Source organism: Kogia breviceps, chromosome 14 (assembly GCF_026419965.1).
Source record: "Kogia breviceps isolate mKogBre1 chromosome 14, mKogBre1 haplotype 1, whole genome shotgun sequence".
NCBI lineage: Eukaryota > Metazoa > Chordata > Mammalia > Artiodactyla > Physeteridae > Kogia > Kogia breviceps.
The window spans coordinates 30,396,923-30,532,747 of NC_081323.1; the positions used below are offsets into that span (position 1 = coordinate 30,396,923).

Genomic DNA, 135,825 nt, shown 5'->3' on the forward strand with positions numbered 1-135,825 from the left:
TACAAACATACATGTGATGTCATGGCCTTTCCCCCACATTCTACTTTTGAGTCAGATCTACCTACAAACCGTGTAGTAATTGCAAAATGATATACTTTCCTGTGTTCATGTCTGTTATAGGTTGAATTGTGTAGCCCCCGCAAACTCCCCCAATTCATATGTTGAAGTCCTAACTCCCAGTACCTCAGAATGTGACCTTTGGAAGCAGGGTCATTGCAGATCTAATTCATTAAGATGAGGTCACACTGGAGGAAGGTGGACCCCTAATCCAATACGACTGGTATCCTTACAAAAGGGGAAATTTGGAGACATACATGCACACAGGGGGAATGCCATGTGAAGGTAAAGGCAGGGATAGAGTGAGGCATCTACAAAGCCAAGGAATGCAAAAGATGGCCAGCAAGCCACCAGAAGCTAGAGGAGAGGCATGCAATACATTCTCCCTCACTGCTCTCAGAAGGAACCAATCCTGCCAACACCTTGATCTCAGACTTTTGCCCTCCAGAGCTATGAGACAATAAATTTCTGTTGTTTAAGCCACCTGGTTTGTGGTACTCTATCATGGCAGCCCTAGGAAACTAATATAATATCCAAGCAGTTATTGACTCATATACACAGAATTTAATTTTTAAATTGCATGGTGTTCACATTTTTGTAAAATGCTAATTTCAACATATTTCCAAAATCAATTTTTCATCCATTAATTCAACTGTTTTAGAGCTACAAAAACAGCAACTTCATAGGGGTCATCCTAGATCCATATGACTACTGGGATGAAACATTGACTTTTCTTGCTGTTTGCTTAATGGGGCTATTAGGGACCTATCTTTGGAACTAGGCTCATTAATATTACACAAATGACTGGTTGTATGACCTTAGCCAAGTCCCTTGTCTGCCCTGAACCCTTTTCCTCCGCTAAAAAATAAGGGAGTGAGGCTACATTCCTTAACTAACTTCCAGCTAAGACATTCTTTGGCTTAAAAGAAACCTTGCCCATCTAGGAAGACTTGATGGCCTGTGGTCCAGGTGAGCTGAAAGCAGAGCTGATTACAGAAATCAGCTCTGCTAATATCAGGGGATTTAAGAACAATGTTAAAGGAGAGTGCACCAGCAAATTAAATATTCAAAGTGAAGAACTCTGAATTTATTAAAAGTCTGTCACCATTGAGAATGCATAATTTTAGCATAAATACGCTAGAAATATTCATTTAATTTGCAAGGTGTTACTGTTAATAAAGGAATCCTGCATCTAGATTTGTCATATGTCATTAATAAATCAACCAAAGAATGCAAATCATAATTATTTTGAATTATCTATTTACTGCTTAATTATATTTAAATTTAGACTCTCCTAAAATGTCAAATAAAAATTTTGGATGCTAAATGACTGCCTCATCTGCTTACTCTGTGTATTTGCTGAAAATAATTAGTTATATTAATTGGGGATTTTTTTCCTTAAAAAACTAATATGGGTAGGGATGGTCCTAAATAAAATATCGCCATACATGCATTTTTTTGGCCAGGGTTGTAGTAAAATATTGTTTGCACTAAAATCAGTAAGCAAACCTTTGCTCACTACCATGGGATCAACTTGGTATAATGTGATATAACAACTAAATAAAAGTAACATCAGTACTACCCTTAGATTCAGGCAAGAGGCCCTACCTGGGCTCCTATATGTTACAGAGCCTGTTCTGGGCTTTGTCTGGCCATGCCACTCCATACAAGGCAAGGAGGCTCCAGGGCCAGGGGACATGCCTGCCTGGAGGTCACACACACACACACACACACACACACACACACACACACACACACGTCCTTCTAGGACACACTCCAGGTGTCCATCACCCTGACAGCCCCTGGTCAAAGGGGACTAAGCTCCTTTCCAAGGCCTTTAAAGACCTCTTTCCTGGGTCCTTCTTGCTAGGGTGACCATCACTGGTGTGCTTACCCTTCAGCCTGAGAAGTGGCCAAGAGGAGGCTGAGGTGGGGATGAGGACAGAGCTAGGACTTGTGGACTGGTATGGGGGAGGGGGATACTTGGGTGGGGGCCGGTAAGGCTGGGTAAGAAGTCAGAGAACTAAATTCCCCTGTATGAATTCTCCCCTTTTATGAAGGCACATTGGTCAAAGTAGGAGGGAACATATTTTATCTACAATTTGTCATCTTGATTTATAATTGTTTAATATTTCGACAGATGGCATGAGGGTCTCCATTCATCCTCTTGCCCTGGACCTAGCAAATGTGAAGAGAAAGCTGAGTAACATCATCATTTTACACTGCAGACCTGTGAATGGCCCATCTCTCTTGCTGATGATCTATTTCCTAGTTTGTCACACCTGGCACACAAGTAAGTGAAATTAATGACAGAGAAAAAACAAAAGAAGTGAAGAATAAGAGACTAAAGAAATTCTATAGTTTCTTTTTTCCTGCCCTGTGGGTTTTAGAATACAGTTATGGTTCTTCAGAAAGCTTTTCCCCCAAGTTGGTGATGATGATGATGATAAAAACTGATGCTTCTTCCTATGTGCTGGGACTCCTTCTAAACACACACATTAATGAATCTCTCTCATCTTTATAGAAACGACATAGGTGGGTCCTGTAGTAACAGCCTCCCAGTTTTACATACGAGGAACCCTGGGGGTAAAGAGGGTGATTTGTACGTGGTCACACAACTAGGCACTGGAAGAAGGGATTGGAGCTCAGGCAGCGGGCTCCAGAGTCCCTGATGAAGTATTGTACAGGGCGTTTGTCCACTGAGCTTTGTCTGCACAAATGTCAGCTTTGCAAGCAACTTGCTGGCAACTTCTCCCTCTTCACCAGACAGCAATGTGATCTGCAGCCTTAGCCACAGCCTCAGGGTCAGCACGGGCTTTCAGCTAACAGGGTTTACTGTCAGGGTTGAGCATCGCTGCTTAGGACTGAGGATTTTGTCTTTTTTGTGTTTTGTTTTGCTTTTAAGCTCGGGTAGGAAAACAAACAGCACTGTGCCCAGCACTCAGCAAATACTGGGAAGAAGGGAAGGAAGGAGAGAATGCACCTGGTAAAGTTAAAGCAGTTTGATGCCAAAGACAAAAATGATCACGTGATTACTCCTGCCTAGCCTCCATCCTCTACCCAGGGGGCGGGGATCACGGGGTCGGCTTGAGACCTGGCCTTCAGAGAAGGGCCCCGCCCGAAGGAGGGCCAGGGGCTCTCCCACGAGAACTCCGAACGGTTGGGGTAGAGGAAGACAGCAGCCTCGAAGAAAAGAGGCCTGGGCACTGAGGCGCAACGCCACCTCTTCTCCGCCGGCGTGCACCCCGCCCTCTCCCGCGGCGCCCCGCCCCTCCTAGCCTTCTGCCCCGCCTCCTCCCGGCCCCTCCATGGCGCCACGACCCCAGGAAGTTGCCCCACCCCTCACGGCGCCGTGCCCCCGCCCCTCCACGGCGCCCCGCCCCACCCCGTGTGGCGTCGGGGCGCAGTGTGTACCCGCGGTGCCTGTTGGGGCCGTTGCCTCGGACAACCCGGGCCCTGGCCGCCCGGAGGCTGTGAGGAGCGGTTGCGGCGGCGGAATGCACCGGGCCTCCGCGCTGTCCGCGCCCCTGGCGAGCCCCGACTACTACGAAAGGCTCGGCCGCCTCCAGCACGGGCTGCGGGACAGGTACGGCCTACCCGGGGCGGGGGCGGGGAGTCGGCCGGCCCGAGGGTCCGCCGGAGCCCTGCCCCCTGTTCCTTCCCGCTGCCCCGCCCGCGGTTCCCCTGCGCCCGGGTCCAGTCCTGCGACGCCCCGCCTCGAGCTCCCGGAGGGGCCTGGAGGACGGAGTTTACCAGAGACACCTCCTTATGGGCAGTATCCCGCGGGAGCGTGCGGCCGTGTCACTGAATGTTCCCAGAAGTGAGAGCGGGAGTCTCCTGCCTGTCACTCTCAATCTAGCCCGTGAATTTCTCTAGTCCCCTTCCACACGCCCCCTCCTCGGCTCTTCACATTGTCATCCCACCCTGACAGCTGCGCTGCATCAGTGATGACAGGTCCAGGAACGCAGGCGGGAGAGTGAGTGTGTGTGTTTGTCAAACATGTGCCCTGTTTAAATGCTGGAGACTTTTTTGTGGGGCCAGATCTCCAGCGAAGGGATGACATTTCCAGCGGGAGAAGTCCAGCTTTCAGAGGGTTCATGATACCTGATTAAGACATGAAAGATGAGAACCACTGAAAAACAGCTTGATCACATAAAGAGAGAAAATTATAAAGCAATTTACTATAAATAGCTACATAAAAGATAGGCCGTTGAAACTATTATTCAGCTGCTAAATTAATTGGAGTTGGAAATCTCATTAGTTGACAAGAAAGGAAATAGATTTTTGGATCTCTTGATAAACAAAACGTTTAATGAGTGTTAAAAGTTACAAAATCATTTTAGTGAAGAGAGCTGTGTGTGTGATGATTTTTAAATGACAATAATTACATGGAAGGTAAAGGCAGAAGTTACTGGTTTTGAAAAGGAATTATATTCAACCTATGCTAGATTTAATTCTTGTTAAATATTTATAGAGCATCTACAAGAGGCCTCCTTAATCTTTCTCACTGTATTTACCTCTGAACCCTTTTCTACATCCTGTTTTCTTTCTGACATACCACTACTCACCCACCCACTCACCTCACCTCCAACTTAAAAAAAAAATCACCTCCTGCAGTACCTTCATTAAGAGACGAGATAGTGCTCTGTGCTTTGGTACACTTAAAGTGCTCTGTGTTCTGTTAAAAGAGTGGCTTAGTTACCCCAGGCCTTTAGTTATTTGTATTTCTTAACCCAAGTTCTAATTTTAAAATGTTACTGGTTTAAATGGCATTTTAAAAAAAACTAAGTTAATTGTGAGTTATCATTTTTGCTTCCCGTGCTAGGAACACCTGGCTGTTTATAGTCCTTATGGTATAATTTCTGTGTAATGATTATTACTCACTTTATGTCTAACACGTAATGCTTTCACTGTTAAGCAAGGTGAGGCTGTTGGAATTATATAAGGAATTTGAGTCAAATTTTACAGCCTATTCATGGTTCTGCATTTGGAGGTTTGTTTCATTTTTAAGTCAGTACAAATTTGTTACTGTGTGTATTCATTTTTCATTTTAGAAGTCCATAACTAACTCTAATGCATAGTTAATAAGTATAGAGGCAAATAACTTCGGATACAAAGAAAACTGCAGGACAACTGTGGAAACCTAGGTTCTAGTCCACCAACAGTTGTGTGACCTTGAGTTGGTCATTCAGCTCCCCTGACCTGCCTTCGTCACCAGAAATGAGGGGCCTTGAATACTATGTAAAGTAAGGCCACAGATTTTTTTTCTCTAGTAGAGCAATGAGCCTTAAAGTAAAAAAAAGTTGAAAGCTGCTAGTTTTGCAAAGCAGCAAGCAATGAATATTATCGACTGTATCCCATCTGAGTATTTGTATGTACCTGTTTGTTTGACCAATCCCTGTGACCATAAGGACCTTTATCTCTTTAAGACTCTAGAGTCATTTTAAAGGCTGCAACCCCGGGTAGTCACAGCTGATTTGTCAGTCTGAAAATGTCCTGGGAATGGTAGAAAAAACAACTTGCCCTTTCTCAGTCCTTAGAATTGGGTTATTGCAATGTTAGCTGGTCTAATAACTGGGCCCTCCCCTTGTAAGTGGTGTTTTTCTAACCCAAATTGTCTTAGCCGTACTCACACATAGATGTAACAGAATTTATATTCTGAATTTTTTCCTTTGTGTATACAGTGTTTTCTCTGCATCATGGCAAAAGCCAGTCACTGAATCTAAAAGAGCCTGATGGAGTGACTTGTTACAGTGTGTTTAGTGCCACAAGCATGGTAACATGAAAGTGGAATCGACTCTTACAATTATATAAAAACATCCTTTGAAAAGGCCCATTAAGCAACCCCAGTTGTTTCAATGCCAATATTGATTCAGAGTGAGATATCATAATAATCCAGAAATTGATGCTGATATATTAGTTGAGTAAAGCTGAAGATGGTATTGAGACAAAAATAGAATAATAAGCAGCTTACAAGGAGAAAAGTAAACCCCATGGCTATACTTTAAGGACCACCCAGCTGTGTAAAACTTTGAAAGGTCCAGGTCAGAGGTGCAGGTGATTGAAACCGGGGCCTATGGATACACATCTCAGGGCTGGGTGTTTAAAGATTCTGAAATAGAGATTTAAGACGCAGCAGTTTTAAGATGATCCTCCCAATAAGCCTTTCTCTGGCTTTTTATTGGGGTAAATATTTTAAGTCTTGAATTTAAAATAGATATGAAAGTCAGTGTTGGGGGCACTGCAGCTTGGATGTGTTTAGAAAATGGGCCTATGAAGAAGAGTTAATGAGATCAGCATCATTTTGCCTGGAATTAGAAGGCCAAGAGGTGTTTGTGATTTTTCAGTGTTTGAAGGGTCACAGTAGAGAAGTATGACCAGTGGGCGTCTGTATGTACTGAAGACAGAGCAGGAACAAGGAAGTTTTACATTCATTATTGAAAAGAACTTTCTGCTTGGGAGGTGATGGATTCCCATAAAGATGGTGGTCCTTTTTCGTTTGAGGTCATGGGCGAATTTTTAAAATTATTTTGAAAAAAGTTCAAGCTGACAGAAAAGTTGCAAGAATAGGACAAAGACCTCTAATAGTCCCCTCACCCAGATTCCTCAACTCCTTAACATTTTATTACATTTTCTTTTTCCCTTTCTGTCTGTCTCTCTGCCTGTCTATGTAAAAGCATGAGACTTTGAACCATTTGAGAATTGCAGATATGATGATGTCCCTTACATGATCACTATATAACCCTTCTAATCAGGAAACTAACATTGATATACCAATTCACAGGCCCCAGTCACAGTTCACCTACTGTCTTAACACTTTTTTCTTTTCTGGTCCAGGACCCACCTGTGAACCCGTGTTGCCATGTCTCTCCATTCTATCCCAGTCTGGAACCATTCCTCCGTCCTACCCTGTCTTTCGTGTTCCTGACAGTTTCCTAGAATAAAGCTCTCATCCCAGAGGGTGATCCTCAAGCTGGGTCCATCTGATGGTTCCTCATGACCGGACAGTGGTCATGTTTTCTTGGCAGGAATACCACAGAAGTGAATCATGACATCAGGGGCAAGGTCACAACTGCATTTAAGGGTCTTTCTGTCCCCATAATTTAACGGCAAATTGCTTACACTGTCCAGTCAATCACTCTTCATTATCATATTTATCGTGAAACCTTAGAAGGGGAATAAATATTTCTAACAGGGAAGCAGTTATACCACATTTCCTTCACTTCTCTTCCAAGTCCAGTCTTCTAAATGAGAAAGTAAAGATCTGTGTGAAGCTACTAATTTAAAAATTTGTGATTCTGTAATTTTTTTCTTGTTTAAACATAGGCACACCCCAGCCAAGGAATGGATTGTGTTCCCCAAGCAAAGACTAGGTGTTTGGATTTTGGACACCATTTTCCCTTTAAAAGAATTTTGATTAAATAGTGGTTTCCATTCTAGATTACAATAAGCAGAAAAATTTACTGAACCTATAATATAGCTAACAGTGTAACTTTGGGGTTTTTTTTTTAAAGGAAAAAAACGGCTGAAGGAAAACAGAAGCTAATAATTAAGGGCTTCCAAGTGGACATGGCCTTGGCCCTTTCCCTCAGGAGGCCAGCCTGAGCGCCCATCCTGTGCTGGACTCCTTTGATTCACAGTCTTTTTTTTTTTTTTTTTTTTAGCATTTTTCTCTTAAGACATTATGTGATTTCTCATTCAGCCTTGGTTAATTAATGTTAACTTAGATTACCAGTTTGACTTCGGTTGAAGCTTGTACTTTGGTGGTCTTTGAGCAGAGCCATCTGTGGTTAAACTGCCAAGGGCTCTTTTTGAGACTGGGATGGCTTCCTGTTCAGCAGTTTTACCCTCTAGCCCCTTGGTTTTGGCTGCTGCCACCTTTTCTGCTGCCCAGTTTCCCCTGCTTCTTGCCCAGGCAGGGTGTGCAGGTGGGCATGTCAGCTCTGTCCTCTAGCTTCCTGCCAGCACTTACCTGAACATCACAAGCTGTCTTTACTGGCGGTACGAATAATGGAGATGTTATCAAGTCATAAAAGGAAATGCCTTCAGTTCCAAGTAGTGGTGTCAGGGGACCTAGTCTCCCCCAAATGTGAGTGAGGCCAAGTCTGCTTCTCAGAGATCTCTTCCTAACTCAGCCATGTGGCTCTGCCCTGTGGCCTGTCTGGTTGGGAGCAGAGCGAGCCCTCAGCCTTCAGTCCAGGATGGATTTATGGAAGCCTTGTGTGTGGAACCCCCTTTGTTCTCAGAGATGCTGGCCATGTTGTATTTTGCATATTTATCTTGTTTATTGTCTGCCCTTCCCCCTTGAATGTCACTGCCTGAGGGCAGGGACCTTGGTTGGCTCATTTACCAGGTCAGTCTTCACCTAGAGCAGAGCCTGGCTCACCACTGCACTCAATAAATAACTGTTGCTGAATGAATGAACCTGTTTCCCAGCCTTTTCTCGCTACGTTTCCCCATTTACTTTGAGAATCTTGTTCTTTTTGCTTCATACTGGTGTCCTTTTTGCTTTTTAGACTTCCCTAGTGACTGCTAAGTACTTTTGTGTCTTGAGTTTCAAATGCAGCTGGCATTTTCTGCTTCTTAGAGAGACCAGAGAAGCATTCTCACAAAGGAGATCGTGTTCTAAATCTGCCTGCCTGTTACTGATCAGTGTAATTTATTCATAAAATATTGTCTTTCTGTATTATAGTGAAAAGAAGAGATTGGACCTGGAAGGGAAACTCTATGAATATAATCAATCTGATACATGCAGGTAAGATATGACAAAGTTTTAAAACCAATTTGCCTATATTAATCAAAATTTAACCCTAATATCAATATATGTTACAAATACCATAGTTGTAGTCCTGTTGCCGTTCCTTATTTCTAATGTGTAATCATTTCAAGTAAACACTGCAATTTAATACAATCACTATTAAGTGTAAGAATAAATTTGATGAAAGTATAAGATAAAAATTATTGTATTTTCATTATTTGATATTTGTGTTATTTCAGGAATCTTTTGCTTAAAAAGCTTAAGAATAAGACACATTATAGTCTTACTTATCTTTTTGGTCACAATTTAAACACATTGAATCTGTGAATGATTAAGTTATAATTATTATAGCTGACCTTTCAACAAACTGTTGTAGGCAGGCTTACGTGGTGTCTCATTTGTTCATGGGTGTATGACGATGACTGTTAAAATTATTCTGAGCAGTGGATAATATACATATTATCCTTTTTAGGTTACTTACTCTAACATTAAGAGCAAACTTTTAATATTTTTAATTATATTTTAAGGAAACTGAACTTTATCCTTAAGCCAAATGTATGGTGTAACCTCCGGTATTATTCATAGGAAAGTTTTCTTGCTGTGATAGAATTGTTTGTGACGTATCCACTTCATAGTATGAGTGAGAAATGAAAACATCTCATCCAGAAGAGAGAGAAGCCAAGAATACTTTAAAACCAAAGCACCCATCAGGTCCATTTTTCCTCATCTCCAAAATTATTCTTTCGCTTTATTTAGTGTCCATACTTCCAAAGCTACCAGTCAGAGTAGACAGCCATGTGTTTCTAGTGGTTCCAAAAGAGACAAGAAGAGTCAGCAAGACAGTGGAAGAAGTAGCAGTGATGTGGATGCTGTGGCCTCAGAAGTGGCCCCAAGTCTGAGAGGATCGTGGCAGTTGCCATTTTTCTAGCCCCTGACTAGAGGGACAGAAGACAGGGCATAGACTCTTCCTATAGCCTGTTCTCGGGCGGCTTCCCGGCATAATGGCGGTAGGTCGGGTGAGATGAGAGACCAGTGGGAACCTTCACCAAGCTTCGGCTGGCTGAATTTGTTCCCCTCTCTCAGCCTCTTGTTTCCTGGAAGACAGAGGGTATGGTTTGCTAAAAATATGCTTTCTTTGCCCATAGGAGAAAATCCAAACCATCTAACATGGCTGCCTCAACCTGATTCCCCCAGAAGGCAGAGGCTGAGACAAGGGTTAGTGTGTAGGTGGTCGTTTATTTTAGGAAGTGGTCACATAAAGGGCTGGGAAGAATGGAGTAGGAGCTGGTAACTGCTGTGGGCACCTGTGGCTCCATCTCTCTGCTCCTCCCAAATGTCCATTCAAGGGAAGGAAGAGGGGGGCTCTTTACCTATCAGTTCCTGACACCCGTTGGTCAGGGCCGTCCCAGGAGGTGTTAACTCGTCCTCAGTTCCAAGGCTTTCCCTGCTGCAAATTCAGAAAAGCAGCCCCGGGAAAGCAAGATACCTGGGGCGGCAGATGCAGGTGCTGCCAGGTTGCTGCAGCCGTGGCTGCAGGAGGAAAAGCTGGTTCAGGAGGAGGTGAGGAGGGGAGGTGGTGCGGTGGTGTACCAGAGCCTCTATTATCTGCCCCTGTTTAGTTTTCATCATTACCATCTCTTGCCAACCTCTCCCTAAAATTCTGCATGGACTGAATCCTCGGTTTCTGGAACATGACAAGGTCTTGTATAGTGAAGCAGGTAGACTTCCTTGCCAGGTGCCTCTGTTTAGTTTCAGCCCTGCCAGCACTTAGCCAGGCAACCATGGGACAGTAACTTCAGTATTCTGTGCCTCTGTTTCTTCATCTGTCAAATGGGGATGGAGATAGTTATGAGAACTTAATAGAGCCTTAAAGCAGGGTCTGACCCAGAGTAAGAGTCAATAATTGTTTATGACCATTTTTTGTCAGTATCACTGTTATTCTTATTTATTGCCTCTGAGCTTTCCAACGTGCTCTTTCCTCTGCCGGAATGTTTTCCCCTCATCTTCTCAGTCTTGCTTTCCCCAATTTTGGGTTAACTGTTAATTCATCCTTCATGTCTCAGCTGAAGATTAATTTCCACTGGGAAGGCCTCCTGGGCCCCTTCAGCTAGGTCACATTGCCCAGTCTTTAAGAGTCCCTCGCAGTTTCCCTTATAGCAGCCATCACACTATGTTGTGTATATCTAAGTTTTGTTTCCCTCTTGTCCCAAGCTGCATGGCTTTCGTATGCAGAGTGCTGACTGTATGAATGACTGCACAGAGGGCTGGATGACTTGTTGATGTGGTCAGCTTCGAGGGTTAAGGTGAGGGCAGGAGTGAAGCTAGACTTTGGGTGGAGAAGGCATGGTTCCTATTGCATCTACTTCAGGTGGACTCTGGTCGCAGCCAGCAGCCTCCCCAAGCGCCTGCGTGGGAAAGTTTGTCGGGTTCCACCTCTGTTACTGTCACTTGTTTCGAAAACGGCAGGCATGGGCAGCAGTACACCCAGTCCTGAGTTTTTTGTTCAGAAGGAAAAATGGGGACAACCAACCAAAATCAAAGCACAGAATTATTAGCACAATAAAGAGTTTCTTGAAAATTATTGGCTTAGAGGTGGGAGTTTAAGGTCTGTTGTTGATTAAGTTTTAACATCTCCAGCGTCTCTGCAAATCTGTTTTTGAGAGTGAACATTTTTATAGTTTTCAGCTTATTTTTGCTCGATGAGAGAATGTTGAATAATTAATTGAGCCAAAAATGGAAATGCTACATACCAGGTACTCTTATGACTTAAATACTTGTGAAGAAGAAAGAGCTGAGAGGAGCAGTGTTGGTAATGAGGGGAGAGGGGCTGCACAGTTCTGGCTGCCCACTGTGTCTTTTTTTTAAATTTTTTTAATTTTTTTAATTTTTTTTTTTTTTTTGAGGTATGCGGGCCTCTCACTGTTGTGGCCTCTCCCGTTGCGGAGCACAGGCTCCGGACGCACAGGCTCAGCGGCCATGGCTCACGGGCTTAGTTGCTCCGCGGCATGTGGGATCTTCCCGGACCAGGGCACGAACCCGTGTCTCCTGCATCGGCAGGCGGACTCTCAACCACTGCGCCACCAGGGAAGCCCCCACTGTGTCTTTTGATACTGCATTTTGGATGAGAGTCTCCAAAGGTTTCTTCACAATTTGAGTAGAGTGACAATCCATATATTGTTATCAAATATTTTCATAATACAGTATGTTATTGCAGTTTCTAAAAAAAATTTAAAATATCTAAATGAGAACTTTTGGAGCATTTTATTTATTTTTTTTTTATTTTTATTTTTTTATTTTTTACTGTGCTACGAACGGCCTTTATTGTTTGCAACGGAAAGTGGAAGAGGCGGGGATGTGCGACAGCTCCGGCTCCTGGGGTGACTCCAAAGACTCGGTCGTCGTCCTCGAAAAGCTGGAGCATTTTAAATTTCACAATTTCTTAATGTTTATGGATTGTGGTGCATAGTTTGATTCTATTTCTATATGAGCAGGTAGTTTTGAAATTGTCACATAAAAGAAAGCCATTGGGCTGTTCATCTGAAAAGGGCCACATAGGCACGGCTCTTGACACCACACTTAATTTTGAGAAAGAAATCCATATAAATCTTTATGTGTGAGTGGTGTAATGTGGTCTGGTATCCATTTCTCAGGAGAGTTATGCCTAGAGGTGATACCTCAGTGATGCTGCATTAATTTCCTCTCTAAAAATGCATATGCATCCTGTCCTTTAGGCTGCAGCGTTTGGGCAAAATATCTAGAATATGTTGTCTCATTAACAATTTTGTTAAATTCTCCTCAGAGTTGTTCAAGTCTAACTCCATCGTTTAAAAATCTGCTTTTATTCTTCTAGAGTTAAGCTGAAGTATGTAAAACTAAAGAAATACCTGAAGGAAATATGTGAATCAGAAAAGAAGGCTCATACTCGAAACCAAGAATATTTGAAGCGGTTTGAGCAGGTCCAGGCTCACGTTGGAAACTTTACCACAAGTTCAGAGAAGCTGCAAGAACTGAAGGTGACGTCTCATTTTGTACTGTTTTCTTTTGTCCTTTTTAGCTGAGATTGGGACTAGTGAGCAGTAAGTTTCTGGTCCGTGGCAGTCACTGATGTTCAGTTGTTCACCCGTAAGTTAACTGTCAGTTTTCTCTGGGAATTAATTACCATGTGGCCAGATTTTGATCAAAGAACTTGAGATTGCATTTTCTCAGACTGGAACATCTATACTTTGTTACTCTACACAAGTAGTTAAACGGGCACGGCCTCTGGCCACACCTGACCTGGTGCCTGGCACATGGGATCTCTTGGCCTCAGGACTGAATTTGAGCAACATCAGGTTCCCTGTGGAGTCTGCTTCCTTCTTCAGAGGTTCTTTTTCTGTGGCCTGAGCCCCTCTGTTCTGGGCAGGCTGGGTGTTGGGGGGAGACTGGGAAGAAGAACTGGCCCAAGGACTTCACCCTCCTGCCCATTGACTCTGTGAGCCAGAACAGCCACGCCTTCCCTACCCTCTCCGACCCTTGCCCGCACTCCCTTAGGCTGCCTGGCAACCTTCTGCTCTACAAACTGTGTCAAGCATGGAGGGCTAGGCCTTGTTTCTCACCATTTGTGCTGCTCAGGGCTTTTGCCCAACTTAACCCACCTGCATACTGGTTACCGGAGAAGTTGGCTTCAGCATTTCCCTTTCTTTTTTTTCCTCTCACAGTTTTCCCCTAGCCTTGTATAATACAGATTTTAAGTACACAGGAAAATAATTATTATAATGAACATTCATGCTGTGGTCTGAATGTTTGTGTCTCCCTGCCCAAATTCATATGTTGAAATCCTAACCTCCAAAAGTGATATTATTAGTGGGTGGGGCCTTTGAGAGGTGCTTAAGTCATGAGGATGGTGCTCTCATGAATGGGATTAGTGCCTTGTAACAGAGGCTCCAGGGTGCTCCTGGCCCCTTCCACCATGTGAGGACACAGTGAGAACATGGTAGCTCTGGACCAGGAGGGGTCTGTCACCAGAAGGCAGCCGTGCTGACATCTTGATCTTGGACTTCCAGCCTCCACAACTGTGAGCCATACATTCCAGTTGTTTATAAGGCACCCAGCCAGTGCGGTTTTATTACAGCAGCCTAAATGGACTAAGACAGCTCATGATCTAACCAGATGCAACAGTTGTAAATATTTTGCTATATTTGCTTTGCCTGTGTCTGTATATTTTTTCCTGAGCCACTGAAAGTATGCAGCAGAACCCATGACATTTCTCCCCTAAATACTTGAGTGTGTATCCCTTAAGAACAAGGACAGTCTCCTCCATAATCATACCATTATCACACCTAAGAAAATTACTAATGATTCCATAATATTATTTAATATTCAGCCAATATTTCAGTTTCCACAATTCCCTTCAAAAGTCTGTTTCTCCAGACCAGGAGCCAACTAGGGTACACATTACGTTTGTTACTGTGTCTTTTTTAGTCTCTTAATCTAATTTGGTTTCTTACCAGTCTTCCTTGTTTTGTTTTGTTTTTTCAGTGATACTAGCTTTTTTTTTTTTTTTGCGGTACGCAGGCCTCTCACTGCCGTGGCTCCCCCCTTGCGGAGCACAGGCTCCGGGCGCGCAGGCTCAGTGGCCACAGCTCACGGGCCCAGCCACTCCGCGGCATGTGGGACCCTCCCAGACCGGGGCATGAACCCGCGTCCCCCGCATTGGCAGGCGGACTCCCAACCACTGTGCCACCAGGGAAGCCCCTATACTGGCTTTTTGAAGAAGCCAGGCCAGTTGCTTGTAGAATGACTTACATTCTGAATTTGACTGGTTATTTAACTTGTGTAGCATCCCCTGTGTTTCCTGTAAACTGGAAATTTGGTCTAGACCAGCACTGCCCAGTAGAACTTTGTGGTGATGGGAACCTTCTGTCTCGGTACTGATGCTGTCTAATACAGTAGCCACTAGCTGTACATGGCTACTGAGCACTTAAAATGTAGCTTGTGACACTGAGGACTGAGTTTTTGTGTTAGATTTAATTAATTAAATTTAAATAGTCACAGCTGAGGTTATACATTCTACTGCATCCCGTCAGGAGGCGCATGAGCCATGATGTCAGGTGGTCTTGTTTGAGCCAGGCTGAGTTTGATGCCTTTGTTAACATGGTGACCTCTAGGTCTCTCTATTGTAAGGTACCTTTTTTCCCTTTGTAAATTAGTAAATAATCTGTGGAGTGGTGGCTTGACATCTTGGGAATACTTCATTCCTCAACAGCCTTTTGCCTAGCAGTTTTAGAATCCATTAATGATGCCTGAATCAGTTATAGTGGAGGTTGTGAAATGGTGATTTTCTAATTTGATCTCATCTTTTACATTTGTTAGCTGGCATTCTTCTATGAAGAAGAGCTTTCTTTCCTTCTTCTTTTTCTCCCTCTCTCTGTCTAAATGTCACTCTGGGCTTGTGAGTCTTTATTTAGTCATTATATTATCAATTGCTGTAATTATTATTTTGTTGCTTACATTCTCCCAAATTTTGCCAGTGAGAGTCTCTTCGAGTTGGCTCCTGTGTCCTTTTGACAAGATGTTCCAAGTTTACCTTATACTTCCCTGCCTCAGACTTGGAATTAGCCTCTTATCCGAGGAGCTGTAGTTCCTTTGGGTGGGAAGGGGTATTTAGAAACCAAGATCTGGAGGCTAGATGTTCTCAAGCAATAATGAGTCTTAGCTACAGCACTCCAGGTTTTTCCTCCTAGTGTTCAAGTAGAGTGCTTAAGGGTCAAAAAGCAATTGTTATCAACATTGTAAACCACTTTTCAGAGAGTTCAAAGAGAAAATAAAAGTGGTGGACAAAGCAGGGAATTTCTTCTTCCCAGTGGAATAAAGGAAATAATAGAAGTTTTCCTCTTATTTTCATATTGATGCTTTACTTAATTGTTGATTTCTCATTATAACCAAATGTGAGAGGGAGGAATTTGAAAGGAAGTATCATCCTTTGTAAATATTTTAATATTGAGAGAGCATTTGTGTGTATAGTATGATATGTTAAAAAAAAACTTGTCTCATGAGCTACTAAAGAATATCAGCATAGGGGACCATTTTCAAGAAAAGAATGATAAACTGTATTTCTAGGACTATGTAAAGCTTTATTCATAGATATCATTTAAAAATGACATAGATATTCCTTTTTGAATTTTGAAGAAGGAATGCCTTTAAAAAAATCTGCTGATGGCATAAAAGGGCAGGTCATGAAGCTGCATTTGGGAAACATACGTGTTCTGTGGAAAACTGTACATTGGCTGTGAACCAGTCAGTGATGCCCGTGACACCACCAACTCAGCAAGCTGTGCAGTGAGCGGAGTGTTCAAGCAGTGGGGGTCATCCTGTTTCTTCTTGCCTCTTCCTTTGTGTCACGGCCAGTTGTGGCCTTAGCAATACCAGTCACTTGTCTCCCTTAATCCCGCCCCACTCCCGTGTCACATCTTCACCTCACGGAAGTCTTAGGATAGAGGTGTTCTAGTCAGCACCTAAGTGGTGTATTTGCCACACACCCCAGAATGCCTGGGGGCGTTTTCCCTTGACTAGAGTATAGTTAATGCGAATGAACTTCTAACTGGTGGAAGTCCAGAAAGTGAAACAAGGTGCAGCATTGTGAGAGAAGTGGGGATTTTGCCCAAATTATATTAAGTGAATTTCTCCCTCTTTGTAAGACTAGGCCCACTTAATTGTAGATTGTTAAAATCTTTTAAAATGGGCTAAAAAACTTTTTTTGAAAAGCCATTTCAGCTGATTTTATGAATTATACTACTTTATTTGGGGGTCTATAATAATTTTCAGGGCTTTATAAGGATAGTGATGTATCATGTAGTTTTGTAAATACAGTTTTGTGACCATATTGCTACTTGTCCGATGGCTAAAGAGGGTGAATAACTCAGTTCACGAATGTAAGTAGGAGAATCACCAGTGCTGTGAAGAGGGTGCCCCTCTCTCCCTCTTCTTGCCTCCTCACCGCCTCTCCCCACCCTGCCCACTTCACCTCTGTTTCCCCTCCCTCCTCACACTCCCCACCTTGGCAGCTTTAGTGGAAGGGCCCAGCTGGTCCTTAGAGCAGTTTTCCTCAGGTGCCCTTTGCTCTTGTCTCAGGTTGGCTTTTCTCTGAAGCTGACCCTGAGACAAGGGTTTGGATGTAAGTGGCTTATTTGGGAAGTGCAAGGATGCCGGGAGGCAGGTGGGGAGCTGAGACAGGGAAGGACAAGTAGCCGGAATGGGGGTATTAAGTCAACTACCACAGTTGGCACCTGGAGCTTAATTCTGCAGGGGAACTCCACCAAATGGTTCAGAGCATTTGGGAGATGCATAGTGGGGCTCCTGAGCATTGCTGATTGAGGACTGCTGGGGGAAGGGCACAGGTGTGAGTAGCTCGTTAACCATGTGCTCCTGTAGGCAGAACAGCCTCCCCAGGCTCTGAGGGGCCCTAAGCACAGAGACAGAGGTACTGGAACTTAGGAGCACTGAGAAAGGTCCCACAGTCATGTGTGGACCATTGCCAGCATCTGCTTTGGCCTCCTGCATTCAAGTGCTAGGCTTGGGGCTGGCATGTCAGGGCTCAGGGAGGGTCCCTGGCCAGGAGCGGGTCATCATCTGGTCATGTCTCCCCTCTGCCTGAAATCCTTGAGTGCGCAGCCTTCTCGGGACAAAGTCCAGGCGCTGATCTCTGCCTGCCAACTACCCACAGCTTCAGCCTTCTGACCATGCACACAAGTTCTGTTCTCTCTCTGTCCCTCTAACACAGGTATACAGATGTGCACATTTTCTCTCCCCACCCTGTCCCCTTCCACCCTCTCCCTCCATCCCCACCCCTTGCTCCTGTCTCCCCTGCTCCCCTATCCCACTCTTCCTCCTGCCATCTCCCCTCCCCTCCTCCCCACCCCCATATCTTCCCCTGTCTCTCCCACCCCATGTCTTCCCACCGTGCCTATACATATTTTATCTCCCACACATGCGCGTCTGCACTCTCTCTGCTACACACGTGCTGAACAGTTTGTAATTCCTTGAATGTGCCACATTCTCTCCTATGTCCTTCGACTAGGAGGACATAGGGGAGACCTCGCTTCCTCTGTGCTGCCGTAGGTCTATGTCATATGATCTACATGAGCACCTCCTTCACGGTACTGTCATTGTTGCATGTCTGTTTCCCCATCTCATCATGAGCTCCTTGTCTTACTATTTCAGTGCTCTCAGTGGCACATAGTAAGTGCTCAGTAAGCACTGACTGAAAAGTAATTCTTCCATATTCTTGTTTTGTTCTCTTATGGACCGTAAACAACTATGTGAGGATGAACGTCTGTGATTGGACCCATGGCGAACCACCCAGGAGCATTTGTGTTTGATAGCAGAGGCATTTTGAAGACATAATGTCATTATTTAAAGATGTGATCTTGTTGAAAATTCAGTCATCAGGTTACATGTGCCTATAGGGCATAAAATTTGAAGAGAACAAATCTTTTGAGCTCTCATTCAATTCCTGCTAAGCACTGTGACAGCCACTGTGGGCAGAGCATGACCTTCTGGCTCCTGGAAGACAAAGTCTGTAGCAAATCCCATTTTTTTTGCGTGTTAATATGTCCTAGTTGAATAAATAAATATTCCTCCATATCTTTTGGTAAAAGTTACACATTTAAGAGGAAGCCCATATACTGGAAAGAAATAGGAGAGGAAAAAACAAAAGGACTGTGAATCTCTCATATTCATCTTAGAGTCACATCAGTTTATTTAACTCTCTGTAGCCATCCTTCAACTGTAATGTGCGGAGGCCAGGCCAGCTGATCTTCAATGTCAATTCAGCTCTGTAACTGAGAATTACTGTACAATTTCAAAGACCAGTGAAAAAAGGAAGCTTATAAAAAAGGTAATAGTGGCACTTTCAGGCAAGTGGTGATGTTGACGAGGGAAAACTGAAGGAATGTAAGTGAGAATACAGGAGAAAAGAAGGAAACAATGAAAACTGGGGCACGTTGTGAGTATGGAGAGATCCCAGACATGCCAGGAACTCCACCTCCTCTTCCCACGACCCCAGATTACCGTCAGCGGATTTCATTAGTTGAGCTGAAATGAATCACCTGTGCAGAGTAAGGAAGTGAGTAGGAAAGGCCTCCTAAATTTAGGTGGGCAGCAGCAAGTCCAGTGCTGTGAAGCAGTACAGGACAGAGCAAGTTCCTGATTGGGAGATGAGAGGATTATCCTTAGAGAGGCTCTAGGCCAGCAGATGCTACTGAGGCGTGAGTTGTTTGGCCTCTGAAGCAGCAACTCTGACTGTGAGGAATCTAGGCCACGTGGCAAGAAGGGAACAGGGACCTGAGTCTGCACCCAAGAGAAAGGATGCAGTGCAAGCCCTTCTGTATTGTGGAGATAGAAGAGGCCCATGGGACCTGATTCAGAGAAGAAATAGGGAATAAGACTTGAAAGACTGATGGTCAGAGAAATAGATGTACATGAGGACACATGTTCTACTGCTTCATCAGGCATTTTTAGGGAAAGTCTTGGAGAGATTCATCTGTGCAATGTTTCCCAAACTTTAAAAAAAAACAAAACTTTTAAACATAGTATAACCCTTTGTTTAAATGCAGATAAAGGAGGAAGTAGAACTGGGGAGCCCTGTGGGTTGAGAGTCCCTGCTCTCCAGTGTTCAGGAGGTGGATTGGATGTATAATAACCAAGTACTCTCTATGTAAATAAAAGGCAAAGAAGGAGAGCAAAGACAGTTGTAGGTGCAAACCCAGGGTCCTAGGTCATGCAGAGTTACAGTTTGTGTCAATTATCAATTTATCATAGTAACTTGTAAAATTTCAAATACATTGTACAGTGTTTATTTGCATCATTAATTTGGAAGAGTAGCTACAGTTCAGATGTTTCAGATGCATTGAGAACAATCTGCATTGGACTTTTTTTTTTTTTAATTTTTTTTTTGCAGCACGTGGCTCAGTAGTTGTGCTGCTCAGGCTTAGTTGCCCCGCGGCATATGGGATCTTCGTTGCCCCACCAGGGATCGAACCAACGTCCCCTGTATTGCAAGACAGATTCTCAACCACTGGATCACCAGGGAGGTCACCCTGCATTGGACTCTTGAAGATACTTTCCCTGCTGTTCTTTATGAAGTCCTGAAGCAGTTAGCACTTTTTTGCTTCAGTAAAATGAATTGAATAATACTCTTATATTTCCATGAGAAAATGCTCTGTCTTTGGGAGTTGTGGCTCTGAAATGATCCCGTAATGAGGAAATCAGGTACAATGCCTGTTGCATGTTTATAACTGATCTCAAAGAGCGTAAGAAAACATTTGTAGCCACAGGAACAAAGAATTTTTGCTTAAGGTTTATTATTTAATAAACTTCTGTTTATTTTGTAAATCACCCCTCATCTCTTTTTAAAGGTATTTTCTCTTGGAATTTGTAGAGTGTGCCTGTTTAAAGCTCTTGGGGTTAAAAATTAAATATCTGTTACGTTCAAAGGAGAAGATATAGAACAAAGAGATGTAAATTGTATTTTCTTAATTGCCTTCTTTCTTTATCTTTTCTTGGCTTGTTTTGTCATTTTTACTGGCCTTATGAAACTTTGATTTAATTAGGTCTCTGTTTATATCATTACTGCCAATCTACTGTGTTAATAGCATTCTGATAGAGAAAACAGAAATCCCTGCTTAACTGATATTAAAAATGGGGCAGCATATAATACCTTTTAAGATAGTTTGAGGGATACAAGTCAATTTTGGTTATTATTGTCTGTTCACTTTTTGTGTGTCAAAACAAAAGTTCGGGCCTATTTTATGTTCAGATTGAGAACTAAGAAAACAGTTTTCTAATTTGGTTATCTTATAGGTGTGTTTCCAATTGCAGTACATCACTGCTTCATTTAGAAAATGTTCTGATACTTATCTGTGATGGACCACAAGCAGAGACTTTAAGGCTTTACTTACTAACATGAATCAAAGTGCTTTTTATGCGTTGCTTTTAAGAAAAAGTTGTTTTATGATGGAATCACTTTCATCAATTATAGTGTGGTAATGACACAGACATCTTTATGAGTTATTAGTACGAGAGCAAACTTGATGCCTATGGTGCTGATCATTGACATCTACAGTGTATTTGTATCCGTAAAACATGGAGTTTGTTTCCAGTTGATGATCTAGCAATACTCAGTTGCTATGACAAGTAGGACCATGATATTATGTGGATACCATACAGATAAGAAACCAGTAGGATTGCTTTCTCTTCCTTTTTTTAGGACAGAACTTTTCAGAAGAAGCACCATCAAATGTGAAACTTCCATGATAAAGTAACTGGATTTTTCATGATAGCTTAATATATCAAGGTTTTATTTCCTAGATTGATGAAGGACTAAGTGAAAATCCATCAAATGTTATTTTATTTAAAACATGTAACATTTTATAGAATTCAGCTTTTGATATGTTGTTTGAAATTGTCTGTTATCTAAGATAAACTGAATTTCTCAGCAGTATCAGTTTTTACTTTCTCTTTACTGTTCCTTTTATTCTGTAAAGTCTGAAAAATATAAATAGATGCTAGTTATAATAATATCCTCCACAAAATCAAACTTTGTTTATATTTAGATTGAATATGAGGCTCAAATCAAGAAGATGCAGCTACTCTCAAAAGATAGCCTGGGAAAAAAAGGTGAACTGAAAGATGAAGACAGAGAAAAGGTAATAAATTAAAATTATAAACTTTCTGTTAACAGAGGATTTTTGGCATGTTCATCTTTTAGGATACTGTTGTAAATAAAATCGTCTTATTACAAAGATCTTTTTGATTAACCTTTGAGTATTTAAAGACATTTGCTTATAGAGTATTGTTTTAATGTATAATTCAATTAAATTTGCTGAAAGGCAGTCACTGTGGCTGTATAAGAGATAGATTCCAAAGAAAACCTCAGTGGTGTTAGTAGGTGAAATTTTGTTTTTCTAAATAATGCTTTGTAGCTGCCTTTTTCTTAGTTCCAGAAATGTTTTAAATGAGAAGTAAATGAAATGTGGCATTTTGCTTCTTTTCTTTGTATACATAATTTTGTACATTTTAACCTTTTCATAGATAAAGTGGAAAGAAAGGATTGCATATCTCAGCAACGAACAAAAAAAATGGCAAGGAATACTTAAATAAATTCTGCTATGTATCTGCCGTAATGCAGGCTTCTAATCCTCCTGCCTATCTCCATATAAATGATTCTGCTCAAGACCATAGATGTTTTCTTCACTAAAAGCAGTAAAGCTCTTTTAGATGAAATGTCTAAAAACATCTTGTAATAACTTGGAGCATGCTGGCAAGAGTAGTCACTTGTGACTATGTGAAACCCCCTCAGCCAGTCGATATTGTAATAAGCAAAAATGGGAGCATCACTCCATTATTCAGAGAAGCCAACAGCGTGCTTCCTCCTTAGGCTGCAGCATTCATTAAGAAAAGCTTACTGGGCTGAAAGCTGGAAACAGATGATAACGGGATATGATTTTCATATTTAATGCTTTCCTTGGAAGAGTATGTGTGCTACAGATTGATAGAAGAATCAACTGCTACTTTACTAAAAGACTTTCAGGTTTGCCCTATAGCTACCGATGGAATCATTCAGCCAAGAAATTAACTTTTTCTCCTTTTACCTGTTTTATATATCTGCTAAGCAGGCTGCCGGGCTGCCAGTAAATGTTATTATGCAGTTAACTGTTTGGTATTTAAGACTCTTATCAGAAAAGAAACAGAGGCCACACTATTTTGTTTTTATAGTAGGAGCAAGGTTTTAGTTTTTCTTTTTTCCGTGCATTAACAGGCATTAATCTGAGTTTATAGGAAGTTTTAGTTTTCCTTCCCAGAGATTAAAAAGTTAAAAAACCTAGAACTTTAGAGCATTCTTTAAATTGTAAGATACAAAACACCAAGCCCCAGCAACCCTGACCTATATAAAAAGACCTTTAATGATAAATGATTTCTCTGCCATTAGATGTACACCAAATGTGGTATGATGTGATAGACTTCTGAGACATTCAGGCAGTTTTTCTCTTTGACATTTGGTCATGAAATAATTGATGTGTTTTTTAATCTATAATCCAGTTTGTTCTTTCTATGCTGTTCCTAATAGACACCTTGTTAGTATGGCAGTGTCAATGGTACTGAAGTAAAACAGGAGACTTCTTTTACATTTGCACTACTGATTCCTTGCCTTACATGTAGTTATACAGTTTCCTTTCAAGTCATATTTAAAATTAGGGCAAGAGGCATATAGCTGCCAACTCCTTAAAATGTTACATAGAATAATTAGAAGTGTTTCCTTTTTACTGGAATGTGTCATCTCCTTAAAAGCTTTGACTAGTGACTGTATGTAAGACTCAATTAGGTAACATTTTGAGACATAGCTTGCCTTTTTCAATTTCCCATTGATGTTCTATCAATTAAAAGGTAAAAATCTTTCAGCAGAACCCTGAATTAGTTAACATTTATTATACACTAAACCAGAACAATTCCTGTCCGTATGGGGTATGTTTTATCTTTCAGCAGTCACATGTGTTAGTCTCTGTGCCCAGAGCGCTGATCTCCAGGGACTGGCCTGAGCATGGTGGTTGAATTCAGTAGATCGTTGTTGAGTGAGTGCTCTGTTTGAGAAGCTGCAGCAGGTCCATCTAGGAATGCCATGATGCTTGCCCTTGAGGCGCTTCCCACAAAGCGATGTTCTTTCTGAGGCCTGGGATAGTGTGTGCTGAGTCCCAGCTACATGGAGAGAGAAAGTTTGCTTCCTCTGCAATGAGTCCTTCACGGCCTAGGGGAGAAGGTAGTGTGTGATCTGGCGTGAAGGGTGGGGAGGGTGCCTGTCGCTGGGTATTTGATAGACATTCTTGGGTCTGAAGATGTTGTGAGTGAAGGAGTGGAAGCAGGAAGCCCGGGGGGGAGCCATCAGTCTGGCTAGAGGCGAACATTCTTGCAGGGAAGTGGGAGAAAATGAGCTTGGAAAGGGGCATCGTGGAACTCAGTCCAAGGCTCGAGGATTGAAAATATCCCCCTGGAATCGGTGTGTGTGCACGTGCGTGATGGGACAGTTAAAGCAAGGACTGGGGCTCAGAGCAGTTATGTCACAGGCGCGGGAAGGCAGGGCTGGCAGTGCTGTGCAGGATGCCCTGGAGGAAGCTCATGGGGCGAGAAAACCAGGGTTCATTCAGAAGCAAGGAATGAACCGAGGGCCTGAGTTGGGGTGGCCATTGAGATGGAGAATGCCAATGAAGGGGAGAGGAGCTGTCAAGTTAATGATAATTCTGAGTTATGAAAAGATAGCTTTAAAAAATGGTTGTGCAACTTTCAACCAGAAGCAGCAGCTTGGATGCACTACTAAGAAGAATGATCAGGTAGTAGTTGTCTATTTTTTCGATGTAGAACTTTAGCTCGGTTTTATAACAGGAGTCCAGTGTTTTCATGCATCCAGTGGCTGCTCTTCAGAGTCATGTGTTCTCTGAAGAGAAGTAAGCATTGATCTGTTCATCCCCCAAGCTTGTTTCTTATATTAGTCTACATAGTAAACTCTTGTGTTGTTGTTATTAATAGACATAAAAGACGAAGTTCCGGTCCCCATTTGATTCCTCACAAATTTTACTATAATATCCTTCTCCTCTATTTTACGTTGCCATTTTTTATTTTGGGGTGAACTCTCGTTCCATTGGTTTCTAGGCATGTTCTTCTTGTTGCCCAGCTTTTTTGTATCAGCAGTGACTAGAGCATACACATGAAGACACATCAAAACATATGCACCCAGGAGAGGTGGAGGTGGCATTTGTGAATGACAGCATAAACCTTGAGGTGGGATTTGTGAAGTTTCTTTGAACTGTTACACTGTGAAATATGTTCTACTAAAAGCAGAAGCGAGCTGGATACTTCACAGAAAGATTATACTCTGCCAGGACTGGAGAATGTGGAGGACCAGAGAATTTCATCACAGGGCTAAAGGCTGGTTGGGGAGTTCCACTTCCACTGTTTTAAACCTCCCTGCAAGGGTCACGTGGAGAATGACTGTGTAGCTTGTTACTTCCGCTTCTAATCCTAATATTAACAATGGAGAACAGTGACTGCACACATATTTTGTCAGGGGCAGCATTAAGCACTTCATATTCATCAACTCATTTAATCCTGTTAGCAATCCTGGAAGTAGATACTATCGTATCCTCATTTTAGAGGAAGGCTCAAAGAAGTTGGTTAACTTGCCCAAGACTACACTGCTAGGCAGAGCCCAAATTCAAACCCAGACCATGTGGCTTCAGCATCCATGTTATTAGCCATCTTGCTACACTGCCTTCCAAGGTAGTATGGGTGAAATGCTCCTCAAAAGTTGGGAGAAATTCCTGGTCAAATAAAAACAGCCTAGCTGTATCATGTGAAATATTTCAGTTATTCATTTAGATGCTGCATTTTCACCTAACCTTGGGAGAGAGTGAAATGGTCTCCCTTGGTGGTATAATAGTCCAGCTGAATCAAGTGAGATCTGATTTTGTACTGGTTGAATTGAGTAAGAAATTAGACATACACTTCAGATCCATTATTGGGGATTTTTTTTCTCAAAGAAAGCTGTGGTTTAGTAACACAATTTGAGTTTAACTCATTCAGTTTTGAGTTTTGTGGCATAAGAGATGGGCACTGGAATCCTCGTATTTGGGTTTGGATCCTGTGACCGAGAGCAAATTGTCTGACCTTGTAAGTCTTGCTGGAGTGAGTATAATAACAATGGTTGATTTGAGGGTTTAAAAAGGTAATGAATAGGGCTTCCCTGGTGGCGCAGTGGTTGAGAGTCCGCCTGCCGATGCAGGGGACAGTGGTTTGTGCCCCAGTCCAGGAAGATCCCACATGCCGCGGAGTGGCTGGGCCCGTGAGCCATGGCTGCTGAGCCTGCGCGTCCGGAGCCTGTGCTCCGCGATGGGAGAGGCCACAACAGTGAGAGGCCCGCGTACCGCAAAAAAAAAAAAAAAAAAAAAAAAAAAGGTAACAAATAGAAGTCTGCTTGACACCTGGTAAGTGCTTGGCACGTGTTCAGTGATCCTCTTGCCCCTGTCCCCACTGTCACTGTCGTCAGCCATCTTCCTTCTCCACTGGGGTGGCTGTATGAGGGTGTCCCTGGCTTTCTACCACTTACCTACGGGAGTGGGGACAGAGAGGCTACCTACCAGTTAGGAAACGAGAAGTAAAGCCCTTGGTGGTAGCAACTCATAATAGATGATTTTAGCATGATTACAATACAGAATAACTTACAGGACATACCTTTGAAGCCTGAATTTAATGGACCCATTTAAAAATTTAGGTAGTTCCAACATCTATTGGATTTAGTGGCCAGTAACATCTCCTCTTGGCCTCAGTTGTGAAAATTTGGTTGAGTCTCGAATCTATCCCATTGGCAAAATGAAGAGTTAAAAATCACATTGTCATGGTGTCTTAGTTGGCCTGGGCTGCCATAACAAAATAGCACATTCTGGGTAGCTTAAACAACAAATTTATCTTCTCACGCTTCGGGGGGCTGGACGTCTTAAGATCTAGGTGCCAGCTGGGGTGGTTTCTGGTGAGAGCTCTCTTTGGTTTGCAGACGACTGTCCTCTCTCTGGGTCCTCGTGTGTCCTTTTCTCTGTGCACGTGTGTGGAGAGAGGCAGATCTCGGATCTTTTCCTCTTCTAAGGACATCAGTCTGTTGGATTAATAGACCTCACTGAACCTAAGTTACTTCCTTCCAAGCCTCATTTCCAAATATAGTCACACTGGGGGAGGGCTTCAACATAAGAATTTGTGGGGGGGCACAATTCAGTTTATAACACACAATAAAGTAAAATAATTCCTTTAGGATTGTTATATGTAAATTTTTATTAAGGGATTTTTGGAAATCTTCTCAGTATGACTTAAGGACTTGTTTACGTAGAAACTAAGAGCAGTAATTGTACTGTGTGAAAAGCTGGAAATTGGGTCTGACAGCTCCATTTTTCCATTCTGCATTTATCTTGATACTTACCAATTCCCTCGTCTGTGGGGGAAAAAATAATAAGAAAAAAATAAAATTACTGCAGTAGTCTGCAAAACATGAAGTATAACATAAATATATTTTTCACAGTACAATAATGTTCAAGATCCACCTGCTTTGAAAACTGTAAGCAGTTATTATTAACTGAGACCATTACAGTAGTTCTTAACTTGCTGCTGGCTCCATCAGCATGTCCTCTCCCCTTTCCACCAGCAAAGATGAACTCCTGATTTTAAAAGTATTTTCAACTGTATTCATTTGCTTTGCTGTCACTTTCCCCAGCTCCCAATATGTTTTCAATTTATTTAAACTAAAAAAAGTTTTACCCATTTCTTTCATCCCCCACCCCCCAACCTCTGGCAATCATCAGTTTGTTCTCTGTATCTATGAACCTGGTTTGGGTTTGTTTGTTTTAGATTCCAAGTGTAAGAGAGATCATATGGTATTTGTGTGACTTATTTCACTTAGCATAATGCCTCAGAGTCCATCCATGGTGTTGCAGATGGCAGGATTTTCTTTTTCATAGCTGAATGATATGCCATTGTATATTTTTACCACTTCTTTATCCATTCAACCGTCATTGGACACTTAGATTGTTTCCATATCTTGGGTGTTGTAAATAATGCTGTAGTGTACATTGGGGTGCAGATATCTTTTCAAGATAGTGTTTTCATTTTATTCAGTTAAATACCCAGAAGTGGAATTGCTAGCTCATATGGTAGTTCTATTTTTAATTTTTTGAGGAGTCTCCATACTATTTTCATTAGTGGCTGTACCAGTTTACATTCCCACCGACAGTGCACAAAGGTTCCCTTTTCTCTCCCTTTTCTCCTTGCCAACACTTATTTCTTTTCTTTTTGATGATAGCAATTCTAACATGTGTAAGGTGATATCTCATTATGTTTTTTATTGCATTTGCCTGATGATCAGTGATGTTGAGAACCTTTTCATGTACTAGTTGGCTATCTGTATATCTTCTTGTTATTTCTTGTTTTTTGATAATAGTCATTCTAACGTGTGAGGTGATATCTAATTGTGGTTTTGAGTTGCATTTCCTTGATGATTAGTGAAGTTGAGCATGTTTTCATGTACTTTTTGGCCATCTCTGACTTCGTTGGAAGAATGTCTATTCAGATTTTTCTGCCCATTTTTTAATCAGATAATTTTTTGCTCTTGAGTTGTATGAGTTCTTTATTTTTTTGGATATTGGCCCCTTATCAGATATATCATTTGCAAATCTTTCCTGCCATTCAGTAGGTTGCCTTTTTGTTGATGGTTTCCTTTTCTGTGCAGAAGCTTTTTAGTTTGATCTGGTCTCACTTGTTTATTTTTGCTTTTGTTGCTTTTGCTTCTGGTATCAGATTCAAAAATCATAGCCAAGGACTTATGTCAAGGGGTTTACCACCTATGTTTTCTTCTAGGAGTTTTATGATTTTGTAAAACATTCAAGTCTTTAATTCATTTTGAATTAATTTTTGTATATGGTGTTAAATGGTGATCTAGTTTCATTCTTTTGCATGTGGCTGTCTAGTTTTCCCAGCACCATTTATTGAAGACTGTTTTTTTTCTACTGTATATTCTTGGCTCCTTTATTGTAAATTAATTGACCATATGTGTGTGTTTATTTCTGTGGTCTCTATTCTGTTCCATTGATCTATGTATCTGTTTTTATGCCAATACCATACTGTTTTAATTACTGTAGCTTTATAATATATTTCAAAATAAAAGAGCATGATGCCTCCAGCTTTGCTCTTCTTTCTCAAGATTGCTTTGGTTATTTGGGCCTTTTGCATTTCCATACAAATTTTAAGATTGTTTTGTTTCTGTGAAAAATTTCATTGGAATTTTAATAGGGATTACATTGAATCTGTAGATTGCTTTGAGTAGTATGGACATTTTAACAATATTAATTCTTCTAATCCATGAGCAAAATATCTTTCCATTTATTTGGGTCTTCAGTTTTTTTATTAATATCTTATAGTTTTTAATATATAGTCTTTCACTTCCTTGGTTATATTTATTCGTAGGTATTTCTTATGCAGTTATGAATGGGATTGTTAATTTCCCTTCCTGATATTTCATTATTCATGTATAGAAACTCAACATTTTTGCATATTGATTTTGTTTTCTGTAACTTTACTGAATTGGTTTATTAGTTCTAACAGTGTTTTGATTGAGTCTTTAAGGGTTTTCTATATATAATACATATCGTATGCAAATAGTGATAGTTTTACTTGTTTCTTTCCAGTGTGGATGCCTTTTATTCCTTTTTCTTGCCTATTGCACTGGCTAAGACTTCCAATACTATATTGAATAAAAATGGCAAGAGTGGGAATCCTTGTCTTGTTCCTGATCTTAGAGGAAATGCTTTCATTTTCACCATTGAGTATGATGTTAGCTATGGGCTTGCCCTATATGGCTTTTATTTTGTCAAGGTGTGTTCCCTCTATACCTGCTTTATTGATACTTTTATCATAAATGGATGTTGAATTTTGTCAAATACTTTTTCTACATCTATTGAGATGATCATATGATATTTATCCTTCATTTTCTTAATGTGGTGTATCATATTTATAGATTTGCAGATATTGAACCATCCTTGTACCCCTGGAATAAATTCCACTTGATTGTGGTATATGATCCTTTTAATATATTGTCAGAACTTCCCTGGTGGTCCAGTGGTTAGGACTTGGTGCTTTCACTGCCATGGCCTGGGTTTAAGCCCTAGTCAGGGAACTAAGATTCCACAAGCCATGTGGCACAGCCAAAAATATATATATATATTGTTGAATTCAGTTTGCTAATATTTTTTAGGAGTTTTGCATCTATGTTGATCAAGAATATTGGCCTGTAATTTTCTTTTCTTGTGGCATCTTTGTCTGGTTTTAGCATCAGGGTAATAGTGGCCTCATAAAATGAGTTTGGAATAGTTACCTCCTTTTCTGTTTTTTTGGAAAAGTTTGAGAAGAATTGGTGTGTATGCTTCTTTGAATGTTTGGTAGAATTCACTAGTGAAGCCTTCTGGTCTTGGACTTTTGTTTATTGAGAAGTTTTTGATTACTGATTCTGCCTCATTACTAGTAACTGATCTGTTCAGATTTTTTTGCATTTTCTACTTCTTGTTGGTTGTCCCGTTTGTTGGCATATAGTTGTTTATGGTAGTCTTATGATCCTTTATATTTCTGTGGTATCAGTGGTAACATCTCCTCTCCAATATTTTTTAAGAGGTACAGATGGATAACTGTGACAGGAAAAGGAAGAAATGAACTAAAACCTTGGATTACAGATTTACCTCAAACACTTAACTACAGAAAGTAATAGGAAGGTATAGAAAAGTTGATCATTATGTCAGATCCTTAAACACTGACACATACTCCTTCCTTTGGCAATAACAGCTGTCTCTCAAGAACTTTTCAATTCCTAATATTATACCACTGTCAATAATAATGTGAAACACAGCATTTTTCACTTCAGCTTCCCTGGCTCAGAAGCTGCTTTGAGAAGACACATAATAATATTCAGAATTTTAAGGTTAAAGACCACCCTATTTCCTGTTGCTTAGCAAACAAAATGACAGACTATTTTAAAAAAAGAGAGACAGCTGTCTGAGCCATTTCAAATGTAGCATTGCCTTATAGCGAGCAGCAATTAATTTTTGCAGGTTTCTTGTGCATTTTTTGTTATGCAAGTTTAAATAATTGCTGGTGGGAATGTATAATGGTGTAGCCACTTTGGAAAACAGTTCACAGTTACTCACAATGTCACCATTGTGTACCAATGTACTCACAACATAGTTACCATATGACCCAAAAACTCCACACTCAAGAGAGGTGAAGACATGTGCCCACACAAAATCTTGGACACAGATGTTCATGGCAGCAGTGTTCTTAACAGCTGAAAAGTGGAAACAACTCAAATGTCCATCATCTGACAAATGGATAAACAAAATATGGTATATCCATGCAATGGAATATTATTCAGCCATTAAAGAGAATGAAATACTTATACCTGATACAACATGGAGACACCCTGAAAATGTTATGCCAAGTGAAAGAAGCCACAGAAAATATTAGAAAACAAACTAATGGTTATTAGTGGGGAGAGGGAAGGGGGAGGGGCAGTATTCATTACTGTGCCAATTAAATGTGGACTGTGGAATGGAAAGTACATCAATGTTAAATTTCCTGATTTTGGTCATTGAACTCTGCTCATGAAAGAGAATGTCTCTGTGCTTAGGAAGTACACACTGAAGTATTCAGGGGGAGGGGGCAGGGTGTCTCCAAATTAGCCTCAGATGGTTCAGGAGAAAATGGTGTGTATGTGTATATACTTACGCATATGCATGTGTGTGTGGGGGAGAGAATGATAAAACAAATCAGGCAAACCATAAACAATTTATATATTGGTTTATTATAGACACTAATAGGTAATGTTCTCATTAATTAGTGTATTACTAGAGCTTGTTGAGGACCAGAGTTCCATATTCTAAAAAGTCTGGCAAAATTGGCATTTAACTATGTCCCGTCACAGAGAGCTGTAGCTTCTGTTTTCAGGAAGTACTTTGTTAACAGTGCCATCTTGAAGTGGTCACTGTTTTCACTTTCTGCAGTTCTGTAAGCATTTAAATCGTGGGTACATGCTATTTTTGTTGATTGTGCAGGTTACCATATAGATTTTGTTGTTTCTCTCCAGTTCTTGGCCCTGGGAATGGGCCTGGAGTCTTTTGCTTTTCTTAGTGGGTCAGAGGAGTTAGAGAGGAACTGATTGAAAGGAATAACTCAGGGGCACTTCCTTTGTCCTTCCCCAGGGGGCTTTCTCATCTCTAAGACCTGCCTACCCTTTGACTTCATATCTTGGCCTTAAGCAGACCAACAAAGAGACAGGTACTTAGGGCTGCAGTGTACTCCCTGTTCTGAGTTAGTTCATTAATACTCCCTATATTGGTCTTGAAAGTGAAAAATCAAAGACCTCAAACTCATAAGTCTGATCACTGATTGGCCTCAAGTCTTCACTAAGTGACCACTATTGTGCATATACTCTGAGTCCCCTTCAGCATACGGCCAGCTGAAGCTCTCCACAGTAACCCATCATGTGGAGCCATCTATTTATTTGTTTGTTTGGTTGGGTTTTTTTTTTTTTGGTACGCAGGCCTCTCACTGTTGTGGACTCTCCCTTTGCGGAGCACAGGCTCCGGACACGTAGGCTCAGCAGCCATGACTCATGGGCCCAGCCGCTCCGCGGCATGTGGGATCTTCCTGGACTGGGGCACGAACCCGTGTCCCCTGCATCGGCAGGTGGACTCTCAACCACTGCGCCACCAGGGAAGCCCAGAGCCATCTATTTAAATAACTTTTTGTTTGAGTACAGGAAAAATGAAAGTAGTTGTTAGATTAGGGTAGTAGTAATTGGTGATTTTTGCCTGTTTTAAGACTTCGTTACTGATAATAGGTCACATATTATGTCACAAATACTGTTTATACTGATGAATCAGAATGTTGATTAATATAATTTTGCTGTTTAAACCATGTGGTATAATGAAAAATTCTTAATAATGATGTAATGGCCTCTTTGGACAGTAGTATCCTATAAGGCAGTCTTGACAGAGCAACTTCTGTTCTAGGAGGCTGTCCTACTCACATGTGTGCAGAGAGTCATACACTCAGGGATAATTATTGCACATGGTTTGGAAGGGTAGGTGGTGGGAAGCAAACCAAGGTCCATGAAAACAAGACTCGTTAAATAATTTATGGAATATCTATAGGAGAGGTTAATACACAGCTCTTAAAATTATAGTGTAGTCAGTTTCCAGTCCAATGGGTAAGAAACTTGGAAGTCACCACTCCATCCTAACAAGTAAAAAGCTGAACAAACCGAAAATCAACAACTCTTCTTAGATCTGACAGAGAAGTGAGGTCACAGGGCAATATGCTGTCTCTCTCTGGAGAGACCAAGAGATGACTAGAGAGAGCGACAGCTTCCCAGAGCAGAGCGACAGCTTCCCAGAGCAGAGCTGACGCCTCTGCAGGACGCAGTGCCAGACGGAGAAACCGGGACTGTGACTGACAAGGCTCAGTGTGGGCAAATCCACGAGAGAAACTCCGGGGGACCCAGCCACAGGGGCCCCCCACACTTTTGTGAGTTTTACCCCTAGTTCTACCAGGTCCTCACTGTGACTGTCAGGGAGGGGAAGGGGGAGAGGAGCCAGAACACCCTGTTATTAGTAAGGTCTGCCCTCAGGATAAGCTGTTTAGCCAGAGCTTGACTTACCTGAGGGAAGGAAAAACCCAGCTCCAGAAGATGCTAGCCTCCTGCATGGAGGAATGGAAATAACAATTCCAGCCCCTTCTAGCCTTGAGCCTAAAACTGCTCTAAAAATAATGTCTTTTTAAAAGTCCATTGAGTGTAGATATATGGATTTATTTCTGGACTCTCACTTCTATTCCATTGATCTGTATGTCTATCTTTATGCTAGTGCAGTCTAAATTACCCCTGGTTTTGTAGTAAGTTTTGAAATTGGGAAGTGTGCGTCTTCCAGCTTTTCTTTAGAAAATTGTTTTGGCTATTCTGGGTTCCTTTATTTCCATATAAATTTTAGTATTAGCTTGCCAATTTCTGCAAAAAAGCCTGCTGGGATTTTGCTAGAGTTTGTATTAACTGTGTAAATCAATTTGGGAGTATTGCCATCTCAACAATTTTAAGTCTCATGTTGCTTGAACACAGAATACTGATCTTGTTTGCCTTTCATTTCTTTTTCTTGCCTTACTGCCCTGGCTAGAATCTGTAGTATGGTGTTAAATAGAAGTGTTAAGAGCAGACATTCTTGTGTTAACTCTGATCTGAGGGAAAGAAAGCTTTCAGTCTTTTACCATTGACTGTGATGTTAGCTATGGGTTTTTCATAGATGCACTTTATCAGGTTAGGGAGTTCCCTTCTAGTCCTAGTTTGCTGAGTTTTTTTAAATCATAAACACATGTTGTATTTTGTCTAATGCTTTTTCTGTGTTTATGGAGATAATTGGGTTTTTTAATTTGTTTTTTATTCTATTAACATGATGTATTATATCACTTAATTTTCATATGTTAAATTAACTTTGCGTTCCTGGGAAAAATCCTACTTGGTCATGGGATATAATCCCTTGTATATTATGCTGAATTTGGTTTGCTAACATTTTGTTGAGAATTTTTACAACTATATTCATAAGAAGTGTTGGTCTGTAGTTTTCTTTCTTGTGATGTCTTTGTCTGGTTTTGGTATTATGGCTGGCCTCATAGAATGAGTTGTGAAATAGTTTTTCCTTGCCTGTTTTTGGAAGAGTTTATAAAGGATTGGTATTAATTCTGAAGGATTGGTGTTAATTCTTCTTTAAATGTCTGGTAGAGTTCACCAGTGAAGCCTTCTAGTCCTGGGCTTTTCTTTGTGGGAAGTTTTTTTGATTACTAATTCAATTGCTTAACTTGCTTTAGGCCTATTCAGATTTTCTGTTTCTTCTTGGGTGAGTTTTGGTAGTTGTGTCTTTCTAAGAATTTGTCCAATTTGTTTAGGTTGTCTAATTTGTTGGCAAACAGTTATTCATAGTATTCCCTTACATTTTTTATATCTGTAAGGTTGGTAACAAAGTACCAATTTCATTTCTGATTTTAGTAATTTGTCTTGTTTTTTCCTTGGTCAGTCTATCTAAAGGTATGTCAGTCTGTGAATCTTTTCAATGAATCAGCATTTGGTTTTGTCAATTGTCTCCAGCTTTTCTATTTTCTAATTCATTTATTTCTGCTCTAATCTTATTATTTCCTTCCTTTTGCTTGCTTTGGATTTAATTTGCTCTTCTTTTTCTACTTTCTTAGCATGAAAGTTTAGGTTATTGATTTGAGTTCTTTCTTCTTTCTAATAAGCTTTTCCAGCTCTGAATTTCCTTCTAAATATTTCTTCCCACAGGCTTTAGGATCTTGTGTTTTCCTTTTCCTTTATCTCAACCTGTTTTCTAATTTCCCTGGTCATTTTTTCTCTGACCCATTAATTATTTAGGAGTTTCTTATTTAATTTATACATATTTGTGAATTTGCCAAATTTCCTTCTTTTATTGATTTCTAATTTCATTCCATTGTCATCAGAGAACTTTCTTTTAATCCATTTAAATTTATTGAGACTTGATTTATGGCCTAACATATGGGTCTGTCTTGCAGAATGTTCCATGTACATTTAAGAAGAATATATATTCTGTGTATTCTACTGTTGCTAGGTGGAGTCTTCTTTATATGTCTGTTAGGTCTAGTTGGTTTATAGTTGGTTCAAGTTCTCTGTTTCCTTATTGATCTTCTATTTAGTTATTTTAACCATTATTGAATATAGAATATTTAAGTCTCCAACTATTATTGTTGGGTTTTGCTTCAGATAGGACTTTGTTGTTAGATATACTTACATGTTTCTAATTGTTATATCTTTTTCACAGATTGACCCTTTTATCATTGTAAAATGTCCTGTGTCTAGTTACAGTTTTGAGTCTTAAAATCTATTGTGTCTGGTTTCAGCATAGCCACTTCGGCTTTCTTTTGGTACTGTTTGCATAGTATATTTTTTTTCCATGGGGCTCTCTTGATATATCTTTTCCCTTCCCTATGCTTTCAACCTGTTTGTGTCTTTGAATCTAAAATGAGTCTCATTAGACAGCATATAGTTGGATCATTTTTTAAAATCCATTCTGCCAGTCTCTGGCTTTAATTATAGTATTTAATCCATTTAAAATTAATGTAATTACTAAAAAGGTAGGATTTGCATCTGCCATTTTGCTCTTTGTTTTCTATATACTGTAAGTTCCCTACATACGAACCTTCAAGTTTTGAACTTTCTAAGATGCAAACGTGTTCCATCAGCGTCAGTTATGAGTGAAATTGCAGCTTGCCCTCCCTCTCCTATTGTTGATGATCCTTCAGCTCTACCGTCTCCCACCTCCTCTCCATCCTCCAGTCAGTAACTCTTATTTCCTGTTCACTTGATGCCAGCCCCTGTGTGCCAGTTGTTGTACTGTACTACTGTACTTTTCAAGATACTGCACTGTAAGATTAAAAATGTTTTCTTGTTTTCTCCTATATGCTTTAAAAGATAAGACTAGAGTTACATGAAAAATATATTTATGCTTTTATTTGTACCAACATAGTTAAATATATATTTACCAGTGTAGTTACCCTAACTAGTGCTATTTATTTCTTAATGCAGACTTGAGGTGTAGTGTCCTTTCATTTCAACCTGAAGGACTCCTTGTAGTATTCCATATAGGGAAGGTATGGTTGTGACAAATTCTGTTTTTGTTTAGTGAGGAATGCCTTAATTTCGCCTTGTTTTTTTTTTTTTTTGGCAGTGCTGCATGGCATGTGGGATCTTAGTTCCCCAACCAGTGCCCCCTGCAGTGGAAGTGCAGAGTCTTAACCACTGGACCACCCGGGGAGTTCCTCTGGTTCATTTTTTTTTTTTTTTTTTTTTTTTTTTTTGTGGTACGCGTGCCACTCACTGTTGTGGCCTCTCCCATTGCGGAGCACAGGCTCCGGACGCGCAGGCTCAGTGGCCATGGCTCACGGGCCCAGCTGCTCCGCGGCATGTGGGATCTTCCCAGACCGGGGCACAAACCCGTGTCCCCTGCATCGGCAGGCAGACTCTCAACCACTGCGCCACCAGGGAAGCCCCTCGTTCATTTTTGAAGTAACATTTTGGTGGCTATAGAATTCTTGACTGATAGTCTTTTTCTTTCAGTGCTTTGATTGTGTTATCTTACTGCCTACTGGCCTCCACAGTTTCTGATGATAAGTCACCTGTTACTCTTATTGAGGATCCTTTTATGTGAGGAGTCACTTCCCTGTTTTTCAAGATTCTCTTTTTTTGTCTTTCAGTAGTTTGATTATGATATGACTAGGTGAGGATCTCTTTGAATTTTTTTTTTTAAGTTTTTGGGGTACGTGGGCCTCTCACTGCCGTGGCCTCTCCCGCTGCAGAGCACAGGCCCCAGACGTGCAGGCCCAGCAGCCATGGCTCACAGGCCCAGGCACTCGGCGGCATGTGGGATCCTCCCGGACCGGGGCACGAACCCGTGTCCCCTGCGTCGGCAGGAGGACTCTCAACCACTGCGCCACCAGGGAAGCCCGATCTCTTTGAATTTATTACACTTGGACTTTGTTGAGCTTCTTGGATGTGTAAATTAATGTTTTTCATTATATTTGGGGAGATTTCACTATTATTTCTTCAAAATTATAGTCTTTCTTTTTCTTCTCCTTCTGAGACTTTCATTATGCATATGTTGGTATGCTTGGTGGTATCCCACAGGTCTCTGAGGTTCTGTTCATTGCTCTTCATTATTTTTTCTTTCTTTTCCTCAATCTAGATAATCATAATTGACCTGTATTTAAGTATGTTGATTCTTTCTTCTGCCTGTTCATATCTGCTGCTGAGCCCCTCTAGTGAATTTTTCATTCTGGTGACTGTACTTTTCAACTTCAGAATTTCTGTTTGGTTCTGTCTTTTAAATAATTTCTATCTCTTTATTAATCATCTCTATTTGGACATTTTTCCCATACTTTCCCTTAGTTCTTTTAGACATGATTTCCTTTAGTTCTTTGAACATGTTTAAAATGGCTAATTTAAAGCCTTTGTCTAGTAAGTCCAACATTTGGGCTTCCTCAGGGATAATTTCTTTAATTTTTATTTTAAAAAATATTTTTAGAATTGAAGTCTAGTTGATTTACAGTATTGTGTTGATTTCTGCTGTACGGCAAAGTGATTCAGATATATATATATATACATTCTTTTTATATTCTTTTCCATTGTGGTTTATCACAGGATATTGAATATAGTTCCCTGTGCTATAAGTAGGTCCTTGTTGTTTATCCATTCTGTATATACTAGCTTGCATCTGCTAATCCCAAACTCCCACTCCATCCCTCCCCCACCTTCCCTCCAGCTTTGCAACCACAAGTCTATTCTCTATATCTGTGAGTCTGTTCCTGTTTCATAGGTAGTTTCATTTGTGTCATATTTTAGATTTCACATATAAGTGAGACTATGTGATATTTGTCTTTATCTGATTTATTTCACTTAGTATGATAATTTCTAGGTTCATCCATCTTGCTGCAAATGGCATTATTTTGTTGTTTTTTATGGCTGAGTAGTATTCCACTGTATATATGTACCACATGTTCTTTACCCATTCATCTGTCAGTGGACATTTAGATGGTTTCCATGTCTTGGCTATTGTGAACAGTGCTGCTATGAATATAGGGATGCATGTGTCATTTTGAATTATAGTTTTATCTAGATATGTGCCCAGGAGTGGGATTGATGGATCATATGGTAATTCTATTTTTTAATTTTCTGAGGAACCTCCATACTGTTTTCCATAGTGGCTACACCAACTTACTTCCCACCAACAGTGTAGAAGGGTTCCCTTTTCTCCACACCCTCTCCAGCATTTGTTATTTGTAGACTTTTTAATGATGGCCATTCTGACTGGTGTGAGGTGGTACCTCATTGTAGTTTTGATTTGCAATTCTCTAATAATTAGCAATATTGAGCATCTTTTCATATGCCTATTGGCCATTGGTATTTCTTCTTTGGAAGAAAGTCTGTTTAGGTCTTCTGCCCAATCTTGGATTGGGTTGTTTGGTTTTTTTGTTGTTAAGTTGTATGAGCTGTTTGTATATTTTGGAAATTAAGTCCTTGTCAGTTGCATCATTTGCAAATATTTTCTCCCATTCCATAGGTTGTCTTTTCGTTTTGTTTATGGTTTCCTTTGCTTTGCAAAAGCTTGTCAGTTTGATTAGGTCCCATTTGTTTATATTTTTAATTTCCATTTCTCTAGGAGGTGGGTCAGAAAGGATCTTGCTGTGATTTATGTCATAGAGCGTTCTGCCTGTGTTTTCCTCTAAGACTTTTATAGTGTCTGGCCTTGCACTTAGGGCTTTAATCCATTTTGAGTTTATTTTTGTGTATGGTATTAGAGGGTGTTGTAATTTCATTCTTTTACATGTAGCTGTCCTGTTTTCCCAGCACCACTTATTGAAGAGGCTGTCTTTTCTCCATTGTATATTCTGACCTTTATCAAAGATAAGGTGACCATATGTGCATGGGGTTATCTCTGGGCTTTCTATCCTGTTCCATTGATCTATATTTCTGTTTTTGTGCCAGTACCATACTGTCTTGATTACTGTAGCTTTGTAGTATAGTCTGAAGTCAGGGAACCTGAGTGCTCCAGCTCCGTTTTTCTTTCTCAGGATTGCTTTGGCTATTTGTGGTCTTTTGTGTTTCCATACAAATTATGAAATTTTTTGTTCTACTTCTATGAAAAATGGTAGTTTGATAGGGATTGCCTTGAATCTGTAGATTGCTTTGTGTAGTATAGTCATTTTCACAATGTTGATTCTTCCAATCCAAGAACATAGGATATCTCTCCATCTGTTTGTATCATCTTTAATTTCTTTCATCAGTGTCTTACAGTTTTGTGCATAAAGGTCTTTTGTCTCCTTAGGTAGGTTTATTCCTCGGTATTTTATTCTTTTTGTTGCAGTGGTAAATGGGAGTGTTTCCTTAATTTCTCTTTCAGATATTTCAGATATCATTTCTTTCAGATATCATTAGTGTATAGGAATGCAAGAGATTTCTGTGCAGTAATTTTGTATCCTGCTACTTTACCAAATTCATTGATTAGCTCTAGTAGTTTTCTTGTAGCATCTTAGCATCTTTAGGATTCTCTATGTATAGTATCATGTCATCTGCGAACAGTGACAATTTTACTTTTTCTTTTCCAATTTAGATTCCTTTTATTTCTTTTTCTTCTCTGATTGCTGTGGCTGAAACTTCCAAAATTATGTTGAATAATAGTGGTGAATGTCGGCAACCGTTTCTTGTTTCTGATCTTAATGAAAATGGTTTCAGTTTTTCACCATTGAGAACGATGTTGGCTGTGGGTTTGTCATATATGGCCTTTATTATGTTGAGGTACATTCCCTCTATGCCTACTTTCTGGAGAGCTTTTATCATAAATGGGTGTTGAATTTTGTTGAAAGCTTTTTGTGCATCTATTGAGATTATCATATGCTTTTTATCCTTCAATTTGTTAATGTGGTGTATCGCATTGATTGATTTGCGTATATTGAAGAATCCTTGCATATCCTGGGATAAACCCCACTTGATCATGGTGTATGATTTTTTTTAATGTGCTGTTGGATTCTGTTTGCTAGTGTTTTGTTGAGGATTTTTGCATCTATGTTCATCAGTGATATTGGCCTGTAGTTTTCTTTTTTGGGGACATATTCATCTGGTTTTGGTATCAGGGTGATGGTGGCCTCGTAGAATGAGTTTGGAAGTGTTCCTCCCTCTTCTATATTTTGGAAGAGTTTGAGAAGGATAGGTGTTAGCTGTTCTCTAAATGTTTGATAGAATTCGCCTGTGAAGCCATCTGGTCCTGGGCTTTTGTTTGTTGGAAGATTCTTAGTCACAGTTTCAATTTCAGTGCTTGTGATTGGGCTGTTTATATTTTCTATTTCTTCCTGGTTCAGTCTCGGAAGGTTATGCTTTTCTAAGAGTTTGTCCATTTCTTCCAGGTTGTCCATTTTGTTGGCATATAGTTGCTTGTAGTAATCTCTAATGATCTTTTGTATTTCTGCAGTGTCAGTTGTTACTTCTCCTTTTTCCTTTCTAATTCTATTGATTTGAGTCCTCTCCCTTTTTTTCTTGATGAGTCTGGCTAATGGTTTATCAATTTTGTTTATCTTCTCAGAGAACCAGCTTTTAGTTTTGTTGATCTTTGCTCTTGTGTCCTTCATTTCCTTTTCATTTATTTCTGATCTGATCTTTATGTGATTTCTTTCCCTCTGCTAACTTTGGGGGGTTTTTTGTTCTTCTCTCTCTAACTGCTTTAGGTGTAAGGTTAGGTTGTTTATTTGAGATGTTTCTTGTGTCTTGAGGTAGGATTGTATTGCTATAAACTTCCCTCTTAGAACTGCTTTTGCTGCATACCACAGGTTTTAGGTCATTGTGTTTTCATTGTCACTTGTTTCTAGGTATTTTTTGATTTCCTCTTTGATATCTTCAGTAATTTCTTGGTTATTTAGTAGTGTATTGTTTAGCCTCCATGTGTTTGTTTTTTTTTTCACAGTTTTTTTCCTGTAATTGATATCTACTCATAGCATTGTGGTCGGAAAAGATACTTGATACAATTTCAATTTTCTTAAATTTACCAAGACTTGATTTGTGACCCAAGATATGCTCTGTCCTGGAGAATGTTCCATGAGCCCTTGAAAACAAAGTGTATTCTGTTGTTTTTGGATAGAATGTCCTATAAATACCAATTAAGTCCATCTTGTTTAATGTGTCATTTAAAACGTGTGTTTCCTTATTTATTTTCATTTTGGATGATCTGTCCATTGGTGAAAGTGGGGTGTTAAAGTCTCCTACTATTATTGTGTTACTGTCAATTTCCCCTTTTATGGCTGTTAGCATTTACCATATGTATTGAGGTGCTCCTGTGTTGGGTGCATAAATATTTACAATTGTTATATCTTCTTCTTGGATTGATCCCTTGATCATTATGTAGTGTCCTCCTTTCTCTCTTGTACTAGTCTTTGTTTTAAAGTCTAATTTGTCTGATATGAGTATTGCTACTGCAGCCTTCTTTTGATTTCCATTTGCATGGAATATCTTTTTCCATCCCCTCACTTTCAGTCTGTAAGTGCCCTAGGTCTGAAGTGGGTCTCTTGCAGATAGCATATATATGGGTCTTGTTTCTGTATCCATTCAGCCAGTCTGTGTCTTTCGGTTGAAGCATTTAATCCATTTACATTTAAGGTAATTATCGATATGTATGTTCCTATTACCATTTTCTTAATTGTTTTGGGTTTGTTATTATAGGTCTTTTCCTTCTCTTGTGTTTCCTGCCTAGAGAAGTTCCTTTAGTATTTTTTGTAAAGCTGGTTTGGTGGTGCTGAATTCTCATAACATTTGCTTGTCTGTAAAGCTTTTAATTTCTCCATCAAATCTGAATGAGATCCTTGCTGTGTAATCTTGCTTGTCTGTAGAGGTTTTAATTTCTGCATCGAATCTGAATGAGATCCTTGCTGGGTAGAGTAATATTGGTTGTAGGTTTTTCCCTTTCATCATTTTAAGTATGTCCTGCCACACCCTTCTGGCTTGCAGAGTTTCTGTTGAAAGATCAGCTGTTAGGGCTTCCCTGGTGGCGCAGTGGTTGAGAGTCCGCCTGCCAATGCAGGAGACACAGGTTCGTGCCCCGGTCCGGGAGGATCCCACATGCCGCGGAGCGGCTGGGCCCGTGAGCCATGGCCGCTGAGCCTGCGCGTCCAGAGCCTGTGCTCCGCAATGGGAGAGGCCACAACAGTGAGAGTTCCGCATACCGCAAAAAAAAAAAAAAAAAGATCAGCTGTTAACCTTATGGGGATTCCCTTATATGTTATTTGTTGCTTTTCCCTTGCTGCTTTTAATATTTTTGCTTTGTATTTAATTTTTGATAGTTTGATTAATATGTGGCTTGGCGTGTTTCTCCTTGGATTTATCCTGTATGGGACTCTCTGTGCTTCCTGTACTTGACTGACTATTTCCTTTCCCACATTAGGGAAGTTTTCAACCATAATCTCTTTAAATATTTTCTCATTCCCTTTCTTTTTCTCTTCTTCTTCTGGGACCGTTTTAATTTGAATGTTGGTGCATGTAATGTTGTCCCAGAGGTCTCTGAGACTGTCCTCAGTTCTTTGTATTCTTTTCTCTTTATTCTGCTCTGCGTTAGTTATTTCTACTATTTTATCTTCCAGGTTACTTATCTGTTCTTCTGCCTCAGTTATTCTGTTGTTGATTCCTTATAGAGAATTTTAAATTTCATTTATTGTGTTGTTCATCATTGTTTGCTCTTTCGTTCTTCTGTGTCCTTGTTAAATGTTTCTTTTATTTTCTCCATTGTATTTCCAAGATTTTGAATCATCTTTACTATCATTACTCTGAATCGTTTTACAGGTAGACTGCCTATTTCCTCTTCATTTGTTTGGTCTGGTGGGGTTTTTACCTTGCTCCTTCACCTGCTGTATACTTCTCTGTCTTCTTATTTTGCTTAACTTACTGTGTTTGGGGTCTCCTTTTCTCAGGCTTCGGGTTGATAGTTTCTGTTGTTTTTGGTGTCTGTCCCCAGTGACTAAGGTTGGTTCAGTAGGTTGTGTAGGCTTCCTGGTGGAGGAGACTTGTGCCTGTGTTCTGGTGGATGAGGCTGATTCTTATCTTTCTGGTGGGCAGTACCACATCCGATGGTATGTTTTGGGGTATCTGTGAACTTATTATGATTTTAGGTAGTCTCTTTGCTAATGGGTGGGGTTGTGTTCCTGTCTTGCTAGTTGTTTGGCATGGGGTTTCCAGCACTGGAGCTTGCTGGTCGTTAAGTGGAGCTGGGTCTTAGCGTTGAGACGGAGATCTCTGGGAGAGCTCTCACCGATTGATATTACCTTGGGCTGGGAGGTCTCTGGTCCAGTGTCCTCAACTTGGCTCTCCCACCTCAGAGGCTCAGGCCTGACACCTGGCCGGAGCACCCACACCCTGTCAGCCACACGGATGCTGTTCATTAAAAGTTCATTAAGTAAGTCAGACAAAGACAAATATCATATGATGTCACTTAATATGTGGAATCTCAATGACCAGGATGCCAGAGGCCCACCATTCTGCAGTCATCCTCAGGAGTCTCGCACATGCCACGTATCAAGCATACCTCAATCCTCTTGGACACCTGACCCCTACAAAACTCCGAGTGACAGTGAGGTGGGGCATCTCCCAGGAGCATGGTCAGGTGGGAAACTGGGTCCGGCGCCGAGGTTGTGCTGGTGCGGAACGCCACGGCCAGAGCTTGACAGCCTGGGCAGCAAACTGCACATGCACAGGCCGCAAATCTCTCTCCTTCCAGAACCAACACCCCCTCAGGACTTTTATTGAGCATGTCCACAGTCTAGGTTTCCAGGAATATGCTGGAGCTTTTCAAAGCCCCCTGTGGACAGCTCATTCACCAGCTTTTCCTTTTAAGTTATTTTAGTTAGCCTATTGTTTGCGCAACTATTGTCCACTGCCTTAGGCAGCCTTGATGTTAAACATTTGCCTCTGCTTATTTTTGACAAATAACCCCCAGGGAAAGGCTGTTGGGCTGTGTCAGCTCCAAGTCAGGTCAAATAAAGACAGTCTTGTGAGGGTGGTCTTCCAGGGAGCTATTAGACAGGTCAAATAATGTCAGTTCTCTGGGAATGGGGATTTGAAAGAGTTCCAATCCTTTTCTGCTCCTTTCAGTGTCTATAAGGGTGCTGGTTTACAGGCTGTGATTACAAGTTGCTGATTTTCAAGGTTACTTCAGACTGGAGGAGGGGGAAATGCGAATAGGGCAAGTTAAAACACCGTGAAGTACTGCCGTTCTTACCAGGATTCAGTTACTTTTCTTGAATAAATGTTCCTCAGATTGCTGCAAGCCTTTGGTTAATTTCCAGAGTTCTGAAAAGTATTCTGAAGATATTTTCCAGTTATTGTTTCTTTTACAGTGCAGAGAATTTTGAGAGGTCCTTATTCCGCCATTTCTCTGACATCCCTTTTCATTTGTTTTTGCTTCAAAGTTGTTTGTTTTATCTTTATAAATAGAAGAGACAGTATGTTTGAAAAGAAGTATGACCTAGATTTTGTTTCAGCTATGTGAGTGACATTTTTTTCTGAAAATTTTGGCCTCAGTTTTTCCATCTGCAGAGGAGGGGTGCAGATGCATCTCCCCATCAACCTATAGTGCTTTGTGGACTAAATGCTGTTATATATGTGGAGATGCTTTGGTCCCTTTGGAAGAAAAGCACTTAACTTCTTCAAGGCTTTATGATTGTTACTTCCAGTTCTGCTTCCCATTGTGTGTCCTTGCTCAAGGCGCTGAACCAGTTGCTTCTGTTTCTCTTTCGCATCCCACCCTCACCCCTCCTCTCTCTCTTTTTAAGGAAGAGACAATGCTCATTCTCCCCATAGACATGCCGGTGAATTTAAATTGCTTTAAATATCTTTAAAATTACTTGAAGTTGTTCAGAAAATACTGCTATTATTTTCAGTTTGACAGGAAATTAGATTATTTTGCACATAAGTAGTATATTTTAATGCAATCTTGAATATGTGATTATTGGAAGTTTTTTAATATTACACACACTACTAGAAATAGAGTTTTGAAACCCCCAATAGTCTTTTATATGCCCCCGTTTTTTTTGTTCCAGTGCCTTTCTAGCTTCATCAAATCCACTTCTCTGTGGAAAGTGGTTAGAACTCAAAGTTTATTTTTTTAATTGTAGTAAAATATACATAACAGAAAATTTACCATTTTAACCATGTTTGAGTGTACAGTTCAGTGGCATTAAATACATTCACATAGTTGTACAATGCTATGTATGTATCTCTTTTTGAAAAATACAGATTCCATAGTTCCCTGACAATATTTGCTTTGTGAACCAATATTGTTATTACAATTAAATAGTGTGGACTGTACTTTTTTTTGGTCATTCATTTTGTAGGAAGCCATGAGCTTTATAGAACATGGTAGGTGTTGCTTTCATTGGTCCTGCTTCCTGACCTAATTTCATTTGTGAAAACAACCTTAAATAACCTCATTGTTCATACACAACCTGTTTAACTTTCATGTCTTTTGGTGGTGCAGGTTGTAATGCCGGCAGAAATTAACTCAGGGACCGCCGCGTCAAGAGGATTGTATCAACCAGCAACAATCTTTATGGGCCGCCAAATGTCAGCCATCTCAGGCATTGGAGATTTCAGTACAGAGCAGAAATCTCCCCAACCCACAAAGAACTTTTCAATTCCTGACCCACATTCACACCAACAGACAGCCGGGAGCAGTAATGTGACAGACAGCTATGTAGTACAAATTCATAGTGACACACAGTGCTTAAATAAGTCTGACAGAATAGATGGAAAGACATCTCTTCAGATGGGTGAGAAAACACCAGTCACAGCCAGCTCATTGTCTGAGGAGGAACAAACTCATTGCTTGGAGATAGGAAGCAACGCACGTCAGGGCAAGAGTAATTTATCTGAAGGCAGAAAGTCTGCTGAACTCCATTCCCCATTACAGGAGAGATTAAGTCCAGAGAACAGAACGACTGATTTAAAGTGTGACAGTTCCAGCAGATCAGAGGGATCAGAGGGAGAAATACTGACACGGGAGCATATTGAAGTCGAGGAAGAAAGAGCCAGACCGCCAGTCTCTCTGCCGTCAGGCTCAGAATACAGTGCATCTGAAAACGAGTGTTCTCAAGAGAAGCATCCTGCCTGGGAAGCTTCCTCAGGTGGGGTGAGAGGCTGAAATGGTTTGCTGATTTTTGTTGGTATTTAGTTTTTTGGGTGGTGATGGTCTTATGTAAGAATACAAAATACTGTCTAATTGTATCTGTCAAAAAACAAAGTGGTGACTTTGCCAACAAATTCCACTCTAATGAGTTCTTAACTATGTACATGGAAATATTTTTGCAAGCAAATTCTCTGATTTTTAAACCCACTGTCATATTTTAAAAATATTTTTCATGGGTCTTAAAATACTGTAGTTCGCTGTGGATTGTTTCTACACGTCTCTAACAGATAAGCAGCTCTGCTCTAGGAGGTAGGATGTGTCACCCCTTGCTGCTGCCTGAAGTCAGTGATCAGTAATCTGTTCATGTCCCCATTACAGATCATCCTCCTTGCCGGGACCCAGAGGCACAGGAACCCTGCAGAAAAATGTGGGAAGAGCAGGAGGAGGAGAGTGAGAGCAGCAGCAGTGACCTCACAGTTTCTGTAAGTGAAGAGGATCTGATTTTAAGGAGTCCAGAACCACAGCCAAATCTAGGTGACACGGTGGAAGAAGAAGATGGAATAGAGGCCTTAAATTTAATTCACTCCAAGCAAGAAAGAGACGCCCCGCCCACTGAAAAACATTGTATTTTGCAAACCCTAAGCTCTCCAGATTCAAAAAAGGAATCCTCCACTAACTCGCCAACAAGAGAGTAAGCCATTCAATTTTTTTCACTGTTCTGTTTTTAGTTGTAGACATTTTTAGAGACCATTCCACTGGGAGTATATTATTGAATACTCAGCCATGAATGTATAAGTTCCTTAAGTCTCATAAATAGTCTTTTAGATAAGGACTAATTTCTTTTCTTTGTTTCTTTTTCTTTTTATGAAATAGCTTTAAAAGCATGAATATCATTGAAATCATGGTGATTGGCAGTTTATAATTATATCTAAAGAATACCTGGTTAATTCATAAGTCATTCCCTCCACCCCTACCTTGCCATCCTTTTGGAAAATCAATCATTTTGGAGTTGTAGTAATATAGGTGACAAACAGTTAAACTTCCTAGGAATTCAGCTTTTGAGACTAAGAACTTTGTATCTAATTAATTTGCTTAATCCTTCTATCCCTTGCCAGAGTGTCATTTTTGTCATACAATTAAATATGCATTAATAAGTTTTTGTAATTGTATATCTAAGGCAGCTTTCATTCTCTGAATGTAAAAGTGAGGACATTGGAGTCTTTAAGGGTAAATAGGAACATCGGTGTTATATATTTTGAACACTTATAATATCCAAGTCATAAAAGCTCATATATGATTTTTTACTGTTGATCGGAGATAGTGGAATTGTAGAAAATATGGAAACTGTTGAGAACCAATCCTGCAATAAAAGTAGCACAAATAGCATCAAAACTCTTAGGGATACAAGGAACTTAAGTACACAACCCGAGGTAGAGCTTGCCTTTTAAAATGAGGATACCAAGGCCAGGGGAATAGGAATGGCACATGGGCCATGTGGGCAGAACCTCCACACAGCCTCGCCGACCCCACCCCACCCCACCCCATCCCCAGAATGTTGTTTGTTACACTATGATACCATCTGTCTCTCTCTTTCCAACAGTCCCAGCAACAGTGAAAAGCCAGGCGGGTGTTCTTGTATGCATGGGTGCATGTTCTCTTTAAAGCACCATTGAACCTTTTAATATGTTGCTTCTTACCACTCATTACCTACTTACGGTGAAAAGTTTAATTTATAGTCTGATTGCTTCCAAACTGATGTTCAAGACATACTTATTAAGAGCATCCAAGTACAAAGTATTTGCACTGTGGATGGAAGAACCAACATGGTTCTTGTCCTTGGGAGACTGGCTTTATTGCAGAGGCAAGCCAGATGGGTTTTTCTAGTAATAATACTTTTCTCTCATCGAGGAAGTATGGGTATTACATACTATTAATACATCATTAGAAACTTTATTACTGAAAAGAGAATGTTACCATTTTAGGTTTGTATTTACAGGCTTCTTTTTATAGTTCATTGGACAAGTTCATTGGACAAGTTAGTATTTTGGTAGGCTAACTGGAGGACTAGTGTACTTACCCAGGACTCAGTCCTTTTCTGAGATGAGAAAAGTTCAGTGTGTATAGAATTAAGAACCTTCCATCTCCTATTCTCCTGTGTGAATGACTGTTTCCTGTGACCCTAAAACCAAGCCCCTTGAAATGTTGGGATATAGTTTTCCAAAAGTTGTTGGAAAATAGGGGCATTTGGGGAATTTTTGTAAGTTTGTTTTAATAGAATGCCCCCAGAATGAAAGGTCAGTCAGCAGTGGTGGTTTTCTGTGTCCATGTTACCAAATTTGAGTCTGTTGATTTTCTGTGGTGAAAGGCCTCCCCAGGCATAGATTGATGGTGGTTTTAAATGGTGCTGGCTAACTTGCCGACTCCCCACTGCTTTTGAGGGGCCTGCATTCTCTTCTTTCCTCTCTAGCATTTGCTCTTCTTCTTTGCTCAGAGGGTTGATTATTAACCTGAGCTTGTGATTTCATACTTACAGAGTACTGCTCTGACCTCAGAGGTTCTCAGTTTACTTTAGGATCTGTTGAGGGCCTGGAGAGAAATTACTAGAAGGGATTTTAGTTAACAAAGGTGAAGAGGTGGGACAAAGGAAGATGCACAGAAGGATTTGAACAGGAAACTGGAACCTCCAATTTGATGAGAGTGATGATGACTTCAGACACACCTGGGAGATACTGCAGTCTGGTTCCAGGACACAATAAAACGAGTTTCATGAGAAGGCGAGTCACACGAATATTTTGGTTCCCCAGTGCATCCATGTTGTAGCGTGTTTCAGAACTTCATTTATTTTTATGGCTGAATCATAGTCCAATGTATGGATAAACCACATTTTGTTTATCCACTCATCTGTTGATGGACACTGGGGTTGCTTCCACCTTTAAAAGCCAAGTGACTTTGAGAAGCTTCTTGGCCCACTCCCATGGCTACCTCCAAATGTTGAGCATGTGATTCATGCACATGAGCTCACCCTCCATTACAAGCTGCAATTAACTCTTCTCAGAAGAACGCTTACTACAATGAAGCTGCACAAAAGAAATGTTGAAAAGGAGCCCCTTGAATCTTTTATTTTCTTAAGGAGTGAGTAGTTTGCTACAAATGTCGGTACAAAGCCCCATAACTTAAAACACCAGACATTTATTATTTGTCATGTGACAGGTGGTTGGCCCAGTGTCAGTTGGGGCCACAGGGATAACTTGGCCACTTGTCCCTCATCTGGGAGATTAGTCCAGCCTCAGTCACCTGGTAAAGGTAGCAGGGTTCCCAAGACAGCAAGAGGGCAAGGCCAGTGCACAGATGCTTCTTAAGTGTCTATTTGCATCGTTTGCTAATGTCCCATTGGCTAAAAACATTCACAGGGCCCAGCACAGTGTCAGAAGGTAGGTAAAGACAGCCCATCTCTCGATGAGGTGAGTGGCAGCGTTGCGTTGCAAAGGATGTGTATCCAGGGATGAGAAGTTTATCGTCATTTTTTGTAACCCACCACAGTACTAGGACAAATTCAAATAAAGATAAGCTTGATGTGAGTCCAAAGGGTCAGGAAAGGTTTTATACAGGTGTTGATACAGCATCTTAAAGGATGTACAGGTTTGAATAAGGAGGAGGAGGGAAAGGGGTGGATTAGGTCTGAAGGAAGATTGCAACTAGGAACGCAGGTACAGAGAACACAAGGGGGAAGGGGGCAGGCAGAGGGTGTGGCTGAAGGCTTAGCCATGAGGGGTTGTCAGCGTGGAGGTTTGAAATGTCTCCTGGGACATGGTTGAGAAAGGCCTTGAGTATCCTAGTTAACATATTTAGAGTTCATCTCTATGTTTTGCAGAACTGTTGAAGGCTATTTTGAGAGAAGGGTAGTATGGTGAATCACTTGATTTAGGAGAATTAATCTGACGTTAGTTTCATCAGGATGACTTACCCATGAGGTAGCCAGAATTCTGAGATGGCCCCCAAAATTCCTGCCCCTGGTGTACACCTGTGTGATCCCCTCGCCTTGAGTGTGGGCAGGACAGTGAGGATGATGGAGCTGCCTGCTGTGATTAGGATGTCATATGACAGAGATGAAGAATTTTGCAGATAATCAAAAGGACTTATCCAGATTGGACCTGATGTAAGTGGATCAGGCTTTAAAAAGGACTGGGCTTAGAGATTCAAAGCAGCTGAGATATTCTCCTGTTTACCTGCCATCTTGTGGAGGCCACGTGGCAAGAAGTGGTGTGCAGCATCTGGGAGCTGAGGGCCTCGGTCCTTCTGTCATAAGGAACTGAACTCTGCCAGATACCAGTGAACCCGGAAGAGGACCCTGAGTCTTAGATGAGATTACATCCCAGCCGACACCTTGATTTCAGCCTCGTGACACTGAGTGGAGACCCCACTAACTCATACCCAGACCCCAGACCCCTGGGAACTGTGAGATAAATTTTTGTTACATGCTAAATTTGTTATGTAGCAATAGGAAATTAATACAGTTGAAGAACTGGAATCAAGGATTATAACTTTGCAAGGATTGTATGGGTAGAAGTCGCTACATATAACAGGCTGAATCAGATGTGTTCAGGGTCCAGTGTGGGAGCACATGATGACAGGGGGTCGGAGTGAGCAGCCCAACATCCACAATAACCTGTGCTTTCCCTTCCCTGTACCCTTACCATCGGAGCAGGTGCCTTTTCACACAGGGCCACATGCAGGTGAGCAGGGATGGAAGGGCGTAGACAGGTAGGGACCTAGAAAAGTGGGTGTGCACATCTGTATTAACCAACAAGCTGTTTCTCATGCAGACATTATTTCTCTGGTTCTTTCTCTAGTGAATGAAGCAATGTATTGAGAGTTTTTTGTTTTGCTCTGTTTACAAATGTGTAATGTCATAGATGCACCTTTGCAATGTCATCCAAAGTAGTTTTAACTGCCTAAAAATTCCCTTTGCTCCATCAACTCATCTCTCTTTCCTCCCCATCACCCAAACCTCTGGTAAGCACTGATTTTTTTATTGTCTCTGTAGTTTTACCTTTTCCAAATGTCATGTAGTTGGAGTTAGACAGTATGTGGCCTTTTCAGATAGACTTCTTTCACTAAGCAGTATGCATTTTAGATTCTGTCCTGTCTTTTCATGGCTTGATAGCTCATTTCTTTTCAGTGCTGAATAATATTCCATTATATGGATATACCACAGTTTATCCATTCACCTACTGAAGAACATCTCTGTGGCTGCCACGTTTTGACAATTATGAATAAAGCTGCTGTAGACATCTGTGTGGAGGTTTTTGTGTAGACATAGGGTTTCAACTCATTTGGGTAAATATACCGAGGAGCGCAATTGCTGGAGTGTATGTTAAGACTATGTTTAGCTTTGTAAGAAACCCCCAAATTGTCTCCCACAGAGGCTGTACCATTTTTATTATCATGAACAATGAATGAGAGTTCTTGTTGCTGTACATCCTTGTCAGCATTTGGTGTTGTCTGTTTTCTTGATTTTAGTCATCCTGATAGGTATGATATCTCGTTGTTTTCATTTGCAATTCCCTGATGACATATGATGTTGAACATCTTTTCATGTACTTATTTACCATTCATGTATCTTCTTTGGTGATATGTCTGTTCAGATCTTTTGCCTATTTTTTAATTGCGTTGTTCATTGTTTTATTGTTGAGCGTCTTTTTAAAAAATAAATTTATTTTTATTTTTGGCTGCATTGGGTCTTTGTTGCTGCACATGGGCTTTTCTCTAGTTGCAGCGAGCAGGGGCTACTCTTCGTTGTGGTGCATGGACTTCTCATTGGGTGGCTTCCCTTGTTGCAGAGCACAGGCTCCAGGCACGTGGGCTTCAGTAGTTGTGGCACTCGAGCTCAGTAGTTGTGGCTCGTGGGCTCTAGAGTGCAGGCTCAGTAGTTGTGGTGCACAGCCTTAGTTGCTCTGCAGCATGTGGGATCTTCCCAGACGAGGACTCCAACCTGTGTCCCCTGCATTGGCAGGCAGATTCTTATCCACTGCTGCATTGGCAGGCGGATTCTTATCCACTGCACCACCAGGGAAGCCCTTATTGTTGAGTTTTAAGAGCTCTTTGTATATTTCAGTTACAGGTCCTTTATCAGAGAGATAATGTGATTTTCAAATATTTTCTCCCAGTCTGCAGTTTGTCTTTCCATTTTCTTGACAGTGTCTTTTTCAGAACAGAAGATTTTGTTTTTGTTTTCTTTTATTTCTTTTGTTAAGCCACTCTAGGGGTGGCCAGCACCAGCAGCAAGTTCCACCACTGCTGCTGGTATGAGCTACTTAAGGCACCAACCAGCCATCTTGAGAGCCCCAGAAGTTTTTCATTTTAATAAAGTCCAGCTTATCAATTTTGTCTTTTCATTATGTGTTAGGTATTATATCTAAAAATCATCACCAAATCCAAGGTCACCTAGATTTCCTCTTATGTTATCTTCTAGAAATATTATAGTTTTGCATTTTAAATTTAGATCTGTGATCATTTTGAGTTAATTTTTGTGAAAGATATAAGGTCAGTGTCTAGATTTATTTTTTTTCATGTGGATATGTGGTTATCTATTTGTTCCAGTACCATCTGTTGAAAAGACTCCTTTCTCCATTGAATTGTCTTTGCTCCTTCATAAAAGAACAGTTGACTATATTTGTGTGGGTCTATTTCTGGGCTCTGTTTTCTGTTCCATTATCTATTTGTCTGTTTCTTCACCAATACCATACTGTCTTGATTATGGCTGCTTTTTAGTAAATCTTGAAGTCGTGAAGTGTCAGGTCTCTGATTTCATTTTTCTTCAGTGCTGCATTGGCTGCTCTGAGTCTTTTGCCCTTCCCTATAAATTTTAGAATCTATTTGTCAGTGTCTCCCCCCAAAAAATAACTTGCTGGAATTTTGACTGAAATTGTATTGAATCCATAGATCAAGTTGGGAAGCGCTGACATCTTAACAGTGTTGAGTATTCCTATGCATAAAATTGGAATATCTCTCCATTTATTTAGATGTTGATTTCTTTCATCAGTTTTGCAGTTTTCTTCTTGCAGTTCTTGTATATATATCGTTAGACTTATTCTTAAGTACTTCTTTTTTTGGTGCTAATGTAAATGGTATTGTGTTTTAAATTTTAAATCCCAATTATTCATTGCTGCTGTATAGGAAAGGAATTGACTTTTGTATATTAACCTTATATCCTGCAACATTGCTATAATCATTGATTAGTTCCAGGGTTTTGGAATTTTTTGGTTGATTCTTTGGCATTTTCCACATAGACAAGCATGTCATCTTTGATTAAAGACAGTTTTATTTCTCTTTTAATCTATGTCTTGTATTTCCTTTTTCTGTTTTATTGTATTAGTTAGGACTTCTAGTACAGTGTTGAGTAGTAGTGGTGAGAAGGGACATTCTTGCCTTGTTCTTGATCTTATAGGGAAAGAATCTTCTTCTTCCCCATTAAGCATAATGTTAGCTGTAGGGTTTTTTGTAGATGTTCTTTATCAAGTTGAGGAGGTTCCCCTCTATTCCAGGTCTGAGAGTCTTTATCATGAATGAATGTTGACTTTTTCTTATGCTTTTTCTATACCTAATGATATGATCATTTGATTTTTCTTCTTTAGCCTGTTGTGATAGATTTCATTATTAATTTTCAAATGTTGAATCAGCCTTCCATGCCTGGGATAAAATTCATTTGATCATGGTGTATAATTTGTTTATACATTGATGGAGTCAGCTTGCTAATATTTTGTTAAGGATTTTTGCATCTATGTTCACGAGAGATACTGATCTGTAGTTTTCCTTTCTTCTGATGTCTTTGTTTTGGGTATAAAGGTAATGCTAGCTTTATAAAATGAGTTAGGAAGTACTCCCTATGTTTCTATCCTCTGAAAGAGATTGTAGAGAATTGGTATAATTTCTTCTTGAAATATTCAGTAGAATTCACCAGTGAACCCAACTGGACCTGGTGCTTTGTTTTGGAAGATTATTGATTCAGTTTCCTTAACATACATGGTTCTACTCATATTACCTACATCTATTTGTGTGAGATTTGGTAGATTGTATCCTTCAAGGAATTGGTCCATTTCATCTAAGTTAAGAAATTTGTGAGCATAGAGTTCTTATTACTCCTTTATTTAATGTCCATGGGATCAATAACGTTAGTCTCTTATTTCTAGTATCTGTGTCTTCTCTCTTTTTTTCTTGGTTAGCCTGGTGTTATAGACTGAATTTGTTTGTGTCCCCAAAATTTATATGTTGAAACCCCAGTGCCCAAGTGACTATATTTATAGATAAGATCTGTGAAGAGGCGATAAAAAGTTAAATGAAGTCATAAGGGTGAGGCCCTAATCCTATAGAGGTGGTGCCCTTGTAAGAAGAGGAAGAGACACCAGAGCTCTTCCTTCTGTGCTATGTGAGGGCACAGAAGGGGGCCAATCTGCAAGTCTCACGAGGGACCAAATCAGTCAGCACCTTGACCTTGGACTTCCCTGCCTCCAGAATTATGAAAAATAAATACCTGTTGTTTAACACAGTTTGTGGTATTTTGTTATGGCAGCCTGAGCAGACAAATACACCTGACTAGAGGTTTATCCATTTTGGTTTGTTGTTTCATTTCTTTTTTAAATAACCAGCTTTTGCTCTGTTGATTTTCTTTTTTGTTCTGTTTTCAATTTCATTGGTTTCTGCTCTAAGTTTTATTATTTCTCCTGCTTGCTTTGGATTTAACTTGCTCTTTTTTCTCGTTTCCTAGGGCAGAAGCTTTGATTATTTATTTTAGATCTTTCTTCTTTTCTAAAACATGCATTTAATGTTATAAATTTCCCTGTAAGCACTGTTTTCACTGCGTCTCATAAATTTTGATGAGTTGTATTTTCATTTTCATTCAATTCAAAATATTTTAAAATTTCTCTTAAGACTTCTTCTTTGATCAGTGTGTTATCTAGAAGTGTGTTGTTTAATCTCCAGATATTTTTAGCTTTCCTGTTATCTTTCTGTTATTGATTTTATTGTGATCTGAGAGCATACTTTCTATGACTTTTGTTCTTTTAACTTTGTTGAGGTGTGTTTTATGGCCCAGAATGTGGTTTATCTTGGCAAATGTTCCATGTGAGCTTGAGAATAATGTGTATTTTGCTGTTGTTGGATGAAGAGTCCTATATATGTCAGTTAGATTAAGTTGATTAATGGTACTCTCCAGTTCAGCTGTATCCTTGCTGACTGTTTACCTGCTAGATATATCAGTTACTGGTATAGGTGAGTTGAAGTATTCAACTGTAAGAGTGGATTTATCTATTTCTTCTTGCAGTTCTACCAGTTTTTGCTTATGTATTTTGATGCTCTGTTGTTACATACATACACATTAAGGATTTTTATGATATTCCTAGGTGTGCTGTTTTGGGTGTGTATCCTGCTTGGTGTTCTCTGAACTTCCTGGATCTGTGGTTTGGAAAATTCTCAGCCGTTATTTCTTCAGATATTCCTTCTGCTCCTTTCTCTCTTTTTTCTTCTAGTATTCCCATTACTTTTGTAAGTTTTGTAAGAGATTTCCAAACTGTCTACCAAAGTGGCTGTAGCATTTTGCATTCTTACCAGCAATGAATGGGAGTTCTTGTCCCTCCAGATCCTCACCACCATTTGGTATTATCAGTTTTCTGGATTTGGGCCATTCTTATCTTTGTGCAGTGGTATTTCATTGTTTTATGTATGTATGTATGTATGGCTGTGCTATGTGGCTGGTGAGATCTTAGTTTCCCGACCAGGGATCAAACCCATGCCTCCTGCAGTGGAAGCATGGAGTCTTAACCACCAGACCGCCAGGGATTTCCCCTCGTTGTTGTTTTAATTTGCATTTCCCTGATGGCATAGGTTGTGGAACATCATTACATATGCTTATTTACTGTACGTACATCTTCTTTGGTAAGATCTCTCTTAAGGCCTTTGGCCCAGTTTTAGTTGAGCTGTTATTTTTCTTATTGTTGAATTTTAAGAGTTCTTTATATATTTTGGATAACAGTCCTTTATCAAACGTGTCTTTTGCAAATATTTTCTCCCAGTATGTGGGTTGTCTTCTCCTTCTCTTGGCGTTATCTTTTGTAGAGTATGAGTTTTTCCTTTTAATCAAGTCCAGCTTATCAATTAATTCTTTCATGGATCCATGCCTTTGGTGTTGTATCTAAAAAGTCATCGCCATATCCAAAGTCATTTAGGTTTTCTCTTATGTTATCTTTTAGGAGTTTTATAGTTTTGTGTTTTACATTTAGAACTGGAAACCATTTTGAGTAAATTTTTGTGAATGGTATAATGTCTGTGTTTGGATTCTTTTTTTTTTTCTTGCATGTGGATGTCCACTTGTTCCAGCACATTGATGAAAAGTTAACTTTTGGCAGGCTGGTTATCTTTCATTTGAAGATATTATTTTTTATTGAGATATAATTGACATATAACTTTGTAGTAGTCTCAGTTGTACAACACAATGACTTGATATTGGTATACATTGCAAAATGATCATCACAGTAAGGCTAGTAACATCCAACACCACACATAGTTAAAAATTTTTTTCTTATTATGAAAATTTTAAGGATTTATTCTCTTAACCTTCAAATATATACTACAGTATTATTAACTATAGTGACCATGCTCTATGTTACATCCCCAGAACTTATTTTATAACTGGAAGTTTGTACATTTTACTGCCTTCACCCATTTGGCCTCCTCCCACCCTTTGCCCACCTCTGGCAACCACCAAACCACCAATCTGTTTTCTGTATCTATTAATTGAGTTTTTTGTAGATTCTACATATAAGTGAGATCATACAGCATTTGTCTTTCCCTGACTGATTTATTTCACTTAGCATAATGCCCTCAAAGTACATCCATGTTGTCACAGATTGCAGGATTTCCTTCTTTTTTGGCTGAATAATATTCCATTTTAAATATATAGCACAAATTTCTTTATCCACTCATCCATCACTGGACACTTAGGTTGCTTCCATATCTTGACTGTTGCAAATGATGCTTCAGTGAACCTGGGGGTGTGTATATCTCTTCAAGTTAGTGTTTTCATTTCCTTCAGATAAATACCCAGAACTGGAATTGCTGGATCATATGGTAGTTCTATTTTTAATTTTTTGAGGAACCTCCATGCTGTTTTCCATAGTGGCTGCACCAATTTACATTCCCACCAGCAGTGCACAAGGGTTCCCTTTTCTCTCCCTTTTCTCCTTGCCAACACTTGTTATTTCTTTTCTTTTTGATGATAGCAATTCTAACATGTGTAAGATGATATCTCATTGTGCTTTTTATTGCATTTGCCTGATGATCGGTGATGTTGAGAAACTTTTCATGTACTTGTTGGCTATCTGTATATCTTCTTTGGAAGGATGTCTATTCAGATCCTCTGCCCATTTTTAATCAGATTGTTTGGGTTTTTTGCTGTTAAGTTGTATGAATTCTTTATATATTTTGGATGTTGACCCCTTATCAGACAAATGATATGCAAATATTTTCTCCCATTCAGTAGGTTGCCTTTGTATTTTATTGCTGGCTTCCTTTGCTGTGTAGAATTTTTTTTAGTTTGATATCATCCCACTTGTCTATTTTTGCTTTTGTTGCCTGTGCTTTTGGTGTCATATCCAAGATATCTTTGCTAAGACCAGTGTCAAGTAGCTTTTCTCCTGTGTTTTCTTCTAGGAATTCTATAGCTTCAGGTCTTACATTTAAGTCTTTAATCCATTTTGAGTTGATTTTTGTATGGTGTAATATAAGGGTCCAGCTTTGTTCTTTTGCATGTAGCTATCCAGTTCTCCAACACCATTTGTGGAAGAGATTGTCTTTTCCCCACAGTGTATTTTCCCCATCGTGACACTCTTGTCGAAGATCAGTTGGCTGTATGTGCATGGCTTTATTCTGTTCCATTTGTCTATGTCTGTATTTATGCCAGTACCATGCTGTGTTGGTTACTGTAGCTTTGTAATATGTTTTAAAACAAGAAAGTGAGTCCTCCTGCTTTGTTCTTTTTTTTTTTTTTTAAACATCTTTATTGGAGTATAATTGCTTTACAATGGTGTGTTAGTTTCTGCTTTACAACAAAGTGAATCAGTTATACATATACATATGTTCCTATATCTCTTCCCTCTTGCATCTCCCTCCCTCCCACCCTCCCTATCCCACCCCTGTAGGTGGTCACAAACCACTTAGCTGATCTCCCTGTGCTCTCCTGCTTTGTTCTTTTTTCTCAATATTATTTTGGCTATTCAGAGTCCTTTGTGGTTCCAAATGAATTTTAGGATTGCTTGCTATTTTTCTGTAAAAAATGCCACTGGGAGGTTCAGGGATTGCATTGAATCTGTAGATCATGTTGGGTAGTATATACATTTTAACAGCATTAAGTCTTCAAACCCATGAACACAAGTTGTCTTTCCATTTATTTGTGTTTTCTTTAATTTCTTTTAACAGTGTTTTGTAGTTTTCAATGTACAGCTTGCCTCCTTGGTTAAGTTTATTTTTAAGTATTTTGTTCTTTTTGCTTTTTAAATAACATAACAGGAGTAACAGTTTTTTAAAATATTTATTTATTTATTTATTTGGCTGTGTCGGGTCTTAGTTGTGACATGCGGGATCTTTAGTGGCGACATGCAGGGTCTAGTTCCCTGACCAGGGATCGAACCCGGACCCCCTGCATTGGGAGCATGGAGTCTTAACTGCTAGACCACCAGGGAAGTCCCTATTTTGTTCTTTTATGCTATTGTAAATGGGATTATTTTCTTAATTTCCCCTTTAGATTGTTCATTGTATAGAAATGCAACTGATTTTTTGTGTGTTGACTTTGTATCCTGCAACTCTACTGAATCATCATAGTATAAATGCATTTTAAAGCCATGGGCCCTGAGAGGACCATTAGTAAGTAAGCATACATAGGAAAGCAGCCCAAGGCCTGACTCCACATTCAAGGTCAGGAAGATCAGAAGGAACCAGAAAAGGAGTCTGGGAGGAGTCTGCAGTGAAGAGTGAGGAGAACTGAGGGCCAGGCTTGTGCTATAGATGCCAAGTAGAGTGTTTTAAGTGGGGTTTAGAGAGACTTAAATAACCTTCCTAGGGCACACAGCTGGCTGGAGGTGCAGGTGATGTCCAGCCTGGCAGGCAGATGCCAGAATTCATGCTCCTAATTTCTGTGCTCTGCCATGCAAATCACAACTGTGACGGTGGTGGTGTTCCCTTAAGTAGCACCAGCTCTGTGCCAGACACTGTTTTGAGAGCTTTATTTATAATAACCCATTTATTCCTATTGCCATCGTCATCTTATAGAACCGGAAACTGAGAAACAGAGAGGTTGTTCAGAGTCACAAAGTGGCTCAGTGTGCTTTGAACTCAGCCATCTGGGTCCAGAGTCTGCATTCTTAACTGTCTGTCAATTATTCTCTCCACTGCCTACGTAACTGGAGTGTCATCAAGGATAATATTTCATAAGATTGAATAAGGAAGCTCAAGAAACAAATAGATTCTTTAATTAGAAAAAGAAAAGAAAACCAAGCAGCAGTAGTTTGACCTTTGGCTCTGTGCATATTGATTTTTGTGCCTTCCAGCCTCAAATAAGCTGATGCAGTGCTATTTACCTTTCTTCCAGCTTGAACAAAGTACTTGCAGAGTTGCTTTGTTCTTTCTCCTCCTGGAGCATGCCTGAAAGCTAAATGTAATACTACCTTTTAAGCTAAGTCAAATGAAAGCCTTGGTTTCTCAAGGTCCTAAAAATGCGATCACATAGATTGAATCTCATCCAGTGGTTTTAATTTAGTCCCTCTCAGAAGTTAAATATAGGAAGGAAATTCTTGCATCTGAGAGGAAGACTTGCTGCTGGAAATCATGTTGCCTGGAGTAATAGGTTACAACCAAATTCTTTAGAATTTACGCAGCATTCACTTTTAGAGGAGCTGGAAGCACATTGATAAATTCTGTTTTCCTTCTGATGTGATGGCACCTTCAGATATCTGTTCTCAGTTGTTTTTTTTTCTTCACTGTTGCTTGTTTTTCCTGGACATGACCTCTGCCCCTCAGTACAGGTGCTCCCCTGAGCTTTTTCTTGCCACTCCACATATTCTGGGTTTTGTTCTCAAAGTAAGGCTGTGCATTACACTTCTGGAAAAAATAACCCCGTGCCGGGGTGGGGGTGGGGTGGGCAGTGCATCCCCTTCACGTTCTACCTGGCATTCTCCATTCTTGCCTGTGCCTCTCCTGTTAGCTCATCTGTTTTGATCTGAAAAATCTGAGACTTTTTTATCTTTGTTTTGGTTTAAATTTTTAAAGTCCATACCAGGTTTTCAAGAGGGCAGTAATCCTGAGACCGGATTGTCAGCGGAGTAGGCAGTAATTAACAGCCATTATCACCTGGTGTGTATACTGATGTTAAAAGAACTCTCCATTGGCCAGCCTCAGCCTGGTGTCCCACCTTTGCCAGCCATCTCATCACAGGCTGCTGACCTCAGTCAGAAGAGGTGACCTGGAGCTAAGCCGGTGTAGTGAATGCTGAGAAGCACTTGCAAAGGTTACAAAAGAGCTGCTTTCACCAGCAAGACAGGTCTGCTGATGAAAATTTCCTCCATTTTTGTTTGATAACTTGTTCCAGTTCTTAAATGTTTATATGTATATTCAGGTTTTCATGTATTTTTAGTCAGTTTTGAAAATCTGTAGTGTACTAGAAAGAGATCCATTTTCTAAGATTTCAAATTTGTGGGCATATTTTATATTTTAGAATTTCTACTGTGTCAGCAATTATGTCCCCTTTTTTCTTTGCTCTTTTTTGGAATGACTTTTATATATATAAAATATATGAGTTTCAGGAAGAAACCTAAAGAGGATTTACATTTGTTCTTGGCAGCGTCTCGGGCAGAAGCAGTCCTGGGTTACTTTCATCCAGGTCTGAGGATTGAGATGGGTTGAAGCCAGGCTTTGGTCCCTCTGAGGGCCAAGCTATATCTGTTTCACCCTTATCTGTAGGAAGTAGCCCTATGAGTTTCCAGTTCCAAGTGTGGATGATTTATTAGGATTCTCCTTCCTTGGTGGACCTGGACTTGAGTTTTTATTCTCTTCCTCTCTGAGGTCATCCAAAGCTCCACTCAGCTTCTCACACTATTAGCTACCTTTTCAGAAATTGGCACATGCCCTTCAAAGAAAAGGTGCCCCCAAATGTTAGGCTCATCTCTCTGAATTTCCTTTTTCTCTAGATTTTGATCCTGTAGTTCTTTCCTACTTTATCTCTCTAATGTTATCAAAGACATATTTTTATATATATTTTTGGTCTTAATGCAAGGATTAGCTTGCATTACCAACAAGAAGCTGAAGTCCTTATCTTAGGTAGCATGCATGCAGAAAAGTGAACAAATCTTGAATATGCTGCTCGACTAATTATGACAGGTGAATACACGGTCACCCCGCCCAGGCAAGAAACAGCATCAGCACCCAAGCCTCCCCCTCCCTTCCCCACCGTGTCCCCTGCTCCCATCTCCCTCACAGTTACTTCTGCTTGGCCGCTGCTTCCTTTCTGAAGACCTAGGTAACCAGATCTCATTTGGCCGCTTTCATTTTTATTTATGAAATGCATAGTTTTGGCCACGTCATTTCTAATTTGGTTTGCGCTTTACCTTTTAAATCTGTTCCTGGGACGGCTTTCTCCCCTTGCAAGTCATCTTTCTTCCTTGTGACGAGCCCTCTCGAGTCTGTTAACAATTTGTCCCTTCAGATTGTACACAATACTTTCTTGTTTTCCTGTGTGTGATTTCTAGAAAGCCTTCCAAACTGATGACCATGTGCTGACACGTAGAATATGCTATTTCAGGATGTGGTTGTGTTTTATATACATTTATGAACAATTACCCAGAATATGAACCTGTTGCCGTATTTTATTTCTCATATCAGACTAGCCCTGCCCCTAATTTCCTTTCTTGAACTAGAAACGATCACAGGAAACAAATCAGGAATTGTTTGGTTTGGAATGTTCTCTTGATCTCTCCTTGCTCTAGACATATTGTGAAATTGCAGGAACAATGGCAGAGCCATGACCTATTGTGACTGTGATCTTGGATCTCCTTTTGGCCAGTATCACCATTGACTAATCGAACTTGACTTCTCAGTTCTCATTTATCACCTTCATCAGATTCACTTTTTTGGCACAAGCACCGGGTACGGTGGCGGGCATATGTTGGCATCTGATAATTAGTTCGTGGTGATCTGATGTGGTGGTTCCAGAAGTCAGGACTCAGGGATGTCCATGAGGTGAGACAGGAATGGCCAACCTTTTTTTTAAGTTAGAAATGAACTTGGCTTCTGTCTCTCCCACTTCTGACTCTTGGCAGTTTTGTAGATTTAATTTCTAGCCTTTAAGAATCAGAATCCTGACAAAATGGGCGTTTTATTTTAGTTGGCCCTTTTTATTGAGAAATGGTGGGTATCGTGCCGTGTTAAGCATAGCTTGTGCTTCGCATCAGCACGTGAGGTCCCCAGTGAGGCCCCAGAAGTGAGTTCACCCAGGAAATAATCATCCAAATGGGTGTGATAAGTTTTCCTTAAAAATGGGATACCTTCCAGAAACAAGGTAATCAGAGCTGAAAATGTATCATAAAGGAAAACCCTCATGTGAGCAGCTGTGTGGGAGGGGAGGGCCAGGGGCAGGGCTGGGTAGTTGTGTGCTCAACGCCGTGCTGGGGAGAGGAGCGCTGCGTCCCGGCTGCACAGCTCCGGAGACATCTGGGGTGGGACAGTGGCGTTTTCCACACTCCACCTTGACCTACCTGAAATCGTTAATATCTCTTTAGGGATAGGCTTGGGTTGTTCTGTGAACTTAATATGCTAATATTTGTAACAGTGCTAAGAATCTCTGTCATCTTTGAGTGGGGAGGGGGGCAGCTGCCTGTTTCATGGCCCCAGAGCTCCCTCTCCTGTTTCTCTCAGCATGTCGACAAGGTGGCCTTTTGCTGTCTTCGATTGCTTGGCTCTTCCCCTCCTCACTCCAAGTGGAAAGATGCTTTTTGCTGCCCCGATAGTCCCCGTTCAGCTCCATTCAGAGCTCACTTCCAGAGTTTGTCCTCAGGGCAGACGGCTCCACACCCACTGCAGTCCCCTCTCCTCACCCTGAAGTGCACCTGGGGACCCGCTTCCAGGTGGGCTGCCCAACTTGGAGGTTCACGTGCTTGGGCCCAGCAGCGGGGCCCCTGCCTCCACAGCTCTGACCACACCATGTGCCCACGCCCTGCACAGTCCCTGAGGCCAGGGCAGCACCCACTGGCTCTACCCAGGCCTGCACTTCACCGTGAGCCCTGCCCGAGGTGGGTGGATGACGATGGAGAGGGGTCCTTAGAGCAAAACTGGGATCTGTTTCCGGTCATCAGGTGGCAAACGTCAACACTTCCCTCCTCTCTGTTTTGTTGCCGTTTTATTCCTCCTCTTCGGTTCCTCATGGCTGAGCTTCCCTGTTCGTAATCACCTTAACTGATATTTCCCACCTTTGAAGAACAGTCTTTGAGCCATTGATGATAGGCTTCTGGAAAAACCAAATTCATTTTAAGGTGGGATTAGAGAAGGCACAATGGAGCTTGAGACCTGAGTGGGAGGCTTCCCTTCAGGGGAGCTTTGTGGGGAGGGTGTGCAGGTAGGCCAAGCAGACAAGACAACCGAAAACCCAAAGGGAAGCAAAAAGTGAGCCCTTGATATGTTTTCTTGTACATTTACAGTTGATCTCACCATTTTCAGTCCCTGCTGGGCGACTTACCTTAACCTCCAGGAGAGCCGTGAGGAGGAGTCCTGAACCCCCGTCTTCTACGGCTTCCAACTAACTCTCATTTTTTTCTCACTGCTCTCCCTCGTCAGGGTAATTTGTTTTAATTTGCTTGTCATTTTGATAGACTGAATGTGCGTCTAAATCTGCTGCTTAAAGCAATGCTAGACTAGTTTTCTCCATGGCGGTGATGCTCAGACATATTCCACTGTCATTACCCTGCAGTGAGTAAAGTGGTCTTGTCCAAGTTTGTAGAAAATGAATCTTTGTAATTTTGAGAACTTTCTCAAAATCATTTCCGTAAAACTTTGGTACCTGCTATAGCTTGCCTACTAGGAGATAACAAAATGAGTGAGAGTATCAAATGATTAAGGACGAAAAATATGGAAGCAGCTGATTTTGTTAGCTTTGACAGATTGGCTTTTTATCATGGATATATGTTTGATTTCTATATTGTATATATATATTCATTGTCCGTTTTGTAAAAGTTTTTCAGATTTGTGTGATGAAACGAAGTACATTAGTACACTCTGGTGTTTTGCAGAAAGTTCTGTGAACTCCAGGTGTTCTGCCACCTTAAACACTGAAAAGCACTACTTTCCAGGACCATCGAATCCCTAAACGAATTTTTTATGGTATTGAATCATGGCACTGATGGTCCTTACTGATCAGCTGAAATACAGATTACAAGGACATATGCTGTCCATGGTTGTTTGGAGCATTATTACATCTGTAATCACGAGCACACTTGGAATTGGTTTACACCATTTTGAAAAGTGCACTTACCTGGAATTAGGAATGTGTTTGTCTGACATCCCCTGAACTGCGACACTGACTAGAGAAGCCTTTTCAGCTGGTTCCCAGCGTCTACCCAGGAGGGCCAGTTAACTTGGATTGTTTCCCTGCTTGCATCCTGCCTGCCTCTCCTCCACAGTTAATCCATTTGTTCATTCACAATGATGATTTGGTATCGTCCACTTTCTTGTTTCTTGTTTCTTCTTTTTGTCTTTGGCATCGCTTAAGCAGCTTCTCGGGTGAGTGAGCATTTGAATAATAAAGTGATTCAGCTTCTTCATGGTAATACAGTGTTGCCTCTCTGAAGGGCCCGGCAGCAAGTGGGCACAGTCTTTTCCTACAGTCCTGTGTTTGATTTCTACTGACTCCTACAGCAGAGGGCAAACGTTAATAGCCAAGTGTTCAGTCTCTTTCCTGCAGGTCCCTCCCTGGGTGCTGCTACTGCCATTTCAGTGGCATTATAGAGGTGGACCCAGAACACTGAGTCAGTGACTGCCCTGGACCCACTCCCATTCATCAGACTTAATTGGCCTTGAAGGAGCCTCATATGTCCCTTCTAGGTGAGAAGCGACATAAACACTAACTTATTTCAGGATCTGAATGTTGCCTGAGCCTCAGCGACCCATCCACCACCCATCATGCCTTCTGGTCTCCCTCCGGTGGTGAAGCCACGCTGGCCCAGCCTGAGCCTCCTGGTCTCTTCTCCTACAGACACACCCCTGCACAGATGCAGCCCTGTGCGCACGCGCGCCATACACACACACACACACACACACACACACACACACACACACACACACACGTGCGCGCGCGTACACGTGTGGAGACAGACGTGTACCAGCACGGTGAAAGTCTGATGTTTGGTTTTAGGGTCCTCCATCAGTCATTAAGCCCCAGCAAAGATGGTTCTACCCTGACAGTAAAAGATACCCCTTTACCAAAAGCACCCTCTCGCGTTTAATTATAGAACCAATGATGATGTCTAATAAAAAAAATTTTTTTACTATGTTCATAGTATTTTTTAAACTTTTCCAAAATACATGGCCTGATTGTATTAAATTTTTGAAAGGCATCAGGTTGTCTGATAATAAGTCATTTACCCTGCATGTTCTTTTTGGCAGCAGAGATTTAAAGCCAGGTCACTTTAGGTAACTGGCTCTATAAATCTGTTGTATGCATCTCAGATTGGCGAGTGCAGCCAGCACCGTAATGACGACACTCCTCTGGTGACATGTCAGGGATTTAACAGAAACCCAAGGAGCAAATGTTTCCAGCCTTCATCCTCCCAGCAGGGTGGATTTTTATCAACCTGGGTGTTAACATTTGGGACCCAAAGATTCTTGGCTACTAAGAACTCGTTCTGGATTCAGGCGGGTTCTCTCTTTTGAAGGCTGGAGGGGAGCACCAGTTAGAAATGGGGCCTTCCAGCGCCTCATTAAGGAACTTAAAATCAGGTGGTCAGGGAGAGGGAGTAGTTCTGAGAATTGAAGTGGGGCAGAATTAAGGAGATCTGTTTGGAGGCCAGCGAGGGGAAAAAGGCAAGGGTTTTGCTTGTGCAGCCTCTGCTGCTTTAAATAAAGAGCAGGCTCGCAGGCCCGGCTGCCCCGCACGGCAAGCCCGCGATCCCAGCTGTCAGCGCCCTCGCACGGCCTCCAGGTGAAGAGAAGGAGCCCTTGTTTCCCGGGTGAAGAGAGGAGTCTTGTTCGTGACCCCTGGCCCGCGGCCGGCCGCTGCAGACTCCCGCCCCCGCCGCTGGCCTTTGTGCTGCCGCCCCCTCCTCCCCTCCCTCCGGCTTTGTGCTCCCTTCGAGTGGCCCCCCGGAAGGGACCACCCAGGGGGTTGCACAATGGGGGCCGAGGTAGCCACCAAAACATAGGTTTCCTAAGACAGCCCATGAAAAGAAAAATACTGTTTAACTATGTACATGTTTGTCCTTTCTACAACCGTTTTGTGTGGCCAACAAAACCCCACGTCCAGACCCTGCCTCGGCCGCACCTACAGCTGTTCCGGCCACCGGGCGTCAGGCTTGGGGTCCTTGCTCCCAGTTCCTGTTCCCAGGGTGCTAATTCTTCATGCCGGTTACGTTGACGTGTTTGGATTGATAGTCAGGAAGTTTGATATCAAAGCAAACAAATTACGCTGGCCTGATGAAACTGTCTATCAGTCATCCTCAGTGGCTTGGTGTGGCTCCTGGGTGAAATGTGTCTAAGACTACCCAACAAAAGCTGGCAGCCCAGAATTCAGTTCTCAGTAGCCATTTACACCTCGGTAAAAGGATTAGTGCTGGCTGCTTGCTACCCTGTTTAAATCTTAATTTGCATCTTTATGGAGGTAGGGCTTCTTCGGGTCTGTCTGCTTCTGGGTTGTGTTTGTGTACCTGTGGGTGGGGTGTCTCTGGAGGTTTTCTCTTACTGGCAAAGGTGCTACATTGCTTCAGGAGGACTAGTAAGCTACACAAATTGAATTAGCAGCTCGGGTTTTGACTGACAACAGTCGGCTCTAGTTCATTAGTTACATTTTGCAGCAGTTGTGGGTGTTGAGCATTAGGTACGTGAATGCATTCTGTTACTTCTGTTTAAGAACCTCATGGATCTTAGGAGGATTTTTAAATGTTCATTGTAATCAACAAATTTCCGTGGGAATTAAATGCAGGAAACCAGGCCTGGGATCTGATAAAATGATAGTTTTTAAATCATCTTTTCTATCCAGACCATGTGTTCTTAGTGAAAAGATCAAAGCCACTTATGTTTCAAAAGGAAGGTAGGACTGAAGCCGTGAGTTTCCAGGAGGGATTTCTGCGAGTTCCGGAATCAGGGATGCAGACAGTCCATCTGGGCTGTCCCCTTCCCACCCTCATGTGTGGGTTATTCCTCAGTGACAGGCTCACCATCCACGGCCACCTCTGCGAGTGATGCCTGTTTGTTGTTGCTTGTTCTGAAATACAGTTTCCTCCCTAAAACTTTGTTCTGGATGTAACCAACTCCTTTCTGATTCTTCAATTTCGTTAAAAAGACAGTAAACGTAATTCATAAAACTTTTAACAAATAACACTATAATATGTAAATTAGGTAAGCAAACTTGTCCCTACCTGGAGTCGGGGACCACACCATGCTGACTGCTGTCTCCTGGAGAAAAGGAGGCCCGAAAGTCAAGCTCGCATCACTGCAGCTGAAGCCCATCTGTGCTGAGTCCCCCAAAGATAACACCCACGGGCATCTGCTACAGTTAAGGAAAAGTTTATTTTCTGTTTGCTAAGAAGTCATTCTCAGTTTGTGATACTGAAAGCAAAAGCATAACACCTTTTCTCCCTTACTTTAAACAAAAAATTCTACCTTAATTTGAGTGCTCACATTAGCCTGACATGGAATTGCTTTCTTGTAAATTATGTCCTACATTCTGTGACTGAAAAATGAAGCTTTCTTAGAAAGTAATTACTTTAAATTTAGCCAAAAACTTAGAAAGTAATTACTTTATGGACTTCCCTAGTGGAGCAGTGGTTAAGAATCCACCCACCAATGCAGGGAACACGGGTTCGAGCCCTGGTCCAGGAAGATCCCACATGCTGTGGAGCAGCTAAGCCCGTGCGCCACAACTACTGAGCCTGTGCTCTAGAGCCCGCGAGCCACAACTACTGAGCCCGTGTGCCACAACTGCTGAAGCCTGTGCTCCCTAGAGCCCGTGCTCCACAACAAGAGAAGCCACCGCAATGAGAAGCCCGCACACCGGAACGAAGAATAGCCCCTGCTCCCTGCAACTAGAGAGAGCCCGCGTGCAGCAACAAAGACCCAATGCAGCCAAAAATAAATAAATAAATTTTTAAAAAAGTTTAGCCAAAAACTAATTTTATTTATTGTATGCTTAATTATTATTGGATAAAATAAAATAGTTTAAAGTGCCGTTTGTGTTTCTGGCGATTGCTTGTCGTCCAGCAGGTTTGTCCACTTACCGGACTTCACAGAAAACAAACGGATGGTAGGGCCCAATGTCTTGGTGCCAGGCCACATATTCCCCAGGGGAGACTAGACATGGGCTGTCAGGCCATTGCCCTTCCAGCTGAAGTATTTTGGTAGGAATGCAAATAGAAGACATGAAACAAATTGGGGTCTTGAATTCTAAAATAGTATTTTCATAACACATAGTCTTTCATCTTTAGCTCACTACACTGTGTGAATTATTTAAGAGTTATTTTCAGCAAAGGACTGATGGATATTTTGCAAACTAAAGTCTATCCCATGGGGAGATAACTGTTAGAGATCTCAACACAGACCAACTTATCAAGTTTTGGAGTTAATCTGGCATCGGCCCTAGCTCCGTGGGGACAGTGCTTGCGGCCGTGTAATTGATCACTGTCTTGTTGATCACTCGTTGCCGAGCCCCGGAAGCCCCAGACTGGTGTGACACCAACCTGTAAAAACAGGCTGTGACAACAGGCCTGTCGTGAATTCCCTAATCTGTGTTTAAATCTTGGCCTGTCATTCAACACACCGTGTCTTTAAGTGTGTTTTCAGCATCCTGTGAAATCACAAGTCCAGTTGCTGTTCTCAACAGGCTTCTGATCATGTTGAGAAGACTCGGCAGACAGGGCATAACTGGAGAGCAGTACAGAGTGGGATGCTGTCTGTGTTGTGCTAGAGGAATTCAGGGATGAGAAAGATCCCTGTGAAGGAGGCAGTCAGAGAAGCTCCCAGACAGATGTCGGGGGAGCTGGTCTAAGCAGGCCTGATGTTTGGACCAATCAGACTAGGAAAGAACGAAGGCGTTTGGCATGTGATGGAGCACTGGCCCCACCGTGGTGGTTTCAGGGGTTGGGGGTGGGTGGGCGCGGATGCTGGCATCAGGGAGCATTGTCTGTAGGGGGTTTATAATAATAATCAAGCCACTGCCCAGCTTTCTCTTCTCATCTTTTCTGAGAATGGCAGAGATAAAATGCTCATCCCTGGAGGGAGCCTGCCCCCACCCCTCCTTAGCACAGCAGCATTAACCAGTGTCTGCCGAGTTCCCTGCTGTACTTGGGTTTGGGAGGAGGTGCGGAAGCCACAGCCCTTGCTTGGGGTTTACCACCTGGTCGGGAAGTGTGTCTAGAGGCATCGTAAGCTGGAGACCCCAAGCCCACAGAGGGACCCTGTTTTTCAAGCACAGTATTTAACTTTCTTTTGAATAGTTGCTCCATTTTAAAATTTGGGAGATGGCATATAAAAATAAAACTAGTAATTGTGAATTTCCAGCTTCTCGAAAACTGGCAAGATGTAGCCTCACTGAGACACACATTCCTCAGTGGGAGCCTAGGGTGACTGGCCCTTTGAGGTTGGCATGTGCCCCAGCTTTTAGCATCCTCAGCCCACCAGCCATGGATGCTTGGGTCCTCCCCCACTGCGCTCACACCTGTGCGCTCCTCCCCGGCCACCCAGAGCACAGGGTCAGTCACCTGGCCAGTCAGTCCCTCACCAACCCCATCCAGGCACAGCTGCCAGGAAACCAGCCATGGCTCCAAAATCCATAAGGTTTATCTCTGTTGCCTTGCCAGAGTTTTATACCGAATTTTATTTCCCTGTACTATCCCGTCACCACCAACTTCAGCTGCCACTTGGCCAGACTCATCTCCTTGCTGGTCCCCACACCTCTCTCACCCTGGCATTTCCCGTCACCTTTGCCTTGTGGCTCCTTGGCTTCAGCTATCATCTCTCCTCCATCTGCATCCTGCCCAGCAGAAGGTCCTCCTCCCACTTCCTGATTGTCTTCCCCTTGTGTGCTCCTTTACTGCTCTGAAATTGGCTTATCTTCCTCTTCTTAAGGGCAGGTCTTGATCACCGGTGGCCTCAGCCTGCAGCGGCTTGAACAGGGTTTTGGTTCCCACCCAGAGATTGAGGTTGGGTCACAGCAGTGAGAGTGCTGAATCCTAGCCACTAGACCAGTGGTCAGTGACAAGGCCCTGGCCCTTCAGCTTTGCAGAAAAGAATTCCCACAAAGACAGAAGGTAGTGAAACAAGTAAAGTGTTTATTAGGAGGAAAAAGGGTACAGTACGTGTGGACTCTCAGAGAGTCGTGCCCTTATCGTAGTTTGAATCACTTATATGGGGCATTTCTTCTGGGTTTCTTTTGGCCAGTCATTTTGATTTGCCTGATTCTGAGTCCATATTTGGTATATCTCAAGGTTCTGCCATGTGCATGCGCATCTCTCAGCCAAGATGGATGCCAGCGAAGAGGCCTATGGGTAGGTTGGCATCACTCCCCTTTTGACCTCCAAGGAGATTTCTAGTTGGGCAGGTCTCTTTGACTTTGAGAGTGAGAAATATGTGGTCTTTTATCTGGGCAGGGCCCAGCCTCTTCTCTTGATTGTCCTGCTATTTTCATCTTGGAGTATCGGTCCACAGGGAACGAACTCCAGCTGTTTACCCTGGCGGGGGGCGCCCATCTATCTCCTGCCTCAGTCTCATTCTGTGAATTGGTTAGCGACAAGATAAAGCCTTCCAGGGAGAATCAGGACCCAGATTTTGCCTTAGGAAAAAAAGGTATCCATAGGTGCGTAAGTCCCACTGGCCAGGAGTTCAGGAGGTGTGGGGCAGCAGAGCTCAGGAGTGAAGGACCCAACAGGGTCTGGCCCATAGGGACGAAGACTCCAGGCTTAGCGTTTAGACAGGAGCTCGGGACTTGGCAAGGAGTTGGAGTGCCGACCCGGTGGTCTGGAGTCTAGAACAGGGCTTGAATCTGGGGGCCCATTTCTATTTCCTGCCCAGGGTGGAAACCTGCTCCAGAGTGGGGGTGGGCCCGTACCTCCAGTATACAGGAGGAGCAGGACTTTTTCATCCTTGCATCATCGAGCACATGGCCATTGAATAGACCTAGTAACTTAACCAACCTTTGCACTAATTACAAATTAGTAGTACTTTGCTAGTGAACATTGGTTTATAAGTTGCCTCATTTTCCTTTAGGAGTATGTATTGAATCATCCCAACTACACATGTGATCGGTTCCTTTAAAGGAGAAAATACTGTTCTGTCTTTGATATCTTCTCCCATAGCTTTTTAGAATCATGCAAACAGACATTTTTTTTTAAAGGAAGTTACTAACCAATCTCTTTGGAGGGTGTTGTGACCCTATGACAGACCTAACCTAAAACAGCGGCCAAATTGTTAACACTCCACCAGTCCCCCCGTGGACTGCAAGTGGATGATGAGGGCTAAATCCCTCTTTCCACTTCTTCCTGTTCTTACTAAGAATAAAGAAAATGTTGCAATGGGATCTGAATGGAGAAATAATAGTCATTTTTCTACATTCAGAAATAGAGGATGTAACCTGTACTTCAGCCAGCAGTTTTCAGTTTCTTAGCAGTGACAATTTAAGTAAATTTCATGTGAGTTGAGGAGCTCTAACTTTGTTATGATTGACAATATAAAATTAGCCTTTTCTGCTGTTAAGATTATCTGGCATTCCTATCAGTCAGGTGGCATGTGGAATGAGATTGCACAGCTGTGGATTTGAACATCATTAAAGTCTTCAAAGGGTTAAAAGCTACTTCCTCTGATGGATTTAAAACTGCCACATACACATAAACAAGTTTTTCAAACCACCCCGTTTTACATCTTTGTCGAGAGACAGTCTAGTTGCTGCGTTTTTATGTCTAGATTATATTACAGATATATTTCAATAAACCATAAGGAACCACCATAGATTCTAGAAGCTGGCCGTCTGTGCTTAAATAAACATCTCCTGCAGCACCTGTTTTATTTTATAGGCTCTGTAATCACAGTGACATCCTGAGAAAAGACCTTGACGCCTGTGAAGCAGCTGTCCTTCACCAGATCCCCAGACTCTCCCCTGGGGGTGACAGCGACGAAAAGCAAGTCAGGTATGACTGTCGTCAAGTTGCTGCTGTGGTGGGTTGGCCCTTGTTCCCAGATAAGGGTCTCGAAACACTGGTCCACATGATCAGCACTGTGCTGGGCACTCGTAGCATCAATTTAACTGTGGCTTCACCATCTACTTCTTTGTGAATGTATGTGTTTTTCATTGTTAATTGGATATATCTACTCAACCCCTGCCCATAGCAACATTTTTAGGCTTACTTGGGGGGAGGGAAGATGGGTAGGCTTTGTCTGGCATGTTAGCATACCTTGGTGAACGCCCAGGTTATCCAGCGAAGCCACCATCTAGAGGGATGTCCTTAGCAGGTCCAAACCCCAGATAGGTTCCTAAATTTCCAAGGTCATGCTAGTGATACAGACCCCTAAGTATGTTCCTGCACCAACAGCATCGAGAAGCCCTGGGAACTTGTTAGAAATGCACGTTCTCGGATCCCACCCCAGATCCACTGAATCAGGAGTCTGGAGGTGGGGCCCAGCCATGCAGGGTTTGAATGAATGTTTAACTCTGCTTCCTCAATTCGAGAGCAGCGCTCGGAGGACATGCCTTAAATGGCTAGAAAGCTGGGGTGAGCGAGTGGGGGTTAATCATTTGCAGGGTGGTTGGTGCGTACGAACCATGATTCTCATACGTCCTTCCTAAATCAGATAGAAATCTATCTTCCCACCCACCTTCTCGGAGCTCTAGGTGTCTTCTCACGCACGGCCTCAGAAGCTTTGTGGCATCTGGGCTTCTTAATTGAATTTGCAAAATTACAGATATATAGTATGTGTAATGGTTTGTCCAGTGCTGGCCCCTGGTAGGTGCTTGATTCATGGTACGTGAATGTTACCAGTGTACTAACCCCGATTTTTATTCTGGGGACTGACTACGTTTCCTCTTTATGAAGTAGGTCCCCACCGTTTTGCAGCAGAGAACAAATGACAGCTCAGGTGTGGTCAGCCATCTGAAACGGCCTTGACTGGCCAGGAGAGCCAGAGGGGCTTCAGGTCTGGTTGTCTAACATCCGGCCTCATCTTCTCTCCCTTCCACATGCCACACAGGCACTTTTATGTAATATAAACAGGAAGGATAACATGATTTTCGGAGTAGAATTCAGCATAAATCCAGTGTGTATTGGGTCCCATCAGGGCGTGAGGAGAAGTCAGGGTAATGGCCTCTAAAAGGACCCTGTCACAAGAAAACTTGGCTAATCTCAGGGCTCCATTCCACAGACCACAAGGTGAGGTTCACAAGTCCTGAATGTGTTTACATTCCCTTCTGCATCATGCTGTGATCTCCAGACTACAGAGAATGCTAGACATGACCTTCCTGGGTCAGTAGCTTTTCAACTTAACAGCAGTAAGGGGCAGTGCATGAAAATCCTCTTCCATGTTTTTTATCATGTGAAGTGACAAAAGGCAGTCTTAAAATACCCTTTGCAGGGGTATGGAAGAAGCTGGCTGGGAAGGAGTCTGTGGTCATTTGGTGATTGTGTACTGTAAGGCTCTTCAGCTGGACCCTGGCTTCTTTCTCACTGCCTTGTATGTCTGTTGATATACTATTTGGCATAAGCCACAGTTGTGGTATGTCGCATAAAAAGCATATATGCATTTATAATTCTCTTTGCAAACTGAGTTGTTAGACTAAATGATTCATCGTGTGACTCTGTTAACCTGGGCTGCCAAACTGTGACTGTGGGTGATAAGATATGATATCTCCATCAACTACACCAATGTTTGTTATAGTTTCTCAACATGCATAAATAGAGCATTGGTTTCCATTATGGGAAGTTGCATTTTTACATGACTGTTGATCTACAGTTATGTATAAATCAGCCTTCCAGAAGAAATGATCCTTCTTTATGACCAACACAAATTTTAAAATTAATATCTGGAGCCTTTGGAACTGTTTCTTTGCCACAATCATTTTTTAAAGCCAGATAAAGAAGTCCGGAATGGTTCCATTGTAATGTCTCTGTTGTATTCTGTTACAATTAGAATGACCCCATGTTGTGACTGAGGATGCTGTTCAGTGCGCACTGATTGTCACTGGTTCCCTCTCTAGCCCAGGTGTCTACCTGACCTTTGAGAGACAAGCAGTCAGGTCTTAGCTGCCAGTCCTTTCTCACAGGCTTTATTTCTTTATTTTTTTTAATGCTCCTTTTATTTTATTTTATTATTTTTTAATTGGGGTATAGTTGTTTTACAACATTGTATTAGTTTCTACTGCACAGCAAAGTGAAGTAGCATTCCCTGTGCCATACAGCAGGCCCTCATTAGCTATCCATTCCATACACATTAGTGTATATATGTTAATCCCAACCTCCCAACTTATCCCACCTCCCCTTCCCCCCTTGGTGTCCATACGTTTGTTCTCTACGTCTGTGTTTCTATTTCTGCCTTGCGCACTGGTTCATCTGTACCATTTTTCTAGATTCCACATATATGCGTTAATATGTGATATTTGTTTTTCTCCTTCTGACTTACTGTACTCTGTATGACAGTCTCTAAGTCCATCCACATCTCTACAAATGACCCCATTTCATTCCTTTTTATGGCTGAGTAATATTCCATTGTATATATATATACCACATCTTCTTTATCCATCAAAATGGATTAAAGACCTAAATGTAAGATGGGGCACTGTAAAACTCTCAGAGGAAAACATAGGGAGAACACTCTTTGACATAAATCACAGCAAGATCTTTTTTGATCCACCTTCTAGACTACTGGAAATAAAAACAAAAATAAACAAATGGGACCTAATGAAACTTCAAACCTTTTGCACAGCAAAGGAAAACATAAACAAGACGAAAGGCAACCCTCAGAATGGTGTGAGGAGATATTTGCAAATGAATCAACGGACAAAGGATTAATCCCCAAAATATACAAACAGCTTATGCAGCTCAATGTCAAAAAAACAAACAACCCAGTCAGCAAATGGGCAGAAGACCTAAACAGACATTTCTCCAAAGAAGACATACAGATGGCCAAGAGGCATGTGAAAAGATGCTCAACATCTTTATTAATCATTAGAGAAATGCAAATCAAAACTACAATGAGGTATCACCTCACACTGGTCAGAATGGCCATCATCAAAAAATCTACAAACAACAAATGCTGGAGAGGATGTGGAGAAAAGGGAACCCTCTTGTACTGTTGGTGGGAATGTAAATTGATACAGCCACTATGGAGAACAGTATGGAGGTTCCTTAAAAAACTAAAAATAGAAATACCGTATGACGCAGCAGTCCCATTCCTGGGCATATACCCTGAGAAAACCATAATTCAGAAAGACACATGCACCCCAGTGTTCATGGTGGCGCTATTTACAATAGTCCCACAGGCTTTAATCCCTGCGTCACGCTCCCCCTGCCCTCTGTGCGCTCCCACCTCCTGTGCCCCTTAGCACCCAAGAGCTGTTGCTAGGTATTCCCCGAAGTGAAGTATTCCCTTCTGCCTTGTGATATCCCTTGGACTGAAACAGTCAGCTGGTCATTCCAGAAACACAGACTTGGAGAGAATGATACTTTTGTTCCTTAATTGTTATTGACATTGATGTTACAGAATTCTAAGCCGGGCAGAATGGGAAGGCTCTAACAGCTTATGGACTCCTGCAGGCCTGTGAATAGAGCCATGTTTGGTGTAGTCGTCGCCCTGCTCGAGCCCCTGACCAAACCTCGGCAGGCGACATCTGTCTCTTTGCTTTAATCCCATCTGGAAAATGGGACACCTGCCCCACAGCATACTCTGAAAGATAGTGTGAAGATTTCTGAATTCTCTATCATAAGATGAAGTATCTTAAAAAAGAACAAAACCATTCCTATCATCATTATTATTAATTTTAATTTTTGTTATATCAAGGATTAAATGTTGAAAGTCCTTCATATGAAACGTTTACTATTATTAGGTGGAGGACCAAGTCATTATTTTAGACAGTTATCAGTTTTTAAAATATGATTCATGTCACTTGGGGCAGTTGATTTTAAAAATTTGTTCATTATTGCCTCCTGGAGAATGTGTTTTAACACAGAAGTGATTACTTAATCACTTTATCTTATATGAAGACCGTAATGAGACCACCCATGAGCTTATGTTTGTCCAGGTGCAATTAATTGTCTCTGTCAGTGGCTGCTTTCAGATGGAGTCACCCAATTGTACTCTCAAGCTAATGCTGAACAATTGAGTCAGCTTTATAGTGTTTGGAGTATAGTATGTAGAAATCTCTTTATTTTATTCTGCTTATGTTCAGAATAAAATTCAAGGTACTTATTACTTTGTCTGCATTTAAAACTTTTGTCAAATTACCAATCTGTTGTAAATCATTCGTAGTTAGGAAATGCTGGTACATTTGCTTAAATTGCAGTTTTCTCATTGGAAACCATTCCAAGTATATGAAATTAATTATAGACTATTTAGAGTCTATTGCTTTACTTATCTTTAATTAGAGGAGTATATAATTTAGCTGACATCACACTTTGTTTTTTCTGTGTGACATTGATACTGTAAAGTTTCCGAAGTGAAGTGGACAAAAGAGGAAAAAACTTCTTTAAGTCCTTTGTACCACTGTGTAGATGTTCTGATTCTGTATGTTTGTGTAGAACCAGGGGCGGGACTCCACACAAGGCCAGCCATGGCCCAAGCCCTCCTTGTTGCCAAGTGTTGGTTTAGCTGTTCAGAAGTCACAGGTTCTAGTGCTTGACCTCCTCCAGAAGCTTATTTGCGTTTTGACCCCATAGGTTTCGTCCTTTTGTGAAGCAGGTATAATAATTATAGGAAACCTTAGCTACTTCTTTCACTCTAGGACCCAAAGGATGGTTACAGTTGGCAGAGGTGTTAGTAACCTGAGTCTTGCCTTGGCTTTGCTTCTGCAGAAATCATGTACATCAGTCACCAAAGAGACTGGTCTCTGGTAATTCAATCCATCCCAACTAACTTAACTAGTTTAATTCATCATCATTAAACTTGTTTTCAAATTTAATTCATCCTAACTAAACATTCTTTCAGGCTAAAAACACAATTGATTTACTCATTATGAGAAATATACCTGCTGACTGGACTAGGGTTTGCCGATGGCCTGTGAGTGCATTTTCCTAGGAGGGAAATAAATCTATTGCAAACCCAAGTACAGATGCAAAGGTTGCTTCATTCACATAGAACAGAACAGAACAGAGGAACTGCGGGCTTTATGACGTCGGTGGGATCTAGACATCACCAGGAGAGGCAGGTTGCTGAAGGGGCTTTCTACCAAACCAGCCTGGAACCTTGGAATCATTTGGGGAAGTGTCTAAATAAGTTCCAGGATTCCAATGATGCATCCCACTTTATTCAAGTCTTGGGAAAAATTAGCTTTAGGTCAGGCAAAGGTTATAACAATTAAGATTTATTTTAAAAGGTTCTGGATTGTACCTAGACTAACTTTTTTCACATTTTATTATGAAAATTTCCAAACATACAGTAAAGTAAAAAGAACTGTATGCCCACATACCCACCACCCAGATTTTACCATTGACATTTTATTACACTCCCAAATCTGTCTCTCTCCATTTCCCATCCATCCATCCATCAGTTCCAATCTGTTATTTGTATGCATTTCCAAGTAAGTTGCAGATATTGGTACACTATTTTTTAGCTCGTACTTTGAAATTTTTAAACATCCACAAAAGCAGATATGAGTATAATGAAATCCCATGTACCCTCACCCAGACCCACAGTTGTCAACATTTTGCCAGTCTTACCTTATCTCCTTCCCTCACCCACACTTTTTTCTTGAGTAGTTTAAAACAGATAACATTTTTCTCTCACAAATACTTACATCTCTAACGTACAAGGATTAAATACTTTACCATAGGGGCTTCCCTGGTGGCGCAGAGGTTGAGAGTCTGTCTGCCGATTCAGGGGACACGGGTTCGTGCCCCGTTCTGGGAAGATCCCACATGCCGCGGAGCGGCTGGGCCCGTGAGCCGTGGCCGCTGAGCCTGTGAGTCCGGAGCCTGTGCTCCGCAACAGGAGAGACCACAGCAGTGAGAGGCCCACGTACCGCAAAAATACTTTACCATTTAAGAAAGTTCTTTATTACCTAGTCCTTGTCAGTTTGCTTTGGCTTTCTCAAAAACAGCCTGTCTGTATTTGCCGTGTTTGAATCAGGATCCAAATGATTTCCCTGTAAACTGGTGGTTGGGCCCGGATCCAGGATTACATTCCAGGCGGGTTATTCTGGCAGAATGACATCCGAGGCAGTGCTGGTCCTTCTTACTCCACCTCCTAAGGCGGCGGGTGTCTGCTCGTCCCACCGTTCGCGCTGCCAAGGCTGGGCCGTGGGCTCGAGCATTGGCAGACGGATGCCTCTGATGTAAAGCTTCCATTACGCAATTTTCTCAAAATTAGGATCCCTTCCTAGATGCATTTCATTCACTTGGACTTAGAAAATGGTGACTTTTCTAACTCAGTTCTTTCTTCTGCATTTATTAGTTGGGAAAACTTTTCCCATCAACTACTTGGTAACTCTGAAATTTTTTTTTTCAACCACAGAGGCAGGGTAAATGCTTGATTCTATCCCTTAACCAGTTTCCAGAATAATGAGTTGTTGCCCTAGCAGCATCCAAAGGTTGGTTTGTTTATATTTTTGTGGTAAAAACACACATAAACATAAAGTTTACCATCTTAACCATTTTAAGTGTACAGTTCAGTAGTGTCAAGTACATTCACATTGGTGTGCAGCAGATCTCTAGAACTTTGTCATCTCACAAAACTGGAGCTCTGGGCCCACTAAACTAGTCCCTGTTCCTCCCTCCCCCAGCCCTTGGCAGTCACCACACTACTTTCTGTCTCTGTGAATTTGACTACCCTAAGCATCTTATGTAAGTGGAATCGTACCGTATTTGCCTTTCTGTGACTGGGTTATATCAATTAGCAGAATGTCTGTAGATTCATCTGTGTTGTGGCCTGTGAATCCAAAGGTTTTTATTATTTTTAAAATTTTATTTACTTATTTATTTTTCAAACGAACTCATGTATTTTTATATATTTGCTGTGTATCAGTCTGTGGTAGTCATTATCCTTTTGGTTCTCAAACTGTCCTGTCCTTGGCCAGTGGGAGCCCCTTCAAGAGAACCCTCAAGGCCTTTGCACACGACTCAGAAGTCTGAGAACTTCCTTACTTCCTGGAATGATAAGGTGCTCCGGGCTCATCTGGTGCATTTCCTGCCCCAGACCTGGAATATAATGCATTTTTCTAAGTGGGCCTGGTTCATTTTAGTACTGCATCTAAGTACTGGACTCTGGAAATTCCCTTAGCCCAGAATATATTAGGTTCCAGACTTTTCTGGATAAACTGTCTTCTACTAGCTTGATATGGGGGCCTTTAACAATGTGGGAGGGTCGTAAGTCACCCAGCGTGACACACGTCTAATGGGTCTCCTGTTTCTGTTTCATAGGTTTGAACAAGCACCAGCCTCAGGTTTATGGAGGACACCATCGGGTCAGCGTGTTGCCACCTTGAAAAGACATGATAATTCTGTCCAAGAAGAGGTGGTTGTGAAGCTGTCTGAAGTTTTCCCAGTCAAAAACGTGGACCGGAGGACAAGGGTTAGTCATTTTTATTTTTTAAAATAAGTTTCAACATGTACAAGTTAGTCATTTGAGGAAATAGTTACATTCTTAACAATGATTAACATCTTTGAAAAAAATGATAAGTTGTAAGTGAGGTTTTGTGGTTGGTTGGTTGGTTGGTTGGTTGGTTGGTTGAACTGTCTCATCTCAGGCCTTTTGCATAGTGTTTTATGTAGGCATCTCAAGTTCTTACATAAAGTTAACCCAGGTCCTGGAGGTAACCTAATTAAACATATCTACCACAACATTTGCCCAGGGAATTTAGGAGCATCTTGTAGAATTCTGGTTTTCTTTCTCCACTCCATCCTTTAAAAATACTGTATATGGTCATTTATGTCAACTCCACAAATATGTATTAATCCACTTCTGTGGATTAGGCAGCAGCCCAGATCCACTGGAGGGAAAGAGAGAAATCCCACTTGGTCCCTCCTTCAGGGGAATGGCATAATGGGATGCCTGCAGTAAGAACACTGCAGAGGGTACGGACCCTCAGGAAAGGGAGCCATGCCATCTGGAGAAACAGGGAGGAGGCCGGGGGGTGTGCAAGGTGACCCTTAAAAGACAGGCAGGATTTTGACAGGCTCAGAGGGCGGGGCGATGGGCAAGGGCTGTTAGGAGCCCAAGAACAGACCAAGAAACGGAGCTGTTCTCTGTGGCTGGGGAGTGGACTGCATCTGGGGACAGGGATGCGAAGCTCTAGGGATCACCGCCCACCATGCAGGGTCTGGCCCAGCTCGGGAGCCGGTGTTCACGGGTTCAGCAGAGTTTGGAAAGCCGCGGAGCCCCTTGAGCCAGGCTGCAGGAGGGTCTGCAGGGCCTTGGGGAATTTAGCCTGCGTGGATGGGAGGGGGACGGCCAAGGACGAACCCTAACGTGGCTCAGTCAGGACAGTTGGGAGCTGACTGACGACCTGGCACCAGGGAGAGCATGAGATGCTGGACACGAGCTGATGGAGCCCGTTCCTGGGGAAACGCGGGGGGTGGGCGGTGGGGTGGGTGGAAGACCAGGTCTAGAGTGGCCGCCCCAGAGACACGGCCTTTCTTCTCCTGAGCTTCGTGAGTTTGTCTTGTTTCCAAGTATGTTTTTTCTTTTTTTTTCTTTTTTTTTTTTTTTTTTAATCTTGGCCATGCCACACGGCTTGTGGGATTTTAGTTCCCCAACCAGGGACTGAACCCAGGCCCTCGGCAGTGAGAGTGCAGAGTCCCAACCACTGGACTGCCAGGGAATTCCCTCCAAGTGTGTTTTTTCATCCTTATACATAATATAGGGTTCTCAGGCTTTTTGATCCTTTTAAAGTTTTTATTTTTATTATGCACAATGTTCAGGATTCCTCATGTGTCCCCTCTGGAGGCAAACCTTTCCCCTCTGTCCCAAAGCCACAGCTTGTGCTGCCATGCAGTCCAGAGCCTCGGTATCACCCTCCAGCCTTCCCAAGCCCCCCATTCCCTGCCCCCTTAATTAAAAGAGTTAAAGGACTTTTTTTTTTTTTTAAGCATTTCAAACATACGTACATGGAGTGATACAGTGACGCCATTGACCCACATTTTGCACATGTGTTACCCCTGCACCATGTTGTTTCGGACTCCCTCGCCATCCTCCTCCTTCCCGCCCCCTGCCCTTTCTCTGCTCTCCCTCCTCGCCTCCTTCCTCCCCACTTCCCTCCTCTGGAGTAAATTATTGCAGGTATAGATACAGCCCCTGGGTGCCCCTCACAGTTCCTGCCCTTTTCAAAGGTAAGCTTGTGTGTATCCTTCCTGCACATATTTTCATTTTACTGCGTTGCGTGTGACTCAGTAAATAACCCTTAGTTTTGTTTTGTTTGAGATATGGTACCATTTGTGTGAATGTTCTTAAAGAAAGAACAGTATTCTTTAGGAGGAACAGAACCTGTGCTTTTTAGATCTGTTCCATATCTTTTAATAAATGTAGATCCTAAAAAGAATTTTGTTTTCAAGTTTTATTATCCATTGTATTTAGTACTATTTTGTAACGACATCATTTTCCATTCTTATTCACTGCAGCTACCCCACATCTCAGCCATGTCAAGGGTGAAATAAGTATTGGTCTCCTGCTATTTGCCATCTCATTGTCTTTTTTTTTTTTTCCTAAAGGTGTTGTTTATATCAGGAAAACATATTCCAAGTTCCAGACAACCAGTTCACTCATAATTTTTCAAATAATAGCTCCATCATTAATGGGAAGGGGGCTGCCCAATTAATAGTTTATGAGTCAAATTATATTCTTCCTCCCCTAGTAGGTTTCTTGTTCCTTTTTAAATCATCTTAGTGACGACCATAAAAATTACTAATAAATGAATGACAAAATGCATCCTTAAGGGACTCCCCTGGCAGTCCAGTGGTTAAGACTCCATGCCTCCAAGTGCATGGGGCACAGGTTCAATCCCTGGTTGGGGAACTAAGATCCCGCATGCTGTGGAACGGCCAAAAAAAAAATCCTTCCTTAAAAATAGAAGCAAGCAGTCAGTTTCTCAAATTGGTTGCAACTGAAAAAGTAACATTAGGCACTAAAGACTAACATTGCCGGAATGATGTGGGCAGGGGCAAGCCTTACAGACGTGAGAACAAAATGCTTTTCTGGGCTCTAGGACTGTTAGATTCACAAATCATTTTATGATTAGCATAGTCAAGTGTCTTTGAGTTGTTTTCCTGTATTCGAACAGTATATACATTTAGTAAATAGTATGGGTTCAATGTTTCTCTGTAGATAAAATCTTAAAAGTAGGAGATTTTCAAAATTTAAGAAAACACTACGAGAAATCACTTGGTTAAGAGTCTAATGAAGCTCAGACATACTTACTTTGATCTCTTGGGTAAATGGCTAATTAAACAGCCACATGTAAATGATGTTTACCTGTGGGTCCCTTGCTGTCAGCTGGAGTCAACCCGTCTCCTGAGTAAATACATCATTAAAGCTGCTGAAATTTGGATTATGTCCCCCTGAGACCAGATAAGATCCACAGTACCCGCATAACCTATTAGGCAATTACATAATTGAGCTGCATGCTTTTAAATCAGAAAAATTTGTAATTATGTGAAAAAAAAAAAAATGAGTTAGGTGCTTCATTAAAATACGAAGTACCTTAATACTGCTTTTCTCCCAAGTGAAGCCTGCCTCCACCCAGGGGGACCTCTGCGGGCAAAGCAGCCCAGCCTGCCGGCGTCACTTGCAGAGCAGGTGGGAACGGCCACACAAACCCCTGCTCCTCTCCTGAAATGAGGGACTAGTGTTCTGTTCTTCTCTCTTGAATACTCGTTCACCGGCTCATATGAATACTTCCCCTTTCTTTTCATTGCTACATCGATGAAATCCCCTTCCTCTCCTGTAACTCAGATAAAACTTAAGTAATGATACTTGCGTTTCTCTTTAAACACTGAAAAATTACTTCCGGTGTGCAGGAGGGAGGTTCTTGAGGAAGGGTCAGTTAAGCTGTGTATGAGGGGAAACATCCATGCTGTCAACATCCGTGGTATTTCATTCTCTTGTTCTTCTGTGTCTGCATTAACAGCACTGGTTTACACATGGAAGGTAATTTTATTTTATTAAGTGCTTTCACGTTCATTTTCTCTTTGTACCACCCATTGCAGAAACCGTATTCTTCTAGAGCTAGCATATGTTTTCTTTAAAAAAGTAACAGGGGAAAAAACAAACTTGGAATATTAAGGTAAACAAAAGGAAGAAAATTGCCTGTTATCCAACTGTCCACATAGAACCCTGTTGACACTGCGATGTATGGTCTTTAATATTTAATATATTGACAAACGTGGGTTATACTGTTTGTGTGCACGGCCTCCGTGTTCCCCACTTGTCACAGGTGAACTTCCTTTCATGCCGTCACATGTTCTACATCCTTTCTAACGGCTGCACAGAGACCCCTGTGTGGCTCTTCCACTGTCTCTTTAACCAGGCTCCTGGGATTAAACATTTTAAGTTGTTTTTAATTTTTCCTCTAGTAGAAAAGTTTCAAAGAATATCTGAGCAGTTCAGTTTTTACAGATTCCCATGCGGTTTCCTGAGAATGATTTCCTAAATGTAGATCTGTTAGGTCAAAGGGTATGTGCGTCTCTCAGGCTTCTGCTCTGCACTGTCAGATCTCACCCTGGAAGGGTCATCACTTACCAGGAATGGATGAAAATATCATTTCTCTGAGATCTTTATGAAACTGGATACTATCAACTTTTTTTTTGAGCACCAAATTGGGAAGTGCAAAGGAGGTCAAATTGCGGTCCCATTTTTCCCCCACCTATTTGTTAGCCATCTGTATTTCTTCTTTTATATTGGTAATTTGCCAGTTCATGTTCTTTGCTCATTTTTCTATTAGGTTAGTAATATTTTTCCTTACTGACTTTTAAGAACTCTTTTTATATGAATTTATATTATTTACTACAATATTTTGAGCAGTTTGATTTTCACCTTTCATTTTTCTTACTGGTGTTTGGATACAAAGCCTTTTCCATTAATATCTTCATTTATCTATTTGTGCATGTGAATTTCACAATTGATAAGTTTCTAGATGTAAATTGAGTCAGCCTAGATGACTCTTAGGGTTCTAGACCTAGCAAGATCCATATTTAGACTGAACTTTGAGAAAATGAGCCAATTAATCCTAGGTGTCCTGCTGAGCGTAACTCACAGGACAGTTATTCTTTCATAAGATCTGAAATATGGAGGTATCACCCTCAGTCATCCTGTAAATAGTGTGTGCCTTGGCATTGAATTTCTAAGCGCTTTCTCCTGGCTCCTGGGAAGGTTAGAAAAGCGAGGGACTAGTTCGTTGGTGTTGACTTAGGCTGCAGACTGCTGCGAACGATGAGGCAGTCGCCAGCACCACCACCACTACCACCACCACTAGGCTCCAAATGTATGAGATGAGAGAGAGCCTTTACTACCTAACAAATAAGTTGGAACCCAAGCACGGGCCATTCGTAAGCACCATCAGAAGGTCCATCTTTGGTGGCATATTTCAGATAGAGAACCCCACTTTGCAGAGCCCTTCAGTCACAGATGGGACGTGAAGGGCAGCTTGCTCACTCTTTGCGCTTTGGTTCTTTCACGGGTCACGCTGCAAACTCCTTCTGTTTGGGGCCTTCCTTAGAAATGGTACCTTTTCAAAGATCTGCAAACAGTACATCTTGAGAATGTATCACAGATGTTTTTCCTGACTCTGCATAAGTTGTTTTTGATGGATCCTTTGAATGGACCTTCCTACCATTCCTTGTCTCAGGCTGACTTTTGGTTCTGTCTCATATTGTCATGATTTCCTGCTTGTTAGGGACTTAACTTGTGAATTCCTCTCCGGATGACCTACTGGGCAGATCTACCACCATCTCTGTTGGCTTCGTGGTCCAGCAGAGTCAAACCAACCATTCTCATACTGTAATTTGACCATCCATCAAAAACCCTTATAGATATAAAATACTCATCTCTGAGAAGTTATCTCTAGAATTAGAGAAATCCTAGAGATATGAGTATTAAGTAGTGAAGATAAATGGGATAAAATATACGAAATAAATGAAAACCTGCAGTGTGCCCCACACTTACTCACCGTGGTGAAAAAAGAGGGCTCAGTATAGAGCTGGTGGCACTGGTGGTATTCTTAGCAAGCTTACAAGGGCTTGTTAGAAGGATGTTTGCAATATCATTATAGCACTCCAATCTGTGTTCTTTTGAAGCCCAGGTGGAACCCAGCTAAAGCAAAAGAAGTTCTTACATGAAAGGAATGTGCAAAACAGTGATGTTGATTGTGTGTCATCACGGAGGGACTAGTGAGAAGTAATCCAGGTTATTGACAATCTAGGACAATCTCCATTGTCTGCAAATTCTACAGTAGAAAGTGTAGAAAGCCTCAACAGTCCTTTAACAACTTTATTCTTAAACTGTGGGTTAAGACAGTGGCTATTGTGAAGTCATGCCAAGAAATTATTAGTTACAGCTATTGCATAAGATAATATGAGGAAGAAATACCTACTTGAGGCACTCTCAGAATGTTTGGATTATTTTAAATTCAGAAAAAGAAAATTATAGTTTTAACTACAGAGATTAAGCCAATTCTTTTTGTTCATCTTCTAAATGCTTTCCATATATCCAGAATTAGTGGGTGCACAGAATAGGAGCTTACTCTCTGTGGGAACAGACTAGATCAGGATGGGCAGAGATCTCGGAATGAGACATGCTAGGATGGTTCAGAGAGCATCCTGATGGTTGCGAGATGTCAGCTCCTGTCCTCCTGGACAGATTCTAGAAGCAAGTGCAGTGCTGTGGTTTATGTGGGCAGCTGGGACTGGGCACTATGGCAGCCAGTGATGGGAACCAGCCCTGGCCCGAGCTTCAAGGGAGGATGAACCCCAGTCAGCAGAAACAGGGATCCTGTTCAGTTCATTCCACAGAGTTATCCCAACTGGAGTAAAATCCAAGGCCCACTTTATACAAATGTAGGAAAAGCTCCTGGCTACAAGAACTGGACAGAGGTCTCGGCTGCAAGGCTAACTTGACACCAGGTCTTTTGGCCAAGGAGACTAGAACTCCTTAAGTCCCCTTCAGTCCACCTCCAGCCCTTAGGATAAGCCATGGATCCTGGAGGCCAGCTGGTCCTAAGGCGTGCCAAAGGCAAGAACCTTGCAGGGATGTCAAGGCTGATGACAGTGGCCTCGGCCAAACTCACAAGGCTCAATCTTCAAAGTTTGGCCTCGGCGATTCTTCACATCCTTTCATGTTGATGACAAGGAAAGAGTATGATCTTCCCCTTTGTTCACTAGATGTTGGCATTGTTACCATTTCACTGTTGCACAGAAGATGACCAGGGAGACTCTCTGCCTGGCTCCCCCTTCCCTTTCACTTGAGGGTCTCAGGTCCATTCTCCACACAGTGGGTCGGACCCTGCCCCGTGTTTACTGCTGTCATCAGGTATCAGGGAGAGGTCGGTACCACCACCTAGCGTTCCTCTCCCACCGCCGGGGCAGGCTTCCACTTCCGAGTAGGGGGAGAGAGAGGCTTGTGCTCTGGCAGTGGGACAGTGGCACCGATGGTTGTTCAGCTCTGGTCACCAGTATATTTTTATTTCTTGGGGGAGGAGTGCTGACCTGGAAATGCACCGGCATGAGTATTAACCTATCCTATTAAGTGCCACTTTTTCTCTGCCTCTCACATTGGCTGTGGTAAAATCCCTGCCCACCTCCCTGCCCAGGACACTTCTGGCGATGTCGACAGTTCAGTGCCCTGTGAAAGCAGATAGGCCATGTGGCAGCTGAGTTTCCCCAAGCTTCCCAGCAGGCTTAGTGGCAAAGTACAGAGTGTCTTTGTCCTTCATTGAAGGTTATGATTTCCAGTAAGGTCGGCTCTCTTTTTGCTTTAGTGTATCCTCCTCCACCCCCAAGTTTTTCCACAATCTTCCCATTGAGGGGAAGTTCAGGGGTCATTTCTTGAAGAATGGGGAGACCATAAAGTCACATCTTTCCAGATCTCCTTCTCAGTCCAAACCAACTCTGTCCTCACGTGCCTGAAAAACAGGATTCGTGCAGTGAAAGAGTAGATCTTGGATAAACCACCCAGGTTAACGGAGGTGGTCACGTCTCATATACATACTTCCCAAGTAGAAAAACATTGCATTACATAAGATTCAGTCCTCAAAAAATGGCTTCTTGTGAGTGTAAGTTGTTGTAAAGAATTAAATTACTCTGGAAAATAATCAGCTGTTATTTTATCTTGAAGACATTTTAATTTCAGTTAAATGCCAGGAGACAAATTAAATCCTAAGTAAAGCTTAACCTAAAATAACATTTGAAGGCTGGGTCTTTGAGACCAAGGGGAATGTGACCATGGCTTGTTTTCATTTCTTTGTGCTTTCTTTTATACACCGTAGGCAACAGCGTTATTGAAAAAAGGCCTCACAGAAGAGCATAAGGATAGGTCGGCTGTTCACAGCAGCGAATCATCTTGCAGTTTGCCATCCACTCTGAATGACAACAGTGGAATGAAGAACGGAAAGCCTGCTCTGTGGCTCAGCAGTGTTCCTACAAGGGAACAAGGTAGCTATTGTTAAGGGTCTGTCCGCAGTGAAACTGCGTTCAGAATCAATGTGACACCCTCTTTCTCAAGGTGTGCCCATAAAATAAAGCTTCTAAGGAATACCTGTGATTCAGTATGCATGACATGTTACTTGCTTTATACCACCTTCCAGAAATAGGTGTTTCTAGACTGGGAAACCTAATCGTAGGTCTGCAGTTCTGCTGAATTTCCAATAAAATATGTTTTTGTAAGTTATGAAATCTTCACAAAATTAACAATTGACAGTATATACTTTTTGATCATCCCACAAAGATGGAGATGATTCCATTAAAATAATACCATAAAGAACTGAAGTTTTTGATATAACCTAATAGAATTTACTCAAAATTATTAAACATTCTTTTTAATTATAATAGAACCTTATAAAAACCTAAACAGATGATTAAGAATTTATGACCCTAAAATTTAATAAGCAATTTTTAGTATCTAGAAATCGTGATTATTTTAGTGTTACTGTTAAGACATGCCAGTAAACCGCTATAATGGCATTTCCAAGACAGCTATGAGTTGCTCAGGATGTGGTCAGAAGTTGATAATGTGCACAGGCCTGAGGCCCACTTGTGTTAAGCCCCATGCAAGTCTGATAGATGTAAGGCTAAATTATTTTGCATGAAAGCAGCATAGAGATACCTTAGCTTTCGAATAGGTTTTCTTTTAGTAACAGTGTATTTCAGACGAGATAAACTAACCAAAAAAAGAAGATGGGGTGGCAATGCAAATAAAAGGAATGGCAGTTAAAAAACCAAACAGACAAAGGCCTATTCCATCCATATAACCTTGAAATACATTTTTATTATCATATGTTTGATTTTTAGAAGTTTCCAGTGGCTGCGGAGATGAGAGCACAGAAGAAAGCGTGGCAGCGAGGATGCCAGTCACAGGTAAGGTCATGGCTGCCTGAGGGCCTCAGATTCAACTTTCTTATGTAACCAGAACATTTCAGGTTGGTGGTTGTGGACTCCGCGAAGAGCAAGTGCATTCCACTACCATGCGCTGTAGTAAGGGATCAATCCTGAGAGCATGAGGTGTGAGCTTAGGTTAACATAAAGGAAGGTAGAAAATAACCCTGTCTGCTGAGTCCTTCAAAATTGTTACATGTTTACACGTGTGAGTGTCCCCCCGCACCCATGAGCCTTTCAGCGCCTGAATCTGTGTGAAAACGTCAGTCCCCATGGGGAACACCAGTCAGTATACGGCCAACTACAGATGTTTCTGATTTCCCTCTTTTCTTTCCTGTAATAATTGAATGTATCATTATACTGTAATAAGAGTAGGAAAAGAAAACAATGCTGGACAAGAAGCTTGTTTATGCCTCAGTTACAAAGCCCATCTGATCATTTTAAAATTTTAGCAGTGAAGTTTCATTAAGATCTGTTAAGATTTCTGCACATGTGTTAGGTTTGTTTAGGTGAAATCTAAATGTCATTACTTATTTTAGTTTTAGAATATCAACAGCAGCAATTAGTATTCTGAACAGAGTTCTTATTTGTCGTACTACTAAATTTACTAGTACCTTATTTTGTAAAGTGGTGTGCTACCACTTACAATTCATTATAAATTCAAAGGTCTGACTTTAAATATTTATGCAAGTAAATACACCATTGCACCGAGGTACTGAGGCATGCATCTGCATATGTGTTAGTTTTGTTGTTTATAAGCAGAAGAGAACAGTTTCCTTTATGGCAATATGATTCATGACCTGATGATTAATTTTAAACCCATGTATCTAGAATGAACTCTGATTTTGAAAAAGGAGTTTATAGTAGAGCAATTATTGTATATATTCTGCATCAGATAATATTTCACTCCAAAATACAGAGGTTTTCTTTTCTTTTAAACATTTTCCCTGGTGATACGTTTATTGCATTTTTATTCTTCATTTTGAGAAAACTCTGATAGAATTCCCTGGTTATTTTTTTATTAATAGAGTTAATAGAGTGTAGATGATCCCAAACTGCAGATATCCAAGAAGTCATTTGAATGCTTTCCTTTTGCATCTACCTTTGAGTGCAGGATCTCTAATGACCTCTGAATTTGTTTCAGTTAGAATCCTAAGGGCTTGTTGGGGAGGAACCAGGAAGTGACCTCGTTGCCTGTTCTTCCTCATCTGTTCAGTATGAGTCAGTGACTGTTCCCAAATTAATACAGATGTAGTCTTCCCGTGGGACTTTTTAACTGAGGTACTACTGACATGTAACATTACATCCGTGTCAGGTGCACGAGGTAATGGTTCACTGTTTGTAGATGTTGCAAGATGATCAGCGCAGTCAGCCTCATTAATCTTCGTCACCACATGTAGTTACAATTGTTTTTCTTGTAATGAGAACTTTTAAGGTTTACGCTCTCAGCAACATTCAGATATGCGGTACCACAGTGTTAACTGTAGTCACACTGCTGTACACTCTATCCCCAGGACTTACTGATTTTATAAACCGGAAGTTTGTACCCTTTGACTCCCGTCACCTGTATCACTCACCACCTCCTCTACCCCGCCACCAGTAATCTCCAGCCTGTTTTCTGTATATCTCAGAATTTCTTCATAAGACAGGAGATAGTCAAGTACCAGGGTTTCAAATCTTTCTTCTCTTCACATGGGAAGAGGTGTGATGTACCTAGAAGTAATATGGACTATTTGCCATGAAGGTTTTTTTTAAGAAATTGTTATTGATCCATCAGTAGTCCGCAGTTAAAAAAATGCTTTGTGCCTGTTATAGGCCAAAGAAGTAGGCATATAAAATAACCTGGGGGATGTGAAAAAAGCTTTCTGAAGCATTTTCTTAGTGGGAGCCTTGCCGTTCTGCGCCCTGCCACCACACCCCTCCTCCTCAGCACGTCCCGGCAAGTTCCTGCCTGAGGCCTTGTGCACCTCTGCTTTGCATATTCCATGGTCTCTGCGTATTCCTTGGTTGCGTCTGTTGTTGCAGCTGCTTTGATCTCCAGGTTCTTGACATTCATCTCTTTACTAAATGTTTGTGTCTTTTGCCATGATTATTTGGAGATTTGGCCTTTGGTGAAGTAAGGCAGGCGTATCATTTGATTTAAGATAATGGAGGCCACCTCCTCCTTTGTAATAGTTCTGTTGAGGCTCTCCTGTCTGTATGGGCCACAGTCCTTCTGGAATATTCCAAAGAGAAGAACATTTGCGAGGCTGCCCACTGGGAGTTGAGGAGATGTGGTGGTGGATCCTGGGCTTTGGCATCATCCGTTGTTGTCAGCTCTTTACTTCCTGCTCTGTTTCTTCACCCGTCTGAGCCCCTGACCTGGGCTACTTTAGTGTAACTAAACCCAGGTGATGTCAGGATTGAAAGTGACTTGTTAAAGCTGCTTCCTGCATCGACAACCAGCAGGTTACAGTAGTAACTTTGGACAGTTCGGAAGTGCTCATCCTCGGTGTGGGTGCTTCTGTGTGATTCTGCTTTATAGCCATCTCCCAAGGGATATGGTAGAGAGAGGCCACAGGGAAATCAGGGTCCGGCACAGGAGATTGGGCAGAAGCTCTGAAGTTACACCGTTTTCAGAATGATGAGGGTCCTGGGAAAGTTTAACCTCAGAAGGGCACAAAAACTATCCTTAAATATTTGCGGGGCTGCCAGATTTACCAAGTATAGTCATAGAGTGTAGCTTGGGGGCCCTGTTAGTGAGTGTTGCAGCGAAGGAATCCACACCCAGTAATGGCAGAACTCTCTAGCTTTTTTAGTCGGGTGTCTTCCAGGCACGAGCTTCTGTGCCAGGGCTTGAACCATGGCAGGAACCTGTTCTCTAGAGGGGCTTCGTGGAAGGGTTCTTGCTTCTGGGAGCACTGACATTGCTTCTAATGCTAAGCCTGTGATTCTCATTCCGTAGTGAAGGGATCAAATGAGCCGACGTTCTCATTCATTTCGCTTCTTAATTGTGTATCCCCACCACTTAAAGAGTTTGCTGTCGCTCTGAAGGCATTGGCCTTGTTAGTCACCGTCATGGGGAATGTGAGTTTCACACTAGTTCCTGTCATCTTTGCGGAGACTTGTACACACCCTCCTGCACACACACCCACGCACACAACCATAGCCTGTGATCTGCTTGTTAACACAGGCTACCCCTTCCTTTAGTCTGGTTGTTCACACTAAAGAATCCAGGTCAAAATCAAAGATGAATGTGATTATCTATGAGTGTGTGGTTTTCTTTATTTAAGAATAATATATAATTTGCATATATGTTACACCTTTACTTGGGCTGAGTCCAGGGAACACCAGGGACAGCCAAAGACCAGGTCCCTGCCCTCCTAAGCCTCCATCGTCTCTAACCTTCACAGGAGCCCTGCAGGTAAGCAAATCATTCTACAGATGGTCCGGCATACTTGGAAAGATTGAGAGCCCTGTTCAGGGCCATATAGGCAGTGTGTCAGATCTTGAATCACACTCAAATTTCAGGAATTAAGCCCTGAAGTCCTTCCATCCCACCATGCAGCCTCTTTTGTTTTATAAGAGAGGCGCCTGCATCAGGGCGTCTGGACCAGTTGAACATCAGTTTGTATCTTAACAAAAGATGAGCCCTGCAAGGACAATTTTGAGAGTGATGATGAGCAAAGCCTGGAGAGGTGGGGATTTTGAGGATTTCTGAGTGTGGACTGTCCTGGGGTGGCCCTTGTAAAGCGGAGTGAGTCTGTACCCCTAGGCAAGCCTGAGGCCATGAGCGGGGGTACAGGACAGTCAGGTCAGTGTTTCCCTGGAGCACTTAGGCCAGGATTGAAGCCATGCTTGTCTAGATTATGAGAGAAAGTCTCCCTCTGAACTATTCATACCCCCAAAGTAAAATTTCCCACATTGGTAATTTTATTGGTATTTATACTAAATTTACCTTTGAGGATTTGGTGAGTTTTAATTTTAGTAAATGATGCAGCTTATGCTAAAAGTCATAAAAACTCAGCCCCGACACAGTATCTGGCACACAATGGGCACTCATTTCATCAAACGAATGAATAAAAATGAAAGTACTAAGGAGTTTCCTTAAGCGCTTGTTGATTTAGGCCAGAACACCGTCTCTTTCCATCAGTCACTCCACTGGTACTTTCCCACCCACGTGCCCATCCTGGCAAAACTCATCTCCTTAAGCTCCATGTGAAAAGGGCTCTCAGCTTTTATCTCAAGAGGATTAAGCCTCTAAGAATGTCCATTCAGCTTCTCATTCTTTTGACACCAATTCTCTTGGTCAAGCTGTGTTGAAAGTGGTTGCCTGACTGTGCCATTTCTCACTGATATTCTTTGGCAAGCTGAAATATTCCAGGTCAGCCTGAGGTACGTCCATTTAGAAGCTCTGTGGGAGGTCAGCCTAGATTTGCAGGGTGTTCTTGGGGCTGTGGGCAGGGCTTCCCCAAACATCATGGCTTGAGTTTTTCATCAGCTTGGGAAAAGGCTGGAAATAACACGATGGCCGCGTTGTCACCGGTGACTAGATTTATCCTGGGAGAGAAAACTGCAGTGACAACTGAGGACTGCGGAGTCCAGTGGCAAAGCACTTCTACTCCTGAGGTTTTCCTGAGACTGTGCCTCACCAGTTCTGTCCTGAAAATGCACAGTCAGGTCAGGATGCCTTATCTGCTGTGCCTGGGGAGGGGAGCCCAGGGAAGCACTGTGTGCTGCTGGGTTGGCCCTGGCGCTGTCTCTGTGGCAGGGGTCCGGCTGCTCATGACAGCAGAGAACTCCTCACTCAGGACATTGCAGGCTGGTGGTGCCTGTTTAACATGGTCATGGAAGAATGGAAGGCACCTTTCTGAAGAGCTCTTGATTGGGTGCTTTCAAGGAAATGAACTCAGAAGTGCCTGAGAAATTCTCTTCAGTGGTTGCACGGCAGAATCCCATGTGGAGGTTTAAAACAGACCCACACCCCAGCCACACCCTGGACCAGGTGCCCCAGAACCTCCAGGCCTGAGCCCCAGGCATCAGTCTTGTGTAACACACCAGGTGACTCCCTGAGTTTGAGAACCGTAGAGCAGGGGATCTCAAAGCCGAAAGAGCCCTTGTAGGTCATAGTGTGAAACACCCTTATTTTATGCAAGAGACTTGAGTGGAGAGAGGGGAGAGGTTGGGCTTTAGATATTTCAGTACAATCAGGGGTCAGGGAGGGTGTGATTTCCCTAGGGCTGCTGTGGCAAAGTGCCTCGAGCTTAGAACCACAGAAATGTTTTCTCTCACAGTTTTGGGTGCTAGAAGTCCAAAATCAAAGTGGCAGCAGGGCCCTCTGAAGACTCCCGGGAGCATACTTCCTGGCCTGTGGCAGCCTCTGGTGGCTCCTGGTTTGTGGCAGCGTGACTCCAGTCTCTGCCTCCGTCCTCACGTCGCCACCGCCTGTGTCTCTGTGTCCTCTTCCCAGCAGGACAGCAGTCATTGGATTTAGAGCCTATTGTAGATCCTGGATGAGTTCATCTTGAGATCCTTAGCTAATTACATCTGCAAAGATCCTGTTTACAGATAAGGTCACATGCTGAGGTTCTGGATGGTCATGAATTTGGGGGAAACACTAGTCAACCCGGTACAGGGGGTGGGGAGGGATTTCTTCATATTTCACATTGCCGGCTTCTGGTTCATCGTGTACAGTGATTGTTCCTGGCCCTACTATAGATGATGATGAGAATATTATTGTCTTTATTTCCGAGTCTTCTCATTTTATAAATCATTGAGTACAAATTGCTAGAAAGTTGCTTTTAAAGACTATTTAATTTTGCCATTAATACAGCTTCCTGATCAAAATTACTCAAAAGTTAAAGATTCCATGACCTTGAGAGTTGAAAATTCACCTCCCATGGCTGAGCAGTGTTACATGGTTATGAATTTTCATGTGAAGTAGTATCAGCAAAACTGTTTCGTTCAGTTTTTAAACGTTCATTAAAGGTCAGTTACAAGCCTAGCACTTATTTTCAGGTGTAATTGTTGAATCGCCCCATAGAAATTCAGAATGTGATGGAAACACCTATTTCCTGAAGCATCTCCAGGCAGCTCATCTGAACGGGGAGCTTTTCCCTTCTCCGTGCATCTGCCCTCCCTGTGTGAGGACAGAGGAAACCTGGACAAGAGGCTCCCAGGCCCAGGATTGCTGGGAGAGTGGTGGTTACCGCAGAAAGTCTAGATATGAAAAATAATTCCGGTTATGGAGCCAGCCTGTGTGCCTCACGTTCACCTAGACATGTGGCTCTTTTTTAAAAAAATTTATTTATTTTTGGCTGCGTCGGGTCTTTGTTGCTGCACGCAGGCTTTCTCCAGTTGCGGTGCGCAGGCTTCTCATTGCAGTAACTTCTCTTGTTGTGGAGCACGGGCTCTAGGCACGTGGGCTTCAGTAGTTGTGGAACACGGACTCAGTAGTTGTGGCTCACGGGCTCAGTAGCTGTGGTGCATGGGCTTAGTTGCTCTGCAGCGTGTGGGATCTTCCCAGACCAGGGATCGAACCCATGTCCCCTGCGTCGGCAGCTGGATTCTTAACCACTGTGCCACCAGGGAAGTCCCGTGTGGCATTTTTTAAAAAAAATTCCTAAACATAGATGAGCTTTCTGTATTTTCAGAATTGTGAAAGCACCCTTAGCCTAATGGTTTCTTGTTTTAATTTGAGTAGATTGCTAGACAAGTGATTTCTGGGTTTTAAGTAATAGTATTTACCTTTAGAATTAATTTTAGAGTTACATTCCACAATTTTTGTTTTATTTTGCAAAGACAACTGGGTTTGCTCCATCAGCAACACATCTAGTGCAGTGTGAATGAAAAATTGGCATGGGTGCAGAAATACATGAAAAGTGATAGCCCTGGGAAGCTCGTGGGCAGAAACTATATTTCGAATTTAAGTTTAGAATTTCTACACGCTTCCTACAGGAATCAGTTATCCTTCCTGACTCAGAGATGCCCAGTTCTTTGTCGTTCAGGGTTGCTTTTCTAGCTGTAGTATGGCATTGTTTGCATCTCCTTTTGTTATTCCCTCTCTTCTTTTCTTCACCAGGGATTTCTGCGAAAGCCAGGCCAGCCAGGCCGAGCCTCTGCCTTGGAGACAGACACCCCTCAGAGGCTGGGGAACCACGTGTTTATCTGGCTCTTGTAATGGGTTGTTAAAAGCACTTGTTCGCCAGATATTTTCTTTTTCTTTTTATTTGTAGATTTAGAAGTATTTTAGCAGGTGTACATTTGCATATAAAAGAGAATGAAAGATAAGAAGTTGAGGCTTTCTCTTTCTCTCCTCAGCATCATCCCTCTCCTGCCTCCCTTTATTCAACACATTTTCATTTTCTTTCTCTGTTCCTATTTTCTAGACAAAATGCATATTAAAAAGAAAAAAACAGTCTCGGTGATCCGTCACCACTTGGCAGGAAGATAGGTGATGGGGTTCAGCCAGCTTGTGTAACAGAGTAAGGAAAAATATATTTCTCTCGTTGTGTCGTCAGTCTGGAATTGAGAGCTAAGGGTAGATTTTCACCCCTAGACCCCTTGCGTTATTTTGTATTTTCAGCCGCAATAGTTTCTACTTTTGAAACTCAGTCTTGACGCAGCTTTGAGTGTGTAATGGAAGCCTGACTGAGCAGCCCAGAGCTGGAAGCTTGCGCCTGCGTGTACACTACTGTGTGCACCAGAGCATCTAGTTGAAAATGATTGTATTCTTAGAAATGCTTGTTTTATCTAATTGTTTGCACTACTCAGTTTTTTTCTGAGGGTTTGACATTACTGATGGGAGGAAGTATTTCTCTGGAGTTCTGAGTCACAGGCTGCAAAGTGAAGCCTTAAGGGGTCACCCAGTCCTCGAATTTGCAGACTTACAGTGTCCCGTGCAGTTAAGACTCAGGTCTTTTCACCTTAGAAATACTGATATGACCCTCGTCCCGACCTTGTTTACAGCAGGCCAGCTGGAACCTCCAGCTTTGTTCCTTTCGCTCCTCTTTCTGTTCACTCATTCATTTAACAACTGAATTTGCAGGACTATGCCGTGAGGCTTTCAGCCACTTGATTCCTCACTGTCCTTCTTCCTTCCAGAAAAGCCTGGGCCTGAAGTGCCACAGACTTCAACTCCGTGGCTTTGCTTTATGCCATTGGCGTCCTGGCCAAGTCTTCTAGGCTGTTCCAGGAGAATGTCTGAATTGTTTGAGCAAAAAGTATACTCTTGCTTCCAAAAATTCTGGAGTCTGGTCCGTTTGATACAGACAGCACCCTAGCAATCTCCAGACAGCTGTTGCAGCCTCCTTGATCCTATGTCCCAGGCTATGTCAGCTCTTTTAGTGGAGAAAGCTATCCTTAACATCTAGCTTGTATCCCTTGGCTGAAGTTTTTCTCTTGAGTGTTCTTGTGCCACATTCAGTGAACACAGAAAAAATTGCTCATTGCCGTCTAGTTTCAAGGTTGCAAGTAAGTTCTGTGTGGCCTGTGCGGTGTTTTAACTTTTTTTTAAGCCAGAAGTCTGGCAAGACTAGGCCTGCTTTCCCGGCTGGCAGCAGTCAGCCGTGGCCACAGAACAGCTGTCCCCTCCGGACAGGGCATGAGCTCTCCCGCTCCTCCCACCGCTCCCATCTGGCCAGAGTCACATGTGTGGTCCTGCCGGGCCCCAGAGAGTGTCTGCACTGATAGTCCTGCCCTGTCTTCTCTGCTGCAGAATCTGTGTACTTGAACCCCTCTTCCCTTGTTTCTACATAGGGTGTGTAGCCTGTAACCTCTCCTGATCATTCTTTTAACCAAACCTTGATTTTGTTTTTCCTTTCTGGGTCATCTCTCAGTTGTTCGTCTGCTGTTTTGTGCAGCTCTTCTAACTAAAGTAACAGTGAATAAGGGTATCAGGTGCCGTGGGAGAACAACTCCAGTCCTGAGCGTCTGCTCCAACCCCTCCGGCTGCTTTGGGGTCACTGGTTCTACCTCAGTTAATGTTTATTCCTCCAAGGGAGTGCACGTAATCCTTTCACCTTTTAAACCTCACTCTGCATTGAAACCGTTAGAGGAAGCATGCACTGGAGGTGGGGGAAGGCGATGTACCCGGTGGTCCTCAGCTAGATTGTGCCAACCCTTGTTTACTCGGGTCAGGGCCGCCACATCCCACATAAAAACTGTCCAGACGGCCGCCAGTGACTCTGCTTGGAGAAGGACCACAGGAGGTTTAAGGATCAAATGCCTGTGAGGAGCCAGGGGTGGGAAGGGGGTGGGCTCTGGCTGCGTGGGCGGGAGAGATGAGCTTTCTCCCTCCAAACTGTTGTACCTGTTGAAAGCAGACTGAGGCAGCCTGGACGGGCAGCCCAGTGAGAGAGTCCGAGTCCTTCGAGAAGGACGGGCAGGCCCCAGTGTGGGAGACATGTGGAGCTGATTTCCGAGCACTAGGATGGCCCCTGAGCTGGGATGACTCGCTGCTCGGTCCTCCCTCCTAGGCTCAGACCAGCGATGAGATACATTCCGTCTTGTATTGGGACAGAATACTTAATCCCCCACCCCCAATCTGAAATCACCTCACAACTACTAACCTGATATTTTGCACAAAAATCCTCTCCTGAAAATAAATAGCACATGTTTTCCTGGTTTCTGAGAAGCCTGAGAGCTGGCTTACTGGAGTCAAATGATTTTGACGGTAGACAGCAGAGCCCAGCTCCAGCTTCCAGCCACCAGGAGCCTTTGTTCATCAAGAAGCTGCTCTCCTTTCTCTTTCTCTCCCCTCTTTCCCCACTTCCTTCCTTCATTTCTCTTTAAAAAAAATTCTATCTTTTCCTTGACCAAATAAGTTTCGCTGAATGCAGAAATAGCACATGGTCATTAAAATCTGGACTTGTATCCTAAAAGCTGAAAATCTTTTTGGCTGATCTTTCTAAAATAAAAACAAAACAGCATTTTCATCTTTTTTACAGTGATTCTTTACCTTTTTAGAATTCAGACACTCCACCTTTGATTTTATTAATACCTTTCCCCCTCAACAAATTACCTGACAATGAATCTGAGGTGATAAGGATGTTAGGATTAATCGGAGAGTGTTATGATGCACTCCTGTCAGGAGCCACCGTGGGACAGTGGGACTAACCTACAGCAAGAAACACTTTCTATCCCAGGCCACTTCCCCACACATACACAGATGTTACACAAAACAATACTTTCCCCTCGTGCATGTACTGCATCTGGTGTTTTCTTTATTAAAGTTTTCAAACTATCAATGCTAGTTCCAGTGGACACTGATTTCACAATCCAGCAATGTTAAAAAATGTTGCCTTAGGATTTATTATTTTCAGAGTTAAGAGTCCCTGATCTGTGCACATTTTAATTACATAGCATTTACTACTCAAAAATATGATACTCATTTTAAATACTTATTTTTTATCTTGACTGATTCTCAGTAGGGCGAGGTAAGTTATATTTTTCTCCTTCAGCATGATGGTAGTTTTAACCAGTAATAATGGGCCTTGTGGTTCAGTTCTTAAACTGAAACAGCAAGCACAGGAATGCAGCCGATGTCCAGCCTCTGGAGCTGACACGGGAATCCTTCAGTTAGTGGCTATGTTGAGAGTGTGGCCATGGGTGCTGTTTTGCTGTGTCTCTGCTAAAACTCTAAATCTGCATCCTCTGCTTCACCCAGAAGTCCTTGAAACCTGAGGCAATGGGGAAGCTTGTGTCACTCAGGTCCTTCACGGGACCCTTATTTAGTATTTTTCCCAACAGTCTTTCCCACTTTAACTTAGAGTAGGGCTAAGGGCTCTGTCGATTGTTTCCTTTGACACATAAAAGTTTTTAAGTTTGCTGTAGTCCTGTTGGTCTTTATTTTGTTGACTGTGCTTTTGGTGTTGTATCCAAGAAATCACTGCCAAATCCAATATCCTAAAGCTTTTCTCCTGTGTTTTCTACTAGGAACTTAATAGTTTTAAGTCTTATATTTAAGCCTTTAATCCTTTCTAAGTTGATTTTTGTGTATGATATAAGGTAAGGGCCCAACTTCATTCTTTTGCCTGTGGGTATCTTGTTACCTGGGACTTTTCCTCATCTATAGAAACGAAAGCTTACCAGATGCTGAAACAGTCTACCCTTCAGGACAGTGCACATCAAGCTGAAGACGGATTCCAGAAGGCCGAGGCATCTGCATCACAGCTGTTAGGTAAGCAGGGTGGACAAGCCAGCATTTGGGAGACCCAGGGCTACGGCCAGGGCTGTGTGCCAGGGAAGTGTTGTGATGCGCTCCTGTCGGAGGTTTCTGGAGTTTGCTTTGTAACAAGTTGTCACCATCTCAGAATGAGCCAGTACATTTTGAGTCCTTAATGAACAGGAGTTTGGAAAAAGCTTCCCTCCAGGATGTGTGCTGGCGATGGCTTTACAGGCCCTTGGGTTCTGCCTGACGTGTCACAATGGTACCTTGTCGCTAAGCACCACAGGAGACACCCCAAATTCTTCCCCTTCTCACCTCTTCCCAGTTTGTTAATCAGCAGTGGGGAGTGTCATCTGGGCTCCCTCCCTTGCCTGAATGATGGGGGATTTGAGGTTCTTCAAATGAAAAGACTGTAAATCCCAGTAAGAGCTCAATTTTAAGCTTAAATGTAGTTCCTTCAATTTAAGATTTTTATTTTAATTGTAAACTTCTAAGTTTTCTTACATGTTATTATTGTATTTTTATTATTTTTCAGTGGTTTTTACTTTATCACACTTTTTTCTTTTTTTCTTTTGGTATAAGTCACCTCAACTCCCTTTGAGAAAGTAAACGGATTAATAACAGAAGGAAGTATACTTTAATGACTTGCTTTTTTATGGGGGGCTGTCCTGCATAGCTTGTGGGATCTTAGTTCCCCGAACAGGGATCAAACCCAGGCCCACAGCAGTGAAAGCACCGAGTCCTAACCACTGGACTGTCAGGGAACTCCCTCTAATTTTTTTTTAATTATTCTTGATTAATTTATTTATTTTTGGCTGTGTTGGGTCTTTGTTTATGCGCGCGGACTTTCTCTAGTTGCGGTGAGCGGGGGCTACTCTTCATTGCAGTGTGCGGGTTTCTCATCGCAGTGGCTTCTCTTTGTTGCAGAGCATGGGCTCTAGGAGCGTGGGCTTCAGTAGTTTTGGCTCACGGGCTCAGTAGTTGTGGTGCACGGGCTTAGTTGCTCTGCGGCATGTGGGATCTTCCCGGACCAGGGCTCGAACCCATGTCCCCTGCATTAGCAGGAGGATTCTTAACCACTGTGCCACCAGGGAAGTCCCAGCTCTAATTTTTATATAAACCACCATGCTGGGATTTCACCTATCAGAATGAATTTCTCCTATCAGAATGATTTCACCTATCAGAATGATTTCTTAATATCACGTGATTCCCAGTCCATATTCAGATTTCTCGATTGTCTCAAAGATGTCTTCATCAGACAGACATTTTTTTGAGGGAGATATTTATGGTACATCAGGCTTAGCTGTCTGTCTATGGAGAGCTATTTCCTAGATAATATTAGTGCTAGAATTAGTTACTGCAAAATTCAGTTATTTTGGTTCTTGTGAGGATTCAGTGAGCCAGTGCAGGTTAAATGCCCAGCACAGTGCCTGGTAGAGAAAAGCCCCCCGGGGAGGGCTGGCCATGTTGGTGGTGGTGGTGATTTGAACTCTGCAAGCATGAGACATTGTAGTTTGTTGAGGTATAAACAGGCCTCTGCCCGGATGAAGGTCTGCATCACTCTAGAAAGATACAACTCTTGTGAGCCCTTCACTGTTTTTTTGTTTTTTAATTTATTTTTTATATATTTATTTTTGGCTGCATTGGGTCTTCGTTGCTGCACACAGGCTTTCTCTAGTTGCAGCGAGTGGGGGCCATTCTTTGTTGCAGTGCGTGGGCTTTTCATCGCGGTGGCTTCTCTTGTTGCAGAGCAGGGCTCTAGGCACATGGGCTCAGTAGTTGTGGCTCGCGGGCTCTAGAGCACAGCCTCAGTAGTTGTGGTGCACGGGCTTAGTTGCTCCACAGCATGTGGGGTCTTCCCAGACCAGGGCTTGAACCCATGTACCCTGCATTGGCAGGCAGATTCTTAACCACTGTGCCACCAGGGAAGCCCTATTCACTGTTTGCTTTTCATCACTTTCTTCACATTTGAATCACAGAACCAGAATCCAGAGGGATCTCAGAAAGTATTTATCCAACCCCCTCATTTTACAAATTACCCAAGAGAGCAGTGCCTCTTTTGGAGCATTACAACCCATTAGCAGGCATACATGGTTTGGAAGGTGACTCTACAGATGTGATTTTGGTAAGTATATTTTGGATGGATAATAGGACAGCCTCAAACAATGAGTAAATTTGACATAAGTTGTAGTCCCTTGGATGTGTATCAAAAATTATAGTACTATTAATATGCTAATGGTTAACATACGAGTTTGTTCATATGACGTGATCCACACACAGGTTGTACAGCCAAGCACCCCTCGATTCGGTTCCCTTCCTCCACACTCAAAATCATACCGTGTGCTTTGTAAGACATTGGGATCCTCAAAGTGCTCCTGGTAGTGTTGGATGGCGTTGGAGTTAGATGCTGGCTCTGGAGTTCATTGTGCATTCGGTCACGCATCACGTTTTCATTCTCGCCCTCACCCTGACCCTAGGGACTTCTCTGAGCTCCCAAGAGAAGCAGGCGGTGGGTGGGAGGGCCACGTGCCCGGTGTGGAACGTCACACACTGTCACTCACTGAACGCACAGCCACCCCAGATGTAACCATGGATGAGGAGGCACGTGGCTCATCTCCTGTGTCAGGCCCTAGATCTCTGTCTCCACACCTGTCTCTAAGGAAGCCACTTTGTTTTCATGTCTGAAAAGACCTGGTCCCGTTAAGCGGGTGCAGACCCTCCAGGGGCCGAACATGGACACATTATTAAGAGAACCACTTTGCCTCAGAGGTTATGAGCAGGCACGCAGGTTACAGGTTGGGAATGCAGCAGGTGCCTTTTGAGGTGATGCTTATGCACCCTCTATCCGCGATCTTGTTTGACTGCCAGTTAAGAATCAGACTTGTAGCAGAAACATCCAAGGTGAGGACGCCCAGGAGGCAGAGGTCAGGGATCGCCCTGCAAGCTGGGAGCACTGTGGGGTGGTCTGGTTCCCCAGGCTCCAGGGAAAGGGGGTGGACTGTGCATCTTCCCCATCAGCCTTTTCAGGCTGGTTAAGGAGTAGCCTCAATGGTTTTTAGTGGACGTTCATTCTCCGCGAGAGGGAAAAAGAGAGGATTTGGCAGAGGGGCTTAAAGGCGGGTGGGCAGTGATGTCATCCAGAGGTGTCAGTTGCTTCTGAGACTGGTTCCAGTTCCCGTTAGCTCGGTGAGCCAGCGCTGCCCACGTGTTACAACAACTCGAATTATCCAGAGCTTAGTGCCACGGTGGAGACCCATGTGCTCACACACGCATCATGACCATTTAAAATGGTGCTCTTTGGATGATTTTACTTTTTACGTACTCTGTGTAACTATCACGGGAAGCCACCCCCTTCCTTTCCGTGTCATTCCCTGCCTCAGAAGCCCCCCCCCCCCCCCCCCCCCCCCCCCCCGGTTTCTGTGAACCAGCTCTTCCTCTGTTGATGTTTGTTTTACAAGTTATTGTGAGGCCGCTTCTGCATTCACTGTGATGGCCACACTCACTCTCCACGCTTTTGCTTGTCACAGGTTTGAATATTGGCAGCGGTACATTCAAGACAAAGACAACTCACAAGATCTCTTCAGAAGCGAGTTTTTCATCTAGCGAAGGCAGTCCTTTGTCAAGGTAAAGTCGTGCAAGTCTTTCTGAATAGCGGCAGCAAGACGGGAAATGTCACTCCTCAGGGAATTAAACTCTGGCTGCAGATGATTTTGCTCTGTGACTTGATGGAAGGTTATGGTTTGGGTTTTTGTTTATCTGAAATGACAGTGGAAACTTTAGTCTACCTTTGAAAATATTTGCACCAGAGCCAAGTATTGTTTTGCAGCTGTTGTTTCCTTGGTTTAAGACTCAATTGACACCTCAGTGAACCACAAATTAGCGTCTACAGCTGCTCGCAGTAGGGCTGCTTAGAAACCACACAATGGAGGGTGTCGGAGAGGGCAGAGAGAAAGAGCCAGGCCTTAAAAGAAATAAAGTGGCCTGTTTCTTCTTTCTGAGACCGCGGTGATATATACAAGCAATTGCTGGATATTTGTTTTTGTATTCCTCTTTTTTACCAAGTATTTGGGCTGGACTATTCTTTCCCTTTCTGATAACTCCTTGCTTTTTTTCAAATGTGAAAATTTATCTTTTCACATTTGTTAAACTGTAGCACTCCTTGTAAGTTTTTGGAGCAGTGATAAGTGAGTCATGTGCTAGATTTGTCATCAACATAAAATACTAATCGTGCAATGGCATTGAGTCACTTACGAAGAATTTGTGGATGGGAGTAGAAGCAGTTGTCTGATGACATACCTACCTTTCTGCTTTGGGCTAAATAGCATTTAAAACAACACAAGTTTGCCTTTTGTAATAACATTTCCCCTCAAAAGATGTCCTGTAGATGTTTGCATTAACATTCAAATTAACTGCTCGCCCTGATGAAATTTTAAAACAGGAACTTTACGTTTGTAATGTCCCGTAAGATAAAATTATTTGTTCAGAATTGTGGTATTTTTACAGTGAAAAAAAATCTCATTTTCATTTCTATTTTGAAAAACACTACAGTATTTTTAGGACCTGGGATATATTTAAGTGAGATTGGTTTTCTGATATTAAGTTCTTACTGTTAGAAACCTGGTGTGTTCAATTTTAGGGAATCACTCATTTAATTTTTAGAAATTATTATCTTTAATATCTTTCATCTCTGTTTTTGAAGGAAGTGAGAGATAATGAATTATGGGACAGCAAGAGTGTTAAAGTATTATATTTTTATGATTATATTATAAATTCAAGTTCTAGGTCTCCTGAAAGAAATTTTAAAAGATAATAAATTCTACAGGTAGTTTTTAGGGTTTAATGTCACCATTTGGCTTAATAATATATCCCTTTAGGTTTTCAAGATTGTTAGAAGTGTTTATTTTCTTTATATTTTAGAGGCATTAAAAAAACCAATTCTTCTTAAACTTTTATTTATATATATGTGTGTGTGTGTATATATATTCTTGGGGTAATGTTGAAACACATTTAGAAAGCAGTCAGATTCTGTAGAACATTTTCTCAGTCTGATCATTTGACATTTCACATCTTGTATCTATATTTTATAAAATCAAACTCCTTTCCCTTTCAGTTTTAGGCAGGAGCCTTTTGTTATTACTGTTGTTTCTGCATGAAATTAATTTCCTAAATTATAAGTAATCACATCATCCCCTTTACGGAAAAAAAAAAAAAAAAGAGGCCTTCAAGGAACCCTTGGTTCTCGACAGTTGATAATCCAGAGATGAAAGTTCTGGGCATGGAGTGTGTGGGTTTGGCACTCTGTTTGCCACGGTTGGTTCTTGTGCTGGGTTTGGTGTTCATACGCCGCCTTAGGCTTTCGAGAGCCCCGGGCTCGCTGTTTGTGCCTGGATTCACTGAAATTTCTTAGAGGCTTACATTTAAGGATCCCACTTACTGCAGTCACTCCTCGTGCTTTATTGCTTTTACAAGTGGTCTCGAAACCCAGTACTTGAGAATAAACGTAACAGTGCAGTGCGGCTGTAGCACTTTTAAAAATTCTTCTTTGCTCTATTTTGTCAGTGAGCTGATGAGCAACCTCAAAAAAAAAAAAAAAAGACCCTGCTGGACCTTAAAAAAAAAAAAAAAAAATGGCTTCCTCTGATGTCCTAGAGACAATAATTATGATGTGCTAGTTAAGCCCAAACTACAGCTGAGGGATTTTACTTTAAAGCAGCGGCTTGGGCGCAAAAATGCATTTATAGCTCTTTGTCTGCACCTCATTATGTGTGGGCCTGATTCATTAAGTAATTGGTTTGCAGTTGTTTACATGAGTATTAAGGCCTTCCTTTCAGCCGCCTTTGAGAGATACATTGTGCAAATGTTGCCTGTGATGAATGCAGAATGAGGACCAGAGGGTCCGTCCTATTGGCTAAACAGTGCACTCTGTTGAAAAGCCACAGAAAGGGATTGGGTGCTGCTTTGCATAGCAATGACTTTCTTAATAAGCGTTACAGATTAATACACACAAGCTATAAAAGATGCAAAGAGATACTCTTAGCACATTTATCCATGCTTATTTCATTGTGATGGTGGTGGGGTCCCCGTGCTTTCATATTCCGTTTTCCAGAGCAGCGGTTTCAGTGCATGAGCCGTAATAGAATCCGATGTTTATTGTATTATAAATCACGGGCAAGTAGGCAGATCGGCAACAGTTTATTATTAAAGATTCTTTCAGTGTAAATCTTTTTCTACCATTGTATTTGCCTCAGCAAAATCATTTTGTGGTTGAGTGGGGATGAAAGGCATAATGTACGAAGGAGTGAGTCCTAATAGGAAGCTGTTCTCTGAGTAAAGACCACTTGTTCCCTTTTGTTGAGAGGTGCATGCCAGAGCTTCCTCTCCTCCGCAAACACTGTCTCGCCCCACCTTCCCCAGGAAGCCGTTTTCACTCTCCCAGATCCATTTATTCAACAGAGAGCGTATTTTAACTGCCTGTCATGTTAACTGCGGTTTACTGCTTGGATTGAGATAACGTTTTACCGAAAGAAAAAGATGTGTGCTTGCAACATAATTGCCTGGGGAAAAGGTAGCAGAAGTCACCGAGCTACCGCACCCTGGCAGGGCTGCTGGTGGCATTTGGTGCCAGCCCTGCAGCCATGGGAGTGGCCAGAGGAGGGCACCAGGCAGCAGCTGCTGCTCCGGTGGGGCCATCCTGTCTCTTCTTGCCTGATCCTGTGCCGCTTCCCCTGGGATGATAAGGTGATCACAAGGAACCAGTAGTCCAGAGAAATAAAAGTGAAGTTTTTCTGGAAGTCCTTTATGTTCTGGTATAAAAGCCCCAGTCTCTGTCTCTGGTTTAGCAAATCTTCATTCTCCATAAATTCTACCAAAATAGCAGCTTCCTAAACATTCCACGTTTCTTGTCATAAGCCAGCCTACTTTATTTTTTCGACACAGCATGAAAGAACAGTCTTTGCTTGATTGGCTGAAGGGAAGGAGTAAAGAAGTTGACCCCTAAAAAATGACATCTGCTGCAGGGCCCCTGGTTGACCATCAGGGGGCACTCAGACTTTGTCAAATTAAAGCTGTCTCAGACCCGTCTGCCTCTAACACTTAAAATTGAGGATTTACAGGGATTTGTTGGCACACTGATTGGGACTTTTTATTTTCTTTCTGAATTTTTTTTTTTTTTTTTCCTTGTGCTTTTCAGAAACATGTCTGTTTTGAGGAAAATTCTAGCTGAAGATGCTGTGTAAGACATTTTAATACTGATTTTAGCTTAGTCAAAATCATTCAACTTATACAGAATTCAGAGTGTAGAGACCACATCTTCTCATAAGTTAGTTATTTTTTTCAGGCTTATGATAAGACTCTAGAACTGCAAGGGCCCTTCCCACTGGGGCCCTTCCTCATCACCTCCGACACCATAGGCCATGTTCCTGGCAGGACCCTCAGAAGCTCTTTGCCAAACTTGACGGACGTGGCCTCAAAGCCACAATAAGTTGGGTATCTTTGTTAATGGGCTGTAGATATTTTTTTCTTTCAAAACTATGTTACTGACCATGAGGTTGAGAGTCTGTGTTACTAACATTAGAACATCCTACGGCTCTGAGGAGCTCCTGTGGCCCGCCTCCCTGGGACCCTGTACTCACCCGACAGCCTCTGTCACCCCTCACACAGCACACTGCCTCCTGAGCCCTGGTATGACTTAATGGTGAGTCTCCTAGGAACCGCAGGTTTTCCATGCCTCACTTTTGTCTCTACTTGCTGGCCCCACAAAGCAAACCTGAATCCTGGCAGATATCCTTGCCACCTAATTTTGTACTTATGTTGACCGTGTAGCCAGCCTATTTGTAGTGATATTATTAGCCTTTTTTTCATATAAAATGAATAGTCGAGGGACTTCCCTGGTGGTCCAGTGGTAAAGAATCTGCCTTCCAGTGCAGGGGACGCGGGTTCGATCCTTGGTCGGGAAACAAAGATCCCACATGCCGCAGGGCAGCTAAGCCCACGTGCCACGACTGCTGAGCTCGCACACTGCAACGGAAAATCCCGCATGTTGCAACTAAGACCTGACACAGCCAAAACTAAAAACAAAATAAAAATTTTAAAAATTAAATGAATAGTCGACACTCTTAATTTTGACTCTCTCTCTAGTACCCGTGTCAGCAGGATCACATCCTAGGCGTTCACTAGGTGCTGTGCTTAGAATTAAACCTGCTGTTAAGACCCCAGCTGACCATAACTTCTTATGTGTAGCAAGGATGAGAGCAAAAGTGATTTTGATGAAAGTTGTCCTTACCTGTCTGTCCTAATCCCTTATCAATAGCAAAGGAATTTATAAACAGCATCGAAAACTGAGATGGCCTGATGGACAGACAGAGAGAGAAGACATGTGACAGAGCCAGTGTGGCAAAATGTTGACAGGGAGCATCTCACTGGTGGGCACATGGTGGTCACTGTGCAGAGGGGGGGGTGCCACACCTCCCGGGACACTGCGCAGAGACGGTGTCCCGTGATAGAGACCAGCAGAGCATGCTCACGCCTTAACCTAACCAGTTATCTGTGGTGTCTTACCTGAAAGTGGTTTGTTTGGAAATAGGACCTCCAGACTAATTGTAAACTTCTAGGGAAAAAATTAAAATTCTGATCTCTTGGATTCCAGGAGTCTCCCATGAGCAGGCTGGGGAGGGCAGGCTCCCTGGCTTGCTGCCGGGCATCAGGTGGTGGCAGCGCTTCATGAAGGCCTCGGCAGCGCTGGCCCTGGGCCTCTTCCTGGTTCTGTACAGCCTGCAGGCTGAGAGAGGTTTTATGTTTTTTAATGGTTGGGAAAAATCCAAAGAAGAACAATGCTGCACGATACCTGAAAGTTATCTGAAATTCAAGTTGCAGTGTCTATGAGTGAAGTTTGCTTGTAACAAAGCCACATCCTATAGTTCACATATTGTCCATGGCTGTTTTCATGCAGCAGCCAGAGTAGAGTAGTTATGACAGAGACCACAACACCTGAACCACTTACTCACTGGCTCTCTACAGCTCACCCTTGCTGCCTCTGCCTTACACAATGGAGGTGTGACATCCACGCTGTCAGGGAAGGTCAGGCAGTCAGAGTCCAAGCACATCAGATGGAGCACAGGGACCATGGCCCGTGGCTTGTAACCTGAACTCTCGCATTCTTATGCTTTCAGAAGTGCATTTGGTTTGGGTTCTCTCTCATTTACGATAATAGCTAAACAAGTTGGCTCTGCCTACTCTGAGATCTCACACCATCCCCTTTGGCCTTGACTTAGCTTTAGATGTTAGGTGTGACCTGGAGAAAGAAATATTGACCCTATGAGTCATGTGTAATAAAAATCAACCTTGCACTGTAGTGTCACATCGACTAGCAGAGATGATTTCCCAAAGGGAAAAATACTTCCCCTAAGGGGTGAGGATGGTGTCGGAAACACCTGAAAGCATTTTTCCACCTTCCTCAGGGGTGAACACACGCGTTTAGTTCTGAAACATGTTTCTGGGAAGACACTTGAACAACCTGATCTGAACTCAGATAGAAGTAGAAACATGCAAATTAAATAATCTAACATCAAATGTTGATCACGTGCCTTTAGGCACGGCTCTATGCTTAGTGAGGCTCATCTGTTCCTTCCACGCATATTACTGAGCACCTACTAAGTGCAGAGCACCGGGTACCCTGGGGACTGAAACTAGTACGGTGGCAGTTCTCATGGAGCTGACAGCCTAAGGGCAGTCACATGTCAGTTAGTGACAGAAATGGCTGTGAAGTAGCAAATTCAGTGAGGACTTGGGGGTCGAGGGTGGGGTGTGAGGGAGGCTACAGCAGGAGGCCCAACGAAGTCTGGGCGTCAACCTTGGAGGCGCTGTTCAGGATTTAGTTCTTTTGCCAAAAGCAAATGGAAGGCATTGAAGAGTTTTCAGCAAGGAGGCAGAGGGGTCAGATTTGTGTTTTGAAAGCCCACCCTTGCTGCTGAGTGGAAAGTGGGTTGGAGGGGACAAGGTGGATGTGGTGTCACCAGTTAGGGGGCTGCTAGAAGGTCCAGGCAAGAGATGCTGGTTTGGTCGACCAGGCGGTGGCAGTGCATAGGGGACGGGTGAGGACCCTTGGAAGTGCTGGGAGGTAAACTTGGCAGGACCTAGGGGCTGATTGGGTGTGGGAGGGCAGAGGAGTGGCGAGGGGTTGGGAGGGACTCGAGGCTTGGGGTGCCGTTAGCTGAGACAGGAGAAGGGCCCAGGTTTGGTGGAGGATCTTGAGTTTGGCTGTGGATGGGCATGTTGGCCATGAGACTCTTTGGAGGCAGCCAAGTGGAGCCAGCAGGTGAGCCCTGGACATGCATGTGGAGCTCAGAGCAGGGGCCAGGCTGTAAGGACCTGGCATGTGCTCACCTGCCTCTGTGCCCTTGCCTTGGTCCTGGCCTGGAAGTCCTTTCCAGCTCTCATAGTAGAGTCCAGGGAGTGCATTGCTTTCTCTGGGATCCTGCAGCCATGGCACCACCCGCCCCATCATCCACCCGTTCTCTCAGTCCTCCTGCCTGCCTCCTGCCTGCGGTGCTCCTGCCGTCTCCCCACAACCCCACATGGCTCTTACTATTTGAACATCAGCTGGCAAACTAGTCTCTGCATCTTTACAACATTGTTATGTCTGCCTACCCACCCCACACTGAGCCTGGTGTCTTCATGAAGTGGGAGCTGGATAGAGAGTAGGCACAACCCACAATTGTGTTTTATGTGTGTGTGGGGGGGTGTGTATGCACTCTTACAGAAGGTGGACTCAGGTTTACACTGTCAGCAGCCACCTGACTGGCAGCCTCTGTGACAGTCAGCACTGGCTGTGGGGCCGTCCACTCTTCATGGAGAATTGGCATAGGCTACTAGTTGGTCACATCAGATAAACAGGCACTCACCAAGGAAAGCTGAAAGCGTTTCCTCTAAGATCAGGAACAAGACAAGGATGCCCACTCTTGCCACTTTTATTTAACATAGTATTGGAAATCCCAGCCACAGCAATCAGACAAGAAAAAGAAATAAAAGGAATCCAAATTGGAAAGGAAGAAGTAAAACTGTCACTCTTTGTAGACGACATAGTACTTACTATACATAGAAAATCCTGAAGATGCCACCAGAAAACTACTAGGACGCATCAATGAATTCAGTAAAGTTGAAGGATACAAAATTAATATACTGAAATCGGGCTTCCCTGGTGGCGCAGTGGTTGAGAGTCTGCCTGCCGATGCAGGGGATACGGGTTCGTGCCCCAGTCCGGGAAGATCCCACATGCCGCAGAGCGGCTGGGCCCGTGAGCCATGGCTGCTGAGCCTGCACGTCCGGAGCCTGTGCTCCGCAACGGGAGAGGCCACAACAATGAGAGGCCCACGTACAGAAAACAAACAAACAACAACAAAAAAAAATACAAAAAAATATACTGAAATCTGTTGCATTTCTATACAATAACAATGAACTATCAGAAAGAAATTAAGAAAACAATCCCATTTACCATTGCATCAAAATTATAAAATGCCTAGGAATAAACCTACCTAAGGAGATAAAAGACCTGTACTCGGAAAACTGTAAGATACTGATGAAAGAAATTGAAGACAATACAAGCATATGGAAAGATATACTGTGTTCATGAATTAGAAGAATTAATATTGTTAAAATGACCATACTACCCAAGGCAATCTACAGGTTCAGTGCAATCCCTATCAAAATACCAAGGGCGTTTTTCACAGAAATAGAACAAATAATTTTGAAATTCATATGGGAACACAGAAGATCCCGAATAACCAAAACATTCTTGAGAAAGAAGAACAGAGCTGAAGGAATCACACTCCCTAACTACAAAGCTACAGTCATCAAAACAGTACATTACTGGCATAAAAACAGACACATAGATCAATGGAACCGAATAGAGAGCCCAGAAATAAACCCACACATTTATGGTCAGTTAATCTATAGCAAAGGAGGCAAGAATATACAATGGAGAAAAGATCAGTCTTTTCAACAAGTGGTGCTCGAAAAGCTGGACAACCACATGTAAAACAATGAAATTAGAACATTCTCTAACATATACAAAAATAAACTCAAAGTGGATTAAAGACCTCAATGTTAAGACTGGGTACTATAAAACTGCAGCAGAAAACAGGCAGAACACGCTTTGACATAAATCATAGCAATATTTTTTTGGATCTGTCTGCTAAAGCAAAGGAAATAAAAGCAAAAATAAACAAATGGAACCTAATTAAACTTAAAGCTTTTGTACAGCAAAGGAAACCACTGACAACATGAAAAGACAGCCTACAGACTGGGGGAAAATATTTGCTAATGATATGACTGATAAGCAGTTAATATCCAAAATATATAAACAGCTCATACAACTCAATATCAATAAAACAACCTGATTAAAAAATGGGCAGGGGCTTCCCTGGTGGCACAGTGGTTGAGAGTCCACCTGCCAATGCAGGGGATACGGGTTTGTGCCCGGGTCCAGGAAGATCCCACATGCCGCAGAGCGGCTGGGCCCGTGAGCCATGGCCGCTGAGCCTGCACGTCTGGAGCCTGTGCTCCGCAACGGGAGAGGCCACAACAGTGAGAGGCCCACGTACCACAAAGAAAAAGAAAATGGGCAGAATGCCTGACTAGACATTTTTCAAATTTATTGAAGAAGACATAGAGATGGCCAACAAGCTCATGGAAAGATGCTCCACATTGCTAATTATTAGAGAAATGCAAATCAAAACCACAATGAGGTATCACCTCACACCGGTTAGAATGGCCATCATTAAAAAGACCATGGGGCTTCCCTGGTGGCTCAGTGGTTGAGAGTCCGCCTGCTGATGCAGTGGACACGGGTTTGTGCCCCGGTCCAGGAAGATCCCACATGCCGCGGAGCGGCTGGGCCCGTGAGCCATGGCCGCTGAGCCTGTGCGTCCGGAGCCTGTGCTCTGCAACGGGAGAGGCTGCAACAGTAAGAGACCTGCGTACCGCAAAAAAAAAAAAAAAAAAAAAAAAAAGACCATGAATAACAAATATTGGCAAGGAGAAAAGGGAACCCTCCGTACACTGTTGGTGGGAATGTAAATTGGTGCAGCCACTGTAGAAAACAGTATGGAGGTCTCTCAAAAAACTAAAAATAGAACTACCATATGACCCAGCAGTTCCACTCCTGGGTATGTATCTGAAAGAAATAAAACACTATTTGAAAAGACACATGCACCCCACTGTTCATAGCAGCACTATTTACAACAGCTAAGGTATGGGAGCAACCTAAGTGCCCGTTAACAGATGAATGGATAAAGAAGATGTGGTACATATATGCACAATAGAATACTCCTCAGCCATAAAAAAATGAAATTTTGTCATTTGCAACAACATGGGTGGGCTTAGAGGGTATTACACTAAGTGAAGTAAGTTGGAGAAAGACAAATGCTGTTATGATATCACTTACATGTGGAATCTAAAAAATACAACAAACTAGTGAATGTAATAGAAAAAGAAACAGACTCACAGATATAGAGAACACTAATAAGGACCTACTGTATAGCACAGGGAACTCTACTCAATACTCTGTAATGTAATGACTATATGGGAAAAGAATCTAAAAAAGAATGGGTATATGTGTATGTATAAGTGATTCACCTTGCTGTACAGCAGAAACTAACACAACGTCATAAATCAACTATACTCCAATAAAAATTTAAAAAAAAGAGAGAACAAACTAGCAGTTACCAATGCAGGGGGCTGGGGGGTAGACAAGACGGGGAAGGGATTAAGAGGTACAGATACATTGTGCAAACATCAAAATGTCAAGCCGTACACAAGTGACTATTTCTTTTTTAACATCTCATTGACAATTCAGGATGAACTTTAAAGAATTTAAGTGTAATAAGAAACTGGAATGGTGCTCCGAGAGGGGACTTCCATGTGCATGACAATTGGGAAAGCTCTGGAGAAGGTGACGCAGATGGACATAGTCTCCCGCAGAGCCAGGTTCTCGGTCCAGTGGGTTTAGTAAGCGAGTCACCCGGTGTTAGATGCGTCCCTGGACACTTGCACTTTCGTGTGTGTGACACACAGAAACCTAAACACAGGTGACAGGATTCTTGCGTTTTTCTCTACCAAGAGTTAATACCCTTAATTAAGCAAACAGTTTATTTTGAACTCCTTTTTAAGCAGTTGAGTATCGTATCACTGGCTTGATAAAGGTAAGTATTTTAACCTCCTGGCCGACTTCTCCCTGTTCCTCAGACCCTCTGCTTTCAGCTTAGCTGGCAGCGCTGAGCTTTGCCCGCTCAGTGCATCCCAGGCCCTGTCTCCTGCCCTGGCGGCTCCCCAGTGAGTGCCCAGCATGTGGCCCAGTGCGCCCGGGACCCTCCCACCAGAGCATCCTCAGGGCTTTTTGCTTTTAAAACTCGGGGAGTAAATGTAAACCTTCTGGCCTCCCAGTAATGTGTGCTTCTTCCCTAATGCGCTCCTTGTAAAACTATTAGTCTGATTGTCTTTATTTTTTCAGGACTTAGGTTCTGTCTTATTTTTTTCCAGGCATGAAAACAAAAAGAAACTAGCTACCAATTTAAAGTCTAAAGGTAAGAGAAATAACCAGCGACCAGACTCTCATTTTGTGTTTTAGCTAAAAGGGTGGTTTGTGACGTGTGGTGTCAGGCACCCTTGGGGGCAGGAGGAGGCGCCTGCCTGTGCTCAGGGGCCCTGCAGCTCTCCTGGGGGAGGACTGGGGCCTTCTCCTGAGAACACGGGTGCTGGGGTCCACGGTGCCCAACGCTTTAATCTGCAGGTATGACTTTGCAAGGGATCCTGGCCTCCACCCCCGCGCCACCCCCCATGTCTTCCACATGAACAGTCCTCACCTCTGTCCCCGTCCTCGCTGCCACTGCCCGCAGGTACCTGCTGCTCTGACCTGAGGTCTCCTGTGGTAGCCCTCCCAAACCCCTCCCCCAACCCTGGCTTCTGAATCCCCATCCAGACGTCTGCCTGCTGGCGAAGCAGGGCCAGCCCCCCCGCCACCTGCAGGGCAGAGTCTGGAACGTCCCCTTGTGGTCTGGCCAGGCCCCTGCTCCCAGCCCTGTTCCTCCGAGGTCTTGTCCTCTCCTCGGTGGGTCCAGCTGCAGCCAGACTTCCCTGTGCTCCACCCTCATACCTCTTGTCTTCGCTCACGCCCTTCCTTCTCTGTGACATTCCTGTCCCTTTTCCTCTGCCCAGGGAGCGCTTATGTATCCCTCAACATCCTCCTTCCACACTGGCAGGGGCATATCCCCTGCCGAGCTTGGGCCGCCTCTACTCCTGCCTCTGAAACCCTGTTCCCAGCCAGTCCAGTGGGACTTGGGCCTTGAGCACCCTCTGCTGCCGTGATCGGGCCACATACTTACCCTCTCAGCCTTGGTAAAACAGAGGTGTTTGTACTCACCTCGCCAGGTTGGTGTGAGGATTACATGGGGTCACATCTCAGGAGTCATCGCGGCACTGGCAGGCTGTTGTGCCTTGTAGATACGGGGGTCACAGGGGTGGTCAGTGTTGCAGGCGGTGGGCCCACCACACCCTGGAGCTCCAGGCCGAGGCTGCAGCCTCGGGCAGCTTGCGGCTCCACCCAGGGGGTTTTCTCTGGCCACAGGAGCCAGGAGCTCCAGGGAGTCGATGCCTGGTTGAGAACAACCCCCAGCCACTGAAGGGTGGGAGTTGGTGGATAAATAACCCCACTTCCTTGCTGGCTTTTGGGGCCATCTGAGGAGCGTTCTGCAGTCTCTCCGAGGCCCCCGGCGGGACTGACCCCAGCCGTCCACTGCCAGCCCTGCTCCTGGTTAACACCCTCTCCACCCCCCATCCTGCCCAGGGTCACCTCCCAAATGAACTGTGTGTACCCACGCCCTCGTCTCAGCGCAGACCTCCCTGCTTGCTGTTCCTCCACCGTGTCCCTGTGCTGAGGAACACAGGGAGCTCAAGGCGAGGAGCAGTCAGGAAGGCTGTTACCGGGCCTGATAGAACGCCCAGCCGCCCCGCGCCCGTGTTCACCCTGGTTACACATTCCCATCCTACAGTGGAGAGTTGGGCAGAAGGGAGGAGCAAGTGTTCTGCCATGAGTTCCCATCACAGCATGTGGAGCACGCAGGAGCGAGTCGTTGGTGCAGCACTGGCCTGTGCCCTGGGCGCGTCCACTCAGGTGCACCACGCAGGGCCCCCAGGAGGCCCTTTGCGGGCCACGGCTGATTAAGCCGAGCTAATCCGACTGCAGAGATGCTGAGCAGCTGTCTGGTTTTCTCTTCCAGCCTTCTGGGGTGAGTCTGACGACAGTAACTCAGAGATCGAAGCTGCCTTACGTCCTAGAAACCATAACACGTCCACCGATGATTTTGATGATTTTTATGACTTATAAGCTGTAACATCTGTTAGAAATAAAGTCTTTAAACAAACTAAACCCCTGTGTTCAAATGTGATGTTCAAAATAAACGTGTCCCCTTAAGTTTTCTAATTGTTTAATATGAAAAGTTGGGACCATATTGTTATTCCAGCGAAATTTCATGACATAACTATGAACTGGCATATTTGCTTTTACGTGTTATCAAAAAGCACAGTGATGAATGCCCATCAAAATCCAGTTGGTTTCTTTGTAGAAATTGACAAGCTAATTCTAAAATTCATATGGAAATTCAGGGGACCCAGAATAGCCAAAACAATCTTGAAAATGTTGGAGGACTCGCACTTCGCAGTTTTGAAACTTACTAAAATGCTGCATGAAATATTTGATTTGTAATCTAGAATTGATGATCCAGAAATAAACTCTCACATTTATGATCAGTTAATTTTCAGTAATGGTGCCAAGACCATTCATTGGGGAAAGAATGGTATTTTCAACAGATGATGCTGGGATGACTGGACAGCCTCATGCAAAAGAATGCAGTTGGATCCCTACCTCACACTGCGTACAAACAGTAATCCAAAATGGGTCAAGGACCTCAATGTAAGAGCTGAACAATCAAACTCTGAGAAGGAAACACAGGGGTAAAAACCCTGTGACCTTGAATTAGGCAGTGGTTTCTTAGATAAGACACCCAAAGCACTAACGACAGAGAAAAGCACTCGTCCAGGTCATAAAAATACAGAACAGTCACAGACCAGAGGAGACAAAGGGGACGTGACAACTCAGTGAAATGGTGGGACCCTGGGTTGGATCCTTGAACCAGAAAAAAGGACATAAATGGAAAATTTGGTGAAATCCAAATAAAGTCTAGAGTTTAGTTGATAGTAATGTCCAGTGTTAGTTTCTAAGTTCTGACAAATGCACCACAGAAATGTGAGATAAGAGGAATGTACCATTAGGGGAAACTGAAACTGGGTGAAAGGTACATAAGAACTCTGCATTATCTTTGCAACTTCTCTGTAAATCTAAAATTATTCCACACACACACACACACACACACACACACACACAAGTCCAGCAGTCAACATTAGTGACATTTGGGCAATACTCTCCCAAGCTTTTGCTATGTATCTAAACCTTGTAAAAATTCTTGTAAACATTTCTAATTTTAATTCTAAATCTTACCAGGTTTAAGTGATTTATACCCACTAAGAAAACAAAAGAGGCCCTTCAGGCAGGACGCTCACTAGATATTGCCAGTGATGCTGATGGAGTATACAGAGTCCTGCCTCTGAACAACTTCTCCGAGAGACCACATGCTGTGACCACTGACGGTGGTCCAGGAGGAAGCCTCGGTTGGTGCTGGCCTTCAGCACTAACATGTCTTACACTGAATCGTGGTAGGTAGGGCAGGCCTGGGCCCCAGTGCTGTTAGCAGGCAGAACTTTCCAGCTAAACTTTAATGCACTTTTTTTCTTTTCAGTTACTTTCTGTATATCTCCAGTGACCCTGGTTTAAAATGTAAAGAAGTGATATAAATTTTCCTTTTCAAATACATTTTAGGGGAAAGAAGATAATTGACTTTAAAAAAATATACAAAGAGGGGCTTCCCTGGTGGCGCCGTGGTTAAGAATCCCTGACGTGGGTTCGAGCCCTGGTGCTGGGAGATCCCACATGCCGCGGAGCAACTAAGCAACGAGAGAAGCCACTGCAATGAGAAGCCCGTGCACTGCAATTAGAGAAAGCCCACGTGCAGCAACGAAGGCCCAACACAGCCAAAAATAAATAAAATAAATTGATATTTTTAAAATGTATATACAAAGAAAATGATAGTACAAGTGATAGGAGGGCAAGGCTGGCTGGCTGGAGCTGGGAGCTCTGCTCTGCAGTGGTTGAGAGTCCGCCTGCCGATGCAGGGGACACAGGTTCGTGCCCTGGTCCGGGAAGATCCCACATGCCGCGGAGCGGCTGGGCCCGTGAGCCATGGCCGCTGAGCCTGCGCGTCCGGAGCCTGTGCTCCGCAACGGGAGAGGCCGCAACATTGAGAGGCCCGCGTACCGCAAAAAAAAAAAAAAAAAAAAAAAATTAACAACTCTGAGATTGGGCTATGCCGTGTTGGCCAGTCAGCAGTCAGGGTGTGGGTGTCGCTGATGCATCAGGACTTGCAGAATGGGCGTCAGGAACCTGGATGAACATCCTGGAGACGGTGGAGTGGCCTTAAATGCTGCCTCACCCTTGCTGCGCTGCTCGTGGTACTGAGAACGGTGATGCTGGTAAACCTCGGCATCAGTGACTCTGAATCAAAAAGTGATTTAGAAGGAGTAAGTTCTACACATGCATGAGTTTTAGAAAAGCATTAACTTACTGATTCGGCCTATATTTTCCTTTTTACATATGCACAAGAGTGGAATTTTTTTTTTTATTAAAAAAAATTTTTTTTAGAGTTCCCTGGTGGTCCAGTGGTTTGGATTCCACGCTTTCACTGCCGGGGGCCCAGGTTCAATCTCTGGTCAGGGAACTAAGATCCCACAAGCCTTGAGGCCAAAAAAATTTTTTTTTTTTTTTTTTTTGCGGTATGCGGGCCTCTCACTGCTGTGGCCTCTCCCGTTGCGGAGCACAGGCTCCGGACGCGCAGGCCTAGCGGCCATGGCTCACGGGCTTAGTTGCTCCGCGGCATGTGGGATCTTCCCGGACCAGGGCACGAACCCGTGACCCCTGCATCGGCAGGCGGATTCTCAACCACTGCGCCACCAGGGAAGCCCCAAAAAAAATTTTTTTTAAAACAACTTTTAATCGTGGTAAAATACACATAACATGAAATTTACCACCTTACCCATTTTTAAGTGTACGGTTCAGTGGCATTAAGGACATTCACCTTGCTGTGCAGCCGTCATCACCGTCCGTCTCCGGAACTCTTTTTGTCTTGTGCAGCTGGGACTCTGTCCCTGTTATGCAATAACTCCTGTTCCTGGCCACCAGAACGAAATAGTCTCCAAGTCTCACACAGGTCCATCTGATTGGTAGGACCTCCCTAAATCACAGCCGAACTCTAGTCGAGGCTAGAGGGTACCGTTTTCAGCTCTGCAGGCTCTGCCACGCAGTGAGGCACCCTGCAGGGGGCAGATGGAGGTGGGGACCACCCTGCCGTCCATGCTGTAAATGTCCACTGGTCCTGGTCCAGGGATACACTGGGGAAGGATTGTTCTAAACAGGGAAACCCGATCAGAGGCGAATTCTCTGAGTTTGAACCACGAAAGTCGGCCTCACTGAACTCTGGCCCTAAGGGCCCATCCCTGTAATTCCCAAGGGTGGCCACTGCAGGGTCTCCCATCACAGTGGGACCTCGCACATCCTCCAGGACTAAACCTTACCAGGGCCAGTCCAGATTGAAGACCTTATGCAGATAAGGCCCATCAAATCTCCCGTGTTTGCTGCCCCTGGGACTTGGCTAGCCTTGAACTTTTCATCTCAATGAATTGCTCTTCTAATGCATTTCCTTTTCCAATAGCCAGAGCGCCTCTCTGCCCTCCCAGACGTTCCCCCGACGACACGCGATCTGCGGCGCTCGGCTGGTGGCTGTGCTATCGACCCATGAGGTGTTTACGCCCAATTCTCTATCGTGGCAGTTGTGAGTTCCCTCCTCCTTTTCATCAACAAAAAAACGAGGAAACCAAACAACCACAAATCCCTACAGTTTTTCTCCAATTCTCAAGCTTTCATCCACTTTCAGTGTTCCTGTCACCAGTGGTTGTGTCATCAGCAGAGTGCTTCGGGGACGATCGGATTTTGATATATCAAACTGGCAAAAACACATTAAAGGAGATCACAGTAATCCCAGCCCCAAATCCAAGCAGATAAGGATTATATTACTCAAGAACATACCCCGAGTGACAGAAACTGAACTCATCCAGTGGGAAGACTCATTAGCATTCAGCAGCCAGGATTTCAAGTCTCACTGCTTTGGGTAGTGGTTTTATATATTTATTTCAGAATCATCTGGAAATCTCTGGCTCCTGAAGGTGGCTCCCTGTAAATCTTTTTGCAAAGACACAGTGTCGTCATTTGCTTTCCTCTGCTGATGTTTTCCATTTCCTCAGGCCAGTCCAGGCTTTGACACAGACTATTTGATGACAGATGGCTCTGTGAGCTCCTGGTGAGGCCATATCTCACTTTTGGAATGCAAGCGATAATCGGGTTCCTCTAGAGCCTTATTTATTATACTGTTATTCCACACAAACTCATTCAATGTAAAATGTCCTGCCAGTCAACTTGAACCCGCTCTTCCCCAGCTGTCATGCTGGCAGCTCAAAGATGGTGACAGATGATGCTGATGGACAGGACGCCTGCCATCTCCTGCTTTCCCAAAGTTAAAGCCAGATGCTTCCCAACTGAGGGAACATGCTAGAGAAAAGAGCTAAGAAGGTACTCTGCGCATCCTGCAGTTTAATCACCATAGTAGTTTACTAAGTGGCATTTGCAGGGTCCCGTTGCCAGGCCTTCCTAGCACTTGTGAGTGTACTTAGGCCAATGGTATGAAATCAACCGAAAGCAGACCACATCACTCCCTCCAGAGCCACGGGAATGCTGTCAGTCTTGCATCCTTGTCCCAATGCTTGCCAAGGACTACTTCTTTCTCCCTTTTCAGAGGTGCCTCCATCCGGTGTCCAGCTCCAACATTTCTCATAGATATTTTGGCAATAATATAAGAAGTAACGATTTATTCAATCACCCACTTAACAAAGGCATGCAGTAAATATTATCTAATGGTATTATTTGCTGTTCTGTGGAAACACACCTAAAGGATTGGATAGACTGTCTGTGCATGGATTCAATCAGGACATTACCTTTGGGGTGAGTCTCAGAGAACCAATAGGAGTTTGGCAAGTGGACGCTGGGAGCTCAGTAGTTCCGGGCATGCGTGTGCCAAGGGAGGTTCATGACCAGGTGATCATTTTTACCTGTGAGCAATTAGAATTTTCTTATAACAAGAGAGCTCATGTTAGGCTCTCATGTCTCACATTCTGAGCCAAGGTGACCTTGAACCTCAGCAAATCCCCTTGGGAGGATGTGGGAGAAGACAGACTATTAATGTACATCATGAGAATCAGGGGACAGATGCCATGTTGGCACTGAGGACAGGCCAAGATTATGATCCCATGAGAAACTCATCCTCCACGTCTGGAGGACAAGAGTCCAAACAGGAGGAGAGAGGTTTCTGGGAAGGTGGTGGGGTAGGAAGCCCCAGGACTCTGTCTCCTCACCCAGACTACAACTGCACTGGCAGGACGTGGCTGTTGTAACTGCCTCTGAATTCTGGAGCCTATCCAAAGGCTTGCAACTTCCAGGGGAGGGTTTGGATGGTAAACTGCAGTTAATTCCAGCCAACTTCAGCTCCCAGCATAGGGGCTGATACCCACCCCTGACCCTTAGCCACATGGCAGGCTGCTGTGCATGAGTTCCTGGAGCAGCTTATGGGCAGCTTTGGGGAGCCAGAGTGGGCAATAGGGACCTTGACCTCCAAAAATTGGGGCTCTGTGTTCTGATTGCTGATTGCTGCTTCTGATCTTGGAGGTGCAGAAACATAGGCAGGTGGCCCATGTGGAACCCCTCCTCGGTGTTGCAAGCCCCTCCCCCTCCAGCTGAAGCAACTTCCAAGGGAATTAAAGGGCCAGCACCCCTTTTTTTCCCCTTCCACCCATTTTTCTGCTTTTCCCTTTCGGGAGCCAGACATTTAAAGTCTAGGGCTTTGAAAAGAAACCACAAATACAGGGGAATTTATAAAGTCAACACATAAGACCAGAGAAAGGTACATGCCCAAGGAAATATGCAGGTTTAAAAAAAGACCTGAGAAGATTGATGTTTATACCTCAGGCTCATCCCCAGCAGAGACACAGCTTACAAAAAGCAACAAAACAAAACCAAAATGCAGCAAATCCTGAGGAAGGGGGAGAATCTGATTTCCAGAGTTACTACATTACTGGATTCAAATGTCCAGTTTTCAACAAAAATTCACAAGGTGTACAGGAAAGAACAGCCTGTTCAAAGGAAGAAAGAACCTGACAGAAACCATCACTGAGAAAGACCAGATGGCAGAATTGCTAGATGACAAAGACAACTGTCTTAAAAATGCTCAAAGAACTAATGGAAGACATGGAGAAAGTCAAGAAAACAATGTATGAGCAAAATGGAAATATCAAAAAAGAAATAGAAAACCTAAAAAGAAACTAAAAAGCAATTCAGGAGCTGAAAAGTGCAATAACTGAAATTAAAAATTCACTAGAGGGATTCAAAGGCATATTTGAGCAGCCAGAAGGAAAAAAAAAATCAGTGAACTTGAAAATAGGACAATTTGAAATTATTGAGACTGAAGAACAGAAAAAAAAATTGAAGAAAAGTGAACAGAGCCTAAGGGACCTGTGGGACACCATAAACTGGACCAACAAACACATTGTGGGCATCCCAGAAAGAGGAGAGAGAGAGAGAGAGAGAGAGAGAGAGAGAGAGAGAGAGAGAGAGAGAGAGAGAGAGAGAGAGAAAGGGACAGAGAGATTATTTGAAGAAGTAGTGGCTGAAATTTTCCCAAATTTGATGAATGACATGACTATAAACATTTAAGAAGCTCAGCAAACTCCAATAGGATGAACTCAAAGAGACCCATACCGAGACACATTATAATCAAGCTATAGAACAGCCAAGACAAAAGGAGAATCTTAAAAGCAGCAGGAGAAGAGTAATGTATCACATACAAGGGATCCTCAGTAAGATTATCAACAGATTTCTCACCAGAAACTTTTGCCCAGAAGGCAGTGGGGCTGTTATATTCAAAGTACTGAAAGAAAAACTGTCAACCAAGAATCTTATACCCAGCAAAACTGTCCCTCAAAAGTGATGGAGAAATGAAGACATTCCCAGATAAACAAAAGCTGAGAAAGTTGGTTGCCGCTAGACCTTTCCTGCAAGGAATGCTAAAAGGAATCCTGCAGATTGAGGTGAAAGGACATTAGACAGTAACTTGAAGCCATATGAAGAAATCAAGATCTCAGTAAAGATAAAGATGTGGGCAACTGTAGACACTAGTATTATTTTAACCTTGGTTTATAACTCAATTTTTTATATTCTACATGATTGAAGAGACTGATACATTTAAAAAAATATTAGCTTGAAAGCTATTATTATAAGTTTTGTTTGTAATTCCACATTTTGTCTTATACACAATGTAAGAAATTAATGCATAAAAATTATTACTAGTTTATGTTTTGGACACACAACGTGTAAAGACATTTTTGTAACATCAATAACTGAAAGGGGTGGGGACAGAATTGTTTAGGAGCAGAGTTTTTTTATGTTATTGAAGTTAAGTTGGCATAAATTCCAATTGGTACTATAATGTTAGGATGTTAAATGTAATCCCTGTGGTAACCACAAAGAAAATAGCTACAGAATATACACAAAAGGAAATGAGAAGGGAATTAAAACATTTCACTGCAAAAAATCAACTCAACACAAAAGAAGCCAGTAATGTAAGAAATGAGGCACCAAAAAAGCTATAAGGCATATAGAAAAAAAAAGTTAAAATGATACAAGTCTCTCCTTATCAGTAATTATTTTAAATGTAAACAAATTTAACTCTACAATCAAAAGACAGAGATCGGCAGGATGGATTTAAAAGAACATGATCCAACTATATGCTGCATACAAGAGACTCAATTTAGATTTAAAGACACAAATGGGTTGAAAGTGATAGGATGGAAAAAGATACTCCACACAGAGAGCAATCAAAAGAGAGCAGGGGTGGCTATAAATAAGCTGGTCACAAAAAGACAGATGCTGTATGATTTCACTCATATGAGTTCCCAAGAGTAGTCAAATTCATAGAGATGGAAAGTAGAATGGTGGCTCCTGGGAGATTGGGAGGAGAGGGAAAAAGGGAGTTAGTGTTTAAGTTTTGCAAGATGAAAAGAGTTCTGGAGATGGGAGAGTGGTGGTGGTTATACTGCAATATGAATGTACTTAACACCACTAAAAATGGTGAAGATGGTAAATTTTCTGTTATGTGTATTTAACCACAATTTTTTAAAGTGTTATTAAATTAAAAGAAAAAACCAACGAAATTGGAGTCATTATAGTCCTAATGTACCAAATGATAGTCTTTTTTTTTAAGTGTGCACCATGGTCAGATAGGTTCAAGAAACACTTTATGCTAAACCTCCCACGCATATGAGCTTCTGAAATTCTTGGGGAGGTGCTGCATAAGGAAACCCTTGTTTACCCTTTTTTTCATGGAGCAGTTTGATCTCTGCGCTTCAACAGAGTGGCCCTGACGTAATCAAGGAGCCGAAGGTGTTTGAAACACAGCCATCATCTCTCATGTGCCCTGTTCCTGTGGTTGCTGGCTGGCCTGTAGGAAATTGCCGCTGGCCACAGCCCCACATCCCTGTGTGTGGTGAACTGTCCATCTGGTGGCCCCCAGTGACCCTCTCTCCCTGGTATTTAAGTCTTTTGAATCTGGCCTGGCCCTGTGACCTGAGGCAGAATCCACACGGTTGCCAGTTCCAGGCCTCAAGCCTAGGAAGGTCTGGCATCTTCCACTTTGGCACTTTGAGGGAAGCCAGGCCCCGTGTCAGAAGTCTGGCTGCTCTGAGTCCACGCTGAGCTGTGATGGAGCCCATGCTGGCCTTGTGGGCAGGACACATGGACGAGAACTGAGGAACCCAGCCAACAGCAAGTTGTTCTGTTCAGCCTCCAGCCTTGTGAGCACCAGAGCTGGTGAGTCTGCGTGAAGCCAAGATGAGCTGCCTGCCCGAAGTCCACGTTGGGAGCAAATAAGCAACTGTTGTTTTAAGCCTCTATGTTTGGGGCTGGTGGATTTGTGCGGCAATAGATACTCAAAACCGCATGTTTCCTGTCTGGCTGAGTGAGGTCGTGAGCAGCCCAGCTGGGGCTTCTCATTACCTTCATTCTCCCTTCCCCTGTGGTCCCCTCTTCTTTCCTGATGATCTAATCCTCCAGCCTGCATCTCTGAACAATAAGGCCATATCCTACCTAATCACAGTACTATTATCATATTTAAGACAACTAGCATTAATTCCATAATGCCCTCCAATATATAGTCCCTATTCTAATTTCACCATTTGTGCCCCCCAAATTTCTCTTATGATGTTTTTTTAACTCCAGGAGCCACCAAGGCTTACTCATCGCATTTGGTTTTCATAGACATGAAGAATTCTCGAAAGGCATTTCACTGGAGAAAAAGATCATGACTAGAAGTCCTGCTGTGGTTATCACCTGGGCCGCTCTTTGCTCCTCTCCTGGTCCACCTCCTTCACAGGTTGTAAGTTTCAACGAGAGCCATTGCTAATTTGTGGTGACCACTATTCTAAACTAGTCCAGGTTAGTAAGAGCTTCCACATATACCATTTTCATTTATGTTCGCACATAAACACCCAGTGTCCTCACTACTTGGTAGATTGGCTTCTTCGTGGGTCTTCTCTCAGTTCTTATTTTATTTCTTGGTGGCTCATTGATTTCCCTGGATAGTAATTCCAAGCTGTGCATTTCCCTTGTGGGAACCTCTGGCTCCATCATGTTGTCTTCGCTGCATCTTTTTTGGGTAGAGATGAATCATTCTGGAGGGGGTGCTTAGAAAGAGTGAGACCTGGGCATGGGAAGAGAGAGGAAGATAACATTTTTTTTGCAGCAATGGTGTTAAGAGGGTGAAAGTAAGCAAACCCAGGGCCTTCCTGCCTCTGTTGGTGGACAAGGCAGTAGGACATCTCCAGAGACAGAGGGGAGTCCAGGATATGGGGGAGCTATCAACCCTAGTCCTGGCATTAAGCAAAATTTTTTGTGTGAAGAAACAGGTATATCCATAGTAATAATTCTCGGTTGGCACATTATCTTGCCCAAAGGCAAATAAATTCACAAGTTTCTTCCTGATATTGTGAGGAAGGATTCTGAAGTCTCCTGGGGGCCACTTACACTGCCCTCACATCACGTGGGGGAGTCAATATTTTATTCTAATAAATGTTTAAACATTTAAAAAATGTTTTACAAGGACTTTCGAAGGTTTATTGTGATCTCAGTCCTTTAAGGTGGAGTCACTTCCTGCCCAGAGGGAAACGGACCATGACCCTGTTTTAGCCAGTTCCTGCCTGTGACCCTCTTTCCCCAGGAAACCTCCAGAAGAAAGAATGCTGCAGGACCCCCACAGGCTATACCAGGACCTGGGAAGTCAGATGTCTTCCTATTTCTTCCTATGGAAGCAGCTCTGCAAGAACTGGGAAAGGACAGATTGCTTCCCATCTTCTGTGTGGCCTCAGGGGAAGAACAACTGATTAAAAACGGAAGGTCAATATCACCCCTGCTGGGCAAACTTGAGATCTTTGAAGAGCCTCTCAGCCCAGTAGGACACTCAAAAGAGACTCACCTTTCCCCTTGGAGGCTCCTCCTGGCCCGAGCTCATCATCAAATGCGGAGCGTTTTCATCTTTATGCTGCCCGGGCTGCCCTGGCCAGAAAAGCATTCATCACAGCCCCTTGCTCTATCATTTCCTTCAGAAGCCTAAAGTTCAAGTCACTCCAAGACTCTCTTGTCAGAAAGTGGAAGATGATGACATGACGTTGCCCGCCCCCCGCCCCCCCCCCCCCCCCCCGCCGTGAGTACAGAATAGCACACCGGGTCCCTATTTGCATGGCTTAGTTGCAAAGCTGGTCCGTGACCTTTCCTGACCCTTCCATCCTAACTCTGCGTCCATTTGCCGAACACAACCGGCTCCTTTTTTTAGGGCAGCAGAAAGCTTTATTCTGAGATTTTAAAAATAACGTCAAGTATTATAACAGCTGCAGTTTGGGGTCATGGCCATCTTTCCCCACCCTGGTAGTTACAGGCAGGGACTCTGTGGTGGCCGCATTCCCGTCATGGGGGGAGGGGGAGGGGAGGCTCCCTGGCCCTGTGGTCGGGGAGAAGCCCACGTACCTTTGTCCCCAGCCACCAGCGCTCTGCCCCTGGCCTCTGCCGACCCTTCCCTCATGAGGCTGTCTGCCTGGGGTTCCTTGAGCTCTGTGCTCAGATTCCCCACCTCCTCACCTGTCAGGTGTGATAAGAAGAAAAAACCAATATCCCCTGGTGGGGACCTCAGCTGGGGCCGGCCAGCACGGCTACACCTGGCCTCTCCATGTGGCTGCTTGGCTTCCTCACAGCCTGGTGGATGGGTTGAGAGAGAGAGAGAGGGAGGGAGACAGGGCTCCAGGTGGAAGCTGTATTGCCTCAGAAGTCACCTCCTGTCCCTTCTGCCACATTCTGTGCCTTGGAATCAAGTCACTAAGGCCAGTCCCAATTCAAAGGAAGGAAGTGATGAGAAGAGTGCTATGGAATGTTCAGACATGTTTTAACTTTACTACACATGTGCACAATTGCCAAAACTCATTGGCTGAACGTTTGAGAACAGTTCATCTTATGGTAGGTTGTGGTATTATGACTTACTATAAGAAATATACATTTGGTCTTCGTCCCAGTTCCTGGCACAGAGCTCCTGAAACCCTGGGAATTTCCCAGAGCTGATAGAGGTGTCTTTTGTGATGCTAATGAGGATGGAGAACCAACCTTGATTAGATGGTTGGAACTTTCAGGCCCACCCTCTGATTTCAGGGGAGGAGAGAAGGTCTGGAAATGCAGTCAATGATCCGTCACGCCCACTAGATGAAGCCTGCAGAAGACCCCAAAGTACAAGTTCAGAGAACATCGGAGCTGATGACTATGTTGAAATTGGAGAGGGTGGCAGCACCCGGAGCTCCACGCCCTTTCCCCCCCGCCCCCCCGCCCTGTGCGTGTCTTCCAGCTGGCCGTTTCCTGAGTTGTGTTCTTTTACAACAAACCGGTAAGCTAGTAAGGAAAATGCTTCTCTGTGTTCTATGAGCCACCCTCGCAAATTAGTTTAACCTGAGGAGGAGGTCACGGGAACCCCTGATCTACAGCCAGTGGGTCAGAAGCACAGGTGATGAGCAGACTTGTGAGGGGCATCTGAAGTGGGGGGAGGGGCCGTCTTGGGGGACTGAGCCCTCAGCCTGTGGGATCTGACACCATTTCCAGGTAGACAGTGTCAGAACTGAGTTGAATTGTGGGACACCCAGCTGGTGTCTGAGCATTGCTTGATGGAGAACTGCAATTACACTTTGAAACTGGTGTCAGAAGCGTATATGTCAATTATACCCCAATTTAAAAGATGGAAATTTGGCTTTCCTTGACCCTAAAATAAAGGCCCCAACTCACTGTCACTCCCCATCCCTGCGCCCTGTTTTATTTTACTGCAGAGCACTTATCACAACCCAACACAGTATTATACGTTGTTTCTTCACTTATTTGCCATCTCTCTCCCACCCCACTCCCCATGTTAAGCAAGACTGTAGAATCTAGGAGGACAGGCAATTTTTTATTTTTATTTTTATTTTTATTTTTATTTTTATTTTTTTTTGCGGTACGCGGGCCTCTCACTGCTGTGGCCTCTCCCGTCGCGGAGCACAGGCTCCGGACCCGCAGGCTCAGCGGCCATGGCTTACGGGCCCAGCCGCTCCGCGGCACGTGGGATCCTCCCAGACCGGGGCACGAACCCGTGTCCCCTGCATCGGCAGGCGGACTCTCAACCACTGCGCCACCAGGGAAGCCCGGACAGGCAATTTTTGATGAACACCTAGCACCTGCAACAGAGGCTGGCACACAGCTGCACAGTCAAGATTTGTCAAATGTTACTGAAAGCATTCAAATGACTCCAGGGAGGGAAGCCCCACACAGCTGAAAACAAGTGGCAACAAGCTGTGTATGTCAATGTATTAAATACTGACCACAGATGACACAGGCATTCAGACAAGGAAAGTGGCGTCTAATGCTGACAGAGCCGGAAGAATCCTCAGAGGTGACTGGTTTAGCAACTCGCTTTACAGGTGAGGGCAGTGAGGTCCCAAGGAGGCGAGAGGATCGTTCAAGGCCACACAACAGTAGGTCTAGAGCCAGGTCTGTGACTTGGGTCACTAGGTAAAGTTAAAGCTCCAGGTGTCTATCCCCCTCTCCAATGCAGCATCTTTTAGGATCGTAGCATCCCTAGCCTGACAGTGCTGGCTGGCTGGGCAAAAATGAATGAGATTTTAGAAAGAGACTATGAATTGGATAATAAAAGTCAGGCTCACATGCTGCGGGATCTCTGGGTACTAGACCGAGGGAAATGCATTCTTTGGAGTTTGATTTACCTTGGGTCGTGGGATCAGCTGCATGAAAAATACTACTCGTCTTTGGTATCATAAAAACCTCTGTTTTTCTCGGCCATTGGCTAACGTGCTCTCTGTAAAAGATAGAAGTTTCTAAGCCGGTTCTCCTTAAGCAAGTGATCTCATGATAGAAAGATAGAAACACGTGACTGCCATTCACACACAGAAAAGCTTTTGGATTCTTACCTCTGTTAACTTTCTGAGAGCACTAATTTAAGGCGCTCTCCCATGGTGCTGGACTAACTCCCACATCGTGCAGCCAGAAGCCAAATCATGACTCATCTCTGCACCACACAACTATGTCTTAGTTCTTATTCAAGTTTCTTGAGTGATTCTATTTGAGTAACGTGTTAGGACAAAGTAACGCACTAGTCCAGGTGGAAGATTCATTTCAGAAAAGAACATGAGGATTTTCAGAACAGTGGGAATCAGCTTTAAAAAAATAGAAGAAAAAATGGCACGTGCACACTTCCTATACCAATGTATTTTCTCCTTCAAACTGACATTGTCTTAACAAGCAAAATGGGCCGCTGGCGATTTTGTAAATGCACGATTCTTCTCCCCTCCATCCTGTTTTTCATCTTCATGATTGGCTTTACCTGGAAGAGACTGCATCTGAGCCCAGGAGACATTACAAATCTTTTTCATGATGATGCTTCTTAAAAAAAAAAAAATTAATTAATTAATTAAGTTTTGGCTGTGTTGCGTCTTCGTTGCTGCACTCAGGCTGTCTCTAGTTGCGGCGAGCGGGGCTACTCTTCGTTGTGGTGCGTGGGCTGCTCATTGTGGTGGCTTCTCTTGTTGCAGAGCACGGGCTCTAGGTGCGTGGGCTTCAGCAGTTGCGGCACGCAGGCTCAGTAGTTGCAGCACACAGGCTCTAGAGCACAGGCTCAGTAGTTGTGGTGCCCGGGCTTAGCTGCTCCGCGGCATGTGGGATCTTCCCAGACCAGGGATCGAACCCATGTCTGCTGCATTGGCAGGCGGATTCTTAACCACTGCACCACCAGGGAAGTCCCCATGATGATGTTTCTAATAGCGATAGACATCATTGCAATTCAGCAGCACCCAATGAACACTTGAGGTTTATTTGCTTAAACAATGAATGAATAATGAGACAGGGTGGGCTGCTCGTTTTTTCTTCCTCTTCGTAATTGTCATGAACTGTATATTCCAGTTTTCCCATTTGTGCTTCAGGTAAAATTGCATTGGCCCATGTGGTTACTTCAGGCTCCTTAGAGCCGTCTGCTACTTCCCCCTTTTAGACTGCTGCAGTGACCCACATCCATCCTATAGAGACTCTACAAATGGTATCTCCCACTACGCTTTGCTCCTAGTAGATGCTCACTAAATGTTTATAGAGTGAATCTGTCAAGAGAATGCTCTCTGTACTCCCTTCCCTTCAAAAAGAGGATTTCTGAAACCCTAGAAACATGTTTGGAATGTTCAGAGACAGACACAATTTCAAGATTAATGATGTCTGTGAAATCTGCCTTAGAATGTGATGTCACACATATAAGTTGGTGCCTTTACCCTGACCAATTGGCTGGTCAGTATGTGGTCACATGGATGAGGCAAAAAGAGGAGCTGGACTAGTGCAAATCCAGTCCTGGAAGCACTGTCACTTATGTCTGGCTCAGTTGTGGATGAGCAAGTAGTTCAATGGTGTGTGAGTGAGTGAAGTAAGCATATACTAGGGTGGTGGAAAAGCAAAATAAGGGCAGATGGCAGAGGGCCAAAGATGCTAGTCTAAGGAGTATCAATTCCATTCTATAGAAATCAGAGATCCTCCCAAGGTTTTTGACAATGACAAGAATGCTCATGGAGGCCATTCTTATAATCATCAAATGTATGTTTAGGTAAGATGGTACAACTATTTGTCAAACAGTTTGGCAATTTCTTACAACATTAAACATATACCTACCAGCAGCCCTTATTCCCAGTCTTTGCTTGCTCCAAAGAAATGAAAGTGTATTTGCAAACACACACACAAAAACTTGTACATGGATGTTCACAGCAGCTTTATTCCAAAACACTGGAGACGACCCAAATATCCGTCAACAGGTGAACGGACCAACAAATTGTGGTACATCTACATAGCGATCAACAAAGGACTGACTGATTCACACAACATGGATGAATTTCAAAAACATTACACTGAGGAAAAGAAGTCGAACAAAAGACTATAAACGGTAGATTTCATTTATAGGAAACTCTCGAAAAAACTAATCTAATCTAGAGGGGCAAAATGCAGATTAAGAGTTGCCTGAGGCCAGGGGTGAGGAGGGAATTGCCACCGCACGCACAGGGGCACAGGGAACTTTTGGGGGTGATGGAATTGTTCTCTATCCTTGTTGTAGTGTTGGTTTCCCAAGGACGTCCATTTATCAAAATTCATTGAACTTAAATGGAAGTATTTTAATGTATGTAAATTATACCTAAATGAAGCTGGTTTAAAAAAAAAAAGAACTGTATTTGGGCAAAATGCCACACAAGGCAGAGGAAACAAGACAGACCTTCCTAAGGTGCTTGTCCTCTTGTCTGAAGGTGAGTTGCAGCCTGTGACATAGAGGCCCCGCACTGCAGGACCATGGACAGCAGTGTGGGTGCCAGGGCCCGGGAAGCATATGGACAGAACGGAGAGGAGAGTGCGTGTGCGTGCGTTCCCATGTGTGTGCTGGGGGGATGGGATCCCCGTGGCCTGGGGTGAATTAATGCACGTCATTCCAGTGAAAATCTTAGCTATCTGGCTCTTCCTCAAGACTTGTTCCCAGTCCCACTTTCTCCATGAAGTCTTGCTTGACTCCCTGTCCACATCAGCCTTTTCTTCTTTCTCTCCTCTGAACTCTTAGACTAAGTTCTGTTTAATTTGTTTGGAAGTAACCATGGCCTTTTTTTTTTCCTTGTACTGCTATTGAAATTGCTTATTGCTACTTAATTTTAAATGTGATTACACCTTATATCGTCTGCTACTGCGAGTCCCTGAAGAGAGAACCACAGCCTGGATCCCCCTCAGTTCCTACAGAGAAGTCGGGCAGTTTTTGTGGATGTTCTTGATTCATGTTGATTTTCAGTTCCTAAAACTGGACTCTGTTAACAATTTGGCATAAGAGACAGCTACAACTCTATCATAATTGAACTTAAGGACTATGTAGGGAGATAATGAGGTTTGTGAACCCCTCAGTAATTCATCTCCATTTCTACTTTATTTTTATTAATTTTTATTGGAGTATGGTTGCTTTACAATGTTGTGTTAGCCTCCACTGCACAACAAAATGCATCAGCCATGCACATACAGATATCCCTTCCCTTTTGGACCCATTTCTACTTTAATTGACTGACCATAATTTCTACCACAAAGCCAATACCCTCTTCAGCTGATGTCCTCTCTGTGGCAAACTGAAATCTAGTTGATATATTTCCCTGATGATTTCATATCTCCATGATTTTTTTTCAGTCATGAGTTTCAGCCAGGGCAGTCACATTTGTATTCGAAGCCTGCGAACTCTGACCAGAAATCAGGTGTCCGCTTAAGACACACCTTGACAAGCGGATTAGATGTTCCAGTGAAAAGCAGATAAATGTCACTTATGTCACTATAAATAAAAGTCTGGGCCTGCTTATCAGCTTGTAGGGTTGAGGTCATACCTTCAACACTTCTGAGTGCTTCACACTTTATTATCCTTTAAAGGAGGCCTTTTCCATCCAGTTTCTCCATTTATACCCCCAAAGGGAATTATTACTGTTCAACTCCTTGAAACATGTGCCTTCTGTCAACTTCCTGTCTTTTGCTTTAGGAGACAATACAACCTGTGGCCTTAAACAGAAATTTGCCAGAATCTTCTCAAATGTCATATTATGGAATGAAATGGAGCAGGACCCTTTCATAGTGCTGACCTAGGACGTCTTATACCTGCTTTACAAGCGAATCACATTCTGGTGGGCTTTGACTGTTTGGGGTTACATTTCAGAGCACGGGATTTGTCATTGAAATCCATGTAATAACAAGTATGGATTTAGATTTGTGGTTTTTGGTCAAATCCTGTTCTTTGAAGCCGAACTACATACAGCCAAAGTTTGCAAAAACGTCAGTCGCAGCCTGTATACTCTCCAAAAGTATCTGAGGGATACAAGGCCTTCCAAAAAAAAAAAAAAAAAAAGGATTTTTGTGGTTAGAGAACTTGTGAGATGGGGCATGCCAAAAGGCTCTAAGAGGGCCACAGAAATGTATTCTGCTTAACTCAGTTTAACCCAGAGCTCCTAAAGTCACGTGACTACAAAGCCCCTGTCTCACACACTTTGGGGGTACGATGCTCATTGTTTTATGTCTTTGGTCAACTTAAGGTGTGAGCACAGACTGAGAAAGTTTACAGGGAAATAAGCTTTCTGAATACATTTAGCAGTGTGTACAGATTGAGGCCTTAACAAATGCATCTTTCAGTTATCTCCATTTCTGCATTACCTTTCTGTACCTACATTTCTGAGCTGCATTCTTTACTTTTTTTTTTTTTTTTTTTTTTTTTTTGGTGATACGCGGGCCTCTCACTGCTGTGGCCTCTCTCGTTGCGGAGCACAGGCTCCAGACGCGCAGGCTCAGTGGCCATGGCTCACGGGCCTAGCTGCTCCGCAGCATGTGGGATCTTCCCGTACCGGGGCACGAACCCGTGTCCCCTGCATCGGCAGGCAGATTCTCAACCACTGCGCCACCAGGGAAGCCCTCTGAGCTGCATTCTTAAGTTCAGTGAGGACAGGACTGCACAGGAACAAACATGTTTTCACCAAAGTCATGTTCATTTGTACCTGTGAATTACACCCGGTGATAATGATTGCACATTGTTTTGTGTTGCAAGGAGCATTTAAGACACGATCTGAATATATCAAAATCTTAGAAATTTGGGCTTCCCTGGTGGTGCAGTGGTTGAGAGTCCGCCTGCCGATGCAGGAGACACGGGTTCATGCCCCGGTCCGGGAAGATCCCACATGCCGCGGAGCGGCTGGGGCCGTGAGCCATGGCCGCTGAGTCTGCGCGTCCAGAGCCTGTGCTCTGCAGAGGGAGAGGCCACAACAGTGAGAGGCTCGCCTAGCACAAAAAAAAAAAAAAAAGAAAAAAGAAAAAAAAATCCTAGAAATTTGAAAAAGTAGCTTTGGATGGATGCTAAGAGCAGAAACTTGTCGATTCCATTTCTGTTTCTGTGTCCTAAGACAGAGGTTCTCAAAGTTTTTGGCCTTGGGACTCCTTTATACTCTTCAAAATTATTGGGCACCCCAAAGAGCTTTTGTTCAGGTAATTATATCTATCAATATTTACCATGTTAGAAATCAAACCTGAGAAAATTTTAAAATGCTTAGAATACTAAAATAAATAATTATCAATTGGGACTTCCCTGGTGGTCAGTGGTAAAGAGTCCGCCTTCCAATGCAGGGGATGCTGGTTCAATCCCTGGTCAGGGAACTAAGATCCCATATGCTGTGGGGCAACTAAGCCCAGGCGCCACAGCTACTGAGCTTGCAGCTTCAGGGAGAGAGCCCACATGCCACAACTAGAGAGAAAACCCACACGCCACAACAAGAAAGAAGCCAATGCGCTGCAACGAAAGATCCTGTATGCCGCAACTAAGACCCGACGCAGCCAAAAAAGAAAAAAAAATTAATTCACTTTAACAAAAAACCCATAACATGCTAACATACGTAACATATTTTAATAAAACAACTATTTTTCCCAAACGCCCCCAAATTAGTGAGAAGATTGGCATTGTTTTATATTTTTTGAAATTCTTCAGTGTCTGGCTTAATAGAAGACAATTGGGTTGCCACAGCTGCTTCTGATATTCAATCTGTTGAGCTATCACATCACATAGCCTCTGAACAATACACTCGGAGAATGAGAGTGAAGAGGGAAAATCACATCTT

At 42.8% G+C, this 135,825-nt stretch overlaps 1 protein-coding gene across 2 annotated transcripts; it reads left to right on the forward strand.

The window, feature by feature from the left end:
- Positions 1–3,395: 3,395 nt before the first annotated feature.
- KIZ (kizuna centrosomal protein) lies at positions 3,396–116,719 on the forward strand. 2 transcript variants are annotated; one of them, XM_059036309.2, is made up of 14 exons: positions 3,396–3,643; positions 8,750–8,812; positions 12,666–12,828; positions 21,406–21,498; positions 45,505–46,150; positions 46,531–46,843; positions 72,456–72,569; positions 80,001–80,151; positions 88,052–88,217; positions 89,073–89,138; positions 100,210–100,314; positions 103,830–103,926; positions 114,835–114,878; positions 116,571–116,719. In XM_059036309.2, the coding sequence occupies exons 1-14, from the start codon at positions 3,555–3,557 to the stop codon at positions 116,675–116,677; spliced, it is 2,217 nt and encodes a 738-aa protein (XP_058892292.1). In that variant the 5' UTR covers positions 3,396–3,554; the 3' UTR covers positions 116,678–116,719. The 2 variants fall into 2 exon arrangements, with proteins under 2 accessions (XP_058892292.1, XP_058892294.1); XM_059036311.2 differs by lacking the exon at positions 72,456–72,569.
- The last annotated feature ends 19,106 nt before the right edge of the window (positions 116,720–135,825 follow it).

Bases quoted from the DNA above. Each gene is read 5' to 3' on its own strand.
- KIZ (XM_059036309.2), top strand. From the start codon at position 3,555: ATGCACCGGGCCTCCGCGCTGTCCGCGCCCCTGGCGAGCCCCGACTAC. The intron at 3,644-8,749 runs GTACGGCCTACC...TCTGTATTATAG, and splicing joins CAGCACGGGCTGCGGGACAG to TGAAAAGAAGAGATTGGACC. The intron at 72,570-80,000 runs GTATGACTGTCG...TCTGTTTCATAG, and splicing joins AGCGACGAAAAGCAAGTCAG to GTTTGAACAAGCACCAGCCT.